Source organism: Bubalus kerabau, chromosome X (genome assembly GCF_029407905.1).
Source record: "Bubalus kerabau isolate K-KA32 ecotype Philippines breed swamp buffalo chromosome X, PCC_UOA_SB_1v2, whole genome shotgun sequence".
NCBI lineage: Eukaryota > Metazoa > Chordata > Mammalia > Artiodactyla > Bovidae > Bubalus > Bubalus kerabau.
The window spans coordinates 109,991,915-110,136,093 of NC_073647.1; the positions used below are offsets into that span (position 1 = coordinate 109,991,915).

Here is a 144,179-nt window from a genome sequence, read left to right on the forward strand (position 1 = left end):
TGATTTAAAGAGAAAAATCTGAAAACACAACTTTAGATCAATTAGATGAGCTTTCAAAGCTGTGGTCATTGTATTCAGTGAAAAGTAGAATGAGGAGTCATCTTAGTGATAAGTCTTAAAAAAATCTCTGAAAATCTGAGACTGGAAACAAATTCACTTCTTATGTTAAATCTTTCTCAGAACCTTTAAGTATAATATGCTGTGTATAAGGAGAAGATATGGCAGATAGTTGTGTTTTTTTTTTAAACCATATAATAGCTATATTCAAAATATGAATGAATTCAGACTATATATTGAAATTCTTATTAAAATTATTTTGACTATGTTAAAAGAATTCTCAGTGCACACAAAAAAACATTTGCTATTGTAATATGTAGATATGGAATGCTTATCCTATAAAGTTTTCAGGTCATAAAGCAAGAAACAGTAAGGTAAACTTGAGAGCTGCTTTCAAACACAGTCTTTTTTTTTTTTTTTTTTTTTTAAGGAAGTATAATGCAGAATACAGCATTCACAAGCCAGAGAATCATTGCTATGGGTTGGATTCACTTAAGCATTACAGGTACACTTGAAAGGGATATGTATAGAAGGAAATATGTGATGACATACTTTGAGGAAGTTACTATTAAAACAATGGCCAATAAACACATGAAAATATGCTCAGCATCATTCATTATTAGAGAAATGCAAATCAAAGCTACAATGAGGTTTCACCTTACACAGTCAGAAGGCCATCATCAAAAAATCTATAAACAATAAATGCTGGAGAGGGGCTGGAAAAAAGGGAACCATCCTACACACTGGTGGGAATGTAAACTGATTCAGACATTGAGAACAGTATGGAGATTCCTTAAAAAACTAGGAATAGAACTACCACATGACCCAACAATACCATTACTTGGCATATACCCTGAGAAAACCAGAATTGAAAGAGACACATGTACCCCAGTGTTCATAGCAGCACTGTTAATAATATCCAGGCCATTGAAGCAACCTAGATGTCCATCAACAGATGAATGGATAAAAAAGTTGTGGTACATATATGCAATGGAATATTACTCAACCATAAAAATGAATGGATTTGAGTCAGTTCTAATAAGCCTGTTATTCAGAGTGAAGTTAATCTGAAAAAGAAAACAAGTATTGCATATTAACACATATATGTAGAATCTAGAAAATTATATTGGTGAACCTATTTGCAGGGAAGGAATGGAGATGCAGATGTAGAGAATGGACTTGTGCACACGCGAGGGTGAAGGGGAGGGGGAAAGTGGGATGAATGGAGAAAGTAGCATGAATATATACTATCTTGTGTAAGATGAATAGCTAGTGAGAAGTGTTATGTAGCACAGGGAGCCCAGTCTGGCATTCTGTGATTACCTGAAGGGATAGCATGGGGGAAGAGGAGAGACACTCGGGAGGGAGGGGATGTATGTATAATCATGGCTGCTAATTCACATTGTTGTATTTCAGAAACCAACATAACATTGTAAAATTAAAAAAAAAAAAAAGAAAGCAGATAAATACCAATACAAAGCAAATTAGCCTTCCAACATTTCTTTTAAAGTCTTGTGTTGATGGCAAAAGAAGAATACATGAAGACCTATTATGTACAGGGTTTTTGTTAAGAATTGTTGGACTTCTGGGCAAACTTGATTTACAGAAGGACAACTCATGATGGTTTGCAAGCAGGACCTTGCAAAATCTTCTCTCATCAAGACAATAAGACTAGCCTATATGTTCTTCAAGCTCTATGCTTTCATCAGTCGCTTTCCGTTTTGGATCTTCCTGAATAATGTGCTTGTCAATACAGTGAATAACTGTGGATTGAATACTAGCCAAGCATAAGGCCTTGAATTCATAGCATTATCCTGGGAAACACTCAAAGTCTAGGAGATAGCCTTCATTTAGCAAAAGATATAGGTTGCCAAAGTAGTCTCCATTTTATATTTAACATTCAGAACTTCAGCTTCATTAGGTTTCATGACCTAAAGCATAGAATCCAAAAAGTCCCTGAAAAGTTAACTTGATCTTCCCTTAATGTATATTGTTAGGCTGTTTATTTTTATATCTATACCCACAATCTATATACTTCTAGAAAAATGATATTATACTTAACTTTTTCTTTTTTTTTTTTTTTTTTTTGGCCATGCCCCATGGCTTGCTAAAATTCAACATTGAAAACCCTAAGATTATGGCATCTGGTCCCATCACTCCATAGCAAATAGTAAGGGAAAACGCAGAAAGGGTGACAGATGTTATTTTCTTGTGCTCCAAAATCACTGTAGACAGTGATTGTAGCCAGGAAATTAAAAGTCAATTACTCTTTGGAAGGAAAGCTATGACAAAGGTAGACATTATATTAAAAAGCAGAGACATCACTTTACCAACAAAGGTCCATACAGTCAAAGCTATGGTTTTTCCAGTTGTCATGTACAGATGTGAGAATTGAAGCATAAAGAAGGCTAAATACCAAAGAACTGATGCTTTCAAATTGTGGTGCTGGGGAAGACTCTTGTGAATCCGTTGGACAGCAGGGAGACCAAACCGTCAATCCTACAGGAAATCAACCCTGAATATACATTGAAAGGACTGATGCTGAAGCTGAAGCTCCAATACTTTGGCCACGTGATTCCAAGAGCCAACTCATTGGAAAAGACCTGACTCATTGGAAAAGACGTTGATGTTGGGAAAGATTGAGGGCAGGAGGAGCAGGAGACAACAGGATGAAATGGTTGAATGGCATCACTGACTTAGAGGACATGACTTTGAGCAAATTCCAGGAGATAATGAAGGACAGGGAAGCCTGGTGTGCTTCAGTCCATGGGGTTGCAAAGAGTTGAACAGAACTTAGTGACTGAACAAGGCGACTTGCAGAGTCTTAGTTTTCCAACTAGGAATTGAACCTGAGCTCTGATAGTGAAAGCGACAAGTCCTAAACACTGTACCACCAGGGAATTTCCAGTCTAACCTCTTTGTATGCTTTTTGTTGTAACTCTTTTTTCAATGTTATTGAATCTCTGTTATCCCAGAGATTCCTGTGATTCTGCCTTTTTAATCTGAGAAGGGAGCTAGTCAGCGTAAGGGACAAGTGGGACATATGGGAAAAATAGGAGCTTAAGTTGATTTGAGGGATTCAGAGGACAAGGAATTTTAAAGTTCAGCGGAGCTATTTTTGACAACTTCTCCATATCCTCCCCCCTCCCCACCAACAGGATTCTACTGCTTACCTTACCTAGGTGAAGTGAATCCACTCACGAGGGATGGATTACATTAGCAGCATGTCAAACAGTGGGTCAAAGTACAGAAGACATGTCTTAGAGGAGCAGATTGAAGTGATATGTGGATCACAAACAAAGCCTGAGTTGGGATGAGGGTTTGTAAATCGAGAAATGAAAAATATCATAGTATAACAGAAGGAGACCTTGGATGGCTGTCTGGCTAAATACTATAGGTAAAAATGTGACTAATTTTTGGTGCTTTTATTCATGCTCATCCTGTTCTGATAGTATTTTAAAGGAAGCCAGAATAAGAGAACACTGCCTCTTGCCCCTCATCATTCTCTGAGTTTAGGCCCACATTACCTCTCATCTAAACTTTAAAATATCATAACCATAATATAATTATCAAGCATTTAAAAATTAACAATAACTATTTAATATATTCCAATATCCAGTCAATATTCAAATATATCCAATTGTATCATAAATGACTTACCAAAATTTTTCTTTATGCTCCCTTTTTTGTTTTTAAATATAAATTTATTTATTTTTTAATTTTTTTTAAATTTAATTTTATTTTTTAATTTTACAATATTGTATTAGTTTTGCCATACATCAACCTGAATCTGCCACAGGTATACATGTGTTCCCCATCCCAAACCCCAAGGAAACCAGAATTGAAAGAGACACGTGTACCCCAATGTTCATTGCAGCACTGTTTATAATAGCCAGGACATGGAAGCAACCTAGATGTCCATCAGCAGATGAATGGATAAGAAAGCTTATGCTCCCTTTTTGAGCTCTCTGAATCCTGTCTTATTCCTTCTTCAATCTGTCTTTCATTAAGGAGATAAATATCACAGAAATAGTTCTGCCCATATCACTCCCCTCCTCAAAACAATTACCTGTTATTTCAGCTAGGCTTTCTTTGAACTGCACTTTCCCTTATAGTCCAAAAATAAAGAATAGTTGTATGTAAGGGATGTATTCTTGAACGTCTCTAATAGTTCAAAACTCCCGTAACTCAAATATAATTCTGATAGAGAATGGAGTGTTGACTGGTTACTGGCTAAGTAACACTACCATCTCTAAAGCATTCTTTAGGGTCCAGGTGTTGCCTGGCAATGGCACTACACAGTGCACAATATCCTTGATTTTTTTTTTTTTGAAGTATAGTTGATTTACAATATTATATATTGCAGGTGTAGAGCATAGTGATTCAGTGTTTTTACATATTATACTCCATTAGAAGTTATTATAAGATAATAGCTATAATTTCCTGTACTGTACAATATATCTTTGTTGCTTAACTCTTTTGTACATAGTAGCTTGTGTCTCTTAATCCCTTACCCATAGTTTGCCTACTCAACTTTGGTAGCCCCTTTTTTTCTTTATCTGTGAATCTCTTTCTGGTTTGTATAAACATTTGACTGTATTATTATTATTATTATTATTATTATTAGTTGGCTGTGCCCACAAGGCTTTCAGGACCTAGTTCCCCAATCAGGGTTTGAACTCCCAGTGAAACCACCAAGTCCTAACCATTGGACCATGAGGGATTTCCCTGTAATTTTTTTTTTAAGATTCTATATATGCGATATCATACAGTATCTTTCCTTTTTTAATTAATTTTAATTGGAGGATGAATATTTTACAATATTTTGTTGGTTTCTGCCATACATCAACATGAATCAGCCATAGGTATACATATGTCCTACTTCCCTCATGAACCTCCCTCCCATCTCCCAATTCATCCCACCTCTCTAGGTTGTCTCAGAGCACTGGGCTTGAGCTTCCTGCCTCATAACAGCAAATTCCCACTGGCTATCTATTTTACATATGGTAATGCATATGTTTCCATGCTTCTTTCTCAATTTGTCCCACCCTCTTCTTCCCCCACTGTGTCCACAAGTCTGATCTTTATGTCTGCATCTTCATTGCTCCAATGCAAATAGGTTCCTCAAAACCATCTTTCAAAATTCCATATATATGCATTAATATGCAATATTTGTTTTTCTTTGTCTGACTTGCTTCACTCTATAAGGGAGAAGGTAATGGCAACCCACTCCAGTATTCTTGCCTAGAGAATCTCGTGGACAAAGGAGCCTGGTGGGCTGCTGTCCATAGGGTCACAAAGAGTCGGACACGATTGAAGTGACTTAGCATGCATGCATGCATTGGAGGAGGAAATGACAACCCACTCCAGTATTCTTGCCTGGAGAATCCCAGAGACAGAGGAGCCTGGTAAGTTGCCATCTATGGGGTCGCACAGAGTCGAACACGACTGAAGAGACTTAGCAGCAGCAGCAGCAGTCACTGTATATAATAGGCTCTAGATTCATCCACCTCCTTAGAACTGACTCAAGTGTGTTCCTTTTTATGGCTGAGTAGTGTTCCATTGTATATATGTACCACAACTTCTTTATCCATTTATCTGTTGATGGACAGGTTGGTTGCTTCCATGTCCTAGCTATTGTAAATATGGCTACTATGAACCTGTGTATTTTTCAGTTATGGTTTTCTCAGGGTATATGCCCAATAGTGAGGTTTCTGGGTCATATGGTAGTTTTATTCCTAGGTTTTAAAGGAAACTTCATAATATTCTCCATAGTGGCTGTATCAATTTATTTTCCCACAAACAGGGAAAGAGGGTACACTTTTCTTCACACCTTTTCCATCATTTATTGTTTATAGATTTTTTGATGATGGCCATTCTGGCATGTGTGAGGTGATACCTCATTTTACTTTTGATTTGTCTTTCTCTTATAAAGAGTGATGTTGGGCATCTTTTCATCTGTATGTCTTCCTTGGAGAAATGTTTGTTTTAGTCTTTTTTTTTTGCCCACTTTTTTATTGGGTTGTTTGTTTTTCTGGCATTGAGCTGCATGGGCTGCTTGTATATATTGGAGATTAATCCTTTGTCAGTTTTTTCATTTGCTATTATTTTCTCCCATTCTGAGGGTTGTCTTTCCCCCTTGTTTATAATTTTCTTTGCTGTGCAAAAGCTTTTAATTTTAATTAAGTCCCATTTGCTTTTTTGTTTCTATTTCCGTTACTCTAGGAAGTTGGTCATAGAGGATCTTGCTGTGATTTATGTCAGAGAGCATTCTGCCTATGTTTTATTCTAAGAGTTTTATAGTTTCTGGTCTTATGTTTAGGTCTTCAATGAATTTTGAGGTTATTTTTGTTTATGGTGTTAGAAAGTGTTCTACTTTCATTCTTTTGCACATAGTTGACCAGTTTTCCCAGCACCACTTGTTGAGGGAACTGTCTTTCCTTCATTGTATATTTTTGCTTCCTTTGTCAAAGATAAGGTGTCATAGGTGCATGGATTTCTCTCTGAGCTTTCCATTTTATTCCATTGATCTATATTTCTCTTTTTGAGCCAGAGCATACTATCTTAATGACTGTAGCTTTGCAGTATAGTCTGAAGTCAGGAAGGTTGATTCCTCCAATTCCATTCTTCTTTCTGAAGATTGCTTTGGCTATTCAGGGTCTTTTGGGTTTCCATAAAAATTGTGAAATTACTTGTTCTAGTTCTATGAAAAATACTGTTGGTAGTTTGATAGGGATTGTGTTGAATCTGCAGATTGCTTTGGGTAGTATAATCATTTACACTCTATTGATTCTTCCAATCCAAGAACATTGTATATCTCTCTGTTTGTATCATCTTTGATTTCTTTCATCAGTGTCTTATAGTTTTCTCCATACAGGTCTTCAGGTAAATTTATTCCTAAGCATTTTATTCCTTTCATTGCAGTGGTGAATGGAATTGCTTTTTAAATTTATCTTCCTGAGTTTTATTTTTTTTTCTCATTAAACTTTTTTTAATGGGTCTCAAATTCTGTGTGTCAGTGTATAGGAATGCAAGGGATTTCTTTGTAGTAATTTTATATCCTGTGACTTTACTATGTTCATTGTCTAGCTCTAGTTATTTTTTGGTGGCCTTTTTAGGATTTTTTATGTTGAGAATCATATCATCTGCAAACAGTGAGAGTTTTACTTCTTCTTTTCCAATATGGATTCCTTTTATTTTTATTTCTTACTGCTGCAGCTAGGACTTCTAAAACTATGTTGAATTCTAGTGGTGAGAGTAGGCACCCTTGTCTTGTTCCTGATTTTAGAGGAAATGCTTTCAGTTTTTCATGATTGAGGACAATGTTTTGCTGTGGGTTTGTGGTATATGGCTTTTATCATGTTGAGGTATATTCCTTCTATGCCTACTTTCTGGAGAGTATTTTTTTTTTATCATAAATGCATGTTGAGTGTTGTTGAAAGTTTCTCTGCATCTATTTAAATTATCATATGGGTTTTATCTTTCAATTTGTTAATATGGTGTATCACATTGATTTTCATATACTGAAGAATCTTTGCATCTCTGGGATAAAGTCTACTTGATCATGATGTATGATCTTTTTTATGTGTTGTTGGATTCTGTTTGCTTGAATTTTGTTGAGTATTTTTGCATCTGTTTTCATTAGTGATATTGACCTTTTATTTTCTCTTTTTTAATATAAATTTATTTATTTTAATTGGTGGCTAATTATTTTACAATATTGTATTGGTTTTGCCATACATCAACATGAATCCACCACGGGTGTACACATGTTCTCCATCCTGAACTCCCCTCCCACCTCCCTCCCCATCCCATCCCTCTGGGTCATCCTAGTTCACCAGCCCCAAGCATCCTGTATCATGCATCAAACCCAGAGTGATGATTCGTTTCACATATGATATTATACATGTTTCAATGCCATTCTCCCAAATCATCCCACCCTCACCCTTTCCCACAGAGTCCAAAAGACTTTTTGTGGCATCTTTGTCTGGTTTTGGTATCAGGGTGATGGTGGCCTCATAGAGTGAGTTTGGGAGTTTTCCTCCACTGCACTTCTGGAAGAATTTGAGTAGGATAGATGTTAGCTCTTCTCTAAATTTTTGGTAGAATCCACCTGTGGATTTTGTTTGTTGAAAGATTTTTTATTACAGTTTGAATTTCTGTGCTTGTGATTGGTCTGTTCGCATTTTCTATTTCTTCCTGGTTCAGTTTTGGAAGGTAAACTTTTATAAGAATTGTTCATTTCTTCCAAGTTGTCAATTTTATTGACATATATTTGCTCATAGTAGTCTCTTATGGTCCCTTGTAGTTCTGTGTTGTCTGTTCTAACTTCTCCTTTTTCATTTCTAATTTTACTGATTTCAGTCTTATCCCTTTTTTTCTTGATGAGTCTGGATAACAGTTTGTCCCTTTATCTTCTCAAAGAAACAACTTTTAGCTTATTGATCTTTGCTATAGTCTTCTTCAAGCCTTTTTCATTTATTTCTGCTCTGATGTTTATGATTTCTTTCATTCTATTAAATTTAGGATTTTTTGTCCTTATTCTAGTTGCTTTAAGTGTAAAGTTATGTTTATTTGATGTCTCTTGTTTCATCAGGTAGGCTTGCATTGCTATGAACTTTCTCTTAGCACTGATTTTACTGAATCCCATAGGTTCCAGATTGTTGTGTTTTCATTGTCATTTGTTTCTAAGCATGTTTTGATTTTCTTTTTGATATCTTCAGTGATGTGTTAGTTATTCAGAAGCATGTTGTTTAGTTTCCATGTGTTTGTGTTTTTTATATTTTTTTTTCTTATAGTTGATATCTAATCTTGCAGCATTGTGATCAGAAAGGATGCTTAAAGTGATTCTAATTAAAAAAAAATCACTAAGGCTTAATTTGTGACCCATTATATGATCTATCCTAGAGAATGTTCCATGTGCACTTGAAGAAAAGGTGGAACCTAATGTTTTTGGATTAAATTCTCTGTAGATATCAATTAGGTCCAACTGGTCTAATGTATCATTAAAAATTGTATTCCTTATTAATTATCTGTCTGGATGATCTGTCCATTGGTGTGTGGGGTGCTAAAGTCCACCACTATTATTGTGTTACTTTCGATTTCCCCTTTAATAGTTGTTATCATTTGCCTTATGTATTGAGGTGTTCCTATCTTGGGTGCATATATATTCATAATTATTATACTATTGTTTTATCTTTTTCTTTGATTGATCATTATGTAACGTCCTTCGTTGTCTCTTGTAGCAGCCTTTATTTTAAAGTCTATTTTATCTGATTATTGCCACTCCCATTTTTCTTTTTAAATTTCTATTTGCAGGGAATAACTTTTTCCAGCTGCTCACTTTCAGTCTGTATGTGTCCCTAGTTCTGAGGTCAGTCTCTTGTAGACAGTATATATAGAGGTCATGTTTCTGTATCCATTCAGTCAACCTGGGTCTTTTGGTTACAGCATTTAGTCCATTTACATTTAAGGTAATTATTGATATATATGATCTCATTGAAAGTAAAGTGAAAGTCACTCAGTCATGTCTGACTCTTTGGGACCCCATGTACTATACAGTCCATGGAATTCTCCAGACCAGAGTGCTGGAGTGGGTAGCCTTTACCTTCTCTAGGGGATCTTCCCAACCCAGGGATCAAACCCAGGTCTCCCGCACTGCATGCAGATTCTTTACTAGCTGAGCCACAAGGGAAGCCCAAGAATACTGGAGTGGGTAGTTTATTCCTTCTCCAGCAGGGCTTCCTGGCCCAGGAATCAAGCCAGGGTCTCCTGCATTGCAGGAGGATTCTTTACCAAGTGAGCTATCAGGGAAGCCAATATGATCTCATTAGCATTTACTTTATTGTTTTGGGTTTGTTTTCATAGGCCTTTACTTTCTCTTGTGTTTCCTATCTAGAGACATTCGTTTAGCATTTGTTGCAATGCTGGTTTGGTGGTGCTGAATTCTCTTAACTTTTACATGTCTGTAATGCTTTTGTTTTCTCCTTCAAATCTGGATGAGATCCTTGTTTCATAGAGTAATTTTTGTTATGGATTTTTAAATTTTCATCACTTGAAGTATATCCTGCCACTCCCTTCTCGCCTGCAGAGTCTCTGTTGAAAGATCAGCTGTTAGCCTTATAGGGATCCCCTTGTGTGTTATTTGTTGGTTTTCCCTTGCTGCTTTTAATATTTGTTCTTTGTGTTTAATTTTTGTTAGTTTGGTTAATATGTGTCTTGGTGTATTTCTCCTGGGTTTATCCTGTATGGGACTCTCTTGGGTTACTGGACTTGGGTGGCTATTTCCTCTCCCATGTTAGGGATGCTTTTGACTATAATCTCCTCAAATATTTTCTCACACCCTTTCTTTTTGTCTACTTCTTCTGAGACCCCTATAATCCAAATGTTGGTGCACTTAATGTTGTCCCAGCAGTCTCTGAGACTGTATCTATTTCTTTTTATTATGTTTTCTTTATTATTCTCTGTTTCAGTTATTTCCACCCTTTTATCTTTGAGCTCACTTATCTATTCTTCTGCCTCAGTTTTTCTGGTATCGGTTCCCTCTAGTGTATTTTTAATCTCAGTTACTGTGTTATTCGGGTTTCCCAGGTGGCACTAATGGTAAAAAACTCACTTGCCAAAGCAGGAGATGTAAGATACATGGGTTTGATCCCTGTGTCAGGAAGATCCCCTGGAGGAGGGCATGACAGTCAACTCCAATATTTTTGCCTGGAGAATCCCATGAACAGATGGAGCCTGGCAGGCTACAGTCCATAGGGTCACAAAAATTTCAGACATGACTGAAGTGACCTAGCATGCAAGCATGGGTTTTGTTCATTGCTGATATTCTATTCTTTAATTCTTCTAGGTCCTTGTTAAACATTTCTTTTTATCTTGTCAATCTATGCCTCCAGTATGTTTATCTGTGCCTCCATTTTATTTCTAACATTTCACATCATCTTTACTATCATTACTCTGAATTATTTTCCAGGTAAACTGCCTATTTCCTCTTCATTTGTTTGGTAACGTGGCTTTTTACCCTGTTTATTCATCTACTGCATGTTTCTCTGTCTTTCATGTTTTTCAGTTTACTGTGTTGGGGGTCTCCTTTCTGCAGGGTAGAGAGTCTTACTTCCTCTTAATGGAGTCTGCCCTCTTTGGGTTGGATTGGACTAGTGCCTTGTGAAGGTTTCCTGGTTGGAGGGACTTGTACTGTATTCTGGTGGATGTAGCTGGATCTTGCCTCTGAAGGGCAGTGCTATGTCCAGTAGTGTGTTTTGGTGTGTCTATTGGCTTGGTATGACTTTGGGTAGCTTTTCTGCTAATAAGCAGGTTTGTGTTTCTGTTTTGCTAAAAGTTTGATGTGAGGCATCTGGTACTGGAGCTTAATGGCTTTTGAGTGGGACTTGATCTTAGTGTTGAGACAGGCTTTGGGGAGAGCTCTCACCCATTAATGTTTCATGAGATCAAGATTTCCTGGTGGTATAAAGTTCTGGACTTGGTTATCCCATCTCAGTTGTTCAGGGCTGACTGCTTACTTTAGCACCAAGACATTACAGGCCACACAGCATAGAAGACAAAACCCCAAGTCTGATGTGCAAAGCAATGCTCAACAACCAAGAATACCCAAAGAAACTCAAATACATGCAAAGAGAAGTGAATGAGGAAAAATAGGAAAAAAAAAGGATAAAAATGATCAAAAAAGAAGAGAGCAATCAAGCCAATAAACAAACGTCTAAATGAAAATGAATACTAAAAACTACACTAGCAAATATACAAAATAAAAAGCATGGAAAAAATGCAAAATAACTTGAGTACTGTAAAAATAGAAAAAAATTAATGTGAATTTATTTAAAAAATAAGATGCTTTGAAAAAGAAAATACTAGATTATCAAAAATAAAAATAAAATGAATAATAAAGAAAAAACAACATTAGAACAATAAGAAAGAGAGAAGAAAGAGAAAAAACATATGGAGAATGGTAGTAAGAAAACTGTCCTTGTGATTCCTCTGTTTTCTTCTCTACACAGTGTGCTCCAGTCAATTTGCCTACTCAGAAAATCCTCCCGAGATTTCTAGAAAGGTCTCTGCACCTGTGGTGGTCAGTGTGAGGTCAGCTCAGACTCAAATCTTGCCCTATTCAAGCTTTCACTTGTTCCCAAAATCCACAGTTTCCCCTAAAGCCTACAGGCACGTGTGCTAAGTTGCTTTAGTCGTATCCAACTCTTTATGACCCTGTGGACTGTAGCCCGCCAGGCTTCTGTGTCCATGGGATTCTCCAGGTAAGAATACTGGAGTGGGTTACTGTGCCCTCTTTCAGGGGATCTTCCAACCCAGAGATTAAATCTGTGGCTCCTGTGTTGCAGACAGATTCTTTACTGCTGAGCATGGGGGAAGTGCCTAAAGGCCACAGTCTCAGGCTAATTGGGAAATTTAATCTGCTGTACCTGTGGCTGCCAGAGCAATTTCCCCTTCTCTCCTTTGCCCAAGTGGCCCCTGGTACTTTGCCTTTGTTTTAGGCCCACCTCTGCTTGTAGGCTGTGCTCTGGTATCTGTTCTCTGCCCAGACACAAGGGGTGAAAGTGGAAGCTTATTAGGGCTTACTTCCTCAGTTGGGCTGGGGAGAGGAAGGGGTACAGCACACACAGTGTGGGCGGTGCCTGCTGTGGCCAAGACCTGCAGGACGTCACCACAGTCTGAGGCAGATCATGTACTTCCCCACAGGAGTTGGTCTTGCATTGTGGGTCCCTCAGCAGAGCCAAGCAGTTCAGGCCCCAGGAAGATGTGGGCAGCGACCAGTGCCTGCTCATAGCTTGACCCCAGCTTGAGCCTGGGGTCAAGACCATAGTGGTCTGTGTCTTCCACTTCCGGCACTTGTGCCAGCTCTTCTACCTTTGGATTCTCAGACCTCAGCCAGCTCATCCCCCTAATGAATTCACAAATGCAGGGTCCTGTCACAAATGTAGGACTTAGAATATTCTTGCCACAGTGACCTCTTGCCTCTCTGTGAGGCCCAGGCTTTTCCCTGGACTCCCTCAGCTGTGTCACACTAGCCCCCTCTGAGTATCTTCATGGCAGTCAACCCCAATCCTCTCCCTGGGGTCCAATCCCAGAAGCCTGAGCCTCAGCACCTAGCCCTCACTCTCTGCAGGTGTGGGTGTGTGAGCAGCTTCTTGACTGGGAAATGCTGTTCAGCAACTATCTCCGTGGTGAATTTTTTTCATTTTGCCTTCTGAGCACCTGTTGCTATGTTCCTCTCTGAGGTTGTAAAGTTCCCCCTGATCCTACCCATAAAGGTGTTTCCAGGTGTGCAGAAACTTTGCTCCTTCATGACTCCCTCCCAAAGGCACAGATCCCCATCCCGAAATCCTTTGTCTCTTCTTTTTATCTTTTGCCCTACTTCATTCCTTGGAGATTGGCTTGCCTTTTAAGTCTGGGTTCTTCTGCCAGCTTTCAGCAGGTGTTCTGTAGGAGTTGTTCCACATGCAGATGACTTTTTGAGGTATTTGGAGGAGGTGAAGGCAATCTCCCCATCTTATTTGTCCACCATCTTGAAAGTCTCCCTCATACAGTATCCTTTTGCACTTATTTCACTCTAGGACCCTCCAAGTTGCTGCAAATGACAGAATTTCATTCTTTATGACTGAATACTCTTCCATTGTGTGTGTGTGTGTGTGTGTACCACATCTTCTTTATCTATTTGTCTATTGGTGGACACTTGGGTGACTTCCATATTTTTGCTACTATAAATAGTGCTGCTCTGAACATTGGGGCACACATATCTCTTCAAGTCAGTGTTTTCTTTTTATTGCTTTTTCTAGATATATACCCAGGAGTGGAATTGCTAGATCATATGATAATTCTATTGTTAATTTTTTGAGGAATCTCCATACTGTTTTCCATGGTGGCTGTACCAATTTATGTTCCCATCAACAGTGTAAAAGTTTTCCCTTTTATCCACATCCTCTCCAACATTTTTTATTTGTAGACTTTTTTATGTTATCCATTCTGACAGATGTGAGGTGATAACTTGTTTTTATTTGCATTTCTCTAACAATTAAAAATGTTGAACATCTTTTCATGTGACTATTGGACATCTGTATGTTTTCTTTGAAAAAATGTCTCTTCAAGTCTTCTACCCATTTTTTAATTAAGCATATCTTTGACCTTTGAATTCATGGAACTCTTAGAAAAATTGCAATTAGTTTGAGGTTTAATGTTGTTTTATATATTGCTTGTAAAGCAATGGAGCTTCCCAGGTGGCACTAGTGGTAAAGAACCCACCAGCAAATGCAGGAGACATGAGAGTCGTGGATTTGATCACTAAGTCAGGAAGATCCCCTGGAGGAGGGCATGGCAACCCATTCCAAATTCTTGCCTGGAGAATCCCCATGGACAGAGGAGATTAGTGGGCTACAGTCCATAGAGTCAGAAAGACTTGGACACAACTAAAGTGAGTTAGCACACAGCCACGCATAAAGTGATCATTTAATTAGTATTTTTTTTAAGCCATGCCACATGGCATGCAGGGTCTCAGTTCCCTGACCAGGGATTGAACCCACGCACCCTACATTGGAAGCATGAAGTCTTAATCACTGGACTGCCAGGGAAGTCCCTTAATTATTATTTTCAAATTTAACAGTTGCACAGTTAGATTCTGTATATGATACAATTGACTGTACTGCATCATTATTCCCTAAGCATATTATTTATTGTTATATCTCTGTAGACATAAATCTTTTTTTAGCATTTCTCTGCCAACAGAACTTCTATTAATTCTCTAAGACCCATCTAAAATATCACTTCCTCTTTGAAACCTTCCCTAATCTTCTAGACAGAATGAGTCATTCCCTTTTCTTTTTCTAAAATGCCTTGCTTGTATGTGGGCTGCATCACTTATTATGGTATGACTTTTAAGTTATTCATGTTATTCTATCATTATAGTTGGAATGTTAGTATGTACTTCATGGCTATACCTTATTCATTTATGCCCTCACTGGGCTTAAAACACTACTTATAGTAGATACTCAGATGTGTTGATTCTGATTAATCTTGCAGAATTACTGTAAAGATTAAATGAAATAATATAACTGCCTTAAACAGTGCCTGGTGCTGGTACTCAATAAAGTTTCCCTCCTCTTTCCTCTTCTTTTACTTTTTCCTCTTTTTTCTTTTGCTTCATTTTTCTCAATTCCCTATATATTCTGCCCATAACAAGATAATAGAGATTTCTTTCTTTCATTGCTTACATGTCTCTTCTTCAGGGTACTAACACTTTGTACCTCTCATTTGTTTATGTATTTATTTTAGGTCACTGGCCCTGTTCAAATTAGAGATTCCCTTAAGAAAGCAGACAGAGGTAATATGACATCTCCACCACTCCTGGATGCCAACTCCATGAAGAACCCAGCATTGTTAAATGACATCAAGATTGAGCCCCCAGAAGAACTTCTGGCTAATGATTTCAACTTGCCCCAGGTGGAACCAGTTGACCTCTCCTTTCACAAACCAAAGGCTCCTCTCCAGCCTGCCAGTATGCTGCAATCTCCAATACGTTCTCCCAAGCCACAGCCTGATTCCCAGACTCTTGTAGTGTCCACTTCAACATCAGACACAGGCAGTTCAGCAAGCATCCGTACTGTTCTGACTCCAGGCTCTATCCTGGCCTCATCTCAGGGCACTGGTGGCCATCAGATCTTACATGTGATTCACACAATCCCCTCAGTCAATCTGCCAAATAAGATGGGTAGCCTGAAGGCCATCCCAGTGGTGGTGCAGTCGCTGCCCATGGTGTATACTACTTTGCCTGCAGATGGGAACCCTGCAGCCATTACAGTCCCACTCATTGGAGGAGATGGCAAAAATGTTGGATCAGGTGAGCATCAATGTGCCCCTTTGCTGAGACTTACCTACCTCAATCTATTCCCTTTTTGAATATTGTATCTCCTATTTATTTTCCAATTACTCTTGTATATAGCTTTAAGAGCAATTTTTCATAAATACTGTTTTCATCATGTTTCTTTGATGCTTACAAATGTACAATGACTCTTTTTAGTCCATGTTTCTCAAACTGTGGTATGTATATCTTTGAGTGAAATACTATATAACTATATTTTGACAGTAAGTAATTTAAAATATTTTATTAAAAAGAAAAATATAATATTTGAATAATATTTTAAGATAAGACAGGAACTTCAAAAACACTTTTAAGCTTACTAAGACAACCACCCTTAGGTAGAGGATATGTTTAGTCTCTTACGCCATTGGGAATGCTTTGGTAGAAAAGCTGAGCAAGTTTCTTGCCTTATATACATAGCCAGCCTTACCTCCTTGCCTCTCCCAACACTTTAGCTTTTCTCTTCTCTCCAGGTAAAATAGTCTTCTTTGAAATTTTGCCATCTCTCCTGTGTTCCACCTCATTTTGCACCTATCATCCTTCATATTATTTTTTTACATGCCTGTATCACAAGTATATGGGCATTCTTCCCAACTAAATTGTAAATTGCTGGAGGGCAAGACTATCTTATGTTTCTTTGTGCATCTCCAGAAAGCAAAGTGGTAGATAGAAGTTATAACAAATCATCTGATGAACAAACTTGAAATTTTGTCCAGGAGAGAGTTCACATGCTATAATGTTACCTTTTACCTAATTTTAAAAGTAAGTTTAGAATTCAGAAAGGTATGTTTATCTCCCTTTCACCACTATCCGCCAGCCACCCAGTTCCCTTCCTAGAGGAATATCTAATTTGTAATGGGACACGATGGAAGAAAATTATATAGCCTTTTGAAGTGATTCAAGATATTTAGCTTCACCACATCTATAGAATTACAATAAGTTTTGGATGTTCAGCTCTAGGAAAGATTTTGAGAAATTGGATTATAGTCAGAGGAGAAAGATTAAGATGGTGAGAGGACTCAAACTCATGTCAGAGAGGAGCTGATAAATGTTTAGCATTAATTAATAAGATCAAATGGGAGATGTGTGGGTAGAAATGACTAGGAACCAGATTTCAGCTCAATGTAAAAAAGAAAAAAAAAACAACTTTCTCAGAGTTTTCTACCTTTGAGATTCAATACCTTATTATCACTCCATCACTAAATGTATGATAATGAAGAACATACCAAGCATCAAATTGCTGAGACTCTGTCATGTTCTTTTGAATAAAAATGCTATTATCGACTAGTGGTTAATTGTGGTAATGATAAGTGTTTGTAACAATCTTGTGTCTGATATCTCTTAAGGGGGGAAAATATAGTTATCAATTCTCATGTAGAGAGAGAGCCAAATAAAAATGGTAAAATAAATTTTTTGTGTGTGTGAGAATATGATGATATCAAGCCAGTTTGGATAGTTTTGATGAGTTTTGAATTGCCCCATAATAACCATCAGAACCATTTTAAATAAACAGAATGCATTTTAAAAGTGTTGTCGTTTCAAGCTAAGACCATTAGCACTGTCATCTCTAAAATGCTATGCTTACACTTTGGTTGGGAGCAAAAAGGGGTGTTGCAGAAAATATTTGGAGCATAAAAAGAAAGCATCAAATTTTTATTTGTATTTTCTTACCCTTTACATGTTATTTTATTTATTTTCCATAATCTACACATAAGTTTAGGATATAGGTATATTTAGATCATAAACACACATACACATTCAGAGACACAGACACAGGTGCATACTTACAATGTTTTAGTGAATTATATACAATGTATGGAGATGACTGCACTAAACAAGTACTCCCCACACTCAACTTTGTTGCCATCCTTAAGTTTCTTCTGTATAGAAATTTTGAACATTTCACTAGATCTGAAAGATGGCTAACCACCTGACTAAGTTTTGTTAGGGATCAGAGACACCAATGTTTGACAATAAATACTTGAGGGCTTCTGCCAACATAGGTGAAAGGGAAGGATGGTAATATGTATCAAGCACCTACTCAACACCCATTATGTGTCTCATCTCAATGACTCATTTTCATTTAGGAACACAAAAGCCAAAGGAGATGTTCTCACCTCTGACATGAACCTAAACATTGATCTGAGGACAGCTAAAGAACTATTTAGAGTTTGATTAAACAAACACACATTGAACCTGACTTTTCAGGAGACCCTGTCTTGGGAGCTGGAGATAGAGTTGAATCATACTCAGACCATATCCTAGAGAAACCCACCATCTCACTGTCTTAGAGACGCTCATTCTAGTGAAAATGCTCCAGAAAGCTCCTTTCTACACTTCCCTTAAAGGAATTTCTGTATCCTGCTTTGCTAAAATTTTAAATGTTTTTTCTCTTCCTTTGATACAAATATACTTCTTTCATTTTTGCTTTTCTTTATTTCTCTATCTTGCTGCTACTTCTAATATTGGCCAAACTGGGAATCCTGAAAATGATTAGACTCATATATTTGTAGCCCACAATGCTCTTTTTATTTGCTTTTAGTTAAAGTTGAACCCACCTCTATATCTCCACTGGAGATCCCAAGTGACAATGAGGAGAATGCAATTGAGAGTGGATCCTTACAGGGTATTCAAGGACTACAGCAAGAGTAAGTACTTTTATCTCTACTTCAGGTTGTTTTCTGTATATATGTGTGTGTCTGTGGTAGGAGTGGAACAAATTCTCAGACACAGTAGTAAGAATTTGAGGACAACAAAATATAGATAAACTGCCTTTTCAGTGAAGGTGTGCTTGTATGCACACATGTGCATGGACATGGATGTTATGACACAGTAATGTTCTAATTGTATATCATTGATTTTTACCCTTGAAAAATGTACAAATTTCCTATGAAGTACAATTGCATTCTGTTTATTTATGTAAGTTTAAAGCAACCTTATCACTGGTTTGCTTTTTAGCAACCATGTTGGATGAAAAATACATTTATTTAAACCTAGGAATGAGGCTTATTAGAATGAAATGCTCACACAGCTTGGGAACAGAAACCACCCAAAGAAATATTACCACCTTCTGGGACCTACATTTACTCAGCATAATGGCCTAGTTGAGGGAATTGCTTGCACTATTTCAATTATTCCTTCTGGGAGGCAGGGCTGATATTAAATTTGAATAAATTAAATTCATGTAAGAGGGGATCCCGTTATACATAAATTCACTTATTAGCCTCCACTTTAAAATCATTATTTGGCCCTATCTCTCTTTCTTTGCTCAGACCAGCAGCAACGACACAAATGCAAGAAGAGTCCCTTGATTTGAAGAGAAGACGGATCCACCAATGTGACTTTGCAGGATGCAGCAAAGTGTACACCAAAAGCTCTCACCTGAAAGCCCACCGCAGAATCCATACAGGTCTGCCCACCTCCACCTTAACTACCCCCTGCCACACACACACCAAATCTCTGAGAGAAAGGAAGAGAAGAAAGTCCTGAAACAAAGTTTGATCTATTTATACTTATGGGCACAGGTTCCATTCATGGCTTTTACCCCTATGTCTTGTTTCTACTCTACAGTAGCTGTCATGAAACCAGCCTAAGAAAACATAAACCTGGTGTCTTCTGAATAGTTAAAGTCCCCATTGAGCCCCTGTAGGTCTTTCTAATTGGGAAGTCTTAACATTTATGCAAAGATAAAGGCAGATAAGATTCCCTCCCTTGTGACCATCCCCACAAGTTTTACTGAGTATTGAAAAGCACAGTGAAATTAAAGCAGACTTTTTGAGCTCAGCACCATCCACTAACCTACAACATACCTTTGTTCTCATTGGAAAAAAAGGTGTCCGTAAGCAAGAATAAGTAAAGCAGACCTTGGGGGCTGAGAGTTGAGGCTAAGGGAGTCAGCAAATGGTCCCATTTGAAGAACTGTCACTCAACTCTAAGTATTACCAAATCTCCCAAATTAAAAATTTAAGTTTTTTTTTTTATGTGTAACATCCTAGATTTCAATTTTGTCTTCTAATTAAATGAATTTTATAATACCATAGATTCAAAGAAACCTGCCTGTGGGCCAGAAGTAGCTTTTCAGTCATCAGTTTGTATCCTCTTCTTGAAGACTCCTCATCCCTAATCATCTCCAACTCAGAAGTAAGACTTGGACACTCTGGACAAGGAAGGGACCCTCTTTTCTTGTAAACATATGCTGTATTACAGTTTATATAGGAGAGCCTAGCCTTAGTTAATGTGCCCTAAGGCTGTTAATCGGAGAAGGCAATGGCACCCCACTCCAGTACTCTTGCCTGGAAAATCCCATGGACGGAGGAGCCTGGTAGACTGCAGTCCATGGGGTCGCTATGAGTCGGACACGACTGTATAACTTTCAAGTAGACAACCTGAGCAACTGCACTTTCACTTTTCACTTTCATGCATTGGAGAAGGAAATGGAAAGCCACTCCAGTGTTCTTGCCTGGAGAATCCCAGGGACGGGGGAGCCTGGTGGGCTGCCGTCTCTGGGGTCACACAGAGTTGGACACGACTGAAGCGACTTAGCAGCAAGGCTGTTAATAGGTGACTAATTTTTAGACTGCATTGTCCCAATATTTCTATAACATTCTTATTTGTTGATGTTTCATTTGCTTCTCCTCTACCTCGGATGAAGGCTGATTCTATTGAATATGTATATTGTTTAAGTATTTGAATTTTCAACATGCAAAAGTAGATGTTAATAGTTTACTGGACTCCTAACATCAACAATTGTTTTAGTATATGGCCAAATTTGTTTTTTTCACCCCTACCTACTTCCCACTGTAAAATTCCAGACATCATATTATCTGCATCATAAATACTTTAGAATATATCTTTAAAAGGCAAAGATGTTTAAAGATAAGCATGACATTACTATCACACAGAAAATTTCCTTAATATCAAATTTCCACAATTGTCTAATAAGTATTTTTTTTAAGTTTGTTCCTATTTGGATCTAAACAAGGCTCATATGTTGACTAGCATAATCAATATGAGGAGCTAGCTATGCTTAAGTAAAGAGTGTTCTTGGTTAGAAAACAAAAGCTCTGAGATAGATATAAGCTTGCCTTGTTCTAATAACTGACAGATATCCAGCATAGCTAGGCATATTGAGTGTAGTAGTTAGTGGTGGAAGCATTGAGGTACAAGAGTAGAAAGGGAAAAACCACTTAAGGAAGGCTACTGTAGTGATGCAGGCAAAATGAGAGCCTGACTAGAATGTTAGGAGTAAATATGGAGAAAAGGAAGTACGTTGATGAGTGAGGGGACACTAATGACTCTCAGATTTCTTTTTTGGATTACTGGATAGATGGAGGTACCATTTACATGAATAGAAAGTTTGCCAAAATAATACATTTAGTAAGTAGGAAAAGCCCTCTGGAACCCAACCTTGATAGGCAACCTGGGTATAATTTTTTTTTTTTTTCTGTTGCTGATATTCCACAAGTTCTTTGGAAGAGGCAGCTGAAGAAATGCCTGATTTATTGCCCTCCAAAGACTGGACTTCATTTCAAGGAGTTCCAGATATCTACTTGTCTCTGGTAGATATTCTCAGCAGAGAGCCATAAGGCTCTTGTTTATCTGGATCTCTAGTATTCAATGCAGCCCTTCGTCTCCTCCAAGCTTACAGTCATACAAAGCAAGAAATATAGATACAACAATTTCCATTAAATATACAGTTAAGCCCCAGTTTTTTCTTAAATTATTTATTTTTAATTGAAGGAGAATTACAATATTGTTTTGGTTTCTGCCATACATCAACATGGATCAGCCATAGATATAGATATAGATATATATATATATATATATATATATGTTCCCTCCCTCTTGAGATTCCCTCACGTCTCCCACCCCATCCCGCTCCTCTAGGTTGGCACAGAGCCCTGGTTTGAGTTCCCTAGGTCATAAAGCAAATTCCCACTGGCTATCTATTTCATATATGGTAGTGTATATGTTTCCATGCTACTCTCTCTATTCATCCCACCCTCTCCTTCGTATGCCTCCCTGTGTCCATAAGTCCGTTCTCTATGTCTGTATCTCCATTGCTGCCCTGCAAATAGGTTTATCAGTACCATCTTTCCAGATTCCATATATATGTATTAATATATGATATTTGTTTTTCTGACTTGCTTCACTCTGTATAATAGGCTTGAGGTTCATCAACCTCATTAGCACTGACTCAAATGCATTCTCTTTATGGCTGAGTAATATTCCATCATATATATGTACCACAGCTTCTTCATCTGTTCATCTGTCAATGGACATCTAGGTTTCTTCCATGTCCTAGTTATTGTAAATAGTCCTGCAATGAGCATTGGGGTACATGTCTTTTTTTCAATTATGGTTTTCTCAGGATATATGCCCAGTAGTGTATTTTTAGGGTTATATGGTAGTTTTATTCCTAGTTTATAAAGGAATCTCAATATTGTTCTCCACAATGTATCAGTTTTATTCTCACCAACAATGCAAGAGGGTTGTCCTTTAATCCAACCGTCTCCAACATTTATTGTTTGTAGATTTTTTTGATGATAGCCATTCTGACCGGTGTGAGGTGATATCTCACTGTAGTTTTGATTTGCATTTCTCTAATAATGAGTGAAGTTGAGCATCTTTTCATGTGTTTATTAGCTATCTGTATGTCTTCTTTGGAGGAATGTCTGTTTAGGTCTTTTGCCCACTATTTGACTAAGCAGTTTGGGTTTCTGGTATTGAGTAGTATGAACTACTTGTATATTTTGGAAATTAATCTTTTGTCAGTTGTTTTATTTGCTATTATTTTCTCCCATTCTGAGGGCTGCCTTTTCACCTTGTTTATAGTTTACTTTACTGTGAAAAAGCTTTTAAGTTTAATTAGGTCACACATGTTTACTTTTGTTTTTATTTCTATTACTCTAGGAGGTGGGTCATAGAGGATCTTCTTGTGGTTTATGACATACAATATTCTGCCTATGTTTTCCTCCAAGAGATTTATAGTTTCTGGTCTTACGTTTAGGTCTTTAATCCATTTTGAGTTTATCTTTGTGTATGGTGTTAGGAAGTATTCTAATTTCATTCTTTTCCATGTAGCTGTCCAGTTTTCCCAGCACCACCTATTGAAGAGACGATCTTTAACCCATTGTACATTCTTTTTTTAAGAAAATTTCAGTTTGAGAACTGAAAAAAAAAAAAGATATAGAGTAGGAGGAAATGAACCTCATGAATGTCATCATTTGAGATAATGTTTTAAAGCATAATGTCTGTAATAATAACCCAATAGTTACCATTAATTTCTTGCACGTTAGGAAAAATTCTATGTCAAGTTCTGTCTCAAAAGAGGAAAATTAACTACATTTAAAACAATAAAACAATGAAATGGAAAATTTTAAAAAATAAAAAAATAAAATAAAAATTATTTATTTATTTTAATTGGAGGAAAATTATTTTATAATATTTCGATGGTTTTTGCCATACATCAACATGAATCAGCCATAGTTATACATATGTCCCCCCTATCCTGAACCTTCTTCCCAGCTCCCTCCCCACCCTGTCCCTCTGGGTTGCCCTAGAATACCAGCTTTGTGTGCCCTGCTTCATGCATTGAACTTGTACTGGCCATCTGTTTTACATAAGGTAATGTAAATGTTTCAATGCTATTGTCTCAAATCATCCCACCCTCAACTTCTCCCACTGAATCCAAAAGTCTGTACTTTTCATCTGTGTCTCCTTTCCTATCCTGCATGTAGGATCATTGGTACTGTCTTTCTAAATTTTATATATACATATATGTGTGTGTGTGTGTGTGTGTGTTAATATATAGTATTTGTCTTTCTCTTTCTGTCTTACTTCACTCTGTATAATAAGCATCAGCTTCATCCACCTCATTAGAACTGACTCAAATGCATTACTTTTTATATTAATATTCTATTGTGTATATGTACCAGATTCCTTATCCATTCATCTGCCTATGGATATCTAAGTTGCTTCCATGTCTTAGCAATTGTAAATAGTGCTGTAATGAACATTGAGGCACATGTGTTTCTTTCAATTCTGGTTTCCTCAGTGGGATTGCTGGTTCATATGGCAGTTCTAGTTTCAGTTTTTTAAGGAATCTCCACATTGTTCTCCATATTGGCTGTACCAGTTTGCATTCCCACCAACAGCATAAGTGGGTTCCCTTTTCTCCACACCATCTCCAGCATTTATTTTTTGTAGACTTTTTTTTAACTTAATTTGTTTTGATGGGGGCCATTCTGACTGGCATGAGATGATACTCATTGTGGTTTTTATGTGCATTTCTCTAATAATGAGTGATGTTGAGTATTGTTTCATGTGTTTATTAGCCATCTGTATGTCTCCTTTTGAGAAATGTCTGTTTAGGTCTTTTTCCCACTTTTTGATTGAATTGTTTGTTTTTCTCGTATTGAGCTTCATGAGCTGCTTGTATGTTTTAGAGATTAATTCTTTGTCAGTTGATTCATTTGCTATTATTTTCTCCCATTCTGAGGGCAGTCTTTTCACCATGCATATAGTTTCCTTCATTGTGCAAAAGCTTTTAAGTTTAATTAGGTCCCATTTTTTACTTTTTTTTTTTTTATAAATTTCCATTTCTCTGGGAGTTGGGTCATAGAGGATCTTGCTGTGATTTATGTCAGAGAGTATTCTGCCTATATTTTCCTCTAAGATATTTATAGTTTCTGGTCTTATATTTAGGTATTTAATCCATTTTGAGTTTATTTTTCTTTGTGGTATCAGAAAGTGTTCTAATTTCATTCTTTTACATATATTTAACCAATTTTCCCAGCACCACTTGATGATGGTCTTTTCTCCATTGTATATTTTTGCTTCCTTTGTCAAAAATAAGGTATCCAAAAAAAAAGATAATGTATCCATAGGTTCGTGGATTTATCTCTGGACTTTCTATTTTATTCCATTTATTCTATATTTTTGTCTTTGTGCTAGTACCATACTCTCCTGATGACTGTAGCTTTGTAGTATATTCTGAAGTCAGGAAGATTGATTTCTCCACTTCCATTCATCTTTCAAAAGATTGTTCTGGCTATGCAGGGTCTTTTGTATTTCCATACAAATTGTGAAATTATTTGTTCCAGTTCTGCGAAAAATACCATTGATAGTTTGATAGGGATTGCACTGACTCTATAGATTGCTTTACATAGCATACTCATTTTCACTGTATTTATTCTTCCAATCCACAAACATGGTATATTTCCCCATATATTTCCATTGTCTTTGATTTCTTTCATCAATGTTTTATGGTTTTCTATCTACAGGTCTTTTGTTTCCTTAGGTAAATTTATTCATAAGTATTTTATTCTTTTCATTGCCATGGTGAATGGAATATTTTCCATAATAATCTCTTTCTGATTTTCCATTATTAATAAATAGAAATGCAATGGGTTTCTATGTATTAATTTTATATTCGGTGACTTTACTATATTCATTGATTAGCTCTGGTAATTTTCTGGTGGCCTCTTTTTTCTATGTAGAGGATCATGTCATCTACAAATAGTGAGTGTCTTATTTCTTCGTTTCCAATCTGGTTTCCTTTTATTTCTTTTTTATCTGTGTTTGCTCTGGCAAGGACTTCCAAAGCTATGCTGAATAGTAGTGGTGAAAGTGGGCACCCTTGTCTTGTTCCTGATTTTAGAGGAAATGCTTTCAAGCTTTTGCCATTGAAAATAATGTGTTTTTGTTGTTGTTGTTGTTGTTGTTGTTGTTGTTTTTGGGGGGGTTGTCAAATATGACTTTTAATCTGTTGAGATGTGGTCCTTCTGTGCCTACTTTCTGGAGAGTTTTTGTCATAAATGGGTGTTTAATTTGGTCAAAGGCTTCCTCTGTGTCTATTGGAAAAAGCATATGGTTTTTATCTTTCAATTTGTTATATGGTGTATCACATTGATTTGTGTTTACTGAAGAATCCTTGAATCCCTGGAGTAAAGCCCACTCGATCATGATGTATCCTCTTTTTAATATGTTGCTGGACCCTGTTTGCTAGAATTTTGTTGAGGATTTTTGCATCTATGTACATCAGTGATATTGGCCTATAACTGTCTTTTTTGTAATATCGTTGTCTGGTTTTGGTATCAGAGTGATGGTGGCCTCATAGTTCAGGAGTTTTCCTTCCTCTGCAATTTTCTGGAAGGAAAACATGTTTCAGCAGGAAACGTGTTAGTTCTTTAAATTTTTGGTAGAATTCACCAGTGAAGCCATCTGGGCCTGAGCTTTTGTTTGTTAGAAGATCTTTTTTATAGTTTTGATTTCCATGTTTGTGATTGGTCTCTTCATATATTCTATTTCTTCCTGGTCCACTTATGGAAGGTTATACCTTTCTATGAATGTGTCCTTTTCTTCCAAGTTGGCCATTTTATCGGCATATAGTTGATCATAGTAGTCTCTTATGATCATTTGTATTTCTATGTTGTTTGTTGTAATTCCTCCATTTCCATTTATAACTTTATTAATTTGAGTCTTCTCCCTTTTTTCTTGACGAGTCTGTCTAATGATTTGTCTATTTATCTTCTCAAAGAACCTACTTTTAGTTTTATTGATCTTTGCTATAGTCTCCTCTATTGCTTTTTCATTTATTTCTGCTATTTTTTTTAAAATGATTTATTTCCTTCTATGAATTCTGGAGGTTTTTTTTTGGGGGGGGGTCTTTTTCTAGTTGCTTTAAGTGTAAGATTAGTTTATTTGATGTTTCTCTTATTTCTTCAGGTAGGCTTATATTGCTATGAACTTACATCTTAGCACTGCTTTTAACGAATCCCAGAGGTTTTGGGTTGTCGTGTTTTCATTATCATTTGTTTTTAGGCATATTTTAATTTCTGTTTTGATTTCTTCAGTGATCTGTTGGTTATTCAGAAGCCTGTTGTTTAGCCTGCATGTGTTTGTGTTTTTTATAATTTCTTTCCTGTAGTTGATATCTAATCTTATAGCATTGTGATCAGAACAGATGCTTGAAATGCTTTCAATATTTTTTTTTCAATTTACCTAGGCTTGATTTGTGGTCCAGAATGTGATATATCCTGGAGAATGTTCCATGTGCACTTGAGAAAATGGTGAAATCCATTGTTTTGGGGTGCAATGCCCTGTAGATATCAACTAGGTCCAAATGGTCTAATGTATCATTTGAAGCTTGTATTTCCTTGGTGATTTTCTGTTTGGATGATCTGTCCATTAGTGCCATGCAGTATTAACGTCCCCCACTATTATTGTGTTACTGTCACTTTTCCCCTAATAGTTGTTACCTGTCCAGTTTCCCCAGCAGAACTAATTGAAGAGACTATCTTTGTGCCATTTATATTTTTGCCTCCTTTGTCATAAATAAGTTATATACCTGTGTGTGGGTTTGTCTCTGGACTTACTACCTTGTTCCACTGGTCTATATTTCTGTTTTTGTTCCAGTACCATACTGTCTCGATGACTGTAACTTTCTTATATAGCCTGAAGTCAGGAAGGTTCTTTCCTCCAGCTCCATTCTCCTTTCTCAAGATTACTTTGGCTATTTGGGGTGTTTTGTGTTTCTATACGGAGAAGGCAATGGCACCCCACTCCAGTACTCTTGCCTGGAAAATCCCATGGATGGAGGAACCTGGTGGGCTGCAGTCCATGTGGTCGCTAAGAGTCGGACACGACTGAGCGGCTTCACTTTCACTTTTCACTTTCATCCATTGGAGACGGAAATGGCAACCTACTCCAGTGTTCTTGCCTGGAGAATCCCAGGGACGGGGGATCCTGGTAGGCTGCCCTCTATGGGGTCGCACAGAGTCGGACACGACTGAAGCAACTTTGCAGCAGCAGCAGTGTTTCTATATGAATTGTGAAATTTCTTTTTCTAGTTCTGTGAAAAATACCATTGGTAATTCCATAGGGGTTGCACTAAATCTGTTGATTTCATTTGGTAGTGTAGTCATATTCATAATATTGATTTTTCCAACACAGGAACATGGAATATCTCTTTGTCTGTTTATATTGTATTTGATTTCTATTATCAGTGTCTTATAGTTGTCTGTATATAGCTCTTTTGTCTCCTTAGGTAGGTTTATTCCTAGGTATTTTATTCTTTTTGTTGCAATGGTAAAAGGGATTGATTTCTTAATTTCTCTTTCTGGCATTTCATTGTTAGTCTATAGTAATGCAAGTTATTTCTGTGTATTGATTTTGTATACTGCTACTTTGCTAAATTCACTGATTAACTCTAGTAATTTTCTGAGAGTATCTTTTGGGTTTTCTAAGCATAGTATCATATTGTCTACAAGCAGTGAGACTTTTGATTCTTCATTTCTGATCTGGATTCCCTTTATTTCTTTTTCTTCTCTGATTGTCATGGCTAGGACTTCCAAAATTATGTTGAATAATATTAGTGAGAGTGAGTACCCTTGTCTTGTTCCTGATCTTAGATGGAATGCTTTCCGTTTTTCACTACTGAGAATAACATTTGCTGTGGGTTTATCATATATGGCCTTTATTATGTTTAGGTAGTTTCTTTCTGTGTCCATTTTTGAAGAGTTGTTATCATAAATGGGTGTTGAATGTTGTAAAAATCTTTTTCTTCTTCAATTGAGATTATCATATGCTTTTTATCTATCACTTGTTAATATGGTGTATCACATTGACTTATTTGTATGTATTGAAGATTCCTTGCATCCCTAGGATAAACCTGACTTAATCATGGCATATGATCTTTTTAAAGTGTTGTTGAATTCTGTTTGTTAGATTTTTGTTTAAGATTTTTGCATCTATGTCCATCAGTGATATTGACCTGTAATTTTCTTTTTTGTGTTTTTTTCCTGGTTTTGGTATTAGGGTGACATTGACCTCGTAGAATGAATTTGGAAGTGTTCCTTCCTCTGCAAGTTTTTGAAAGAGTTATAGGAGGATAGGGATTAGCTATTCTCTAAAAAAGGTGAAAAGACAACCCTCAGGATGGGAGAAAATAATAGCAAATGAAACAACTGACAAAGATTTAATTTCAAAATATAAAAGCAGCTCATACAAATCAATACCAGAAAAACAGAGAACCCAATCAATAAGTGGGCAATAGACCTAAGCAGACATTTCTCCAAAGACATATAGACAGTTAGTAAACACATGAAAAGATTCTCAACATTGGTTTATTAGAAAAATGTGAATCAAAACTACAATGAGATATAACCTGATGCTGCTCAGAATAACTATCTATAAAAAAATTTACAAACAATAAATGCTGGAGAGGGTGTGGATAAAAGGGAACCCTCTTACACTGTTGGTGGAATTGTAAATTGATATAGCCACTTTGCAGAACATTATGGAGATTCCTTTAAAAATTAGGAATAAAACCACCTTATGACACAACAGTTCCCATACTAGGCATATACCCTGAGGAAACCAAAACTGAAAATGACAAATGTATCCCAATGTCATTGCAGCTCTATTCACAGTAGCTAGAACATGGAACCAACCTCGATGTTCATCAGTAGATGAATAGATATAGAAGCTGTGGTACAAAGATACAATAGAATATTACTCAACCAGAAAAAGAAACACATTTTGGGTCAGACCTAACGAGGTGGATGAACCTAGAGCCTATTATACAGAGTGAAGTAAGTCAGAAAAAGAAAAACAAATATTGTATAGTAACACATATATATGGAATCCAGAAAGATGGTACTGATGAACCTATCTGCAGAGCAGCAGTGGAGACATAGACATCAAGAATGGACTTATGGACATGACTGGGGGGAGAAAGGAAAGGGTTGAAGGTATTGAGTGAGTAACATGAAAGCATACATTACAATATGTAAAATACTCAATTGAATTTTGCTTTATGACTCTGGAAACCAAAACTGGGGTTCAGTGACAACCAACAGGGGTGGGATGGGGAGAGAGATGGAAGAGATATTCAAGTGGGAGGGGTCATGGATAAACCTATGAATGATTTATGCTGATGTTTGTTAGAAACCAAAGCAATACTGTAAAGAAATTATCCTTCAATTAAAAATAAATACATTTTAAAAATAGTTGTTAGCATTTGCCTTATGTATTGAGGTGCTCCTGTGTTAGGTGCATATACATTTATAACTGTTATGTCTTCTAGGATTGATCCCTTGATCACTATGTAGATCTTTCTTTGTCTCTTTTAATGGTCTTTATCTGAAAGCCTGTTTTATCTGGTATGATTATTGCTACTCCCACTTTCTTTTGGTCTCTATTTGCATGAAATATCTTTTTCCAGACCCTCACTTTCAGTCTGTATGTGGCCCTAGGTTTGAGGTAGATCTCTTGTACACAACATTTATAAGGGTCTTGTGTTTTTTTTTTTTTTTAAATCAATTTGTCCGTTCTTTCTCACACATTAGTAAAGTAATGCTCAAAATTCTCCAAGTCAAACTTCAACAGTACATGAACCATGAACTTCCAGATGTTCAAGCTGCTTTTAGAAAAGGCAGAGAAATCAGAGATCAAATTGCCAACATCCGTTGGATTATCAAAAAAGCAAGAGAGTCCCAGAAACACATCTATTTCTGCTTAATTGACTATGTCAAATATCAAAGCCTTTGACTGTGTGGAACACCACAAACTGGGAAATCTTTAAAGAGATGGGGCTACCAGATCACCTAACCTGCCTCTTGAGAAATCTGTATGCAGGTCAGGAAGAAACAGTTAGAACTGGACATGGAATGACAGACTGATTCTAAATAGGGAAAGGAGTACATCAAGGCTGTATATTGTCACCCTACTTATTTAATTTATATGCAGGGTACATCATGAGAAACGTTGGGCTGGATGAAGCATGAGCTAGAATCAAGATTGCTGGGAGAAATATCAATAACCTCAGATATGCAGATGACACCACCCTTATGGCAGAAAGCAAAGAAGAACTAAAGAGGCTCATGGTGAAAACGAAAGAGGACAGTGAAAATTTGGTTTAAAGCTCAACATTCAGAAAACTAAGAACATGGCATCTGTTCCCATCACTTCATGGCAAATAGATGGGTAAACAGTGGAGACAGTGACAGATTTTATATTTTGGGTCTCCACAATCACTGCAGATGGTGACTGCAGCCATGAAATTAAAAGACGCTTACTCCTTGGAAGGAAAGTTATGACCAACCTAGACAGCATATTAAAAAGTAGAGACATTGCTTTGCCAACAAAGGTCCGTCTAGTCAAGGCTATGGTTTTTCCAGTGGTCATGTATGGATGTAAGAGTTGGACTATAAAGAAAACTGAGCACCAAAGAATTGATGCTTTTGAACTGTGGTGTTGGAGAAGACTCTTGAGAGTCCCTTGGACCACAAAAAGATCCAACCAGTCCATCCTAAATGAAATCAGCCCTGAATGTTCATTGGAAGGACTGATGTTGAAGCTGAAACTCCAATACTTTGGCCACCTGATGTGGAGAACTGACTCATTGGAAAAGAACCTGATGCTGGGAAAGATTGAAGGCGGGAGGAGAAGGGGACAACAGAGGATGAGATAGTTGGATGACATCACCGACTCAATGGACATGAGTTTATGTAAATTCATGAGTTGAGTTGAGTTGGTGATGGACAGGGAGGCCCGGCATGCTGCAGTCCATGGGGTCACACAGAGTCAGACATGACTGGGTGACTGAACTGAACTGTCCACTCTTTGTCTTTTGGTTGAATCATTTAACCCATTTATGTTTAGGGTAATTATTGATAACTATAATTCCATTACCATTTATTTATTGTTTGGGGTTTGTTTTTATAAACCTTTTCTGTGTTTCCTGCCTAAAAAAAATTCTTTAGCATTTATTGAAGAGCTGGTTTGGTGGTGCTGATTCTATCAGCTTTTGCTTCTCTGTAAAGCTTTCGATTTTTCCTTCAAATCTGAATGAGATCCTTTTTGGGTAAAGTAACCTTGGTTGTAGGTTTTTCCCTTTCATCACTTTAAATATATCCTGACATTCCTTTCTGGCCTGAAAAGTTTCTGTTGAAAGACCAGCTTTTTCTTATCCCTATGGTGATCAACTTGTATGTTATTTGTTGTTTTTCCCTTGCTGGTTTTAATATTTGTTATGTGTGTGTGTGTGTGTGTGTGTGTGTTTAGTTTGATTAATATGTCTTGGGTATTTCCTCCTTGTGTTTATAAAAAATGGGACTCTCTTGACTTCTTGAACTTGAGTGGCTATTTCCTTCTGAAAGGTTGTTGCTGAACCATGAAAAGACACTGATTTCTTGGCCTCTGGAGGAGAAGAATTCCATCCGGGGCCAGAGACGAGGCTTGATTGCTCAGAGCTTTTGTGCAATAGAGTTTTATTAAAGTCTAAAAGGGATTCAAAAAGCTTCTGACATAGACATCAGAAGGGGGCAGAAAGAGTACCCCCTTGCTAGTGTTAGTAATGGAGTTAAATACTCTCCAATTAGTTATTACAATGAATCAAAATAATGTCTGGAGCTTGTGAAGACCTCACTAGACCTACTCCCATACTTCACATTTTAAGATAACAGGATTAGCCTGAAGGTTTTTTCCCCAAGACTGTCCTCAAGCAGGATACATTATTGTTATATAATCCTAAGGAATGTAGAGGGAAAAACAAACAAACAAACAAACAAACTTTGTACTTTCTTCCTCCTTGAGAATTCCAGACCCCTCTCTCCTTCGGGACCCCTGGACTTCTTATCAACCTGCCTAGGAAATGACTCTCTCATTCCCCTCTTTTCTTTTAGAATTATGTTGCCAAGGGAAAGGGGCATCAATTTCATTCCATAACTACTTCCTGCTGTTGAGGGGCATGGTCCCTAAATTGTTAAGCCAACATATTCTCCTAACCCTCATATTGAGGGTCTCTGATCTATTACCCAAGTAATAGTTGGAGGAGGCTATGGCACTCGTAGGAGCTTGGACAACCATTTGTAACTTAAAAGCCTTCATGAGACTAGAAACAAATCCAGTCGCAAAGTTATGGATTCAGGGAGCAAACAGCAAAAACAGAACAATCAGAATTATTGTAATTAAGATGGTTTTCCACCATGGGGGACTAGTTGCCATCTCCCAAAGTGAGGCAATTGAGGCTTCAGGAGTATCCATAGCCTCAATCATCTTGTTCATAAGTTTAGTAAAATGAGTAACATTAGTGCTCATATCAGGTATATATGTACAGCATTGGGTATGAATAATGGCACAAGTTCCTCTTTGTGCAGCTATCAGAATATCTAAAGCCAATCTGTTTTGTAAGACCACCTTTCTAATTTGTGCTTGTTCAGCATTAAGAGCTGAAATAGCTTTTTGAGAATCTTGTAATGCCTGTTGAGTAAAATTAGTCAAACCATCCACTTGTAGCATAACATCTGTAGTTCCCAGAGAGGGAACAAATACTGTAGCCAAATAATCATACCAGTGAAATACAGAACTTGCCCACTGAGTTTTAAGGTGTGGTAAATTAGCAGGCTTTTTTTTTTTTTTTTTTTGTGAAGCTCTGAAAATATAAAGCCATGAGTAAAAGCTAGACCTAGGGTGCATCTCCCTATCCAACCAGGGGGAAGCCATGTCCATAGGTAAGAGCCACATATCCAATAGGTCCCATTTGGAGCAAGTCAGCATGACTGAGATATCCAGTTCCAATCAGTGCCTGGCCAGACAAAGGGAGGACCTGAATTGGGTTGGGGAAACATGGGAATGCTTACACTGTATATTTCCTGAGGCAGAAATCCCAAGTGTTTCCAATCATTATAATTAAGTTGTTGACTAAGTTCTGGGGGTGGCTCTATTTGTTCCCAGCATATAGGGGCAGTAGGTATTAGACGTCCTTTTTCAGGAGTTAACCATATAACCCCATCCCATATTTGATAAACATCAGGTAAAAAAAAAAAAAATTAAATCTAGACCCATTTACCTTATGTGTAATGAAATAGTCATTAAACTGAGACAATGTATAATCAAAATTAAAAGTCACGTTATGTCCATAGTTAAAGTACAAAGTGTTGCACCAGTCTATCTTAGGGTTGTTAGATATCATCAGTTTAAGAAGAGGCATCTCATGAGATTGTTGTTGAAGGTATTTGCAGACTTGGAGAAAGTATTTTCCTTGAAGTGGAGATGTCCACCTTGGGAAGCCTTCCACTGATGAAGAGGGGAGCACTCGCAGACCCAGCAGTTAGATCAATTGTGGAATGCAGCGTAGGAGTGAGCCCAGGACAGGAAGGCATTGTCTTGAAGATCAAATGGCAGACTCAGGATTTTTGGAGTCAGCAGAAGTAGACTCACATAGATTATCAGGCCCATCGGAAAAGTACAAAGTCAGAGCATAGAAAGTAAAGACATAAAATGACACCACTTAGTTCTGGTCAGTTCTTAACTCGAGTGTGATGCACCCACGAATCAATTCCTGGCACTTTGACAGCTGTGGGAGAAGAAAGAATAACCTGGTAAGGGCTTTCCCAGAGGGGCTTGAGGGATTGGTCCCCAGATCCCAATGTTTTTATCAGGACCTCTGTTCCTAGCTCAAATAGAGGCTTGCTTGACTCAGACTCTGGGTCAGGAGTCCTCCCCCAGAGTTCTGTTAATGCTGGTTGAAAAGCTGAGAGCTGAGTTACATAACTAGTTAATTCCAAGGCTTCAGGGTCTATAACAATGTCTGTATGTAAGAAAGGCCTTCCATAAATACATTCAAAGGGGGACAGTCCCTCCTTTTGGGGGGCAGTTTGAGCCCTCATTAAAGCTGTGGGTAGAACTTTAATCCAATTGTCCTGCGTCTCTTGAGCTAATTTGTGCAGATGTCTTTTGATAATGTCATTAGCCTTTTCAACCTTTCCTCAGGATTGGGGTCTCCAGGAACAGTGTAAGTGATATTCCATTCCTAGAGCTTTAGATAACCCCTGAGTTACAGCAGCTTTAAATGTGGAGCCATTGTCACTCTGAAGGCTCTATGGCAGCCCAAACCTATGGATAATTTCATGGATTAAAATCTTTATAACCTCCTTAGCTTGTTCACTACTACAGGGAAAGACCTCAATCCATCCAGTAAAAGTATCCACCCAAACTTGTAAGTAAGAATATCCATTAGCTTTTGGCATATGAGTAAAATCAATTTCCCAGTCATCTCCAGGATATTTTCCACTTCGTTGTAATCCATATTTTGCTAGCTTTCCAGTCTGTGGGTTATTTTTCTGACAAACCTCAGACTTTTTGATAATATTCTTTTAAGTTTTCATTACATTTTTACCATCAAACAAATGAGAAGCCATCTGGTAAGTACTCTCTGCACCTAAATGAAAACTCTGGTGTAAACCCGTAAGAATTTTCCACTGAGCATTTTCAGGAATTATTAATCATCCATCTTCCGACTGTAACCATCTTTTATCAGTAATCTTTGCTCCTCTTTTCTCATATCTTTCTAATTTTTCCTCAGTATATTGTGGTTTTTCCTGTTCCACAGGACCTGTCTAGATAAAGGCCTCTGCAGTGAAGGGGTTTTGTAAAGTGCCGCTTTTCTGGCTTGACAGTCACCCAGCTGATTACCTTCGTCTACTTTACACCCATCCCTGTTGTGCCCTTTGCAATGCATAACAGCTACTTCTTTGGGACAATATATAGCAGTTAAAAGTCTCTCGATCTCTCTGAAATGTTTACTAGGTTCTCCTGTTGCTGTTTTAAACTGTCTTTCTTTCCATATTGCAGCATGAGCATGTAGTCAAAATAAGCATACTTAGAATCAGTGTAGATATTTCCTCACTCCCCTTTACTTAACTCTAGACCTCAGGTCAGAGCCACAAGCTCTGCTAACTGAGCACTGGTTCCCTGAGGGAGAGATTTTGCTTCCAAACCTGTTCAGCAGTCACCACGGGGTAACCTGCTTTGCACTTTCCATCCCAAACAAAAGAACTGCCATCTGTAAATATTTCCATGTCAGGGTTGTCTAATGGGGTATCCATTAGATCTTCCTGAGCTACATAGTTTAAAGTTAGAAATTGGGAACAATCATGATCAGGTGTTTCATTTTCCTTCTCAGGAAGGAAAATGGCAGGATTTAAATTTCCACAAACTTTAAGCTTAGTTACTGGTCCTTTTAGCAATAATGACTGATATTTAAGAAGCCTACTGTCTGTCATCTAAATATTAACCTTAGAATTTAAGATGCCACTCACATCATGAGAAGTCAGTACAGTGAGGTATCATCCATTAATTATTTTAAAGCTTCAGGTGTTAATAAAGCCATTGCCCCAATTACTCTTAGACAGTGGGGCCACCGCATGATATTACATCTAATTCTCTGCTTAGATAAGCAATAGGTTGCTGGTGAGGCCCTCAGGATTGTGTCAAAACTCCTAAGGCCATACCCTTTCTTTCAGTGACAAATTAAATTCTGACCCTGTGGGCAAGCTCAGAGCTGGAGCTTGCAGGACAGCAGTCTGAAGAACCTTAAAAGCCTTTTGAATATCTGAAGACCAAACCAGTTTGTTGGTTTGGGCCTGCTGAGTTTCAGCTATAAGTTTATATAAAGGCCGGGCAAGTTCCCCATAACCTGGAATCCAAATGTGACAGTAGCCCGTGATTCCCCCAAATCCTTTCAATTGCCTTTTACTCATAGGTAGGGGATGATTTAGTATAGGTTTAATTCTCTCGGGGCCTATAGCCTTAGTCCCTTCTGATATGATTAGGCGCAGATATCTAACAGATTGTTGACAAAGCTGAGCCTTTTCTCTCGAAGCCTTGTAACTGCAGCCTGCCAGAAAGTTTAAGAAATCTTCTGAGGCGCGTGAACAAGCTTCCTCTGTCTCAGCACAGAGCAAAATATCATCTACATATTGTAACATCACCACTTCAGAAGTGGTGATTAAAGTTTTGTAGATCCCATGACAAATTTTGTCCAAATAAGTAAGGACTGTCATAAAATCCCTGGGGCAAAACTGTCCAGGTTAACCAAGAAGCTGGCTGCGTAGGGTCCTCAAAGGCAAATAGAAATTGACTTTCCTCCGCCAAAGGCACTGAATAGAAGGCATCTTTCAAATAAATTTACTGAGAAATATTTGGCTCTTTCAGGAATTTCAGACAATAGAGTATAAGGATTAGGCACCATGGGGTATAAAGGAACTGCTGCTGCTGCTGCTGCTAAGTCGTTTCAGTCGTGTCCAACTCTGTGCGACCCCATAGACAGCAGCCCACCAGGCTCCCCCATCCCTGGGTTTCCCCAGGCAAGAACAGTGGAGTGGGTTGCCATTTCCTTCTCCAATGCATGCAAGTGAAAAGTGAAAGTGAATTTGCTCAGTCGTGTCAGACTCTTAGCGACCCCATGGACTTCAGCCTACCAGGCTCCTCCACCCATGGGATTTTCCAGGCAAGAGTACTGGAGTGGGTTGCCATTGCCTTCTCCAGTAAAGTAACTACAGCCTTATTTATTATTTGTAAATCTTGAACTAGTCTCCATTTACCATTTGATTTCTTTATACCCAAAATAGGAGTGTTGCATGGACTGTTACAGGGAATTAATAGCCCCTGCTGCTTTAAATTCTCAGTGATGGGTTTTAACCCTTCCTTAACCTCAGGTTTCAGTAGATACTGCTTCTTATGTGAAATAAGTGTGGATCTTTGAGCTTGACGGCTACAGGAATAGCATTTTGTGCTCGACCCACAGATTTTCCGTCAGCCCATACTCTAGGATTTACATTTTGTTCAATTAAAGAGAGAGAAAGGGAAGGCTCCATATTCATGAAAACAGAGGCAGGGACCTTGCTCAGTATATCCCTCCCCAAAAGGGGTGAGGGAGACCCTGGCACAATCAGAAACTCATGTGAAAATAGGACAGAGTCCCAGTCACAACTTACAGAAGAACTGAATTAATACCTTTTTTGCTTCTACAGATAGTCCCATTATGGAAGTGGATTGGGAACAAAGTGGGCCAGGGGCTTCAGTAAGCACAGAGTAAGTTGCCCCAGTGTCTAAAAGGAAATCAATGGATTGGCCTCCCACAGTTATTAATACCCAGGATTCTTCAGGTGTAATTAGGATGGGAGCTTGTGTGGGGACCCCCAGGAACCTTCAGTCCTGATTGTCTTGAGAGTCCAACCCCTGAAACCTATGCCTCTGGGGGAAGTCTCTCTTCCAGTGTGGTCCTTTGCAGATGGGACATGGAGCCGGGGGCAGCTTAGATGCCTGAGGGCAATCCCTCTTGAGATGCCTCTCCTGTCCAGAGTAATAGCAAGCCCATCCTTTTTGACCTGGGTCCCTCTGGGCATTTTTCTCAGGCTGTTTATGGTTCTCATAGCCATTGAGAGGGCTTCCACCTGTTCCTTTGTCTTTTTCTGCCTTTCTTTCTTTTCCTCATATTCCCTACCATAATCGACTGTCTGAGCCAGTTGTAACAGATTATCTAAAGACTGATTTGGTCCATATGCCCATTTTAATACCTTACAGCAGATATCTGCGGCTGACTGAGTGAGAATTCTATCTTTTAAGATCACTTTTCCCTCTTCATTTTCGGGATCAATCTCAATGAAACTGTGAAGGGCTTCCTTCAGTCTATCTAGGAATTTACCAGGGCCTTCCTTCTCCTACTGTTCTATGTTTGCCAACTTGGAATGTAAGGTCCATGAATCAAAGGCAAATTTGAAGTGGTCAAACAGGAGATGGCAAGAGTGAACATCAACATTCTAGGAATCAGCGAACTAAAATGGACTGGAATGGGTGAATTTAACTCAGATGACCATTATATCTACTACTGTGGGCAGGAATCCCTTATAAGAAATGGAGTAGCCATCATAGTCAACAAAAGAGTCCGAAATGCAGTACTTGGATGCAACTCAAAAACAACAGAATGATCTCTGTTCGTTGCCTAGGCAAACCAATCAATATCACAGTAATCCAAGTCTATGCCCCAATCAGTAACACTGAAGAAGCTGAAGATGAACGGTTCTATGAAGACCTACAAGACCTTTTAGAACTAACACCCAAGAAAGATGTCCTTTTCATTATATGGGACTGTAATGCAAAAGTAGGAAGTCAAGAAACACCTGGAGTAACAGGCAAATTTGGCCTTGGAATACGGAATGAAGCAGGGCAAAGGCTAATAGAGTTTTGCCAAGAGAACGCACTGCTCATAGCAAACACCCTCTTCCAACAGCACAAGAGAAGACTATACACATGGACATCACCAGATAGTCAGCTGACTGTGGCTCAGATCATGAACTCCTTATTGCCAAATTGAGACTTAAATTGAAGAAATTGGGGAAAACCACTAGACCATTCAGGTATGACCTAAATCAAATCCCTTATGATTATATAGTAGAAGTGAGAAATAGATTTAAGGGACTAGATATCATAGACAGATTGCCTGATGAACTATGGACAGAGGTTCATGACATTGTACAGGAGACAGGGATCAAGACCATCCCCATGGAAAAGAAATACAGAAAAGCAAAATGGCTGTCAGAGGAGGCCTTACAAATAGCTGAGAAAAGGAGAGAAGCCAAAAACAAGGAAAAGGAAGGATATACCCATTTGGATGCAGAGTTCCAAAGAATAGCAAGGAGAGATAAGAAAGCCTTCCTTGGTGATCAGTGCAAAGAAATAGAGAAAAACAACAGAATGGGAAAGACTAGAGATCTCTTCAAGAAAATTAGACATGCCAAGGGAACATTTCATGCAAAGATGGGCTCAATAAAGGACAGAAATTTTATGGACCTAACATAAGCAGAAGATATTGAGAAGAGGTGGCAAAAATATACAGAAGAACTGTACAAAAAAGATGTTCATGACCCAGATAATCATGAGGTTTGATCATTCACCTAGACCCAGACATCCTGGAATGTGAAGTCAAGTGGGCCTTATAAAGCATCACTATGAACAAAGCTAGTGGAGGTGATGGAATTCCAGTTGAGCCATTTCAAATATGAAAGATGATGCTGTGAAAGTGCTGCATGCAATATGCCAGCACATTTGGAAAGCACAGCAGTGGCCACAAGACTGGAAAAGTTCAGTTTTCATTCCAATCCCAAAGAAAGGCAATGCCAAAGAATGATCAAACTACCGCACAATTGCACTCATCTCACATGCTAGTAAAGTAATGCTTAAAATTCTCCAAGCCAGGCTTCAGCAATACATAAACCATGAACTTCCAGATGTTCATGCTTGTTTTAAAAAAGGCAGAGGGACCAGAGTTCAAATTGCCAACATCTGCTAGATCATTGAAAAAGCAAGAGAGTTCCAGCGAAACATCTATTTCTGCTTTATTGACTATGCCAAAGCCTTTGACTGTGTGGATCACAATAAACTGTGGAAAATTCTGAAAGAAATGGGAATACCAGACCACCTGACCTGCCTCTTGAGAAACCTGTATGCAGATCACGAAGCAACAGTTAGAACTGGACATGGAACAAAAGACTGGTTCCAAATAGGAAAAGGAGTACGTCAAGCCTGTATATTGTCACCCTGCTTATTTAACTTGTATGCAAAGTACATCCAGAGAAATGCTGGGCTGGAAGAAGCACAAACTGGAATCAAGATTGCCAGGAGAAATATCAATAAACTCAGATATTCAGATGGCACCACCCTTATGGCAGAAAGTGAAGAGGAACTAAGGACCCTCTTGATGAAAGTGAAAGAGGAGAGTGAAAAAGTTGGCTTAAAGCTCAACATTCAGAAAACGAAGATCATGGCCTCTGGTCCCATCACTTCATGGGAAATAGATGGGGAAACTGGAAACAGTGTCTGACTTTATTTTCTTGAGCTCCAAAATCACTGTAGATGGTGATTGCAGCCATGAAAGTAAAAGACACTTACTCCTTGGAAGGAAAGTTATGACCAACCTAGATAGCATATTCAAAAGCAGAGACATTACTTTGTCAACAAAGGTCTGTCTAGTCAAGGCTATGGTTTTTGCAGTGGTCATGTATGGATGTGAGAGTTGGACTGTGAAGGAAGCTGAGCGCTGAAGAATTGATGCTTTTGAACTGGGGTGTTGGAGAAGACTCTTGAGAGTCCCTTGGACTGCAAGGAGATCCAACCAGTCTATCCTAAAGGAGATCAGTCCTGGGTGTTCATTGGAAGGACCGATGCTGAAGCTGAAACTCCAATACTTTGGCCACCTCATGTGAATAGTTGACTCATTGGAAAAGACCCTGATGCTGGCAAGGATTGTGGGCAGGAGGAGAAGGGGATGACCTAGGATGGGATGGCCGGATGTCCTCACTGACTCCATGGACATGAGTTTGGGTAAACTCTGGGAGTTGGTGATAGACAGGGAGGCCTGGCATGCTGCAATTCATGGGGTTGCAAATAGTCGGACATGACTGAGCGACTGAAGTGAATTGAACTGAAGGGCTTAACTCGCACTGGCCTGAGTCCTTCATGAATACATCTGACAAAATAACTCTGATCCCATCTTTTTTTAGCTGTGTTATAGTCCCAATCTGTTTCTATAGTTGGGACCACCTGATTCCCAGTGGGGAGGGTGGCTATCTCGTCCTCCCTCTTCCCTATTGATTCATAACCAAGCCTTCATCTCCATAAGCAACCACTTTTTCCAAAACTCTACTTTTTGAGTCAGGAGTCAGTGTTTGTCCCAAGATATACATCACATCCTTCCAAGTAAGGTCATAAAGCAGGGTAACACCTTTAAAAGCTCTAATATATTTTTCCAGGTATTCTAAATAGTCTCCCAGATCCTCCTCGATTCTCTGTATTTCTTGATAAGAAAAGGGCTTATTAACTCTCATAGACTGATTATTTCTCCCGGTGGGTGCTTCATAAAGACGCAACAGCTGTTCCTCAGCCTCTCTGGCTTTTCTGCACATATGATCCCAGGGATATATTGGAGAAACCTGCTTTACTTTATCTCTTTGCCTCCTGTCCTCCATCTCATCTCTTACTTCAGTGGTCTGAGTTTCTATTGAAACCAGAGTAGTCTGAGGTTGTACTGAGACAGGAGTTGTTAGGACCTATACTTCGGCAGTTTGAATCTCACTTTGGGTTTTTATGGAGACCAAGGCAACCCTTCTTTGGCAGGGGGGTGGGGGGTGTTCTCTGGCTTCCAGTTTGCCTAGTTTGGAGCCCCGGGTATGGAGGCAAAGTAGGACAGGAAGGAGCTGAAGGTGTCACACCCAAATCTATACCCTTAGGACATAAGTCTGGCATATTTCACAGAGAGAAAAAGGGAAACACATATGCTACTTCTACCCATTTTCCTTGTTTTCTACAGAACCGGTCTAATTGTAAAACAGTATTGTACTTAAGAGACCCTCCAACTGTCCATCGTTCACCATCCTCTGGTGGGTACTTCAGCCATGCAGTATCATATAGGAAGACCAGGTGTGTCTTCTTTAAGCCCTGGGGATCAAATATATCCCAGTTTTTCCAGATACAGTTCAAAGGAGTGAGGGTGGAATTGTTAGCTCCCATGTGTAAGACAGAAAAGAAGCGACCAGCACCATCTTTCTACTGGAGGCATCCCTCCCTGCTCCAGTTGGGGGTGTAGAAAGACTTTACACCAAAGCTTTTCTTTCCTGGTCAGACTCAGTCTATCCCTTACCGACTCAGGTGCTGTTCTTGTCCCTCCTGGCTCTACCACTGAGACGGGGTGGGGATGCACCAGGGGTAGACCTGATGGCATCCCTGACTGACGTCCAGCTCCTCACCATTAAAACCTTGCTTGCCTCTGATGCCACCCGGGGTGCAATCAGAGTAACCTTCCAAAATGCCTCCCAGGCTAAGAGTGCTGGGGGAAACAAACATTCATCACATGAGTGCCTGTCAACGATCCTGAGTATATTCCTGACCACAATAAGACCAGTATGAACATAAAACTGAGATGTTCCTTCCAAGCGTCACCACACCAGTATAAGAGCCTCCTCTGGTCCACAAAGAGCCAGCGTTATCAGAGGAAAAAACCCCATTGTAGTTCCAATCTGAGTAACCTTTAACCTCAGAGATGCTCTTGTAGCTAGAGCTCCATCTAATTTCCGAACTTTTGATTCCTAGTGAGGCTAGGCACTTCCTGACTACCAATCCAAGTTTGGGACCTAAGTCAAAGTACACAGTAACAGGATAGATCACAAGTCCCTTGAAAGTCTATGATCTGACAGATTAGGTTATTACTTCTAATTCTCAAGGAGTTATGAAATGGTCAAAGAGACCAAAAATTTTGACCGAGAAAGGAGAGTTCGGTCCACACGCTTTGCCCATTTCTGGCCGGTCCCCAAAGGAGACAATGGGTGCCTCTTGGCATTGGCAGGTCAGTATAAACCCCCAACAGGTTTCTGCCATAAGCTGTATGAGGTCACCATGGAACCTCAGAGCAGGGCTCCTCACTTCCTTCATGCAGGGTGTGTCATTCATTCACACAAGCACACCGTAGAGTTAGTAAAGTACAGCAGAAAACGAGTTCACTACAAGAACAAAGAACTAGATCTCCAAGCATCCTTACCTTGTCCTGAAGAATCCCTGATGAGCCCCCAAGATGCAAGGTTGTTGCTGAACCATGAAAAGATGCCAGGATTCTTGGCCTCTGGAGGAGAAGAATTCAATCTGGCGCCAGAGACGAAGCTTGATCACTCAGAGCTTTTGTGCAATAGAGTTCTATTAAAGTATAAAAGAGATAGAGAAAGCTTCTGACATAGACATCAGAAGGGGGCAGAAAGAGTACCCTCTTGCTAGTGTTAGCAATGGGGTTATATACCTCCAATTAGTTATTACAATAAATCAAAAGAATGTCTGGAGGTTGTCAAGACCTGACTAGACCTACCCCCATAATTTACATTTTAAGATAACAGGATTAGCCAGAAAGTTTTTTACAGAGACTGTCCTCAAGCAGGATACATTATTGTTATATAATCCTAAGGAATGTGGTGGGGGGGGATTTGTCTTTTCTTCCTCCTTGAGAATTCCAGACCCCTCTCTCCTAGGGGACGCCTGGACTTCTTATCAACCTGCCTAGGAAATGACTCTCTCACTTCCCCATTTTGGAAAAGCGTTTGACTGTTATCTCCTCAAATATTTTCTCATGCCCTTTCCTTTTGTCTTTTACTTCTGGGATGCCTATAATTAAAAATTTGGGGCACTTAACATTGTCCCAGAGATCTCTGAGATGGTGCCATTTCTTTTTCTTCTTTTTTATTTTTTCCATTCTGCTTCATTTATTTCCATCATTCTATCTTCCAGCTCACTTATCCACTTTTCTGCCTCAGTTACTCTACTCTTGTTTCCTTCCACAGTGTTTTTAATCTCAGTTTTTGTAATGTTCATTGCTGATTGACTGTTCTTTATTTCTTCTAAGTCCTTGTTAAACATTTCTCGCATCTTCTCAATCCATGTCTAGTCTCTTTATCTATATCTCCATTTTGTTTTCAAAATTTTGGATCATCTTTACTATGATTATTCTGAATTCCTTTTCAGGTAGACTTCCTAACTCCTCATATTTTGTTTGGTTTCATGGGTTTTTATTATATTCATTCACCTGCTGGATATTTCTCTGCTTTTTATTTTATTTAATCTCCTGTGTTTGGAGTCTCCTTTCTGCAGGCTGCAGGGTCATAGTTCCTCTTAACTGTAGAGTCTGCTTCCTGTGGGTGGGGTTGGGCCAATGGCTTATGAAGGTTTCCTGGTTGAGGAAACTTGTGTCTGTGTTCTGATGAATGGAGCTGGATCTCGTGCCTCTGGATGGCAGTGCAGTATCCATTAGCAAGATATGATGTGTCTATGGGTTTGGTATGGCTTTGGGAAGCCTGTCTGTTAATGTTCAGGGTTGTGTTCCTGTTCTGATGGAGGATTAGCATGGGATGTCATGCACTGGAGCTTGCTGCCTCTTGAGTGGAGCTTTGTCTCTCTGTAGCTGTGGAGGCCTTTGGGTGCACTCTCATTTATTAATGTTCCCTGGGGTCAGGATTTCTATGATGGTCCAACATTCTGGAGTTGTGCTTCCTGCCACTGGGTTTTGGGCACCACCTTTTACAGTAGCATCAAGACTTGTCTATCCACATAACATGGAAGATAAAACCCCTAGTTTAATGCTGAAGCAACTCTCCACAGCCAGGAACACCCAAAAAGTTTCACAGTTATATAGTGAAGAGAAGAGGGAGGAAAGAAAAAGAGGTAACCAGGAGGAGAAAAGGGAGCATCAAAAGAGAAGAGAGCAATCAAGCCCATAATCAAATCCCTAAGTGAAAATGGATACTAAAAATTACACTTAAAGATCCAAAATTGGTAACAAAATTTCAAAAAGCAAAAATTAAAAACCTAGAACAAACGTTAGACTCTCAAAAGTACAATACAATACAAAAAAAAAATCAAAATTAAAAATAAGAAATTTATTTAACAAATTAGAGTTTTTAAGAAAGGTAAAAGTAGGCTATGAAAAAGAGAAGTTAATGGAGCAATAACCATAATAGGATGGTATGAGGAAATAAAGAAAAAGAAGAGGGGAAGAGGAGGGAGGGGAAAGGGAAAGAATATGAATAAAAATTTAAACAAATTTTAAAAATAATTAAATTTAAAAAAAATGTGCACCCATGGGTGATTCATGTCAATGTATGGCAAAAACCACCACAATATTGTAAAGAAATTATCCTCAAATTAAAATAAATTGATTAATTATAAAATAATATATATTTTTTTCATTTTAGAGGATGTGGTAGGATATATATAGTGTTAGTTAAATGAATGTTGGTCTGTTCCCTGTTTTCCTCCTATAGTCATGTTACCTACTCTGAAGGTCCTCCAGTATATCTAGAAATGTCTCTGGAGCTCTTCTGGGCAGTGTGGAATCAGTTCAGTGTCAGATATTCCCTTGTTCTGGCTTGTACTTGTTCTGAAAGTCTACAGTTTCCCCTCAAATGCAGTCTCAGTTTAACTGCAAGATTTAATCTGTTGCACCTGCCATTTCTGGGGCAGTTCCCCCTTCTTTACTTTGCTTAGGTTGGCCTCATCTGGTTGCAAGTCTGTCTTCTATGTCTGATCTCCACTATGACACAAAGGAGCAAAAATGGCTTCTTAATTTGGGCTCACTTTGTCAGTTGTGCTGTGGAGAGGGAGGGACACTGCAAACAAACCGCTGGTGTGTGGGGGGAGTACTTGCAGTAGATGCACAACACAGGGGTTTTCACAGCCCAAGGCACTGTACACTTCCAAGGTCTAATCCACTCAGGCTCCTGGGTGCACCATAAGGGCACAGTCCTAGGTGGGCCATGCATCTCCTCACTCGCAGCAGATATGAGGTGTCCAGTATGCCAGGAAGACCTGGGCAGTGACTGGCAGCCCCCTTAGAGCTTGGTAGGAGATGCAGTCTCTGGGGCCAAGATTGTAGTGGCCCATTCGTCTTCTACCTCTGACTATCATGTGCCTGCCTCTCTGCCTCTGAAAGTAAAGAAAAAAAAAAAGTGAAGTCCCTAAATTGTGTCTGACTCTTTGTGATCCCATGGATCTCCCACCAGACTCCTCTGTCAATGGAATTTTCCAGGCAAGACTATTGGAGTGGGTTGCCATTTCCTTCTCCAAAGAGGGCCATAAATGTCAGCTGGCTCACTATCCTTTGATATTCTTTAGGGTGTGATTCTTTGATCTGTGACTGCACCAGGGGCAGAGTGCTGCCTTCCTGCAGGAATGGTCCTTTGTTTTGCAGGAATCATCCTTTGTTTTTCTTTGTTTCTCTGGTGATCCCATGGTTTGGATTTTCCCTGTTCTGTCTGTGCTGTGTCACATTAGTCCCCTCAGAGTGTTTTCACAGCATTAAACTCTGGTCCTTTCCATAAGAACTGACGGCACAGCCCACACCTCTGCACCCAGCCCCGACTCACTGCAGGCATACACAAGCATGTGAGCAGCTTCTTGGCTGGCGATTGCTGTTCGGCACAATTTCTGTCGTGAATTCTGTGGTGTGGTTTTTTTTTTTTTTTTTTTTTGGTTATGTTTTCCTCTGAGGTTACTTATCTACCCACTGATCCCACCTGTGAGAGAGTTTCCTATTGTGTGAAAACTTATCCTTCACGACTCCCACCCCAATATGTGTTTCTGTCCCGAAATCCTTTGTCTCCCTTTTCTTCTTTGTCTTTTGTCCTACTTCCTTCCAAAGAGATTGGTTTGCCTTTCTAGATATCTGGGGTCCTCCGCTGGAGTTCAAAAGTTGTTTGTTGTGAGTTGCTCCACATGCAGATGAATTTTTGTTGTATTTGTGAGGGACAAAGTGGTCTCCACATCCTATTCCTCTGCCATCTTAAGACTGCCCCCACTTTCGGTTTGTTTTTGTTAATCTTTTCCTTCTCTTGTGTTTCCTGCCTATCGAAGTCCCTTTTACCTTTGTTATAAAGCTGGTTTGGAGGTACTAAATTCTCTTAACTCTTGCTTTTCTGTAAAGCTTTTGATTTCTCCCTCAATTTTGAATGAGATCCTTGCTGGTAAAGTAATCTTGATTTTAAATTTTTCTCTTTCAGTACTTTAAGTATATCCTGCCATTCCCTTCTGGCTTGCAGAGTTTCTGCTGAAAGATCAGCTTTTAATTGTATAGGATTTCCCTTCTGTGTTACTTGATGCTTTTAATATGTGTATTTTGTGTCTAAGCTTTGTTAGATTGATTAGTATGTGCCTCAGCATGTTTCTCCTTGGGTTTATCATGTTAGGGACTCTCTGTGCTTCTTGGACTTGGATTGACTATTTCCTTTCTCATGTTGAGGAAATTTTTGACTATAATCTCTTCAAAGATTTTCTCAGACTCTTTCTTTTTCTCTTCTTCTTCTGGTACCCCTATAATCTGAATGTTGGTGCATTTAATATTGTCCCAGATCTCTCTGAGATTATCGTCATTTCTTTTCATTCTTTTTCCTTTATTCTGCTCTTCAGCAGTTATTTCCAATGTAGCATCTTCCAGCTCACTTATTCATTTTTCGGACTCAGTTATTCAGCAATTGATTCCTTCTAGAGTATTTTTAATTTCAGTAATTGTGTTGTTCATCTCTGTTTATTCTTTATTTCTTCTAGGTCCTTGTTAAATGTATTAATTGTTGCATTTTCTCCGTTATATTTTCAAGATTTCTATCATCTTTAGTATCAATCTTCTGATTTATTTTTCAGGTAGTTTGCCTATTTTTTCTTCATTTAATCTTGTGAGTTTCTACCTTGTTCCTTCATTTGTGCAATATTTCTCTGCCTTTTCATTTTTTTTTTCTAACTTACTGTGTTTGAGGTCTCCTTTTCCCAAACTTTAAGGTTGTATTCCTTTTGGTTTCTGCCCTCGGTGGGTAAAGTTTGTCCAATAGTTTGTTTAGGCTTCATGCTGGTAGTGACTTGTGCCTGTGTTCTGGTGGAAGGATGTAAGATTTGTTTTGTTTTATTTTTCCCCTCTGATGGGCAGGGCTGTGTGAAGTGGTATATTTTGGGGTGCCCATGGTAATCTTGTCTTCTAATGATTGGGTTTGTGTTTCTGTCTTGCTTGTTGCTTGGGTGAGACGTCTTACACTGAATGCTGCTGGATCTTGTATACAGGTTGGGGCCTTTGTAGGAGTTCTCACTAATCAATGCTCCCTGAGGTTAGTAGTTCTGTGGAATTCTAGGGTCTTGGACTCAGCACTCCCACTCCAAAGCCTAAGGCTCGATCTCTACCCAGAAAACTGAGACTCCATAAGTCATTTGTTATGGCATTAAAGGGGATTAAAACAAACATACAAGAAAGATGATAACAATAACCCTGTGTACGAGACAGCAAAAGAGACACTGATATATAGATCAGTCTTATGGACTCTGTGGGAGAGGGAGAGGGTGGGGAGATTTGGGAGAATGACATTAAAACATGTATAATATCATGTATGAAACGAGTCACCAGTCCAGGTTCGATGCATGATACAGGATGCTTGGGGCTGGTGCACTGGGACGACCCAGAGGGAGGGTATGGGGAGGGGGGAGGGAGGAGGGTTCAGGATGGGGAACACAGGTATACCTGTGGTGGATTCATTTTGATATTTGGCAAAACTAATACAATATTGTAAAGTTTAAACATAAAATAAAATTAAAAAAAAAAACCCAATTCACAAACGGAAACACACACACACACACACACACACACACACACACAAATCAGGAAACAAAAGATAAATGCAAGAGAAATGGTACATACAAAACCAGGCAAATAATAACAAAACTAACGGAACACACACATATACACACACAAACTAAACAAAAGCAGTCCAAAAAAAGAAAATACAAGATGAGTGATACAGCGAGTAAAGGAAACCAAAGATGATATCCACCAATTTAAAACCAAACTAACAAAAGCACAAACCAGAAAACTAAGCGAAAGCAAGGTGCCAACTGGGAAATCACAACTGGGAAAAAAAGCAAACAAGACAAAACCAACAAACATGGTGAAAAACAGAACAAAAAGGAAGAAAGAATAGAAAAGCACCCCGGTGAGGATCAGGTGTGGATGTGGCATAGCTGCTTAGATTGCAGAGACCCTGGCAGCACCAGGTACACAGGGGAGCCAGAGGCTAGGAAAGTGGGAGATAGGGTGATTTGGTGCTCTTACAGTTTTTTCCTAGCCTCTGGCAGCTCTGCCCCAATGGAAATCAAGTGTGGAGATGGCACGGTTGCTTGGATCATGGGGACCCTGGCAATGCCAGTTATGGAGGATCACCATCATCCATTTTCGCAGGAGATACAGTGCTATTAGGGTTTGTTCTAACCTCTGGCATCTCTGCCTGAGTGAGGACTGAGCATGGAAGTGGTGCAGCTGCTTCAATCATAGGGACCTGAATGACACCAAGCATGCTGGGAAACCAACTGCCTCATCTGCAGGAGCTATGGTCCTATTAGAGTCTGTTGCAGCCGGTGTTCAAAGGGCCTCTCTGTTGCTTGACACTTTCAGGCACTTAAATGGACCACTGGCTGGGGTCCTTCCCTACTTCCCAGCTTGATAGGCACTAAAAGGGCCACCCTCTCTGGTGTCTTTCTCTATGACTTAACTACCAACACTGGCTTGTAGGGAGAGAGAGGCTACAGTGATGGCTGCACCCACTGTGTGACTCAGCAGTATCAGCTTGCCTCCGTGGCTGCCTGACTTTCTTCCACAGACATTTCCCACTGAGATCTCCTCCCTGTGTCCCCTCAGGCTGTATTACCACAGTCAACAGCAGACCTTACCCTGGGATTGCTCTTCAATCCTTAAGCTCCAGCTCATAGCCACCACACTTTCTAGGGGACTTGTGTCCCTATCCAGGGTACGTAAGGCTACATCAAGGATTGCCTGTGTGATTCTCATTCTATTCAACCTGTAACAGATCAGCTGCTTCACTCTTTAACATCTTCATTTGCTTCTCCTCTGTGCCAAACAGTTGCCCTGATGGGGGATCAGATCCCTGGTTCAGTTCCCCTATCCTCCATGTGCAGGTCCAGTCCTGCTCACTTTCCACTTTTTCTCCTTCTTCCTTAGCCCTACTGAGCTTTGTGTGGATCTGTATATTCCTTGCTGGTGGTCAGGGATTCCTTACCACTTTCAGCTGGTGTTCTTCAGATCTTCTGTGTCTGAAGGTGTGTTCCTGATGCATCTGTGATGTATCAGGATATACAGAGATGTACTCCACGTCAGCCCACTCCTCTACCATCTTGTCTCTCCAAGCCCCAGTTATTAATAATAGCATCACCCAATCATTGGGTTCTCAAGGAAAGAATGCTGAAGTGGTTTGCCGTTCCCTTCTCCAGTGGGGAAGGTTTTGTCAGAACTTTCCACCATGACCCATCCACCTTGGGTGGCCCTGCATGGCATGGTTTATAGTTCCATTGAGTTAGACAAGGCCATGATCCGTGTGTCAGTTTGGTTAGTTTTCTGTAATTGTGGTTTTCATTCTGTCTGCCCTCTGATGGATGAGGATAAGAGCCTTGTGGAAGCTTCCTGATGGGAGGGACTGGCTGTGGGGTAAACTGAGTCTTGCTCTGGTGAGTGAGGCCAAGCTCAGTAAATCTTTAATCCAATTTTCTACTGATGGGTAGGACTGTGTTCCGTCCCTGTAGTTTGGCCTTAGGTCAAACTGTGAGGGCGGGGAAGGGGGTAATGGCAGTAATGTTGACCTCCTTCAAAAGGACTTATGCCAGCAAGCCATGGCTCCTAGGACTGTTGTATTCAGTACCCCTGACTGGCCACCCATGCCTCCACCTGGAAACTCACAGGCAAGTCTGGCTCAGTCTCTTGTGGGGTCACTGCTCATTTCTCCTGGGTCCTGGGGTGCATGTTTTGTTTGTGCCCTCTGAGAATCTGCTTCCCATGTCCGATGGAAGTTTTGTAATCAAATCTCACTGGCCTTCAAAGTTAAAGTCCCTGGGGGTTCTCAGTCCCTTTGCTGGATCTCCAGGTTGGGAAATCTATTGTGGGTTCTAGAACTTTTGCATAAGTGTGAGAACTTCTTTGCTATAATTGTTCTTCAATTTGTGGGTCGTCTGCTCAGTAGATCTATAGTGGAGCTAATGGCGACCTCTTTCAAGGCGACTTATGCCACATGCTGTGCCTCCCAGGTCTGCTGCAGCTAGAGTCCATGTCCCCACAGCAGGCCACTGATGACCCATGCCTCCACAGGAGACACTAAAACACTCAAAAGCAGGTCTGACTTAGTCTCTTGTGGGGGCCACTGCTCCTTTCCCTGGATCCCAGTGCAAACAAGAGTTTTGTTTATGCCCTCCGAGTGTCTCTAGCGGGTATGGGGTTTGATTCTAAATGTGATTTTGCCCCTCATGCAATCTTGTTGAGTCTTCTCCTTTGCACTTGGATGTGGGGGTATCTTTTTTTGGTGGGATTCAACATTATCCTATCAATGGTTGTTCAGCAGTTACTTGTGATTTTGGTGTTCTCAAAGGAGAAGATGAGTGCACATTCATCTACTCCACCATCTTGGTAAATAAATGAGAGAGAAGAAAGACTTCTTAAGTGATGAATACAAAGAAATAGAGGAAAACAATAGAATGGGGAAAACTAAAGACCTCTTCAAGAAACTTAGAGATACAAAGGGAACATTTCATGCAAAGATGGGCACAATAAAGGAAGGAAACAATATAGACCTAACAGAAGCAGAAGATATAAAGAGGTGGCAAGAATACACAGAAAAATTATAAAAAGGGATCATAATTACTGAGATAATCACAATGGTGTGATCACTTACCTAGAGCCAGACATCCTAGAATGCAAAGTCAGGTGGGCCTTAGGAAGCATCACTATCACCAAAGCTAGTGGAGGTGATGGAATTCCAGTTAAGCCACTTCAAATCCTAAAAGACGATGCTGTGAAAGTTCTGCATTCAATATTCCAGCAAATTTGGAAAACAGCAGTGGCCATAGGACTGGAAAAGTTCAGTTTTCATTCCAATGCCAAAGAACAGAACTACCCACGCAATTGGACTCATTTCCCACACTCACAGAGTGATGTTCAAAATTCCCCAAGCTAGATTTCACCAGTATGTGAACCAAAAACTTCCAGATGTTCAAGCTGAATTTAGAAAAGGCACAGGAACCAGAGATCAATTTGCCAACATCCATTGGATCATAAGAAAAGTGAGAGAATTCCAGAAAAACATCTACTTCTGCTTCATTGACTACACTAAAGCCTTTGACTGTGTGGATCACAAGTTCTGGAAAATTCTTCAAGAGATGGAAATACCAGACCACCTTACCTGCCTCCTGAGAAATCTGTATGCAGGTCAAGAAGCAACAGTTAGAACTGGACATAGAATGACAGACTGGTACCAAGTTAGGAAAGAGTACATCAAGGATGTATATTGTCACCCTGCTTATTCAACTTAAATGCATAGTATATCATGTGAAATGCCAGGCTGGATGAAGCACAGGCTGGAATCAAGATTACCAACAGAAATATCAAGAACTGTAGATATGCAGATGACACCACCTGAACTAAAGGGCCTCTTGATGAAAGTGAAAGAAGAGAGTGAAAAAGCTGGCTTAGAACTCAGCATTCAAAAAATGAAGATCATGGTACTTGGTCCCATCAGTTCATGGCAAATAGATGGGAGAACAATGGAAACAGTGACAAACTTTATTTTCTTGGGCTCCAAAATCATTGCAGATGGTGACTGCAGCCATGAAATTAAAAGACACTTGCTCCTTGGAAGAAAAGCTATGACAAACCTAGACAGTGTATTAAAAAGCAGAGACATCACTTTGACAACAAAAGTTCCATGTAGTCAAAGCTATGGTTTTTCTAGTAGTCATGTATGGATGTGAGTGTTGGACCATAAAGAAGTCTAAGCATTAACTAATTGATACTTTTGAACTGTAGTGTTGGAGAAGACTCTTAAGAGTCCCTTGGACTGCAAGGAGATCAAACCAGTCAATCTTAAAGGAAATCAGAAAGGAATCTTAAAGGAAATCCTTAAGGAATCTTAAATCTTAAAGGAAACCTTCATTGGAAGGACTGATGCTGAAGCTGAGACTCCAGTAATTTAGCCACCTGGTGCAAAGAGCCAATTCATAAGAAAAGACTCTGATGCTGGGAAAGATTGATGGCAGGAGAAGTAGGGCATGGCAGAGGACGAGATGGTTAGATGGCATCACCGACTTGATGGACGTGAATTTGAGCAAACTCTGAGGATGGTGAAGGACATGGAAGCCTGGCATGCTGCAGTCCATGGTGTCACAAAGAGTCAGACATGAGTCACTGACTGAACAACAACAAGCCATCCATGTTGTTTATTCATTTTAAATATAGCGATATATACATGTTGATTCCAAACTCCCTAATTATTCCTTTGCTCCATCCTTCCTCCCTGCAACCAACTGTTCTCTAAGTCTGTGAATCTGTATCTGTTTTGTAAATAAGTTCATTTGTATTATTTATTTTTAGATTCCACATATAAGGGATATCATTTGATATTTCTCCTTCTCTGTCTTACTTCATTCCGTATGACAGTCTCTAAGCCCATCCAAGATGCTGCAAATGACATTATTTCTTTCTTTTTAATGGATGACTGATATTCTATTGTAAAGAAATTGTGCTACCATGTTTTTTGACTTGAGCATTTAGCCCATTGATATCTGAAGTAGTTATTGATAGGTATAAAATTCTCATTTTATTACTTGTTTTCTGTTTGTTCTTGTAGTTCTTCTCTGTTCTTCTTCCCTTGTGGTTTAGTGATATTTTTAAGTAGCATTATTATATTCTTTCATTTTTATTTTTTTATCTCTATCATAGATTTTTGATTTGTAGTTAGCATTGGGGTTCATATATGTTGACCTATAACTATACCTACTCTTTCAAACTTGTAATCATTGCAGTTCAAAGACATTCTAAAAAAATCTACACTTTTTACTTCCCTCCCCCACATTTTTAGTTTTTTGATGTCATATTTTGTTTCTTCATAGTGATCTCTTAACTGTTTATTGTAATTATTGTAATTATAGTTGCTTTTATAATTTTTGTCTTTTTAATCTTTGTACTGGCTTACTTAATTAGTTGAGCTTCAGCCTTTACTACATATCTGCCTTTCCTGGTGGAATTTTCCCTTTCCAAAGATTCTTACTTCTTTTCCACTTAGAGAAGACCTTTTAACATTTCTATTAGTGTAGATTTATTATTGATGAACTCCTTTAGTTTTTTCTTTTTTGAGAAGTTCTTTATCTCTCCCTTGCTTCTGAATGATAATCTTACTGGATAGAGCATCCTCAGTTACAGGTTTTTTTCCCTTCAGCACTTTTAATACATTATACCACTCCCTCCTTTCCTACAAAGTTTCTGCAGAGAAAGTAGCTGATACTCTTACAGAGAGTCCCTTGTATATGACTTTTTCTTCTGTTTTTTTCCTTTAAATTCTGTATTTAAATTTTGTTATTTTAAATATGGTATGTCTTGGTGTGGACTTGTTTGGTTCATCTTGTTTGGTATGCTCTGTGATTCCAGCTTTTCTGTATCTGTTTCCTTCTACAAATTTGGAAAACTTTCAGCTATAATGTCCTCAACTACATCTTCAATCCTACTCTCCCTCATTTCTTCTTCTGGTACTCCTATTATACTGTTACTGTCAATTTCCTGTTTTATGGCTGTTGGCATTTGTCTTATATATTGAGGTGTTCCTATGTTGGGTGCATAAATATTTAAAAATGTTATAACTTCTTCCTGGATTGATCCCTTGATCATTATGTAGTATCTTTCCTTGTATCTTGGAACAGTCTTCATTTTAAAGTCTATTTTTGCCTGTGTTGAGTATTGCTACTCTAGCTTTCCTTTTATTTCCATTTGCTTGGAATATCTTTTTCCAGCCCCTAACTGTAAGTTTCTGTTTCTCTAAGTCTGAAGTGGGTCTCTTGTAGATAGAATATATATGGGTCTTTTTTTAAAATTAACTTATTTATTTTAACTGGAGGCTAATTGCTTTATTTAATTGTTGTGGTTTTTGCCATACATCAAAATGAAACAGTGATTGGTATACATGTGCCCTCCCATCCTGAAACCTCCTCCTACCTCCCTCCCTCCCCTATCCTTCTGGGTCATCCCACAGTACCAACTTTGATTACCCTGCTTCATGCATTGAATTTGCCCTGGTCATCTATTTTACATATGGTATTGTACATGTTTCAATGCTATTGAATCAAATCATCCCAGCCTTGCCTTCTATGACATAGTCCAAAAGTCTATTCTTTACATCTATGCTCTTTTGCTGTCTTACATATAGGATCATCATTGCCATCTTTCTAAATTGCATATATGTGCATTAATATACTGTACTGGTGTTTCTCTTTCTGACTTACTTCACTCTGCATAATAGGCTGCAGTTTCATCCATCTCATTAGAACTGACTCAATGCGTTCTTTTTTTCTATAGGTGAGTAATATTCCATTCTGTATATGTACTATGACTTCCTTATCCATTCATCTGCCGATGGGCATCTAAGTTTCTTCCATGTCCTAGCTATTGTAAACAGTGCTGCAATGAACACTGAGGTACACATGCCTCTTTCAATTCTGGTTTCCCAGTGTGTGTGCCCAGCAGTGGGATTGCTGGGTCGTATGGCAGTTCTATTTCCAGTATTTTAAGGAATCACCACATTGTTCTCCATAGTATCTACAAGAGTTTGCATTCCCACCAACAGTGTAAGAGTGCTCCCTTTTCTCCATACCCTCTCCAGCATTTATTGTTTGTAGACTTTTCAGTGGCAGCCATTCTGATCAGTGTGCGGTGGTACCTTATTGTGGTTTTTATTTGCATTTCTCTGATAATGAGTGATGTTGAGCATCTGTCCATGTGTTTGTTAGCCATCTGTATGTCTTCTTTGGAGAAATGTCTGTTTAGTTCTTTCACCAACTTTTTGATTGAGTCATTTATTTTTCTGGTATTGAGCTGCATGAGCTGCTTGTATATTTTAGAGATTAATTCTTTGTCAGTTGTTTCATTTGCTATTGTATTCTCCCATTCTGAAGGCTGCCTTTCACCTTGCTTATAGTTTCCTTTGTTGTGCAAAAACTTTTAAGTTTAATTAGGTCCCATTTGTTTATTTTTGCTTTTATTTCTATTACTCTGGGAGGTGGATCATAGACATCTTGCAGTGATTTATGTCAGAGTGGTCTGCCTATATTTTTTTTTTCCTAAGAGTTTTATATTTTCTGGTCTTAAATTTAGATCCTTAATCCATTTTGACTTTATTTTTGTATGTGGTGTTAGAAAGTGTTCTAGTTTCATTCTTTTACAGATGGTTGACCAGTTTTCTCAGTATCGCTTCTTATAGAGATTGTCTTTTCTCCACTGTATATTTTTGCCTCCTTTGTCAAAGATAAGGTGTCCATAGGTGCTTGGATTTACCTCTGGGCTTTCTATTTTGTTCCACTGATCTATATTTATGTCTTTGTGCCAGTTCCATACTATCTTGATGACTGTAGCTTTGCAGTATAGTCATAAGTCATGAAGATTGATTCCTCCAGTTCCATTCTTCTTTCTCAAGATTGCTTTAGCTATTCGAGGTTTTTTTGTGTTTCCATATAAACTGTGAAATTATTTATCCTGGTTCTGTGAAAAATATTTTTGGTAGCATGATAGGGATTGTGTTGAATCTGTGGATTGCTTTGGGTGGTATAATCATTTTCACTATATTGATTCTTCTAATCCACAAACATGGTATATTTCTCTACCTATTTGTGTCATCTTTTATTTCTTTCATCAATGATTTATAGTTTTCTACATATAGGTCTTTTGTTTCTTTAGGTAAATTTATTCCTAAATATTTTATTCTTTTCATTGCAATGGTGAATGGGATTCTTTTCTTAATTTCTCTTTGCTTTCTCATTGTTAGTGTATAGGAATGCAAGCGATTTCTGTGTGTTAATTTTATATCCTGTAATTTTACTATATTCACTGATTAGCTCTAGTAGTTTTCTGGTGGTGTCTTTAGGGTTTTCTATGTAGAAAATTGTATCATCTGTAAACAGTGAGAATTTTACTTCTTCTTTTCCAGTCCAGGATTCTTTTTATTTCTTTTTCTTTTGTGATTGCTGTGGCTAGGACTTCCACAACAATATTGAATAGTAGCAGTGTGAGTGAGCACCCTCGTCTTGTTCCTGATTTTAGAGGAAATGCTTTCAGTTTTTCACCATTGAGGATAATGTTTGCTGTGAGCTTGTTCTATATGGCTTTTATTATGTTGAGGTATTTTCCTTCTATGCCTGCTTTCTGGAGAATTTTTATCATAAATGTGTGATGAGTATTGTCTAAGGCTTTCTCTGCATCTATTGAGATAATCATATGGTTTTTATCCATCAATTTGTTAATATGGTATAGCACATTGATTGATTTGTGAATACTGAAGAATCCTTGCATCCTTTAGATAAAGCCCACTTGGTCGTGGTGTATGCTCTTTTTAGACGTTGTTAGACTCTGTTTGCTAGAATTTTGTTGAGGATTTTTGCATCTATGTTCATCAGTGATATTGGCCTGTAGTTTTCTTTATTATGGCTTCTTGTCTGCTTCTGGTATTAGGGTGATGGTGGCCTCATAGAATGAGTTCTGCAGTTTACATTCCTCTGAAGTTTTCTAGAAGAGTTTGAGTAGGATGGGTGTTAGCTCTTCTCTAAATTTTTGGTTGAATTCACCTGTGAAGTCATCTGGTCCTGGGCTTTTGTTTGTTTTATGATTTTTTTATTACTGTTTCAATTTTCATGCTTGTGGTGAGTCTGTTCATATTTTCTATTTCTTCCTGGTTCAGTTTTGGAAGATTTTACTTTTTTAAGGAGTTGTCCATTTTTTTGGCATATAATTTCTGATGGTAGTCTTATGATCTTTTGTATTTCTGTGTTCTCTGTTGTGAGTTCTCTATTTTCATTTCTGATTTTATTGATTTGATTCTTCTTCCATTTTTTCTTGATGAGTCTAACTAATAGGGTTTATATATTTTATTTATCTTCTCTAATAACAAGCCTTTGGTTTTGTTGGTTTTTGCTATAATCTCCTTCATTTCTTTTTCATTTATTTCTGTTCTGATTTTTATGATTTCTTTCCTTCTACTAAATTCGGGTTTCTTATTTTCTTTTTCTAGTTCCTTTAGGTGTAAAATTAGGTTGTTTATTTGATGTTTCTCTTGTTATTTGAGGTAGGCTTGTATTGCTATGAATCTCCCTATTAGCACTGCTTTTACTGAATCGCATAGATTTGGGTCGTCATGTTTTCATTATTTTCATGTATATTTTCTATGTATATTTTGTTTCTATGTATATTTTTATTTCCTTTTTGATATTTTCTGTCATGTTTTGCTTATTCAGAATGTGTTGTTTAGCCTCCATAAGTATGTCTGGATATTCCCTTCTGGCCTAAGGAGTTTCTTTTGAAAGATCAGTTGTTATCCTTATGGGGATCCACTTGTGTGTTATTTGTTGCCTTTCCCTTGCTGCTGTTAATATTTGCTCTTTTTATTTGATCTTTGTCATTTGATTAATATGTGTCATGGGGGTTTTTGCCTTTGGTTTATCCTGTTTGAGACTCTCTGCATTTCTTGAATTTGGGTGGCTATTTCCTTCCTCATTTTAGGGAAGTTTTGGACTATTATGTCCTCAAGTATTTTCTCATGCCCTTTATTTTTGACTTCTTCTTCTGGGACACCTATGATTTGAATGTTGGGGCATTTAACATTGTGCCAGAGGTCTCTGAGGTTCTGCCCATTTCTTCTAATTCTTTTTCTTGTTTACTCTCTGCTTCATTTATTTTTACCATTATATCTTCCACATTATTTATACTCTCTTCTACCTCAGTTATTCTACTGTGGGTTCCTTCCAGAGTGCTTTTCATCTCAGTTATGGTTCATTATTGATTGACTTTTCTTTATTTCCTCTAGGTCCTTTTTAACCATTTCTTGCATCTTCTCAATCCTTGTCAGTAATTCATCTGTAACTCCATTTTGTTTTCAAGATTTTGGATCATCATTACTATCATTATTCTGAATTATTTTTCATGTTTCTTCACCAGCTGAATATTTCTCTGCCTTTTCATTTTATTTACATTGCTTTGTTTGGGTGCCTTTTCTGCAGGCTGGAAGTTCGTGGTTCCTCTTAATTGTGTAGCTGCTCCCTGTGGATGGAGTTGGACTAGTTTCTTGTCAAGGTTTCTTGGTTGGAGTAGCTTGTGTTTGTGTTCTAGTGGCTGGAGTTGGATCTCTTCTCTCTGGAGTGCAATTAAGTGTCAAGTAGTGAGTTTTAGGGTGTCTCTGGGTTTGGCATGGCTTTGAGCAACCCATCTTTTAATGTTCAGGGTTGTGTCCCTGTTTTGCTGGTGAATAGCATGCTGTGTCTTGCACTGGAACTTGGCTTTTGCGTGGAGTTTGCTTTCAGGGTAGGTATGGAGATTTTTGGGTGAGATCTTGTCTATTAATGTTTCCTGGAGTCAGGAGTTCTCTGATATTCTAAAGTTTTGGAGTTAAGCCTCCTGCATCTGGTTTTTGTTCCTTCTCTTACAGTAACCTCAAGACTTCTCCATCCACACAGCACAGAAGATAAAACCCCTAGGTTAATGGTGAAATGATTCTCCACATCCAGGAATATCCAGAGAGATTCACAAAGTTATGTCGAGAAGAGGAGAGGGAGGAAGGAGATAGAGATGACCAGGGGGAGAAAAGGGAGAGTCAAAGGGGAGAGAGCAATCTAATCAGTAATCAAATCCCTAAGTATTCCCCACAGCCCAGAACAACCAGAGAGTTTCACAGAGTTATGTAGAGAAGAGGAGAGGGAGAAAGGAAGTAGAGGTGACCTGGAGGAGAAAAGGGGGAGTCAAAAGGGGAGAGAGCAATCAAGCCAGTAATAAAACCCCTAAGTGAAAATAGATACTGAAGACTAGATTCTTAAAGGTGCAAAATTGATAACAAATATCGAAAAGCAAAGATTAAAAACCTAGAATGGAGGTTAGATTCTAAAAAATACAATATAAAAATTACAAACAATATCAATCACAAAAACTTAAAAAAATAAATATGGAATTTGTTTTTAAAAAATAGGGGCTTTTTTGGAAAGGTAATCAGATCAGACCAGATCAGTAGCTCAGTCATGTCCAATTCTTTTCGACCCCATGAATAGCAGCACGCCAGGCCTCCCTGTCCATCACCAACTCCCGGAGTTCACTGAGACTCACGTCCATCGAGTCAGTGATGCCATCTAGCCATCTCATCCTCTGTTGTCCCCTTCTCCTCCTGCCCCCAATCCCTCCCAGCATCAGAGTATTTTCCAATGAGTCAACTCTTCGCATGAGGTGGCCAAAGTACTGGAGTTTCAGCTTTAGCATCATTCCTTCCAAAGAAATCCCAGGGCTGATGTCCTTCAGAATGGACTGGTTGGATCTCCTTGCAGTCCAAGGGACTCTCAAGAGTCTTCTCCAACACCACAGTTCAAAAGCTTCAAATCTTCGGTGCTCAGCCTTCTTCACAGTCCAATTCTCACATCCATACATGACCACTGGAAAAACCATAGCCTTGACTAGACGAACCTTTGTTGGCAAAGTAATGTCTCTGCTTTTAAATATGCTATCTAGGTTGGTCATAACTTTCCTTCCAAGGAGTAAGCGTCTTTTAATTTCATGGCTGCAGTCACCATCTGCAGTGATTTTGGAGCCCAAAAAATGAAGTCTGACACTGTTTCCACTGTTTCCCCATCTATTTCCCATGAAGTGATGGGACCAGATGCCATGATCTTCGTTTTCTGAATGTTGAGCTTTAAGCCAACTTTTTCACTCTCCACTTTCACTTTCATCAAGAGGCTTTTTAGTTCCTCTTCACTTTCTGCCATAAGGGTGGTGTCATCTGCATATCTGAGGTTATTGATATTTCTCCCGGAATCTTGATTCCAGCTTGTGTTTCTTCCAGTCCAGCATTTCTCATGATGTACTCTGCATATAAGTTAAATAAACAGGGTGACAATATATAGCCTTGACATACTCCTTTTCCTATTTGGAACCAGTCTGTTGAAAGGTAATAGTAGACTATAAAAATGAAAGTTAAAGGAGTTGTAAATGTATGGCAAAACCAATACAATATTGTAAAGTAATTAACCTCCAATTAAAATAAATAAATTTATATTTAAAAAGTTAAAAATGATGATAGTAAAAATATATCTAGGAATTTCTCTGGAGCTGTTGTGGGCAGTGTGGCGTCAGTTCAGTGTCAAATAGTCCCTTGTTTCAGCTTGTACTTGTTCTCAATGTCTTTAGGTGTTTCTCAAATGCACAGTCTCAGAAATTGCAGTTTTAATCTTTTGCACCTGTCACTTCCAGAGCCATTCCCCTTTCTTTGTTTGTTTTGCCTTCCTCTGTTTTCAAGTCTCTTCAGTGTCTAATTTCTGCCCTGACACATGGGGGTGAAGGTGACCACTTGTTTAAGCTCATTTGTTCAGTTGTGTTGTGAGGAGGGAGGGATACAACAACTAAATACCGCTGGCATGTGTGTGGAATGCTTGCAGTGGATGAACCACACTGAGTTTGCCACAGCCCAACACAGTGTGTACTTCCTAGGTCTACACTACTCAGGCTCCAGGGTGCTCTGCACGGGCACTGTCCCAAGTGGGCCTTGCATTTTGTGCACTTCCCAGGTCTAAGCTGCTCAGGTTCTCAGGTGCCCTACAGGGGCACAGACCCAGATGGGCTGTGTGTTTTGTGCCTTTCCCAGGTCCAACCTACTCTGGCAACCAGGTGCTTGGCAAGCACACTGTCCCAGGTGGACTGTGCATCTTATTCACCTCCCCAGTCCTGGCCACTTGGTTTCCCAGGTGCGCTGTAAAAGCACAGTCCCAGGAGTGCTGTGTATCTCCTCTGGGTATCTAATCTTAGACTGTGACCCTCCTGGCAGATGTCAACCATCCAGGATCCCAGGAAGACATGGTTAGCAACTGGGAGCCTGCTCAGTTTGGTTGAGGATGTGGTCTCTGGGGCAGAGATTGCAGTATCCCCTTGCCTTCTGCCTCTGGGTGTCGCATGCCTGCCTCTCTGACTCTGGGGAAGGAGGGCCCTATATGGCAGCTGTCTTACTCTCTTTTGGTATTTGTTCAATCCTTTGTTCTGTGAATGCACCAGGGGTCACCGGTCCGAGTTAGAACCTTTCGTGGGAATGGTCTCTCTCTCTCTCTCTCTCTCTCTCTCTCTCTCTCTCTTCCGGTTTGGGTTGCAATCTCACATTAGCTCCCTTAGATTATCCTCAGGGCATTCAAGCCTGTTATTTTCCCTAAGGACAAATGATGCAGCTCATGCCTCCCTGCCCAGTCCCCACTCACTGGTGGTGAATACAAGCCTCTGTGCCATTTCTCTGTTTCCACTTGTAATTGCAGTTAGGGGTGTATTCTGTTTTTGTTTTTGTTTTTTTTTCCTCCTAGTTATGTTGCCCTCAGATTTCAAAACTCCCCACAGAGACACCTGTGAGAGGATTTTCTACTGTGTGGAGACTGCTTCTCTTTCTGGGTGCCTGGTGTCCTCTGCTAGCATTCAGAAGTTGTTTTGTGGAAGTTACTCAACATTCAAATGATCTTTTGATGAATTTGTGGGGGAGAAAGTGGTCTCCCTGTCCTATTCTCCACCATCTTGGGACCACTCCTCTACCCCCACCAGGTCTTTTTATATCCATTCAGCTACCCAATGTCTTTTCGTGCATTTAATCTATTTACATTTAAAGTAATTATAAATATGTATATTCCTATTGCCATTTTCTTATTTGCTTTGGTTTTTCTTTTGACAGTTCTTTTTTCTTTTATTCCTCTTTTGTTCTCTTCTCTTGTGTTTGTTGCCTAGAGAGTTTCCTTTAGTGATTGTTGTAAAGCTGGTTTGATGGTGCTGAATTCTCTTAGCTTTTGCTTGTCTGTAAAGCTTTTGATTTCTCCATCTAATCTGAATGAGAGCCTTGCTATGTATTCTTTTTAAAAAATATAATTTTATTTGTTTATTCATTTTTTCTGTGCTGGGTCTTTGTTGCTGCATATGTTTTTCTCTTGTTGCAGAGATCAAGGGCTACTATCTAGTTGTGGTGCACAGGTTCCTCATTGCCATGGCTTCTCTTGTTGTGAAGCATGGGCTCTAGGGTGTGTGGGCTTCAGTGCTTGTGGCTTATGGGATCAGTAGTTGTGGTTCCCAGGCTCTAGTGCACAGGCTCAATTTTTGTGGCTCATGGGCTTAGTCATTCCATGGCATGTGGGATCTTCCCAGATCAGGGATTTAATCCATGTCTCCTTCATCAGCAGGTGGATTCTTTACCACTGAGCTACCAAGGAAGCTCATAGGTAGTAGTATTCTTGATTTTAGCTTTTTTCCTTTAATCATTTTAAATATATCTTGCCATTGCCTTCTGGACTACAAAGTTTCTGCAGAAAAATCAGCTGATAACCTTTGTTGGAATTCCCTTGTATGTTATTTGTTTCTTTTCCCCTGTTTCATTTAATATTTTTTCTTTGTATTTTATTTTTGTTAGTTTGATTAATATATATGTTGGCATATTCCTCCTTGGATTTTTCCTACCTGGGACTCTCTGGCCTTCCTGGACTTGGGTGATTATTTCCTTTCCCATGTTTGGGATATTTTTGACTATGATCTCTTCAAATACTTTCTCAGGCTCTTTATCTTTTTCTTCTTCTCCTGGGACCCCTATAATTCTAATATTGGTGTGTTTAATATCCCAGAAACTGTCTTCATTTCTTTCACTCTTATTTCTATATTCTATTATGGTTATCTCACCCACCCCCCCCCCCTTCATATGCCTCCCAATAATGGCGCCTTACCTCACTGGTGGGCCCAGGATTCTTCCTAGTACACCCTCAGTTGCCATAGCTTGACCTCTTCAGGCTCTTTCTGCACCTAAACCGGGACCCTTCCTGGGACTAAGTTTTGGAGGTTGAGCTTTAGCACCTGACCCCCATCCTCACCAGGAAAAGAGTTACTTTCTGTTTTGCTTTCCACAAACTTGTCTCCCATCTCCACTTTTTTGGCTCCAAAACTTTCCTTCCACCCAGTCTAATTTCTCCTGTGGTGAGGAGCCTTCACAAGGTGCAGGAACCTTTCCTCCTTCACAGCTCCATTCCTGGGGGAACAGACCCCTTTCTGTTTCCTTCTCTTTCTTTTTCTTTTTGTCCTACCCAGTTATATGAAGATTTTCTTGGCTGTTCAGATGTCTGAGACCTGATGACAGCACTCAGTAGGTGTTATGTGTGAATCCTTCTACTTGTAGATGTATTTTCAATGTTTCTACAGAGGAAGGTGAACTCTGTTTCCTAATCTTCCAACATCTTGATCCTCCTCATTGATTTTTGATTTGTATTTCTCTAATAATTAACAATGTTGAGCATGTTTTTATGTGCCTCGTGGCCATCTGCATGTCTTCTTTGGAGAAAGTCTCTTTAGATCTTCTGCCCATTTTTTGATTGAGTTTTTTTTTAATGATATTAAGCCATATGAGCTGTTTGCAAATTTTGGAGGCTCTTCCCTTGTTGGTTGAAAATATTTGCAAATATTTTCTCCCATTCTATGGGTTGTCTTTTCATTTTTTTTTTTATGGTTTCCTTTGCTGTGCAAAAGCTTTTTTGTTTGTAGGTCCCTTTTGTTCATTTTTGGTTTTATTTTCATTGCTCTGGGAGATGAATCAGAAAAGATATTGTAAAGTATTGTAAAAAAATAAAGTAATTTATTTCAAAGTGTGTTTTACCTATTTTTTCCTCTAAATGTTTTATAGTATCCAGTCTCACATTTAGGTCTTTAGTCCATTCTGAGTTTATTTTTGTGTATGGTGTTAAGACTGTTCTAATTTCATTTTTTACATGTAACTTTCCAGTTTTCCCAGCACCATTGATTGAAGAGACTGTTTTCCTCCATTGTATAGTATCATCTTGTTTGTCACAGATTAATTGATCATAGGTGTGTGGGTTTATTTCTGTGCTTTCTATCCTGTTCCATTGACCTGTATTTCTATTTTTGTTCCAGCACTATATATTATTTTAATGACTCTACATTTGTAGTATGGTTTGAAGTCATGAGCCTGATTCCTCTAGCTCCATTTTACTTTCTCAACGTTGCTTTTGGCTATTCAGGGTCTTTTGGGTCTTCCTACAAATTTTAAGGTTTTTTTGTTCTACTTCTGTGAATTAGATAATTGGTAATTTGATAAGGATTTCATTGAATCTGTAGATTGCTTTGGGAACCATAGTCATTTTTAGAATATTGATTCTTCCAATTCAAAAATAGGGTATATCTTTCCATATGTTTGTGTCATCTTTGATTTCTTTCATCAGTATCTTATAGGTTTCAGACTACAGGTCTGTTGTCTCATTAGGTGTATTAATTCCTAGGTATTTTATTCTTTTCGATGTGATGGAAAATGTGATTCTTTAATTTCTCTTTATGATCTTGCATTGCTAGTGTACAGAATATAACAGATTTTTGTATATTAATTGTGTAACTTATAACTTTAACAAATTCATGATGAGCTCTAGTAGTTTTCTGGTAATATCTTAGGATTTTCTGTGTACAATATCATATAATCTGTAAACAGTGACCATTTAACTTCTTTTGCAATTAAGATTTTATTTCTTTTCTTCGTTGATAGCCATGGTTGGGAATTCCAAAATTATGTTGAATAATAATGGCAAGAGTGTATATCCTTGTCTTGTTCCTGATCGTAGAGGAAACGCTTTCAGCTTTTCACCATCGAGTATGATGTTAACTATAGGTTTCTCATGTATGACCTTTATCATTTTGAGGTGTGTTCTCTCTGTGCCCACTTTCTGGAAAGTTTTTATCCTAAATGGATGTTCAATTTTGTCAAAAGGTTTTCCTACATTTATTGAGATGATCTAGTGTTGTTCAGTCTCTCACTCGTGCCCAACTCTTTGTGACCCCCATGGACTGAAGCACACGAGGCTTCCCTGTCCTTCACCATCTCCCAGAACTTGCTCAAACTCATGTCCATTGAGTAGGTGATACTACACAACCATATCGTCCTCTGTCGTCCCCTTCTGCTCCTGCCTTCAATCTTTCCCAGCACCAAGGTCATTTATAATGAGTCAGATCTTTGCACCAGGTGGCCAAAGTACTGGAGCTTCATCTTCAACATCAATCCTTCAAGTGAATATTCAGGACTGATTTCCTTTATGATTGACTGGTTTCATCACCTTGCAGTCCAAGAAAATCTCAAGAGTCTTCTCTAACACCATAGTTCAAAAGCATCAATTATTTGGCACTGAACTTTCTTTATGGCCCAACTCTCACATCCATACATGACTATAGGTAAAACCATAGCTTTGACTAGATGGACTTTTGTCCACAAAATGATGTCTCTGCTTTTTAATACACTGTCTAAGTTTGTCATAGCTTTTCTTCCAAGGAGCAAGCACCTTTTAATTTTGTGCCTGCTCTTACCATCTGCAATTATTTTGGATCCCAAGTAAATGAAGTCTGTCACTGTTTCCATTGTTTCCCCATCTATTTGCCATGAAGTTATGGGACCAGATGGCATAATCTTTGGTTTTTGAATGCTGAGTTTTAAGCAGCTTTTTCAATCTCCTCTTTCACCTTCATCAAGAGGCTCTTTAGTTCCTCTTCGTTTTTTGCCATAAGGATGGGGTCATCTGTATATCTGAGGTTACTGATATTTCTCCCCACAATCTTGATTCCAGCTTTTGCTTCATCCAGCCCAGCATTTCGCATGATGTACTCTACATATAAGTTAAATAAACAGAGTACAATATGCAGCCTTGATGTACTCCTTTCCCAATTTGTAACCAGTCCATTGTTTCATGTCCACTTCTAACTGTTGCTTCTTTACCTGCATGCAGGTTTCTCAAGAGGCAGCTAAGGTGGTCTGTTATTCCCATCTCTTTAAGAATATTCCAGAACTTGTTGTGATGCACACAGTCAAAGACTTTGGCATAAGTGAAGCAGAAATAGATGTTCCTCTGGAATTCTCTTGCTTTTTCTATGGTCCAACAGATGTTGGCAATTTGATCTCTGGTTCTTCTGCCTTTTCTAAATCCAGCTTGAATATCTGGAAGTTCTTGGCTCATGTACTGTTGAAGCCTCACTTGGAGAATTTTGAGCATTACTTGGTAGTGTGTGAGATGAGTACAATTATGTGGTAATTTGAATATTCTTTGGCATTGCCCTTCTTCAGGATTGGAATGAAAACAGACAGTTCCCAGTCCTGTGGCCACTGCTAAGTTTTCCAAATTTGCTGGCATATTGAGTGCAGCACTTTCACAGCATCATCTTTTAGGATTTGAAATAGCTGAGCTGGAATTCCATCACCTCCACTAGCTTTGTTCATAGTGATGCTTCCTAAGACCCACTTGATATTGCACTCTAAAATGTCTGGCTCTAGGTGAGTGATCACACCATCATGATTATCTGGATCGTGAAGATCTCTTTTGTATAGTTGTTCTGTGTATTCTTGCCACATCTTAATATCTTCTGCTTCTGCTAGGTTCATACTATTTCTGTCCTTTATTGTGCCCATTCTTTCCATGAAATGTTCCTTGGTATCTCTACTTTTCTTGAAGAGACCTCTAGTCTTTCCCATTCTATTGTTTTCCTCTATTTCTCTGCATTCATCATTTAGGAAGGCTTTCTTATCTCTCTTTGCTATTCGTTGGAACTCTGCGTTCAGGTGGGTTTATCTTTCCTTTTCTCTTTTGTGTTTCACTTCTCTTCTTTTCTCAGCTATTTGTAAGGCCTCCTCAGACAACCATTTTGCCTTTTTGCAGTTCTTTTTGTTGGAGATGATTTTGATCACCACTTCCTGTACAATGCAACGAACCTCTGTCCATAGTTCTTCAGGCACTCTGTCTATCAAATCTATTCAAGATGATAGTATGTTTTTTATTCTTCAACTTGTTGATATTGCGTATAACACTGATTAATTTTCGGGTTATAAAAAATCCTTGCATCATGGTATAAATTCAATTTGTTTATTGTGTATGATCCTTTTAATATACTGTTGGATTCGAACTGCCAGTATTTATTTATCTGTTTCTTAAGGGGGTTTGACCAGCATTTTAAGAAATTATTTCATTTGAAAAAAATTCCTCTGATGTCATTTTGTTTAACTTTTTTTATTTCTCTGCAATTAGGTGATGCAGTTACCTATCTTGGTCTTGAAGTGGTATTTTTCTGTGGGAGCATCCCTATGCAGTCTGTGTGTGCCCAGTGTCTGTGCTAGGAGAACTGAATCTGAAGTGAGCATTGCTCATGCCTTCTCCCAGTGTGCTGGCAGTTACCACCTTGATAATCCTCTCAAGGATTGGGGGCCTAGAGATGGAGAAGCAAGAGCCTTCCCTAGGTGTGAAATAGGTCCTTTCCTATGCTTGATTGCCATCAACCACTCTTCTGACAATAGAATCAAGGCCCAAGTTGCTAAAGTGGAAGTCCTGAATTTCAGGTCTGAGGTGGTTCCATTCCCTCTCAGTGTGCATGTTCCCCTCTTAAAGGGTACTTCCACACTAATGGAGATCGGTGCCAGAGCAAAAGGGGCAGTTAGAGTATGGGATGTGTACTGGGATGATCCCATCTAGTCAGAGCCTGAAGCAGTTTCTAACCCACATACTCACTGCCAATAGCTGCCCTTGCCCCACTCAGATGCAAGGTCAGGTATAAGCCGTCTCTGCTTCATTCAAGTATGTGCCTCCCAGAAACACCACCTTCACCACAGGAGAGCAATACTAGAACAATAGGGGCTGGAGAAGTCACCAGATGCAGGTGAGACATGCTTTGGGATGGTCCTGGCATGCCAGTCTGAGCTTCATGTAGCTCCCAGTCTGCCACTTCCTCACATACACCAGCAATGACCACCCTTGCTCTGTTCAGATGCTGGAATGTTCAGGGCCAAGCAATCTCCATCCCCCTTCATCCAAAATGTGCACTCTCCTCAGCAACAGAGACTTTTTAACTAGTGGAGAACTGAGCCAGAGAGAGAGAGGGGAGCTGGAACAGACACACAATGCAGGCTCTGGTATGTGCTATGATGGTCACAGGGAACCAGCTAGAGCCACAGGACATTATCAATCTGCCTACTCTACCTTTATCCCAAGAGTCAGAAAACATGTATGCTTGCTGTTCATGAGCAGTGTGTATTATTTTCCTATAGTCCTCCAATATGCCCTACATGATTTTAAACCATCTAGGGGAACTCATCTTCCCAGTGACACACCCCAGGGCTGGGGCATTGGACTCAAACCTCTCACTTGCTAGGAGATTCCTGGTGCCTATAATACCTCCTATTTTTCTGTGTCTCCTCCAAGGGGCATGAGTCTCAACATCATTGCTTTTCCTCCCTTCTTCCTGATTCTGTGTTAATCTTTCTTTACAGCCTTGGTCATAGAAGAGACTTCCAGATAGTCTCCAGTGTAGACTGGAGACTACATGCTCCACATGTAGTTGTATTTTTCTATCTGTTTGTGGGGATGATGAGCTTAGCATCCTCTTACTCTGCCATCTCGATCTCCTCTCTGGGCTTGATATTTTTAGATTGCATATTCTGCATGTATTCAAAAATACTGCATGAGATCATGAAGTACTTATCTTTTTGAATTGGGTTTATTTCACTTAGTATAATGTGTACGGTGACTGCAGCCTTGAAATTAAAAAATGCTCACTCCTTGGTAGAAAAACAATGACAAACATAGACAGCATATTAAAAAGCAGAGACATAACTTTTCGAACAAAGTCCATACAGTCAATGCTATGGCTTTTCCAGTAGTCATGTACGGATGTGAGAGATGGAGCATAAAAAAGGCTGAATGCCAAAGAATTAATGCTTTTGAATTGTGGTTCTAGAGAAGAATCTTGAGATTCCCTTGGGCTGCAAGGACAATCAAACCAGTCAATTGTAAAGGAAATCAGTCCTGAATATTCACTGGAAGGACTTATGCTGAAGCTAAAGCTCCAATACTTTGGTCACATGATGTGAAGCACCTACTCATTGGAAAAGACCCTGATGCTTGGAAAGATTGAAGGCAAGAGGAGAAGTGGGCAACAGAGGATGAGATGTTTGATGGCATCACTGACTCAATGGACATGAATTTGAGCAATTTCCAGGAGATAGTGAAGAACAGGGAAGCTTGGTGTGCTGCAGTCCATGGGGTTACAAAGAGTCGGACATGACTCACTGACTGAAAAATAAAAACAATGTCCTATAGGTTCATCTATGTTGCTAAAAATGACAGCATTTCCCTTTTTAAGTCTGAATAATATTCCATTTTATTTATTAAGCACATCTTCTTTATACATTCATCCATCAACGGACATGTGAGTTATTTCTGTATCTTGGCTATTGTGAACAATGCTGAATGAACATGGAAGTACAGAGATCTTAATGAAATAATTCATTACCCTTGACTATATGCCATGATTCAGGAATTCAGGATCATATGGTAATCTTATGTTTAATATTTTTTTGAGGAATCTCTAAACTGTTTTTCACAGTAGTTGTATCAATTTACATTCTCACCAACAGTGTACAAGGATTGCCTTTTCTCTACGTCTTTCCAATAGTTGTTATGTTTTGTCTTTCTGATATAGCCATTGTAACAGGTATGAAGTGATCACTCACTGTGATTTGGATTTGAATTTCCCTGATGAGTAGTGAATTTAGCATGTATCTTTTGACTTTTTTATATACCTGTTGACCATTTGCATATCTTTTATTTGAGAAATGTCTATTCAGATCTTTTGTCCATTTTTAAATCGAGTTCTTTAGGTTTTTGTTGTTGAATTGTATGTGTCTATGTAGCTTGTCTATTAACTTCCCCTTATCAGGTATGTGACTTACAAATATATCCTCCCATTTCACAGTCTACATTTTAACTCTTGATTGTTTTCAGTTTGATAGAATCCTTTTGTATATTTTTGCTTTTGTTTCTTGTGCTTATGGTTGTACATCCAAAAAGTCATTGCCCAGACCAATATCAAGAAACTTGCCCCCAGTGAAGAACACATTGTTGGTACAGATGCTGTGATGGAGGGTCCAGCCACAAAAGACATTGTCATCACACACAGTAGGTCGTGCCACAGGAACATGAAACAGCTGGGTGCTGAGTCTGTGGCAGACAGGTCCTGAGCTGGAGCATGCAGGATTCATTCCCCAGGCAGAGCACCATGGTTCTACACATTCCACACAGCTACTTGGTACCAGACCTGGGACTGACAGAGGCAGCCCAGAAACCAGGTAGCAGCACAGCCACCTATATTCCTGAACTTGCAATGTCCCAACCCTCAGCTCAAGTCTAGTCCACCTCACAACCTTGCATAGGATCTTGGACTAACACAGCAGTGAGAGATGTGCAAACTTGGTCTGCTTCTGAGCAAATCTATGGATTCCTACACAGGCACCATATGGTTTCACTATGACCATACAAATCTCACTTGCTTTAGCAATCACTTCCTTTTTTGTCCAGTCACTAAGTCATGTCCCACTCTGCGACCCCATGGACTGCATCATGCCAGGCTTCCCTGTCCTTCACCACCTCCTGGAATTTGCTCAGTCTTATGTCCGTTGAGTCAATGATGCCATCCAACCATCTCATCCTCTATCACCCGCTTCTCCTCTTGTCCTCAGTCATTCCCAGCATCAGTCTACTAGACTCATAGTTCCAAACAGATGTAAAACAATGCTAAAGAAATTAAGAAAGATTATCAATAGAAATGTAGATCATTGTAACAATAAAGTAGAAAAAAATAAAGATGAACTGATCAAAATTAGACAATTCAGTTGCTGAGATAAAAACCAATCTAGAAGCAATGAATATCAGACTAAATAGGATAAAACAATGGATAAGTAATCTGGAAGATAGAATAATGGAAATCACCCAGTCAGAACATCTGACAGACAAATTGAAAAAAGAAAAGAAGGAAAGCATCATAGGAGATATATGGAATAATATAAAACATACAACTTAGGCATAACAGGGACTCCAGAAAAGGAAAGAGAGGGGCCCTAAAAAGTATCTGAATAAATTATGGCTAAAAACTTCCCCAAACTAAAGAAGAAAACAGATATCAAGGTACCAGAAGTATAGAGGGTCCCAAAAAGTATCAACCCGAACAGATCTACACCAAAGCATGAAAACTGAAATGGCAAAAGTGAAAGATAGAGGATTCTGAAGGCAGCAGGATAAAAACAGTCAGTTACAAGGAAACCCCCATAAGGCTACTAATTGATTTTTATTTATATATAAATAATCAAAATTCATGCTTATCAGCCGAAGGATAAGCATGAAGATGTATATTTAACTGGACTTCTAATTCACAAAATGTGGAAAAAGGTTTAAAAATGTAGATCTTTTAGAATGTGTTTGAAGTTGTATGACTGTCAGTTCAAAGCAAGTAGATATAGTTATGAGTCAACATATTTGAACTCCATGGTAACCACAAATCAATAACACAGTTGATTCACAAAAAAAATTAAAAAAAAATAACAAAGATCAAGCATTCTACCAAAAAAAAAAAAAATCATTAAATCAGAAGAGGAAAATAAAAAAGGAAGAAGAAATGAACAAAGAAAAACTACAAAAACTGGAAAACAAGGCTTAAAATAACAATACATGCATAGTTATCAGTAAGTACTTTAGATGTCAGTGGACTAAAAGCTCCAATCAAAAAATGTAGAGTGACAGATTGGATTAAAAAAGCAAGAACCTACAATATGCTGCCTGTAAGAGACTCATTTTAAGAGGAAGGGCAGGGGCTTCTGGTTCAATGTGGTGGATTATAAAAAGGTGCACTCACCTCCTTCTGACAGAACACCAAAATTTCAACTAGCTGTTGAACAATCAATGACAGAATGATGCTGGAACCCACCAAAAAAAAAAAAAAAATCCCACTTCCAAAGGCAAAGAAGAAGCCACAGCAAGATGGTAAGAGGGGCACAATCATGACAAAATCAAATCTCATACCCATTGGTTGGGTGATCCACAGGCCAGAGAACAATAATACCAAAGAAGTTCTCCACTGTTGTGAAGGTTCTGAACCCCATGCCAGACTTCCAAGCCTGGGGATCTGACAAAAGGACTGAGACTCACCAGGGAATCTGGCCTTGAGGACCAGCAGGATTTGATTATAGGACTTCCAGAGGACTGGGGGAAACAGAGACTCCACTCTTGCAAGGCACAAACAAAATTTTGCATGCGCCAAGACCCAGAGGAGAGGAGCAGTGACCCCAGAGGAGACTGAACCAAAACTACCTGCTAATGTTGGATGGTCTCCTGTGGAGGAGTGGATTGGCAGGGACACAATAAAAAGGCAGAGAGTTATATCCCAGGTGAAGGGACAAGATAAAAATCCCAGAAAAACAACTAAGTGAAGTAGAGATAAGCAACCTTCCAGAAAAAGAATTCAGAATATTGATAGTGAAGACAATCCAGGATCTCAGGAAAAGAATGGAGGCAAAGATTGAGAAGATGCAAAAAATTTTTGCCGAAGAACTAAAGAACAAACAGAGATGAATAATGCACTAGAAGGAATCAGTAGCAGAATAACTGAGGCAGAAGAATGGATAAATGACCTACAGGGCAGAATTTTGGAAATCACTGCCACAGAAGAGAATATAGAAAAAGGAAAGAAAAAAAAATTAAGACAGCCTAAGAGACCTCTGGGAAAACATTAAACACACCAACATTCACATTATAGGGGCCCCAGAAGGACAAGAGAGATAGGACTTGAGAAAATATTTGAAGAGATAATAGCTAAAAACTTCTTGAACATGGGAAAGGAAATAGTCAACCAGGTCCAGGAAGCACAGAGAGTCCCAAGAAGGATAAACCCAAGGAAGAACACACTGAGACACATAGTAATCAAACTGACAAAAATTAAAGACACGCATAAAATATTAAAAGCAACAAGGGAAAAATGACAACTAACATACAAGGGAACTCCCACCAGGCTATCAGCTGATTTCTCAACAGAAACTCTACAAGCCAGAAGGGAATGGCATGATATATTTGAAGTGATGAAAGGGAAGAACCTACAACCCAGAATACTCTGCCCAGCAAGACTCTCTTTCAGATTTGATGGAGAAATCAAAAGCTTTCCAGACAAGCAAAAGTTAAAAGAATTCAGCACCACAAAGCCAGCTTTACAACAATTTCAAAAGGAACTTCTCTAGGCAGGAAAGACAAGAGAAGAAAAAGATCTCCAGAAAATAAACCCAAAACAATTAAGGAAACAATAACTGTTTATCAATAATAATATGATGTATAATGCTAATGATAATAGTATGATGTATAAAAGGATCATACATATTGATAATTACTTAAATGTAAATGGATTATATACACCAGCCAAAAGACATAGACTGACTGGGTGGATGAAAACATGTGCACGTGTGCACTTCCACTTACCAGATCACTCTGCTTGACCCCCACCCCCACCACATTGTATGTAATTATCTTATATTGTTTTTTACTATTGTGACTGTTACTCACTTAATACCATTGTATCATGATTGATCAACAGAAAGATAATAGAACTCTATATTGTGAAAACTAGGATCTAATAGAAAAACAGGTAATCACTTTTTAAAACCAGATGCATATCAAAAATATCTTGGCATTTTTTTTTTGAAAAATACAAATTCTCAGATATTGCTTTTTTTTCTCCAGAACACCAGATATATTTCCTATGAGCAGTCATGTTTAAAAACAACTGGACTATATGATGATCTTTTACTTTTATCTAGTTTGTTTCACTTTTTCTATTTCATATTCAGTGCTCCCATTTCATTTAGTTTATGTTCTCCAATTTCTCCACCTCTTCTTTTTTTTGAATGTTCTTTCTCAAGCCTTTATCAGGTGTAGTAAAAAAGCTTTTGTGTACATGTATATATGTATATATATGTATGCATATTATATATTTTAGAAAACTCATGAATTTTTGCCTAACGAAAAATATTATGACACTTTAATTCCACTTGTTTCACTTTGTATGAATATAATGCTATATTTCTAATTAAAAAATTAATATTCAACAAGCAAGAAAGGTTTAATGTATAGTATAGGGAGCAATAGTCTATATCTTGTAATAACCTATGATGGAAAATGATTTCAAAAATAAGATATGATTATTCGTATAACTGAATCACCTTGTAAGTCAACTATGCTTCAATGAAATATATTTTTTGAAAAAAAGATAAAGGACACACACAGAAACTGAAGGTGAGAGGATGGAAAAAGATATTTCATGCAATTGAAAATGACAAGAAAATGGGGGTAGCAGTACTCAGATCAAACAAAGTAGATATTAAAACAAAGGCCATAAAGAAAGAAAAAGAACATTATATTATTGCAAAGGGATCAATACAAGAAGAAACTATTACACTTGTTAAATATATGCACCCAATATAGAAACACCTAAGTATGTAAATAAATACTAACAGACATAAAAGGAGAAAGAGACAGTAATACAACAATAGTAAGAGCCTTTAACACCCAGTGACATCAATGGACAGATCACTTAGACAGAAAATTCAATAAGGCACCAGAGATCCTAAATGATACATTAGACCAGTTGGACTTAACTGATATCTATAAGACACACCATCCTAAAAACAAAACCAAAGACCAAAATGCATTCTTTTCAAGTATGCATGAAATGTTCTCTAGGATAGACCATTATCTAGGTAACAAAAGCCTCACAAATTTAAGATGATAGAAATAATTTCAAGTATCTTTTCTGACCACAACACTATGAAACTAGAAATTATGAAAAGAAAAATAGAAACAGAAAAAAAAAAACACATGGACACTAAACATGCTACTAAAGTAATCAATGGGTCAATGATGAAATCGAAGAAGAAATCAGAACATATCTTAAGATAAGCAAAAATGAAAATACAACCTTATAAAATTTATGGGGTGACACAAAAGTAGTTTTAACAGGCAAGTTTATAATGATACAATTCTTCCTCAAGAAACAAGAAAAATCTAAAATAAACAACTTTACTTAGTGCTCCAAAGAATTAAAAAAAAAAAAAAAAAAAAAAAAAAAAAACAACCAACAGTCAGTGGAAGGAAAGAAATAATGAAGATCAGAGAGGAAATAAATAAGAGATTTAAAATAACAAGAGAAAAGATCAATAAAGTCAAGAACTGTTTTGTTTGTTTTGTGAAAGATGAAGTTAACAAAGGTCTAGTCAGGCTTACTTGTAAGCAAAGAGAGAGCACCCAAAGGTCTAGTCAGGCTTACTTGTAAGCAAAGAGAGAGCACCTAAATAAACAAAATAAGAAAATAATGTGGATAAATATCTGATACTGCAAAGATTTAAAAAATGGCAAGGGAATACTGTGTAAAGCTATGTACTAAAAAATTGGACAACATGAGGGGAATGGACAAATTTCTAGAAACACATAGCCTGCCAAAACTGATTCAAGACGAGACAGATAAATTGGAACACAATGATCACTAGAAGTATAATAAAATTTGTAATTTAAGAAACTTCCTGCAAACAAAAGTCTACAAACAGATGGCTTCAGTGGGGAATTCTGTGAAACATACTTATAAGGAAGAGCTTACACATATTCTTCTGAAACCATTCCAAAAAAATTGAAGAGGGTGGAACACTCCCAAATTCATTCTATGGAGCCACCACCACCCTGATACTAACACCAAAGACACTATAAAAAATAAAATAAAATTATAGGCCAATATCTTTGATGAATATTCATGCAAAATCCTTAACAAAATACTAGCAAATCAAATCCAACATTACCTAAAAAGGATCATGCATCATGATGAACTGGATTAATTGTAGATAGTTCAACATATGCAAAACAATCAATGTGGTACACCACTTTAAAAAAGGAAAGTAAAAACCATATGATCATTTCAATAGAGGCAGAAAAAGCATGTGACAAAATTCAACATCTATTCATGATAGATACTCACCAAATTAAGTATAGAAGGAACGTATGTCAACATACTAAAAATCACGTATGATGAACTCACACCCAATGCAATACTCAACAGTAAAAACCTGAAAGCGTTTCAGCTAAATGCAGGAATAAAACAAGCATGCCCACTCTAACAACTTCTACTCAACACAGTATTGAAATATCTAGCTAATTCAATCAGACGGGGGAAAAAGGTAGCTTACTTGGAAAGGAAGAGATAAAACTGTCACTATTTGCAGTTGACATGATCTTCCATGCATAGAAAACACCCTATAGTCTCCACACAAAAGCTATTAGAACTAATAAATAAATTAAGAAAGTTACCAGGATGCAAGATTAGTCTGCAGAAATCTGTTGCATTTCTTTACACTAGCAATGAAATATCAGAAAATGAAAGTATAAAAACAATACCATTTAAGGTCATATCAAAAAATTTTAGGTATGATCTAAACCCAGAAGGTGAAAGCTATAAAATACTCAAAGAAATTGAAGAGAATTCAAAGAAATAGAAATATATCTCACGCTCGCATGTTGGAAGAATTAATGTGTTAAAATGGCCACATTATGCAAAGTTATCTATAGATTTAATACAATCCCTCTCAAAGTACCCCTGACACTTTTCACAGAACTAGAGCAAATAATCCTAAAATTTCTATGAAGCCACAAAAGACCCTAGATTGTCAAAGCAATTCTGATAGAAAAGAGAAAAGCTGGAGGCATAACCTTTCCAGAATTCACACTATACTAAAAAATTACAGGAACCCAAACATTGTGGTATTGGCACAGAAACAGACATATAGATCAATGAAACAGAATAGAGAGCCAAGAAATAAACCCACACACCTATGGTCAGTTCATTTAAGACAAGGTAGGCAAGAATATACAATGGAGAAAAGACAGTCTCTCCAACAAATGGTGTTGGGAAAGTTGGACAGTTTAATGTAAATCAGTGAAATTAGAACACGCCATCACAGCATATGCAAAAATACACTCAAAAAGGCATAAAGGCCTAAATATTTATAAGGCATGACATCATACAACTCCTAGAGGAGAACATAGGCAAAACATACTCAGATATAAATCTTAGCAACATTTTCTTAGATCAGTCTCCCAATGCAAATGACATAAAAGCAAAAATAAATGAGTTGGACCTAATGAAACTTAAAATTTTTGCACGGAAATGAGAACCATCAGGAAAGAGAAAGCTGTGAAATGGAAGAGAATATTTGCAAATGATGCTACCAATGATGGATTAATTTCCAAAATACACAAGCAGTTACTACAACTCAACATTGAAAAAACTAACAACACAGTCAACAAACGGACAGAAGACGCAAATAGACCTTTATCCGAGGAAGACATATGAATGGCCATCAGGGACATGAAAAGATGCTCAACATTGCTCATTATTAGAGAAATGCAAATCAAAACCACAGTGAGATATCACCTTACACTGGTCAAAATGGCTATCATCAAAATCTACAAATAACATGCTAAAGAAGGTATGGAGAAAAGGGAACCCTCATACTCTGTTGGTGAGAATGTAAACTGCTGCAGCCACTGTTGAAAATATTATGCAGGTTCCTCAGAAAAGTAAACGTAGAGCTACTATATGACCCAGCAATCCTATACCTGGCTATATTATCCAGAAAAGACAAAAACTCTAATTTGAAAAAGTACATACACTCCAAAGTTCATAGAGGCACTATTTAAACAAAAGCCACTACATTAAAAAAAAAAAAAAAAAAAAAAAAAAAACACAAAACCAAGTGCCCATCAACAGAGGACTGGTTTAAGAAGGTCTAGTGTAGTGTGTGTGTATGCTTTCAAGATTGCTTGGTGGGCAAAGAGTCTACCTGCAACACAGGAGACACAGGTTTGATCCCTGGGTTGGGAAGATCCCCTGGAGGAGGGCATGACAACCCACTCCAGCACGAATGTATTCTAAGTTACTTCAGTACTGTCAGACTCTTTGCAAACCTATGGACTGTAGCTTGCCAGGCCCCTTTGTCCGTGGGATTCTCCAGGCAAGAATCCTGAAGTGGCAGGCATGCTCTTTACTACTAGCATCACCTGGGAAGACTATACATATGTGAATACACACACACACACACACACACACACACACATATTGCTTTACTAGCGTGTGAGATGAGTGCAATACTGTGGTAGTTTGAGAATTCTTTGGCTTTGCCTTTCTTTGGGATTAGAATGAAAACTGACCTTTTCCAGTCCTGTGGCCACTGTTGCATTTTCCAAATTTGCTGTCATATTGAGTGCAACACTTTCACAGCATCATCTTTCAGAATTTGAAATAGCTCAACTGGAACTCTATCACCTCCACTGGCTTTGTTCATAGTGATGCTTCCTAAGGCCCACTTCACTTCACATTCCAGGATGTCTGGCTCTAGGTGAGTGATCACTCTATCATGATTATGAGTCATGAAGATCTTTTTTTGGAAAGTTCTTGCCACCTCTGCTTAATATCCTCTGCTTCTGTTAGGTCCATACCATTTCTGTCCTTTATTGAGCCCATCTTTGCATGAAATGTTCACTTGGTATCTCTAATTTTCTTGAAGAGATCTCTAGTCTTTCCCATTGTATTGTTTTCCTCTACTTCTTTGCACTGGTCACTGAGCAAGGCTTTCTTATCTCTCCTGGAACTCTGCATTCAAATGGGCATATCTTTCCTTTTCTCCTTTGCATTTCACTTCTCTTTTTTCACAGCTAGTTGTAAGGCCTCTTCAGCCATTTTGCTTTTTTGTTTTTCTTTTTCTTGGGGATGGTCTTGCTTTCTGTCTCCTGTACAATGTCATGAACCTGTGTCCATAGCTCATCAGACACTCTATCAGATCTAGTTCCTTAAATCTATTTTTCACTTCCACTGTATAATCATAAGGGATTTGATTTAGGTCATACCTGAATGGTCTAGTGGTTTTCCCTACAGGCTTCAACAATACGTGAACTGTGAAATTCCAGATGTTCAAGCTGGTTTTAGAAAAGGCAGAGGAAGCAGAGATCAAATTCCCAACATCCGATGGATCATCAAAAAAGCAATAGAGTTCCAGAAAAACATCTGTTTCTGCTTTATTGACAATGCCAAAGCCTTTGACTGTGTGGATCACAATAAACTGTGGAAAATTCTGAAAGAGATGCAAATACCAGACCACCTAACCAGCCTCTTGAGAAATTTCTATGCAGGTCAGGAAGCAACAGTTAGAACTGGACATGGAACAACAGACTGGTTCCAAATAGGAAAAGGCTGTATATTGTCACCCTGTTTATTTAGCTTCTGTGCAGAGTACATCAAGAGAAATGCTGGGCTGGAAGAAGCACAATCTGGAATCAAGATTGCCAGGAGAAATATCAATAACCTCAGATATGCAGATGACACCACCCTTATGGCAGAAAGTGAAGAGGAACTAAAGAGCCTCTTGATAAAAGTGAAACAGGAGAGTGAAAAATTTGGCTTCAAGCTCAACATTCAGAAAACAAAGATCATGGCATCTGGTCCCATCACTTCATGGGAAATAGATGGGGAAACAGTGGTAACAGTGTCAGACTTTATTTTTTGGGGCTCCAAAATCACTGCAGAGGGTGACTGCAGCCATGAAATTAAAAGACGCTTACTCCTTAGAAGGAAAGTTATGGCCAACCTAGACAGCATATTAAAAAGCAGAGATATTACTTTGCCAACAAAGGTCCGTCTAGTCAAGGCTATGGTTTTTCCAGTGGTCATGTATGGATGTGAGTGTTGGACTGTAAAGAAAGCTGAGCACCGAAAATTGATGCTTTTGAACTGTGGCATTGGAGAAGACTCTTGGGAGTCCCTTGGACTGCAAGGAGATCCAACCAGTCCATCCTAAAGGTAATAAGTCCTGAATGTTCATTGTAAGGCCTGATGCTGAAGCTGAAACTCCAATACTTTGGCCACCTGATGCAAAGAATTGACTCATTTGAAAAGATCCTGATGCTGGGAAAAATTGAAGGTGGGAGGAGAAGGGGACGAAAGAGGATGAGATGGTTGGATGGCTTCACTGACTCAACGGACATGAGTTTGAGTAAACTCCCTTATGTTGGTGACGGACAGGGAAGCCTGGCGTGCTGCAGTCCATGGGGTCACAAAGAGTCATATGTGACTGAGCGACTGAACTGAACTGAACTAATATACATATATACTATAGACTATACTATGTATATACTATACTATGTATATGTATATAGTCTATACTATGTATATATACTTTACACATATGTATATATAATATACCAGAGAAGGCAATGGCACCCCACTCCAGTACTCTTGCCTGGAAAATCCCATGGATGGAGGAGCCTGGTAGGCTGCAGTCCATGGGGTCGCTAAGAGTTGGACACGACTGAGCGGCTTCACTTTCACTTTTCACTTTCATCCATTGGAGAAGGAAATGGCAACCCATTCCAGTGTTCTTGCCTGGAGAGTCCCGGGGACGAGGGAGCCTGGTGGGCTTCCGTCTATGGGGTCGCACAGAGTCGGACACGACTGAAGTGACTTAGCAGCAGCAGCATATATAATATACATATATATACATATATATGTGATTATTTTTCAGAGAATGAAATATTGCCATTTTCAGCAATATGCATGGGCTTAGAATATGTACTTAATGATGTAAATCAGACAAAGACAAATATATGATATCACTCAAATGTGGAATCTAAAAAATAATAAAAAAGAATCTATATACAAAACAGAAACAGACTCATAGACATAGAAAAGAAACTCATGGTTACTAAAGGGGAAGGTATTATGAGAGGGATAATTTAGATTTATGGGATTAACAGATACAAGCTACTCATGACGGGAGGGATTGGGGGCAAGGGGAGAAGGGGACGACAGAGGATGAGATGGCTGGATGGCATCACTGACTCGATGGACGTGAGTCTGAGTGACCTCCGGGAGTTGGTGATGGACAGGGAGGCCTGGCGTGCTGTGATTCATGGGGTCGCAAAGAGTCGGACACGACTGAACGACTGATCTGATGCATCAAATAGATAAGAAACAAGGATCTACTATATAGCACAGGGAGTTATATTCACTATCTTGTAATAACTTGAAATGGAAAATAATCTTGTAAGAAATATACATGTATAAATATAACTTCAAATATGTAATATATATACAAGTATGTGTATTATGTATCATATTGTGTCAGTTTCAGGTATTCACTAAAATGATTCAGTTCATTTTACTTTACACCTAAAACTAACACAACACTGTAAATACTTCAATAAAAGAAAAGCTTCCCTCTATGTTTTCTTCTAGTAGCTTTATAGTTTCTGGTCTTACATTTAGGACATAAATTCATTTTGAGATTATTTTTGTATATCATATAAGGGTCCAATTTCATTTTTCCACATGTGGATATCGAGTTTTCCTTGTCCATTTATTGAAGATATTCTTCTCCCATTGTTTGCTATAGACATGTTATTGAAGATCAGTTGACTGTAGATGCATGTATTTCTATCTGAGCTCTCTCTTCCTTTTGTCTGTAAGTCTGTTTTAAAATCAGTACTTGATTAATGTAGCTTTGTAACATATATATGTAATATATCAGGACTTTCAATGCCTCCAAGCTTACTCTTTTTTATTAAAATTGCTTTGGCTATTCAGGGTCGGTCTTTTGCTGTTACACATAAACTTTAGAATTATTTTTTTTTTATTACTGTAAAAACCACCACTGGAGTTTTGATAGGAGTCACACTGAATCTGTGGTTGAATTGCATCTGTAGGTCATTTTGAGTATTATGGATATTTTAACAATTAATTTTCCCAACCCATGAACATGAGATACCTTTCCATTCACCTATGCCTTCTTTAATTTCCTTCATCAGTGTTTTATAATTTTCTATGCACAAGTCTTTAACCTCATTAGTTAAATTTATTCCTATTATATTCTTTTTGTAGTTATTTTGAATTGTCTTGTTTCCTTGATTTCTGTTTCAGATACTTTGTTGTTTGTGTTTAGAAATGTGAGTGATTTTCATATTTTCATTCTGTATATTTAAGGTTAACTGAACTCTTTAATTAATTCTAAATGCTTTAGTTTTTTGTTTGTTTAAAATTTGTGGTTGTTTATGTATATGATCTTATCATCTGCAAATGGAGGTAGCTTTATTTCTTCCTTTCTGGTTTGGGTGCCTTGAAATGTAGTTGATTTACAACATTGAATTAATTTCTCTTGTACAACAAAGTGATTCAGTTATGCGTGTGTGTATATGTGTCTGTATGTGTGTGTGTGTGTGTGTATTTTTTTATATTTTCCATTATGGTTTATCACAGGATATTGACTGTAGTTATCTGTGCTTATAGTAGGACCTGTTGTTTATCCATTCTATATATAATAGTTTACATCTGCTGACTGTAAGCTCTCGATGCATCCCTCTCCCACACCCCCCTTCCTTTTGGCCATAAGTCTGTGAATCTTTTTCTCTTTCATAGATAGGCTCATTTGTAGAACATTTTAGGTTCCACATACAGATGATATTATATGGTATCTGTCTTTCTCTTTCTGACTTACTTCACTTAGTATGATAATCTCTAGATCCATCCATGTTGCTGCAAATGGCATTGTTTCATCATTTTTGTGGATTAGTAATAAGGAAAGATATAAGCATCTGAATGCAGAGTTCCAAAGAATAGCAAGGGGAGATAAGAAAGCCTTCTTCATCAATCAATGCAAAGAAATAGAGGAAAACAACAGAACGGGAAAGACTAGAGATCTCTTCAAGAAAATTAGAAATACCAAGGGAACATTTCATGCAAAAATGGGCTCGATAAAGGACAGAAATGGTATGGACCTAACAGAAGCAGAAGATATTAAGAAGAGGTGGCAACAATACACAGAAGAACTGTACAAAAAAGATCTTCACGACCCAGATAATCACGATGGTGTGATCACTGACTTAGAGCCAGACATCCTGGAATGTGAAGTCAAGTGGGCCTTAGGAAGCATCACTATGAACAAACCTAGTGGAAGTGATGGAATTCCAGATGAGCTATTTCAAATCCTGAAAGACGATGCTGTTAAAATGCTGCACTCAATATGCCAGCAAATTTGGAAAGCTCAGCAGTGACCATAGGACTGGAAAAGGTCAGTTTTCATTCCAATCCCAAAGAGAGGCAATGCCAAAGAATGCTCAAACTACCACACAATTGCACTCATCTCACATGCTAGTAAAGTAATGCTCAAAATTCTCCAAGCCAGGCTTCAGAAATATGTGAACCATGAACTTCCTGATGTTCAAGATGGTTTTAGAAAAGGCAGAGGAACCAGAGATCAAATTGCCAACATCCACTGGATCATCAAAAAAGCAAGAGAGTTCCAGAAAAACATCTATTTTTGCTTTATTGACAATGCCAAAGCCATTGACTGTGTGGATCACAATAAACTGTGGATAATTCTGAAACAGATGGGAATACCAGACCACCTGACCCGCCTCTTGAGAAATTTGTATGCAGGTCAGGAAGCAATAGTTAGGACTGGACATGGAACAACAGAATGGTTCCAAATAGGAAAAGGAGTACGTCAAGGCTGTATATTGTCACCCTGCTTATTTAACTTCTATGCAGAGTACATCATGAGAAACGCTGGACTGGAAGAAACACAAGTTGGAATCAAGATTGCCGCAAGAAATATCAATAACCTCAGATATGCAGATGACACCACCCTTATGGCAGAAAGTGAAGAGGAACTCAAAAGCCTCTTGATGAAAGTGAAAGGGGAGAGTGAAAAAGTTGGCTTAAAGCTCAACATTCAGAAAACGAAGATCATGGCATCTGGTCCCATCACTTCATGGGAAACGGATGGGGAAACAGTGGAAACAGTGTCAGACTTCATTTTTTGGGCTCCAAAATCAGTGAAGATGGTGACTGAAGCCATGAAATTAAAAGACGCTTACTCCTTGGAAGGAAAGTTATGACCAACCTAGATAGCATATTCAAAAGCAGAGACATTACTTTGCCAACAAAGGTTCGTCTAGTCAAGGCTATGGTTTTTCCTGTGGTCATGTATGGATGTGAGAGTTGGACTGTGAAGAATGCTGAGCACAGAAGAATTGATGCTTTTGAACTGTGGTGTTGGAGAAGACTCTTGAGATTCCCTTGGCCTACAAGGAGATCCAAGCAGTCCATTCTGAAGGAGATCAGCCCTGGGATTTCTTTGGAAGGAATGATGGTAAAGCTGAAACTCCAGTACTTTGGCTACCTCATGCGAAGAGTTGACTCATTGGAAAAGACTCTGATGCTGGGAGGGATTGGAGGCAGGAGGAGAAGGGGACAACAGAGGATGAGATGGCTTGATGGCACCACCGACTCGATGGACGTGAGTCTGGGTGAACTCCGGAAGTTGGTGATGGACAGGGAGGCCTGGCGTGTTGCAATTCATGGGGTTGCAAAGAGTCGGAGATGACTGAGTGACTGAACTGAACTAAACTGAACTGAATCCATTGCATATGTGTGAAGTGAAGTGAAAGTGAAGTGAAAGTTGTTCAGTCGTGTTCAACTCTTTGCAACCTCGTAAATTTATACAGTCCATGGAATTCTTCAGGCCAGAATGCTGCAGTGGGTAGCCTATCCCTTCTCCAGGGGATCTTCCCAACCCAGGAATTGAACCGGGATCTCTTGCATTGCAGGCAGATTCTTTACCAACTGAGCTATCAGGGAAGCCTGATATATGTACATCTTCTTTATCCATTCATCTGTCAATGGACATTTAGGTTATTTCCATGCCTTCGCTATTGTGAATAGTGTTGCTATGAAAACAGGGGTGCATGTATATTTTCGAATTATCATTTTGTCTGGATATATGCCAAAGAGTGGGATTTCCAGATCATATGGGAACACTACTTTTAGTTAAGAACCTCCATACTATTTTCAATAGTGGCTGTAATAACTTACATTCCCACAGTGTAGAAGGGTTCCTTTTCCTCCACATCCTTTCCACCATCTGTTGTTTGTAGATTTTTTGATGATGGTTATATTGACTAGGTGAGGTGATACCTCATTGTAGTTTTGATTTTCATTTCTTTGATAGTTCTGCTGAGAATCTTGGTTACCTTTTATTTCCTTTTCTTATGTAATGCTCTATCTGTGAATTCCAGTATTATGTCAAAAAGGAATGGGAAGATTCACGAGCCTTACCTTGCCCTGGATCTTAGGGCATAGCTTTAACTTTTTTCCTATCAGTTATTATGTTACCTGTTATCACATATAAATTGTATTAAGTTTCTATATAACTGTTCTGTTGAACATTTTAATTATAAATGGATTTTGAACTTTTTTCTTTTTCTTTATTGGAGGATAATTTATTTACAATGATGTGGTGATCTCTGCCTTATATTAAAGCGAATCAGTCATAATTATTATATATATATAATTATTATGACTGATTTATATATAAATATCCCCTCCCTCTTGAGCCTTCCTTCCCTTACCCTTTCACCCCCTCTAGGTCATAACAGAACACAAGGCAGGGTTCCCTGTGTTATATAGCATCTTCCTGCTATACATCTGTTTTACACATAATACTGTATATGTTATTGTTGTTCAGTCATTCAAAGAGTTGGTGTCCAACTCTTTGTGACCCCATGGACTGCACCATTCCAGGCTTCTCTGTCCTTCACCATCTCCCAAAGCTTGCTCAAGCTCATGTCCATTGAGTAGGTGTTGCCATCCAACCATCTCATCCTCGGTCATCCTGTTCTCCTCCTGCCTTCAATCTTTCCCAGTATCAGGGACTTTTCCAATGAGTCCACTCTTCACATCAGGTGGCCAAAATATTGGAGCTTCAGCATCAGTCCCTCCAATGAATATGCAGTGTTGATTTTTTTAGGATTGACTGGTTTGATCTCCTTGCTGTCCAAAGGACTCTCAAGAGTATTCTCCAACACCTCAGTTTGAAAGCATCAATTATTTGGTACTCAGCCCTCTTTATGCTCCAACACTCACATCCATACATGACTACTGGAAAAATCACAGCTTTGACTATACAGACTTTTCTTGGCAAAGTAATGTCTCTGCTTTTTAATATGCTGTCTAGGTTTGTCTTTGCTTTCCTTCCAAGGAGGAAGTGTCTTTTAATTTCATGGCTATTCTCACCATCTGCAGTGAATTTGGAACCCAAGAAAATAAAGTCTGTCACTCTTTCCATTGTTTCCCAATCTATTTGCCATGAAGTCATGGGACCAGATGCCATGATCTTTGTTTTTTGAATGTTGAGTTTTAAGCCAGCTTATTCACTCTCTTCTTTCACCTTCATCAAGACTCTTTAGTTCCTCTTCACTTTCTCCCATAAGGGTAATGCCATCTGAATATCTGAAGTAATTGTTATTTCTCCCAGCAATCTTGATTCCATCTTGTGCTTCATCCAGTCCATATATGTCAATGGTAGTTTATCAATCTCTCCTAGCTTCCCCTTCCCACACTGTGTCCACAAGTTCATTCTCTATATCTATGTATCCATTTCTTATCTGTAAATAGGTTCATCAATAACATTTTTCTAGATTCCATATATATATGCATTAATAATCCCCTGGAGGAAGACATTGCAACCCACTCCAGTTACTTGCCTGGAGAATCCCATGGACAGAGGAGCCTAGTAGGCTACAGTCCATAGGGTCTCAAAAAGTCATACATGACAGAATGACTTAGCGTGCATGCATGCATGATATTTTATCTCTTTCTGACTTACTTCACTCTGTATAACAGGCTCTAGGTTCATTGACCTCGCTAAAATTGACTCAAATTTGTTCCTTATTATGGCTGAGTAATATTCCATTGTGTATATGTATCACAACTTCTTGATAGACATCTAGGTTGCTTCCATATCCTGTTATTTTAAATAGTGCTGTAATGAACACTGGGGTACATATGTGTCTTTTTGAAATTGGCTTTCTCAGGGTATATGCCCAGTAGTGCGATTGCTCAAATAATGAAGTAGCTTTATTCCTAGTTTGTTAAGGAATCTCCATAGTGTTCTCCATATTGGCTGTACCGATTTACATTCCCACCAACAATGCAGGAGTGTTCCCTTTTAATCACAGGCTTTCCAGCATTTATTGTTTGTAGATTTTTTTTTTTTTTTTACCATGGCCATTCTGACTGGTGTGAAGTGATACCTTGTAGTTTTGATTTGAATTTCTCTAATAAAGTGTGATGCTGAGCATCCTTACATGTTTTTTCTTGGCTATCTGTATGTCTTCTTTGCAGAAATGTCTTTTTATGTTTTCTGCTCACTTTTTATTTGGCTGTTGGTTTTCTGATATTGAGCTTATGTGCTGCTTATACATGTTTGGAAATTAATTCTTGGTTAATTGCTTCATTTGTGATTATTTTTCTCCCATTCTGAGGGTTGTTTTTTCATCTTGTTTAGTGTTTCCTTTGCTGTGAAAAGCTTTTAAGTTTAATTGGATCCCATTTGTTTGTTTTTGTTTTATTTCCATTACTCTAGGAGGTGGGCCATAGAGGATCTTCCTGTGATTTATATCAAAGAGTATACTGCCTATGATTTTGATCCAAGAGCTTTGTAGTTTCTGGCCTTACATTTAGGTCTTTAACCCATTTGAGTTTATTTTTGTTTATGGTATTAGGAAGTGTTCTAATTTCATTCTTTTACATGTCACTGTCCAGTTTTCCTAGTACCACTTATTGAAGAGACTGTCTTTTCTCCATTGTATATTCTTGCCTCCTTTGTCAAAGATAAGGTGCCCATTGGTGTGTGGGCTTGTCTCTGATCTTTATATATTGTTTCATTGGTCTATACTTCTGGTTTTGTGCCAGTACTAACTATACTGTCCTGATAAATTTGTAGTATAATCTGAAGTCAAGAATGTTGATTTCTCTGGCTCCTTTTTCTTTGCTCAAGATTGCTTTGGCTCTTTGGATTCTTTTGTGTTTCCATACAAACTGTGAAATTTTTTTGGTTCTAGTTCTGTGAAAAATACCATTAGTAGTTTAATAGGGATTGCACTGAATCTGTAGATTGCCTTAGGTACTATAGTCATTTTCACAATATTGATTCTTCCAATCTGAGAAAATGGTATATCATTCCATTGTGTCTCTGATTTCTTTCGTTAGTGTCTTGTAATTTTCTGCATAGATGTCTTTTCTCTCTCTAGGTAGAGTTATTCCTAGGTATTTCATTATTTTTGTTAAAATGGTGAGTGGTTTTCTTTTTCTTAATTTTTCTTTGATTTTTCATTGTTAGTGTATAGGAATGCAAGTAATATCTGTATATTAATTTTGTATCCCATAACTTTACTAAATTTCCTTGACCAGATCCAGTAATTTTCTGGTGGCATCTTTATGGTTTTCTATGTATAATATCATGTCTAATGCAAAAAGTAAGAATTTTGCTTCTTCTTTTCCAATCTGGATTCCTTTTATTTCTTTTTCTGCTCTGATTACCATAGCTAGCACTTACAAAATGACACTGAATAATAATGGTGAGAGTGAACACCCTTGTCTTGTTTCTGATCTTTAAGGAAATGCTTTCAGTTTTCCACTGTTGAGAGTATTTGTGTGGATTATGGATTCCTTGGTGGTTCAGATGATAAAGAGTATGCCTGCAATGTCAGAGACCCAGATTCGATCTCTGGATCATGAAGATCCCCTGGAGAAGGAAATGGGAACCCACTCTGGTATTCTTGCCTGGAAAATCCCATGGACGCAGGAGCCTGGCAGGCTACAGTCCATGGGGCTGCAAAGAGTTGGACACCAGACCACCTGATCTGCCTCTTGAGAAATTTGTATGCAGGTCAGGAAGCAACAGTTAGAACTGGACATGGAAAAACAGACTGGCTCCAAATAGGAAAAGGAGTACGTCAAGGCTGTATATTGTCATCCTGTTTATTTAACTTCTATGCAGAGTACATCATGAGAAACAGTGGACTGGAATAAACACAAGCTGGAATCAAGATTGCCGCGAGAAATATCAATAACCTCAGATATGCAGATGACACCACCCTTATGGCAGAAAGTGAAGAGGAACTAAAAAGCCTCTTGATGAAAGTGAAAGTGGAGAGTGAAAAAGTTGGCTTAAAGCTCAACATTCAGAAAACGAAGATCATGGCATTTGATCCCATCATTTCATGGGAAACAGATGGGGAAACAGTGGAAACAGTGTCAGACTTTATTTTTGGGGGCTCCAAAATCACTGCAGATAGTGACTGAAGCCATGAAATTAAAAGACACTTACTCCTTGGAAGGAAAGTTATGACCAACCTAGATAGCATATTCAAAAGCAGAGACATGACTTTGCCAACAAAGGTCCGTCTAGTCAAGGCTATGGTTTTTCCTGTGGTCATGTACGGATGTGAGAGTTGGACTGTGAAGAAGGCTGAGCACAGAAGAATTGATGCTTTTGAACTGTGGTGTTGGAGAACACTCTTGAGAGTCCCTTGGACTGCAAGGAGATCCAACCAGTCCATTCTTAAGGAGATCAGCCCTGGGATTTCTTTGGAAGGAATGATGGTAAAGCTGAAACTCCAGTACTTTGGCCACCTCATGCGAAGAGTTGACTCATTGGAAAAGACTCTGATGCTGGGAGGGATTGGAGGCAGGAGGAGAAGGGGATGACAGAGGATGAGATGGCTGGATGGCATCACCGACTCGATGGACGTGAGTGTCAGTGAACTCCAGGAGTTGGTGATGGACAGGGAGGCCTGGCGTGCTGTGATTCACGGGGTTGCAAAGAGTCAGACACGACTGAGCAACTGAACTGAATTGAACTGAGCAACTTCACTTTGTTTCTTTCTTGTCATATATAGCTTTTATTATGCTTTGGTAGGTTCCTTCTATGCCTACTTTCTGAAGAATTTTTAATCACAAATGGGTGTTGAATTTTGTCAAAAGCTTTCTTAGTATTATGTATTGAGATGATCATGTGTTTTTATCTTTCAGTTTCTTAATATGATGTATCACATTGATTCATTTGTGTATATTGAAGTATCCTTGTATCCCTGGGATAAACCCCACATGATCATGATATATGATCATTTTTATGTGTTGTGAGATTTGGTTTGCTAGTATTTTGTTAAGGATTTTTGCATTTATGTTAAGCAAGGTTATTGGCCTGTAATTTTCTTTTCTTGTGGTATCTATGTCTGGTTTTTGTGTGAGGGTGCTGATGGTAGTCTTGTAAAATGAGTTTGGGAGTTTTCATTCCTCTGCAATTTTCTGGAAGAGTTTGAATAAGATAGCTGTTGTGCTGTGCTTAGTCACTTAGTCATGTCCAACTCTTTATGACCCAATGGCCTGTATACTGCCAGGCTCCTCTGTCCATGGAATTATCCAGACAAGAATACTGGAGTGGGTTGCCACGCCCTCCTCCATGGGATCTTCCCAACCCAGGGATTGGACTCAGGTCTCTCACATTACAGGCAGATTCTTTACCATCTGAGCCACCAGGGAGGCCCAGAATGGATATTAGCTCTTCTCTAAACTTTTGGTAGAATTCACCTGTGAAACCATCAGGCTCTGGGCAATTTGTTGCTAGAAAATTTTGACACAGTTTCAAATTTCAGTGCTTGTGATTGGTGTATTCATATTTTCTATTTCTCCCTGTTTCACTCTTGGATGGTTGTACCTTTCTAAAAATTTGTCTGTTTCTTTTAGGTATTGGTATATAGTTGCTTGTGGTAGTTTCTTACGATCCTTTGTATTTCCACCTTTTCTGTTATAATTTCTCCTTTTTTCATTTTTAATTTTATTGATTTGAGTTCTCTCCCTTTTGTTTTTGATAAGTCTGGCTAAAGGTTCATCTATTTTGTGTATTTTTTCAAATAAACAGCTTTTAGTTTCATTGATTTTTGCTGTTGTTGTTTTTATTTCTATTTCATTTATTTCTGCTCTGATCTTTTGATTTATTTCCTTCAACTAACTTTAGAGATTTTTGTGCTCCTTTTTCTAGTTCAGTTCAGTTCAGTTCAGTCGCTCAGTCATGTCCGACTCTTTGCGACCCCATGAATCGCAGCACGCCAGGCCTCCCTGTCCATCATAAACACCCGGAGTTCACTCAGACTCATGTCCATCGAGTCAGTAATGCCATCCAGCCATCTCATCCTCTGTCGTCCCCTTCTTCTCCTGCCCCCAATCCCTCCCAGCATCAGAGTCTTTTCCAATGAGTCAACTCTTCGCATGAGGTGGCCAAAGTACTGGAGTTTCAGTTTCAGCATCATTCCCTCCAAAGAAATCCCAGGGCTGATCTTCTTCAGAATGGACTGGTTGGATCTCCTTGCAGTCCAAGGGACTCTCAAGAGTCTTCTCCAACACCACAGTTCAAAAGCATCAATTCTTCGGCACTCAGCCTTCTTCACAGTCCAACTCTCACATCCATACATGACCACAGGAAAAACCATAGCCTTGACTAGACGGACCTTTGTTGGCAAAGTAATATCTCTGCTTTTGAATATGCTATCTAGGTTGGTCATAACTTTCCTTCCAAGGAGTAAGCGTCTTTTAATTTCATGGCTTCATTCACCATCTGCAGTGATTTGGGAGCACAAAAAAATAAAGTCTGACACTGTTTCCACTGTTTCCCCATCTATTTCCCATGAAGTGATGGGACCAGATGCCATGATCTTCGTTTTCTGAATGTTGAGCTTTAAGCCAACTTTTCACTCTCCTCTTTCACTTTCATCAAGTGGCTTTTTAGTTCCTCTTCACTTTCTGCCATAAGGGTGGTGTCATCTGCATATCTGAGGTTATTGATATTTCTCACAGCAATCTTGATTCCAGCTTGTGTTTCTTCCAGTCCAGCATTTCTCATGATGTATTCTGCATATAAGTTAAATAAGCAGGGTGATAATATACAGCCTTGGCATACTCCTTTTCCTATTTGGAACCAGTCTGTTGTTCTATGTCCAGTTCTAACTGTTGCTTCCTGACCTGCATACAGATTTCTCAAGAGGCAGATCAGGTGGTCTGGTATTCCCATCTGTTTCAGAATTATCCACAGTTTATTGTGATCCACACAATCAAAGGCTTTGACATAGTCAATAAAGCAAAAATAGATGTTTTTCTGGAACTCTCCTGCTTTTTCCATGATCCAGCGGATTTTGGCAATTTGATCTCTGGTTCCTCTGCCTTTTCTAAAACCAGCTTGAACATCAGGAAGTTCATGATTCACGTATTGCTGAAGCCTGGCTTGGAGAATTTTGAGCATTACTTTACTAGCATGTGAGATGAGTGCAATTGTGTGATAGTTTGAGCATTCTTTGGCATTGCCTCTCTTTGGGATTGGAATGAAAACTGACCTTTTCCAGTCCTGTGGCCACTGCTGAGTTTTCCAAGTATGCTGGCATATTTTGTCCCGCACTTTCACAGCATCATCTTTGGGGATTTGAAATAGCTCAACTGGAATTTCATCACCTGCACTGGTCTAATGTTAGGTTATTTGATGTTTTTATTTTTTCTTGCTGTAGGCTTATATTGCTATAAACTTCTCTCTCAGCAGTGCTTTTACTGCATCCCATAGGTGAGTTAAGGTTTTCACTGTCATACATTCCTAGATATATTTTTATTTCTTCTTTGATTTCTTCAGTGACCTGTTGGTTATTCAGGAGGGTATTTTTTAGAGTCCATGTGTGTGTATATTTTATAGTTTTATTTCCCTGTAGTTGATATCCAGTAGTAGTTGATATAAAATATAGCATTTTAGTGAGAAAAAAATGCTGGATACAATTTCAATTTTTTTTTAATTTACCAAGGCTTGATTTGTGATGCAGCATGTGATCTATCCTGGAGAATGATCCCTGTGGGCTTGAGAAAAAAGTGAATTCTACTTCTTTTGGATGAAATGTCCTATTATATCAATTAAATCTATTTGGTCCCATGTGTCATTATAGGCTTTTGTTTTCTTATTAATTTTCTGTCTGGATGATCTGTCCATTGGTGTGAGTGAGGTGTTAAAAATCACCCACCATTATTATGTTGCTGTCAATTTCCCCTTTTATATTTGTTAGCATTTGCCTAATGTCTTGAGGTCCTCCTAACCTGGGTGCATATATATTTATAATTGCTATATATTCTTCCTGGATTGATCTGTTGATCATTTTGTAGTGTCCTTCCTTATCTCTTGTAACAGTCTTTAAAGTTTATTTTATCTGATATGAGTATTGTTACTCTTTCTTTCTTTTGATTTCCATTTGTATGGAACATCTTTTTCTGGACACTCACTTTCAGTCTGCATGTGTCCCAAAGTATGAGGTTCATCTTTGTAGACTGCATGCATAGGGGTCCATTCAGCCAGTCTTTGTCTTTTGGTGGGAGCATTTCACTCATTTACATTTAAGATGGTTATTGATATATATGATTACCATTTAATCGATTTGATTTTGTTTTTGTATATCTTTTTCCTCCCATTTCCTGTCTAAAGAAATTCCTTTGGCATTTGATGTGAAGCTGGATTTGTGGTGTTGAATTCTATTAATTTTGCTTATCTTTAAAGCTTTTGATTTCTCCAGCATATCTGAATGAGACCTTTGCTGGATACAGTAATCTTGGTTGTAAGTTTTCTCCTTTCATCACTTTAAGTATATCCTGCCACTCCCTTCTGCCCTGCAGAATTTCTCTTGAAAGATAAACTGTTAACCTTATGGGGATCTTCTTGTACATTATTTGTTGCTTTTTCCTTGATTATTTTAATATTTTTTCTTTCTGTTTAATTTTTGTTAGTTGATTATTATGTGTTTGAGTGTGTTTCTCTTTGGATTTATCCTGTATGGGACTCTCTGGGCTTTCTGGACTTGGGTTGCTATTTCCTTTCCCATGTTAGGGAAATTTTCACCTATAATCTCATATATTTTCTCATACCCTCTCATTTTCTCTTCTTTTTCTGGGACTCCTATAATTTAAATGTTGGTTTACTTAATGTAGTCCCAGAGGTCTCTTAGACTATCCTCATTTCTTTTCATTCTTTTTTCTTTATTCTGCTATACTTCAGTTATTTCCACCATTCTATCATCCATATCATTTATCCATTTTTCTGCCTCAGTTATTCTGTTATTGGTTTCCTATAGTGTATTTTATATCTCAGTTATTTGTTGTTCATTGCTGATTGTCTATGTTTTATTTTTTCTATGTGCTTGTTATCTTCTCAATCCAAGTAAGTGCTAAGTCACTTCAGTCATGTCCAACTCTGTGTGACCTTATGGACGGTAGCCTGCCAGGCTTTTCTCTCCATGGGCTTTTCCAGGCAAGAATACTTGAGCAGGTTGCCATGCCATCCTCTAGGAGATCTTTCCAACACAGGGATTGGACCCACATCTCTTACATCTCTTGCATTGGCAGGCAGGTTCTTTACCACTAGCGCCACCTGAGAAGACCTCTCAATCCATACCTCAATTCTGTTTATCTATGCCTCCATTTTGTTCCCAAGATTTTGGATCATCTTTACTCTCATTACTCTGAATTATTTTCAGGTGGAGTGAAAATAGGTATCTTTCATTTGTTTGGTCTTATGGGTTTTAATTGTATTCCTTTACCTGATGCATATTTCTCTGCCTTTTCATTTTGTTTAATTTGCTGTGTTTAAGGTCACCTTTATTCAGGCTAGAAGTTCATAGTTCCTGTTACTTGTGGAGTCTGCCCACAGTGTGTGGAGTTGGACAATGCCTTGTGAAGTTTCCTCTTGAGGGGGACTGGTGCCTGTATTCTGGTGGATGCAACTGGATCTTGTCTCTCTGAAGGGTAGTGCCATATCCAGAGGTGTGTTTTGGGGTGTCTGTTGGTGTGGTAGGGCTTTGGGTACTCTGTATACTAATGGGCAGAGTTGTATTACTGTTTTCTATAGTTTCACATGAAGTGTCTGACAGTAGATCTTGCTGACCGTTGAGTTGGGCCTGGTCTTATTGTTGAGATGGAGATCTTCAGGAGAACTCTTGTTGATTAACGTTGCACGGTGTCAAGAATTCTCTGGTGGTACAAAGTTCTGGACTTGGGTCTCCCACTTCAGAAGTTCAGGCCTGATCCTTTACTATAGCACCAAGGATCCACTAGCCACACAGCACAGAAGAGAAGGAGAAAGAAAGAGAGAAAAGGAGAAGAAAGAGTAAAAAGGGGGATAAGGAAGTCAAACAAACAAAGAAAAGCATGGACAGACAAAACTCAAAGACAAAAGTTAAAAATAACACTAAACAGACAAGAACTCCCAAAGAGACTCACAGCCTCAGAAAAAGCAAAGAAGTTAGAAAAAAAGAACAAAAACAGGGACCAGAAAAGAAGAGAGCAATCAAGCCAATAAAGAAACCTATAAGTGAAACTGAATACTACAATCTGGATTAGCAAAAATACAAAACCAAAACTATAGAAAAAAATGCAACATAACAAAAAAGTACTGTAAATGAGAAAAATAAAATTTATTTTTAAAGTAAAAGCGTTTTAAAAGGAAAAATTCAGTAATTTTTCTTAAAAAATGGAATAATAAAATAGCAACAGAACAATACAAAAAAGAAAAAGACAAAAATAGAAGGAGAGTAGTAGTAAGAAGAATGTCCTCCTATGTCCTCTGTTGTCCTCACCACACAGTAAACTCCAGTCAAACTGCCAACTCTTAAGTCCTCCAATATTTTTAGGAAGGTCTCTGGATCTGCTGTGGGCACTGTGGGGCCAGCTCAGACTGAGATGTGGCCTCACTCCAGCTTATACTTGCTTCCAAAGTCCACAATTGCCCCCTAAGTCCACAGTCTCAAACTAATTGTGGGGATTTAATCTGGTGAACCTGAAGCTGCAGAAGTTATTTCCCTGCCTCTTCTCTGTCCACACAGCCCTAGGTGCTCAGCTTTGGTTTTGCCCCTACCTCTGTTTGTAGGCCGCCCTCCAGTGTCTTTTCCCTGTCCAGATAAGAGGAGGCAAAAGTGGCAGCTTATTTGGTCTCACTCACTCAGTTGGGCTGCAAAAGGAGAGGTTTACAACAGACACAATTGGTGTGTGAGGGGAATGCCTGTGGTGGCCAAGGCCTGTAAGAATTTGCTCCTGCCTTAGTCAGGTCATGGGCTCCCCCAGGGAATTGGCCCTATGTTGTGTGTCTCTCAGCCAAGCCAAGCTGCATAGCCTCCCAGAAAGGTGTGGGCAGTGAACTGCAGCTGCTCACAGCTTGATGATAGCGGCAACCACTGGAATCAGGACTGTAGTGGCATCTTTTCCCCTGCCTCTGGCACTTGAGCAGGCTTTGGTGGTGGCCATCTGGCTGGCATATCCCCCTCTGGGATCTCAAACTTCAGTTACACCTAGTTCTGCCTCCAGCACTCATGCCAGCCTTTGTGGTGGCCAGCCAGTTATCTCAGCCTCTGGCACTGAAGTCCACAGCTGCAGCTTTTCCCACCTATGGCACACACAAAGGTGGGGTCCTGTGATCTGTGTGGAGTTAAAGGGTCCCTATTACAATTATCTCTTGCCCCTGTGGTAGGCTCAGGCTTTTCCCTGGATTCCCTCAGCTGTGTCATACTAGCCCTCTCAGAATTATATTCATGGCAGGCAACCCCCGTCCTCTCCCTGGGGTCTGACCTCTGAAGCCTGAGCCTCAGCACCCAATCCCCACGTGCCACGGCAGGTGTGCCAACAGTGTCTTGGGCTGGGATGTGCTAATCGACAACCAACTCTGTGGTGAATTCTATCCATTTTGCCTTCCAAGCACCTGTTGCTGAGTTCCCCTTTAAGGTTCTGAAGCTTCTCTGTCCCTGCCCATGAGGGGATTTCTGAGTGTGTGGAAACTTTTTCTCCTTCATGGCTTCTTCCCTGGGATACAGGTCTCCATCCCAATTCCTTTGTCTCTTTTTTTAATCTTAATCTTTTGTCCTACTTCATTCTGTGGAGTTTAGCTTGCCCTTTTGGAACTCTGGGGTCTTCTGCCAGCATTTAGAAGGTGTTCTGTAGCAGTCGTTCCACATGCAGATGTATTTTTGATGTATCTGTGGGAAGGAAGGTTATCTCCATGTCTTACTCCTCTGCCATCTTGAAAATCCCCCCTGAACTTTTTCAAGTGCTTTCCTGCAGCTATTAAAATAATCATGCAAATTTTTTTCTTAAATGTGGTAATGTGTTTTATCCCATTGATTGATTTAAGTACACTGAACTATCCTTGCATCATCCTAGGGATAAGTCTAACTTGATCATGGTGCATAGTCCTTTTAATGTACTGTTGAATTCAGTTTGATGCTGTCCTCATAGAATAAGTTTGGAAGTGTTCCCTCCTCTCCCATTTTTTGGAAGATATTAAGAAGAATTAGTATAAATTCTTTGAATGTTTTGTAGAATTCATTTGTGAAGCATTCCGGTCCTGGGCTTTTCTTTGTTCAGAGATTTTTGATTACTGATTTAATCTCTTTATTTGTTATTGATCTATTCAGGCTTCCTGTTTTGTTTTGTTTTGTTTTTTTTTAATTTACTTTTTGTAGGTTATGTTTCTAGGAATTTATCCATTTCTTATAAGTTATCTAGTTTGTTGGCATATAGTTATTTGTAATTGTCTTTTCTGAGCATTTTTTATTTCTGATGCATCCATTGTAATATCTTGTCTTTTATTTCTGATTTTATTTATTTCAATCTTATGGTACATTTACTCTAGTGTCCCTCATCAATTCAATAAATATTTTGAGTACCTATATGTGCCAGACAATAGATTAAGCCAGTAGCTTTGTACCCATTGTAATCCATCTTGCATATCATGGCTAGATCATTTCAACATTCAACATGATCAAGCCATTTTTGAGTTTAAAAATGTTTAGTGTTGCACATTCCCCCTCCCTCCAACCATTGCCTTCTGAAAAAGGCAGTGGGAGCTGTTTGTCATAGCTGGAAGGTGTATCTTATCATTGACTTACAATTGGAACATGGTGATAAAGAGCAAACTTATAGTTTATTTTGTTTTAAAATTCTTTATAGTCAATGCATCCCCCTTATTGCCTATATTTAAAACAGACTATTCTCACTGTCCTCCTCTTTGGTGTGTCACTGTATTTCAGGCTAAATTTTGAATTCTTTAGTTTAATCTTTGTAATAAGGGCCATCTCATGGAATTTATGTAAAGATATTTTAGTATGGCTGACCCCATGCATCATTTATTGTACTTCTTTACCAGCCCATACCCCCAACTGACTGGGTTGCTTTTTGCCTTCTGTTCTACTCATCTAAAACCTACCCGTGTGTCAAGCTTAATGCTGTAACACTAGCCCACAGATTTTTTACCATTGGAATTTATCTCCTATTTTGTCACATAGCTAATATGTATAATTTATATTATGAATTAATTTCCCTATGTATGTTTTGTTCTTCAGTATCAGTGATGTACTAAAGAAGGTCATGAGTTGTGCCACATGAAGTGCATTGGCACAAACAGGAGCCAGTTCAATGATAATAAAAAGTAACAGCTTTTGCAATAGGAAAAATTAGTCTCCTTGATGAATGCTGTAATCTGTTTATTCTAGCCAATGAGCTCTTTTGATTAGAAGGTCTCACTGCTTTACAAGTCAAATTTTCTTCATTTGATTGTATAGAATATAGAAGTTCTCGGGAGAAATTCTTAAGATATTGCAACAAAATTTATAGCATTGTGATAGCTGGGTGGTGTGGTGATGGAATATAATTATATAGACCAAACTGAAATCCCATTTACATACTCTCAATATCACCTGAAGTCTCATTCTCCTTCCTACTGTTGATAATTTGCTGTGTCATCTTCCAAATCTTCTCTCTTTGCTTGGTGTGTGTGTGTGCATCAGAAAGAGAGAGAAAGAGAGAAGGAAATAGCAAGAGAAACAGACACAGAGACACAGAGGTAGATAGTTTGAAGAAATATAAATGGGATCCTACTGTGCATGTGTGTGTATATGATGCTTAGCTATTCAGTAACTTTTTCTTTTCATTTTATAACATTTGATTGTCCATCTTTTGTTTTCAATACATCCAACTCTTATCTCATTATTCTTAACAGCTAATGCATCAATGTCTGAATATTGAAATTATCAGTAATTGGTATCAAATAATTGATATCAATACTGAAATTATCAGTAATTTGAATGAATCCTCAAAATAGTTGCCTTGGTATTTGCCGCAACTGTGAGTCAGAGTGAATGTCATTCTGTTGCCCATTATTTGAAAGTTGCAGTTAATTAAATTAGTAAGCACTTGGAAAGACTGGTAAGTGTTGAACAGTAAGCTGAAAAACAACATATGCAAACCAAATTGCCACCAGAATTTACTACAACATAAAATAAAATACTCTGGAGCATTTATAAGGAGAAAGGGAAGAATGAGCTAGAGTAAGACAAACCATTAAAATACCAATGCATTTGAACTTCCCTGGGGGTCCAGTGGTTAAGAATCCACCTGCGAATGCAGGGACACAGATTTGATCCCTGGTCTAGGAAGATCTCACATGCAACTAAGCCCAAGAGCCACAACTACTGAAGCCCATGCACTATAGGGCCTGTGCTTCATAACAAGAGAAGCCACCTCAATGAGAACACATCACAACAAAGAGTAGCCCCTGCTCACCGCAGCTAGAGAAAGTCCATGTGCAGCAATAAAGACCCAGCACAGCCAAAAATAAATAAATGATTTTTTTATAATTAATGCAAACAATGTATTGTGTATCTTCATTGTCACTTATTTATGATTATAGGATTATACATGGTCATTATGGAAGATGGGCAATAGGGAAGCACATTAAAAGGAAAATAGTCATTACCCTAATCCTATGACCTTAACCATAGTTAATATTTATTTTTTGTTATATAGCTTCTTGTCTTTTTACTTTAAAAATTTTATTATAAGATACAATACCATGATTTTTAAAACATTCCAACAATACAGAAAGGTGCAAAGTGAAAAAAGAAATTTCTCTTCTCACCATTCTCATTCTCACCTTCTGGATATTCACTCACTATTAATTCCTCTCATAATTTACATTTAAGTGTATTGATCTTGCCTTTTTTCTGAGTATATACATATGTGTTAGGTGACATATACACCACTATGGGAGTCATATTGTGTTAATGTTCTTTATATTACTTTTTTCACTTAATTTTGTATATATTCATATATATATATATATGAGCATATATAGTCAATATATAGCACAAGTGTATCTATTTCAAATAGTATGACTTGATACTTCTCCTCACCCAATTCCATGCCATTGAGTTTCTGATCTTTCACAGAGAAAGGTCTTAGCTGAGATTCCATTCCAGTGAGTCACACATTCTTTCTGTGAGTATGGTTCTATTTCATACCATTTGTTGTGAAGTATTAGGGAAGGAAATATAGTTAATATCATGTGGTATAGTGGAAAATATTAATTAATGATTTGGGTTTGGATCTCAGTTTCATCATTTGTTGCCTGTGTTTAAAAGATAAAATGTTTCAAACAACCTTGTAAGATATTTTTATCCCTCTTAAGAGATGAGAAAACAGAGACCCAGCCAGGGATAAATGACTTATTTAAGGTCACACAGCTAGTATATATTATAGCCAGGATTTAAACAAAGGCCAGTTTGAGGCACAGCCTATGTGTTTTCCTTTCAACCATCGTGGCTTTTCTTGGGGACTTAAGTATAAGTGAAGGAGAAAAGTCTTCAAAGTTGATTGCTTATATTTTTGACCAAAGCCTTAATAAAAGGTTATATACTCTGTTATCTTTCCAGTATCCAAATGTCTCTTATCTGACTTCTTTTGTTTTGTCATATTTCCTTTTTTAGGAGAGAAGCCTTATAAATGCACTTGGGATGGTTGCTCCTGGAAATTTGCTCGCTCAGATGAGCTCACCCGCCATTTCCGCAAGCACACAGGGATCAAGCCTTTCCGGTGCACAGACTGTAATCGTAGCTTTTCTCGCTCTGACCACCTGTCTCTGCACCGCCGGCGCCATGACACCGTGTAAGCGGTACAGACTGCACTAGAAGAGCTGCACTGGTCTCTTTTGTGCACACGCCCGTGTGCTATAAGATCATGACCATCTTTTCCTCTTTGACTCAGCTTGCCTGTGGGATGGGATACAGCTCACTGACCCAGACTGACGGGACTGGAGGAAAAGATAGCTGATCTCTCGTGGAGACTCCTTATATTCCATCTTCATTTCTTCCGTCTCATCCCCAATTTTTTTCAACCTCCACATGGGTTGAATTCCAGTGTGGCACCCATGGTTGCCCCTTCCCCTTCCCGTTATGAGATAGGACATTTTTCCTACAATAAGAAAACAGGAATCAAATTCAAGGCTGTGAATAAACATATGCTGCTTTTTTTTTCTTATTTTTCTCTTGTTTTATAGAATTCTTATCCATATTTTTGAATCAATATATCAATGTGGTTGGTAGTGTCCTAAAATGACTTTTTTCAAGTTCCCAGGCAAAAGAGGGCATAACATTGTAGTTGGTTAATAAGATTTACAGGTATTTGGGTCCTGAGTATAGGGTGCATTCTTGGTGAATAAACTGAGTCCCATACCAAACGCAAAGATTGTGTAAAACCAATCCTATTTGTTCTTACATTTTGGTTTTCAGACAGTGCTGGTGCTTCTTGCTTCTTTAGTCCATCAAAGGGAATGAAAGGATCTTCTTGTCCTCCTTTTCATCCTCTTCTTCCTCTTCCTCCTTCAGGATTAAAGATTTTTCTGCACAGTTACATTCTTTGTTATGTTAAACTTGGACAAAATTTTCAAAGCACACACTAACATACCAGTATGGAAAAAAAATGTTCCAAGAGAGTAAATTGGGCAGTGATAGGAACAAGTAGATCCAAGATGACCCTGTAAACAAATAGAGGGGGACTTTCCTTTGTATAGGATATCAAAAGTGCTGTAATCACAAGCCTCATTGAAATGACTATCTGTTGAGACAGTGTCTTGAGGTGATAGCTGTACTGTTTATTATTCTGTTTACATAAAGCTACTGTTATGAACATACTGCATGATGAAAAAAATGACACACTGGGGCCATGTTATGCAGAGGTGAGAGGTTAGAAGAAAAAATGTCTTAATTATGTGGTTATTAACATGCATTCCTGTATGTTTCAAATGGAATATAAGAGGCTTTTAGTGAAAAGTATTAATAGTATTAATGTTCTACAACTGCTGTGAACATCTAAGACATTTCTTTTATCCATTATAGCAGGTTGCATAATATACACACTTGGTTACCCAATCAGACTGCTTTATTATAATGTCCAGGACATAAAACCCTCTGTTTCAGGCACTGGACCTCAGATCTACCTCCACATGGCAAATTTCCTCTCCCAGGGTTGGGGGGGAAGCTTTTAATCACTTTATTGTGAACACAGCTTCTCTCCTGGAAAAGATTCTCTTCATATGGTATCCACTTTCCTTGGCAGATATTTAACTAGTATCTCTTGAATACTTTAGGCTACTTCCCAAGGCCATTTATTCTGACTAAATTATAGAATTCTAGTACCAAGAAGGGATCCTATCAACTATATAGTCCTACCCATCATTAATATTTTGCAGATGAGACAAATATGGGTCAGATTTCTTCCCAAGATGTTTCTTTGAGGCTTTACAGGCCTGCACACTCACTCTCCCAGGGATCACATTATTAAACCAAATTTTAAAATTGTACATGATTGGTTGCAGTATTTGTCTAATGTTATATGTTATGCTTCAGAAAAATTTAAGCCACTTACAGAATAATTTACAGTTGACTAAATGGTAAGTAACCTGTGCTTATAGTCATTGATATGTAACATTAGGCACACAATTTTTCTATTCTTAACACTTTCTATAATATCTCAGGTTTGATTTATCTCATTTCAAGCTACAGTGTCTTCCCAGACCATAAATCCTCATAAATTCGAGGACTATCTGTAATTTTCAAAATGATATGTAGATTTTTACTATTTTAGCCTTGTTATTTTAATATAGGTTTTCCCTTAACTTTTGGTTGCAAGTTCCACACTCCAAACTAATTGTTAAAGCATAGGGAGTAAGACAGCTGTAAGACAGGTTGTTAAAGGTGAAACTTACATTGTTAAAGTTACCATCATACATAAGTTAAGCTTATAATTGAGTAGTTGATATGGTATTTCACAGTAGAATCCAAAGACATACTCTTTTTCTCCAGAGTTTGGATTTGAGACTTCTTTTTCAGAGTTTATAACTGACCTGTGCCCTTCAGACCTCAAAATCTTTTGCATTGGAGCATATGATCTATTTGTAAATAAAGACTATGTTCAAATCCTACTAACTAGGATATTTACTTAGGATTCCAAATATTGGTATCCCTGACATCTTTAAGCTTTTATTCAAATTTTCCCTGTAAAGTAATGAGGGACTTTATTAATGATTTATTAATTGTCCTTGGACAGGAAAATATTCTAATCCTATTTTCATTGTCCTCTTCCCTCCAAATAATGATAAAATCTTTACAAATTATTTACATATCCTTTAGGAAATATATCAAAATTCATTAAGAATATTTCATGAAGTACAGGTACTCAAATACAATATAGTGCTGTATCACACCAAAAGCACATATAACTTTGCTAAATAAATGTGGAAAAGAACTGTCTCTCAAAGGTAGCATTTGGAATTTATTGAATTTACTGTGCCCACACCAGCAAACCACCATTATGTGAATGGTTGCCTACGGCGTGGAAAGTGGCTTTGTTCTATAGGGCTGAATAATATCTTGGAATTTGTTGCAGTGGAATTCGTCCATTTGTAGATGATTGGCAGTTGAACATTACTATTGATAATTATTATTGGAAAATTCAGGAAAAAATATTAAGAATATGAACAGCTGAGTACATTAGGTAGAGTGATTTATGTATGGGTAAGACAGAAAGGTTTGCAAGAATAACTTCTTAAATAAACTTTTTATTTTAAAACAGTTTTAGATTTATAGAAAAATTGTGAAAATTGTACAGTTTCCCTATACCTCAAGTCCAGTTTTCCCTATTATTAGCATCTTTCATTAGAATGATATATTTGTTGCAATTAATGAAGTAATGATGATACATTACTATTAACTAAAATCTAAACTTTATTCAGATTTTCTTAGTTTTTACCTAATATCATTTTTCTATTCCAGCATCCATTCAGGATACCACATCACATTTAGTAGTCATAGCTCCTTAGACTTCTTTGGGTTGTGACAATTTCTCAGACTCTCCTTGTTTCCTATGACCTTGACAGTTTTGAGAAGCCCCTAAATTAATATCTAATATCCAAATTATTTCTCATGATTAAACTGAGCTTACAGGTTTGGAGGATGAGGATCACAAAGTTGAACTGCCATTTTCTACACATATTAACATGACACATACTCTTGATGTTAATCTTGATCATCTGGCTGAGATATTGTTTGTCAGGTTTCTCCTCTGTCCCACCTTACATACTGTACTCTTTGGAAGGAAATCACTATGTACAGCCTACACTTAAGGAGTGGTTAGCTATGCACTACATCATTGAGGGTGAATATCTACATAATTATTGGGAAATCTGCATAGGAGATTTGTCTCTTCTCTCTCATTTATTTATTTATCCAATCATTTATTGGTATCACTATGGACTCATGGATATTTATTTTGTACTTTGGGTTATAATCCAACTTATTCTGTTTCTCAAATAGTTCCAGCTTTGACAATTGGGCACTCTTTTGGCTTGACTTTCATGTACTTTTGACATACCCCATCATTTTTTTAAGGACACCTTTACTTTGTAGCACTACAAGATGCTCCAAGCTCATCTTATATATATATATATATATATATATATATATATATATATTTTTTCCCCAATCCTATAATCAACCATTTCTTTAAGGAGTCCTGGTTTCTGTTAATGGAAAATTGTTAGAAATCAAGATCTGGGCATTAGGTATGCTTATTGCTACAGTTGTCTTGTTGCTTCTAGGTCATTTCAGCTGATAGAGCAAGGAAATATATGCATATATACTAACCCATGTATATCTATGTATACATACATGTATCTATAGATAGTTCTGTATGTAATCATCCATATCTTTATTAAGCTAAACATGAGTTCATACTGATGTATCCAACTCCAATCCATTATCACATGGATCATCTTATCCTTTGTTTACTATTAATTTAACCTTTGTTTACTCTGACCTTCCATTCCAACAGTGAGAAACCTGGCTCCCACACTTTGCCATCTACTTACTTAATTGCTCAGTTCCAGAGTACCTGTATAGTGGTATCTGAATTGTTTTCTTGAATAGCTATGGAAACACCTAGAGCACAGTGCTCATGTACGTGATAGTACATTTTTTAGAACTCCAACAGCTCTTTGAAACAAAGTAATCTGAAAATTTTAGGGATTAGTGATTTCTATGACCTAAGTTCCAGGAACTTGGTGTGTATCCTTCTCTCAAAAGGTTTTTTTTAAGAACCAGATCATTTGGAATTGACCTAATCTTTAATAAGCCAAGGGAAATTATTGATCTTCCATAGTGTGCTAATACCTACATAGAAGTGTGTACACTGAAGAAAGGGGATGTGCCCAATTTAAAGAAACATTTAGCATTATCTTTTCTCACTGAAAAATATGGCTCTCTGACAATAGAGGTGCTACCCTGTTATCTCTCTTCCGTATTCTCTCATCTCTCACTTTACTGACCTTAGGCAAGTCACATCACCTCTTTGTGCCTCAGTTAACCCATCTGTAAAATGGGGATCCAAATATCTACCTCACAGGAATGTTGTGAGGATTATCATTAATGGATGTTGGCAAAAATGACAAGTGATGCTTAAATGAACAACAAAGTAATATGATTACCACTATGATGATAATTATAGTAGTCTATATTTATCCTAGAAGAAGGAGAGTATTAAGCTTTCTGGATGATAAAGAGCTAAATTTGAGTCAATAACAAGGATAATTGGAGTGGTCACTGGAAACAGTATTATCTCTTACTCTCAATCTCCCTACATTCTACTCACTGCTAACTATAGGATTCTCACCTGTTTCTATACTCAAAGCATATCAGGGCCTAAAGGAATTAAGTAGGCCAAATCCATTGCTTTAAAATCTGTATTCTTCCCCTACCCTCACTCTTTCTGGACCACATTATATGTCACCCTGTCAGAAGTACAGAGGAAATTTACCACAACCTTTCAAACCTTGGCCAGTCCAGCTTCACCAGTTACATTTTATCTTTCCACACTTACTATATTATGAACAATATAGGTAGAAGGGAAATGGGGTGGGGTGGTTGGGCTGGGAGTGGAATGGAAGAGGATAGAATTTTCACTAGTGACTGGATATTTCTTTGATTCTCAAATACTGGTTTTACCTCCCATTTCTTTTCTGGTGGAGTGTTGGAGACAGGGGGAGAGACACTATCCTATTAAGAAACTATCCTTCCTTTCCAGTAGATGTTTCCCAGGATCAGTACAGATAGTTGTTTTGGATATTATAACTGTTGTATATGTGCTGTTTTCATTGTATTTCTGAATAAACAGAGGAAGAGAATCCCTAGTGGTTTTCATCTTTGTTTTTTTGACAGGGAGACACAGTAGGTAAACAGTACCAGAAACTGGTCTTCATTTTTGTGTTGAGGAAAGGAGCCTACAGTAAAATGATTGGGGTTTTTTATCATTTTTATTTAAAGAAATTATAGAACAGTATATTATTAAGCTTTAATCTTTATAACTTCTATATCTGGGCCTCATTATTTCAGTGATTTAGAGAAACACCCTGTTGTTTTTTGTTTTTTGGGTTTTTTTTTTTTTGCTCTATTTTATACTAGTTCTTGTTCCAGAGGCATGGCTTTGAGCCTAGCCTTATGAGCAATCTCTTATACACAAGTCTGTTGGGCCCCCAGAAATACTAAAAAACTGCCTCAGTTAGCATGGTCACTTGGAGATTACTCTGTTTTAACCCAATGGGACTTTTCTTCTGTGGCATCCAGGCAGGATGTGTGCTTGGGAAATAAGCAATCTTGTTATGTTTAATTATTGTACTTTTATAACTAATAAATTTTTTAACCTTCAGAATCCATGGCTATTATCTTGACTTTGTCTTCATTTTACTTTTCTACAACATGGCATGGCACAAGTAGATCATTTTTTCCCTTAACTGGGTAAAGTTGGAAGCTGGGCTATCTTAAACACAATAATTTCTCTGCTTAAGCACATGAGGCCCTCCCCATTCTTGAGATCATATCAGCATGTCCCTGAACAGGACTGAATGGAGACTGTGCCCCTTTTGTATATTTCTTACAGTGAATCACCATGTGTGGTACAGACTCAGCTGGTTAGGTTTCCTTGCCCATCCCTGTTCCCTTACCATCTTGTTTGTTTTTTCCTAAGAAGGAATTCAGGAGAGAAGGGTATTGGGACAATTTTAAACTCCAAAGCTACTTGAGTACAAATACCACCCCTGGGTAGGGGATATGGGAAGCTGCCTTGTCTGTGGTCTATGGACCCTGCTTTGGAAAACTTTGTATTTCAGAGAGATTCTGGGAAAGAAGTAAAGGGCAGGACATCCTATGAGAGAGTAAGATCAATAGCTAGAAGAACAGATTGAAGAGTAAATATTCTTGGGGCTGACAGAAAGGGATTTTCACTACAAATGATATAAAACAAGGAATCTCAGGCTTTATAAGTTTCCCAATAATATTTTAACTCATTTATTTATTATGAGAGTCACCATCATCCTTTTGGTTTGAAAGCATCAACTAGATTCTACAAATATATTGACTGAAAAACTATCAATAATACAGGCTCTTTGCTGGTTGCTATAGAGATGAATAAAACACCACTGCTCTCAAGAAATTCACTCCCTAATAGGGAATACCATTAGGAAAAGAAACAGAATAATGCCTTGTCTCATAATAGATATATGTTCAAAACTACTAAAAATTAAAAACATTTGAATAGTAAAAATACCATAAACAGTTGAAAGACATCCAAATATAACACAGGATTTAAGTCTAGCACATAATTAAAAATCTACAAGTAATAAAAAGAATAAGAAATTTATCACAGATTGTACATAGTCAATAAACATATAAAAAGATGTTTCACATCACTACTAATCATGGAAATTAGACTTTTTAAAAATTAAATAATGTCATTTGCAGCAATATGGATGGACCTAGAGATTGTCATACTGAGTGAACTAAGTCAGATAAAGAAAAAACATTTTAAATGATATCACTTATATGTGAAATTTAATAATAAGATACAAATGAGCTTATTTACAAAATAAAGTAGAGTCATAGATGTAGAAAACAAACATGATTTCCAGGGGCAAAAGAGAGGATAGATAAACTGGAATTGCAGTTGACATATCAGTACAGTTCAGTTGAGTCTCTCAGTCGTGTCCGACTCTGCAACCCCATGAATCGCAGCACGCCAGGCCTCCCTGTCCATCACCAACTCCCGGAGGTCACCCAAACTCATGTCCATTGAGTCGGTGATGCCATCCAGCCATCTCATCCTCTGTCGTCCCCTTCTCCTCCTGCCCCCAATCCCTCCCAGCATTCGAGTCTTTTCCGATGAGTCAACTCTTTGCATGAGGGGGCCAAAGCACTGGAGTTTCAGCTTCAGCATCATATCTTCCAAAGAACACTCAGGTCTGATCTCCTTTAGAGTGGACTGGTTGGATCTCCTTGCAGTCCAAGGGACTCTCAAGAGTCTTCTCCAACACCATAGTTCAAAAACATCAATTCTTCGGTGTTCAGCCTTCTTCACAGTCCAACTGTCACATCCATACATGACCACTGAAAAAACCATAGCTTTGACTAGATGGACCTTTGTTGGCAAAGTAATGTCTCTGCTTTTGAATATGCTATCTAAGTTGGTCATAACTTTCCTCCAAGGAGTAAGCATCTTTTAAATTCATGGCTGTAATCACCATCTACAGTGATTTTGGAGCCCCCCAAAAATAAAGTCTGACACTGTTTCCACTGTTTCCCCATCTATTTCCCATGAAGTGATGGGACCAGATGCCATGATCTTCATTTTCTGAATGTTGAGTTTTAAGCCAACTTTTTCACTCTCCTCTTTCACTTTCATCAAGAGGCTTTTTAGCTCCTCTTCACTTTCTGCCATAAGGGTGGTGTCATCTGCATATCTGAGGTTATTGATATTTCTCCCAGCAATCTTGATTCCAGCTTGTGCTTCCTCCAGCCCAGCGTTTCTCATGATGTATTCTGCATATAATATAATAAGCAGGGTGACAATATACAGCCTTGATGTACTCCTTTTCCTATTTGGAACCAGTCTATTGTTCCATGTCCAGTTCTAACTGTTGCTTCCTGATATTGAAAAGCAGAGACATTACTTTGCCAACAAAGGTCCATCTAGTCAAGGCTATGGTTTTTCCAGTGGTCATGTACGGATGTGAGAGTTGGACTGTGAAGAAGGCTGAGCACAGAAGAATTGATGCTTTTGAACTGTGGTGTTGGAGAAGACTCTTGAGAGTCCCTTGGACTGCAAGGAGATCCAACCAGTCCATTCTGAAGGAGATCAGCCCTGAGATTTCTTTGGAAGGAATGATACTAAAGCTGAAAGTCCAGTACTTTGGCCACCTCATGCGAAGAGTTGACTCATTGGAAAAGACTCTGATGCTGGGAGGGATTGGGGGCAGGAGGAGAAGGGGACGACAGAGGATGAGAGGGCTGGATGGCATCACTGACTCGATGGATGTGAGTCTGAGTGAACTCCGGGAGTTTGTGATGGACAGGGAGACCTGGTGTGCTGCGATTCATGGGGCCACAAAGAGTCAGACACGACTGAGCGACTGAACTGAACTAATGGAATAACTTATACTGTGGAACATAATGCAGGAGTTAATGGGAATGAAGTAAATGTATATTAACCTGTATGGAATGATCTTCAAATCATATTGTTTTGGAATGATCCACACATACCAGATTACTGTGCCTTTGTATTAAGAGAAATAAAGGACTTTGGCTTGAGTGTTTAATATAAGTCCTTGAGAATTCAGGAGGGAAACAACTTGTAACACTGTCAGAGAACATGGTCAAAGGAACAGTGAACCCAAAACACTTCTATTCTGAAAAAATATGCTTGGAGTTACTTGGGACAGTTAATATATAAATTCATGCTTGAGCACCTGCAATTACATTACCTTAATTCATTTATCAGGTTAACTACAGCCGCTGGAAAGAGAGTGAGTGGGAATAGGGGAAAATGGGATCAAGTACATTTTAAAAATAATTATTAGAATAGTTCAGCAAGGGTTAAGGTGCATATCCTGGTGAAACCAAAACAAGCAATCATTATTTCTTAGACAAGCAATCATAAGAAGCCTGAACAGCTGGAAATGAGATGTCCACAATGCAGGTTTTTTGTCCTTTTCACAAGGTGAGGGGTGAAAGGAGGCCTGACCTGAAGGTTTGGTTCCTCATGCTGAATATCTGGATCAGTTGCTTTAATCTTATTTGTAGACTGGATATTTTCCTTCAACATTTTGTTCAAGTTATATTTCTGACCCTGCTAGCTCTATTGAGATAAAATTGGCAATTAACATTGCGTAAATTTAAGCTGCACAATGTGATGATTTGATAGGCATATATTGTGATTTTTATTACAGTGAGGTTACTTAACACATCCTTCACCTAGCATAATTACCATTTTGTTGCTGTTATAGTGAGAATATTAAAGTTCTACTCTCATAGCAACTCTCAAATATCCAAGACAGTATTGTTAACTATGCATACCATGCTGTATATTAGATCCCTAGGATCTGTTAATCTTATAACTGAAAATTTATACTCTTAGACCAGTGTCTCTCTATTTCACCCACAACTCAGGCCTTGGCAAATACAGTTCTATTGTCTGTTTCTATGTGTTTGATGTTTTTATTTTTTATTAATGAATTTATTTTTATTGAAGGATAATTGCTTTACAGAATTTTGCTGTTTTCTGTCAAACCTCAACATGAATCAACCATAGATATACATGATGTTTTTAAATTTCATATATATGTGAGAATATAGAGTATTTGTCTTTGTCTGACTTATTTCACTTAACAATATGCCCAAAAGGTCCATCCACGTTGTTACAAATGACAAGATTTACTTCTTTTTGAAGGCCAAATAATATTCTATCCCATATATGTTTGTGCATATGTGTATGTGTGTGTGTGTAAATACGTATATAACATTTTTTAAAGATCATTTATATATTTATTCACTTTTGGCTTGCTGGGTCTTAGTTGCAGCATTCAGGATCTTTTGTTGTAGCATGTGGGTTTCTCTCTAGTTGTGGCACATGTGCAGCACCAGCACTGGAATACCCTGGCTCTGTACTCAGCCATGCCAAGATATAGCCCCACTCACCAATGGGCAGGCACCAGCCCCTGGACAATTCTGCTTCACATCCAGCTTCACTGGGAGCCAGCTATTCCCACCAGTGGGTCATAACAAGCCCCAGGTCCCAAAGGGCACCACACCCAGCAGTCTAGGACCCAACTCTGCCAGAAAGTAGGTTCACCAGCTCTGGGACTTTTAAGACCCTGGCCCTACTTACTAGTGGGCATGCAGCAGCCCTAGAAACCTCCATGTTACACTGAACCATGCCAGGACATGGTCCAATCCATAGGTGGGTCAGCACCAGACTCAGAAATACTCAGGCTACAGATTCAGCCTTGCCAGGACCCAGCCTTGCCCACCAGCAACTAGAAGCCTCCACAACCAGCCGAGACAGCAGCTGGAAGATCTCGGGGGAGGTGCAGAGCCAGGGCCAGCAGGCAGCAAGCAGGCCAGAACAAGAGCTGGAGTGGTACAAGAGAGTGCCACAAGAGTGGCAGCCACCGCAGTGGGCCAGACTGACAGCTGAAACTCCTGCAAACTTGGGCACATGCTCGCACCACTGTGCCACCAGCCCAAGTAATGAAGATGGTGGCCCTTTGGATGTGGTTATATTCCAACAGCTGCTACCTATACTGCCATGTGCATATCAGCACCATCCTGATTGTCATCTGCTACCTGATCATCAATGCCCTGGTACTGCTGATTCTGTTGAGTGCCCTGACTAATCCAGACCAGGATCACTTTTCAAGTTCTGAACTCAGAGGTGACTTTGAGTTCATGGATGATGCCAACGTGTGCATTGGCATTGCAATTTCTGTTCTCATGATCCTGACCTTCGAAATGGCTCTGTAAGGAGCATACAAGCAACACACCACCTGGATCATCCCATTCCTCTATTATCAGATCTTTGATTTTGGCCTGAACATCTTGGTTGCATTCATTGTACTTGTTTATCCAAACTCCATCCAGGAACACATATGACAGCAGCCTCCTAATCTTTCTTAGAAAGATTATATCATGTCATTTAATCCTACCTATTTGGTCCTCATTACTCTTCTGTTTACCAACATTATCTTAACTTCTACGGGTTACTTGATTAGCTGTGTTTGGAACTTCTCCTGATACATCAATGGCAGGAATTCACTACGGTGCTGTTACTCTGTATGATGATGTCACCGTGAATGACACTGCCAAGGAGCTGCCACTACCCTACCTGTCTTGTTAAGCCTTGAAGAAATACCATGTCTAGACATATATCTGGAAGAAATAAAAACTGAAAAAGACACAGGTACCCCAATGTTCATTGCAGCACTATTTACAATAGATAGGGCATGGAAGCAACCTAGATGTCCATTAACAGATGAATGGATAAAGTAACTGTGGTGCATATATACAGTGGAATTCTACTCAGCCATAAAAAAGAGCACATTTGAGTCAGTTCTATTGAGGCAGATGAACCTATTATACAGAGTGAAGTAAACTAGAAAGACAAATATATATTAATGCATATATATGGAATTTACAAAAATGGTAATGATGAAACTATTTGCATGGCAACAATTGAAACACAGACATAGAAAACAGACTTACAGACAAGGGTGGTGGGGGGATAGTGAGGGGAGGGGAGGAAAGAGGTGAGACCAATGGAGAGAGTAGTATGGAAGCATATACATTACCATATGTAAAATAGATAGCAAAAGGAAATATTTGCTATATGACTCAGGGAATTCAAACTGGGGCTCTGTAACAACTTGGAGGGGTAAAAAAGGGTGGGAGGTGGGAGGGAGGCTCAACAGGGAGGGGACATATAGGCTAATAGAAGGCTGTTAGGACATAAGGCTAATTCATGTTGATGTGTAGCAAAAATCAAACCAATATTGTAAAACAATTATCTTTCAATTAAAGATAAATAAATTCTTAAAAAATACTTTAAATATGCTTAAAACCACAATCACAAAAAATTAACCAAAGTAATCACATGGATCAAAGCCATGTAACTCAGTCCATGAAGCTATGAGCTATATTGTGCAGGGCCACCCAAGACAGATGGGTCATGGTGGAGAGTGATCCACTGGAGAAGGGAATGACAAACCACTTCAGTATTCTTGCCCTGAGAACTCCATGAACAGTATGAAAAGGTAAAAATATATGAAACTGGAAGATGAGCCCCCTAGGTCAGTAGGTGTCCAATATGGTATTGGGGGAGAGTGGAGAAATAGCTCCAGAAATAATGAAGAGGCTGAGCCAAAGCAGAAACTATGCCCAGCTGTGGATGTGTCTGGTGGTGAAAGTAAAACCCGATGTTGAACCTGAAATGTAAGGTCTATGAATCAAGGTAAATTGGATGTGATCAAACAGAAGATGGCCAGAGTGAATGTCGATATTTTAGGAATCAATGAATTAAAATGGACAGGAATGGGTGAATGTAATTCAGAAGACCATTATATCTACTACTGTGGGCAAGAATCCCTGTGAAGGAATGGAATGGCCCTCATAATCAACAAACGAGTCTCAAATGCAGTGTTGATTTTGTTCAGTTGCTCAATCGTGTCTGACTCTTTGTGACCCCATGGACTGCAGCACGCCAGTCCCTGTCCTTCACTATCTCCCAGATAGTGTTCAGACTTATGTCCATTGAGCCAATGGTGTCATCCAACCATCTCATCCTCTGTTGCCCCTTTCTCCTCATTCCCTATGCAGTTTTTGGGTGCAACCTCAAAAATGACAGAATGATCTCAGTTCATCTCCAAGGCAAACCATTCAATATCACAGTAATCCAAGTCTATACCTCAACCACTAATGCAAAAGAAGATGAAGTCGAATGGTTCTATGAAGACCTATATGACCTTCTAGAACTAACTCCAACAAGAGAAAGTCATTTTCATCATAGGAATTGAAATGCAAAAGTAGGAAGTCAAGAGATACCTGGAGTAAGAGGTAAATTTGACCTTGGCATACAAAACGAAGCAGGGCAAAGGCTAACAGAGTTTTTCAAAGAGAATGCACTGGTCATAGCAAACAGCCTCTTCCAAGAACACAAGAGAAGACTCTACACTTGAACATCACCAGATGGTCAATACTGAAATCAGATTGATTATACTCTTTGCAGCCAAAGATGGAGAAACTCTAGACCGTCAGCAAAAACAAGATGGAGAACTGACTATGGCTCAGATCATGAGTGCCTTATTGCAAAACTCAGACTTAATGAAAGAAAGTAGGGGGAAACATTAGGCCATTCTGGTATGACCTAAATAAAATTCCTTAAGATTATGCAGTGGAAGTGATAAATAGATTCAAGGGATTAGATCTGATAGAGTGAGTGAAGAACTCTGGACAGAGGTTCACAACATTCCTCAGGAGTCAGTGACCAACACATTCCAAAGAAAAAGAAATACAAGAAGGCAAAATGGTTGTCTGAGGAGGCCTTACAGATAGTTGAGAAAAGAAGAGAAGTGAAAAGCAAAGGCGAAAAGGAAAGATATAAGCATCTGAATGCAGAGTTCCAAAGAATAGCAAGGAGAGATTTAAGAAAAAAAAAAGCCTTCTTAAATGAACAATGTAAAGACATAGAGGGAAACAATAGAAAGGGAAAGATTAGAGATCTTTTCAAGAAAATTGGAGATAACAAGGGAACATTTCATGCGAAGATGGGCACAATAAAGGACAGAAATGGTAAGGACATAACAGACACAGAAGAGATTAAGAAGAGGTGGCAAGAATACACAGAAGAACTGTACAAAATGGTTTTAATGACACAGATAACCATGATGGTGTGGTCACTAACCTAGAGCCAGATATCCTGAAATGTGAAGTAAAGTGGGCCTTAAGAAGCATTCCTAAGAACAAAGCTAGTGAAGGTGATGCAATTCCAGCTGAGCTATTTAAAATACTAAAAGATGATGCTGTGAAAGTGCTGTACTCAATATTCCAGCAAATTTGGAAAACTCAGCAGAGGCCACAGGACTGGAAAATGTCAGTTTTCATTCCAATACCAAAGAAAGGCAATGCCAAAGAAAGTTCAAACTACCATACAATTGTGCTTATTTCACATGCTAGCAAGGTAATGCTCAAAATCCTTTAAGCTAAGCTTCAGCAATATGTGAACCTAAAACTTCCAGATGTACAAGCTGGGTTTAAAAAAGGCAGAGCAACCAGAGATCAAATCTCCAACCTCCACTGGATCATAGAAATAGCAAAGGAATTCTACGAAATTATCTACTTCTGTTACATTGACTAAGCTAAATCCTTTGACTGTCAGAAAATTCTTAAAGATACAGGAATACCAGACCACCGTACTGCCTCCTAGGAAACCTGCATACAGGTCAAGAAGCAACAGTTAGAACCGGACATGGAATAATGAATTAGTTCAGAATTGGGGAAAGAGTATGTCAAGACTGTATATTGTCAATCTGCTTATTTAACTTACATGCGGAGTACATCATGGAAAATTCCACTCTGAACTCAACATTCATACAATATTGTAAAGTAAAAAATAAATAAATAAATAAAGCAGTGAAGTGATTAACAAAAATAAAAAATAAAAACAATAAAATAGGAGGAGCTAAGATGGTGGAGGAGTAGGACGGGGAGAACACTTTCTCCCCCACAAATTCATCAAAAGAACATTTAAACGCCGAGTAAATTCCACAAAAAAACTTCTGAATGCCGGCAGAGGACATCAGGCACCCAGAAAAGCAACCCAAGTCTTTGAAAGGAGGTAGGAAAAAATATAAAAGACAAAAAAAGAGACAAAAGAGGGAGAGACGGAGTTCCATTCTGGGAAGGGAGTCTTAAAAAGAGAGAAGTTTCCAAACACCAGGAAACCTTCTCACTGCCAAATCTGTGCCGAGTCTTGGAAGCACAGAGGGCAACATAACAGGGAGGAAAAATAAATAAACAATTAAAACCCGCACATTGTGAGCCCTACGGTAACTCCCCCAGCGGAGAAGCAGCGCAGACGCCTGCATCCGCCATTAGCAAGCGGGGGCTGGGCAGGGAGGCACGGCGCGGACTGCATCGCAAGGATCTGGCCTGAATACCCCGAGCGCTATCTGAGCGAAATAATTTGGGCTAGCAAACCAGACTGTGGGATATCTACCACGTGAAAAGCCAGCCCTAACCTAAGACACTGCCAGGCCCGTGCACGAACCAAAGGACTGAACAGAGATAGCCAGCGGCAGACCATCCCGCTCCGGTGATAGGCAGCCAGAGCCGGAAGGGGACAATCGCAGCCCCAGAAAGACATTATCTATAAAACTGTAAGCAGGCTTCTTTGCTAACTAAAACTTCTTGGGGGTCTGGACGGTCAACATCTGCCTGAGAAGGTGCGCCGGTGCACACCTAGATAACCGAGTGGCGGGGAGACGATAAGTCGCAGCAATCGCGTGCGCCAAACACCTCATCACCTGAGCTGCTCAGATCTGGGAAGGGCACAAAACGCAGGCCCAACCGAGAGCCTGCGCCTCTGAGGACTACCCGAGTGCCTGAACCTGAGCGACTTGGACCTGGAAATGCAGGCAGCCCAGGGCCGGCCACGGATGGTTCCCGGCGGAGCAACCTAGAGCCTGAGCAGCATGGGCAGGGAGGCTACACGCGCTGTGAATGGGGGGCAAACCCAGTGTGGCTGAGGCACTGCGAGCACACGCCAGTGTTATTTGTTTGCAGCATCCCTCCCTACCTCCCCTCAGCGCGACTGAACAGGTGAGCCTAAAAAAAAAAAAAAAGTGTCCTCCACCGTCCCCTTTGTGTCAGGGCGGAAACCAGACACTGAAGAGACCAGCAAACAGAAAAAGCTATAACAGAGGGAACCGCCCTGGAAGCTACAGGCAATAGATTAAAACCCTGTGGTTAGTACCAACTACATAGGAAGGGGCCTATAGATGTTGAGAAATATAAGTCGGACCAAGGAACTAGCCCAAAATGAACTGAACCCGAAATACTCACAACAAAACCAGAGAAAGTCCTAGATATATTTTTACTATTTTTACAATCATTCTTTTTTCTTTTTTTTTATTTTTTTAATTAAAAAAAATGTTTTTAAGTCCTCTATTATTCCTTTAATTTTCACTTTTATAACCAATTAATTTGCAAAAAAAGAAGACCCCATTTTTTTTAAAGCAAACTTCATATATGTATTTTTTATAATTTTTTTGATCTTGCTTTTTTTTTTCCTTCTTTTCTTTAACATTGTATTTTTGAAATTCCAAACTCTACTCTAGATTTTTAATTTTAGCTTTTTGGTATTTGTTATCAATTTTGTACTTATAGTTTTTTTCTTATAATTTCTGTGACCTTTTTTTCTTTTTCTTTTTCTCTGTTTCTATCTCTTCTTCTTTTAAATAACATTGTATATCTGAAATTCCAAACTCTACTCTAGATTTTTAATTTATGCTTTTTGGTACTTGTTATCAATTTTGTACCTATATTTTCTTTATAATTTTCATAACCTTGTTTGTTTTTGTTTGTTTTTTCTCTCTTTCTTTTCCTTCTTCTTTTCTTTAACATTGTATTTTTGAAATTCCAAACTCTTACTCTAGATTTTTAATTTTTGCTTTTATGTATTTGTTACCAATTTTGTACCTTTAAGAGCCCAATCTTCAGGACCCATTTTTTCACTAGGGAGAGAGATTACTGGCTTAACTGCTCTCTCTCTCTTTGGACTCTCCTTTTTCTCCACCAGGTCGCCTGTGTCTCCTCCATAACCCCTCTCTACTCTACCCAACTCTGTGAATTTCTGTGTGTTCCAGACAATGGAGAACACTTAAGGAACTGATTACTGGCTGGATCTGTCTCCCTCCTTTTCATTCCTCCCTTTTATCCTCCTGGCCACCTCTGTCACCTTCCTCCTTCTTCTCTTCTCTGTATAACTCCATGAACAACTCTGAGCGGTCCAGTTGTGGAGTGCACATAAGGAAGAGATTACTGGATAGCCCACTCTCTCCTCTATTGATTCCACCTCATCTCATTCGGGTCACCTCTAACTCCCTCCTCCCTCTTCTCTTCTCCATATAATGCTGTGAACCTCTCTGGGTGACCCTCACAGTAGAGAAACTTTTCATCTTTAACGTAGATGCTTTATCAATGGTGCTGTATAGAAGGAGAAGCTATGAAACGACTGTAAAAATAAGACCGATAACTGGAAGCAGGAGGCTTAAGTCCAAACCCTAACTCCAGGGAGCTCCTGACTCCAAGGAACATTAATTGACAGGAGCTCATCAAATGCCTCCATACCTGCACTGAAACCAATCACCACACAAAGGCCAACAAGTTTCAGGGAAAGACATACCAAGCAAATTATCCAGCAACAAAGGAACACAGCCCTGAGCTCCAAGATACAGGCAGCCCAAAGTCACCCCAAAACCAAAGACATCCCATAACTCATTACTGGATATTTCATTGCACTCTAGAGAGAAGAAATACAGCTCCACCCACCAGAACACCGTCACAAGCTTCCCTAACCAAGAAACCTTGACAAGCCACCTGTACAAACCCACACACAGTGAGGAAACGCCACAATAAAGAGAACTCCACAAACTGCCAGAATACAGAAAGGACACCCCAAACTCAGCAATTTAAACAAGATGAAGAGACAGAGGAATACCCAGCAGATAAAGGAACAGGATAAATGCCCACCAAACCAAACAAAAGAGGAAGAGATAGGGAATCTACCTGAAAAAGAATTGCGAATAATGATAGTGAAATTGATCCAAAATCTTGAAATCAAAATGCAATCACAGATAAATAGCCTGGAGACAAAGATTGAGAAGATGCAAGAAAGCTTTAACAAGGACCTAGAAGAAATAAGAGAGTCAATATATAATAAATAATGCAATAAATGAAATTAAAAACACTCTGGAGGCAGCAAATAGTAGAATAACAGAGGCAGAAGATAGGATTAGTGAATTAGAAGATAGAATGGTGGAAATAAATGAATCAGAGAGGATAAAAGAAAAACGAATCAAAAGAAATGAGGACAATCTCAGAGACCTCCAGGACAATATTAAACGCTACAACATTCGAGTCATAGGGGTCCTAGAAGAAGAAGACAAAAAGAAAGACCATGAGAAAATATTTGAAGAGATAATAGTTGAAAACTTCCCTGAAATGGGGAAGGAAATAATCACCCAAGTCCAAGAAACCCAGAGAGTCCCAAACAGGATAAATCCAAGGTGAAACACCCCAAGACACATATTAATCAAATTAACAAAGATCAAACACAAAGAACAAATATTAAAAGCAGCAAGGGAAAAACAACAAATAACACAGAAGGGAATTCCCATAAGGATAACAGCTGACCTTTCAATAGAAACTCTTCAAGCCAGGAGGGAATGGCAAGACATACTTAAAATGATGAAAGAAAATAACCTACATCCCAGATTACTGTACCCAATAAGGATCTCATTCACATATGAAGGAGAAATCAAAAGCTTTTCAGACAAGCAAAAGCTGAGAGAATTCAGCACCATCAAACCAGCTCGCCAACAAATACTAAAGGATATTCTCTAGACAGGAAACACAAAAACGGTGTATAAAATTGAACCTAAAACAATAAAGTAAATGGCAACGGGATCATACTTATCAGTAATTACCTTAAACATAAATGGGTTGAATGCCACAACCAAAAGACAAAAACTGGCTGAATGGATACAAAAACAAGACCCCTATATATGTTGTCTACAAGAGACCCACCTCAAAACAGGGGACACATACAGACTGAAAGTGAAGGGCTGGAAAAAGATTTTCCATGCAAATAGGGACCAAAAGAAAGCAGGAATAGCAATATTTATATCAGATAAAATAGACTTTAAAACAAAGGCTGTGAAAAGAGACAAAGATGGTCACTACATAATGATCAAAAGATCAATCCAAGAAAAAGATATGACAATTATAAATATATATGCACCCAACATGGGAGCGCCGCAATATGTAAGACAAATGCTAACAATATGAAAGGAGAAATTAACAATAACACAATAATAGTGGGAGACTTTAATACCACACTCACATCTATGGATAGATCAACTAAACAGAAAATTAACAAGGACACACAAACTTTAAACGAAACAATAGACCAGTTAGACCTAATTGATATTTATAGGACATTTCATCCCAAAACAATGAATTTCACCTTTTTCTCAAGCACACACGGAACCTTCTCCAGGATAGATCATATCCTGGGCCATAAAGCTAGCCTTGGTAAATTCAAAAAAATAGAAATCATTCCAAGCATCTTTTCTGACCGCAATGCAGTAAGATTAGATCTCAATTACAGGAGAAAAACTATTAAAAATTCCAACATATGGAGGCTGAACAACACGCTGCTGAATAACCAACAAATCACAGAAGAAATAAAAAAAGAAATCAGAATTTGCATAGAAACGAATGAAAATGAAAACACAGCAACCCAAAACCTATGGGGCACTTTAAAAGCAGTCCTAAGGGGAAAGTTCATAGCAATACAGGCATACCTCAAGAAACAAGAAAAAAGTCAAATAAATAACCTAACCCTACACCTAAAGCAACTATAAAAGGAAGAAATGAAGAACCCCAGGGTTAGTAGAAGGAAAGAAATCTTAAAAATTAGAGCAGAAATAAATGCAAAAGAAACAAAAGAGACCATAGCAAAAATCAACAAAGACAAAAGCTGGTTCTTTGAAAAGATAAATAAAATTGACAAACCATTAGCCAGACTCATCAAGAAACAAAGGGAGAAAAATCAAATCAATAAAATTAGAAATGAAAATGGAGAGATCACAACAGACAACACAGAAATTCAAAGGATCATAAGAGACTACTATCAGCAATTATATGCCAATAAAATGGACAACGTGGAAGAAATGGACAAATTCTTCGAAAAGTACAACTTTCCAAAACTGAACCAGGAAGAAATAGAAAATCTTAACAGACCCATCACAAGCATGGAACTTGAAACTGTAATCAGAAATCTTCCAGCAAAAAAAAAAAGCCCAGGTCCAGACGGCTTCACAGCTGAATTCTACCAAAAATTTAGAGAAGAGCTAACACCTATCCTACTCAAACTCTTCCAGAAAATTGCAGAGGAAGGTAAACTTCCAAACCCATTCTATGAGGCCACCATCACCCTAATACCAAAACCTGACAAAGATGCCACAAAAAAAGAAAACTACAGGCCAATATCTATGATGAACATAGATGCAAAAATCCTTAACAAAATTCTAGCAATCAGAATCCAACAATATATTAAAAAGATCATACACCATGACCAAATGGGCTTTATCCCAGGGATGCAAGGATTCTTCAATATCCTCAAATCAATCAATGTAATATACCACATTAACAAATTGAAAAATAAAAACCATATGATTATCTCAATAGATGCAGAGAAAGCCTTTGACAAAATTCAACATCCATTTATAATAAAAACTCTCCAGAAAGCAGGAATAGAAGGAACATACCTCAACATAAGAAAAACTATGTATGACAAACCCACAGCAAACATTATCCTCAATGGCGAAAAATTGAAAGCATTTCCCCTAAAATCAGGAACAAGACAAGGGTGCCCACTTTCACCATTACTATTCAACATAGTTTTGGAAGTTTTGGCCACAGCAATCAGAGCAGAAAAAGAAATAAAAGGAATCCAAATTGGAAAAGAAGAAGTAAAGCTCTCACTGTTTGCAGATGACATGATCCTCTACAGAGAAAACCCTAAAGACTCCACCAGAAAATTACTAGACCTAATCAATGAGTATAGTACAGTTGAAGGATATAAAATCAACACACAGAAATCTCTTGCATTCCTATACACTAATAATGAGAAAACAGAAAGAGAAAATAAGGAAACAATTCCATTCACCATTGCGTCGGAAAGAATAAAATACTTAGGAATATATCTACCTAAGGAAACTAAAGACCTTTATATAGAGAACTATAAAACACTGGTGAAAGAAATCAAAGAGGACACTAATAGATGGAGAAATATACCATGTTCATGGATTGGAAGACTCAATATAGTGAAAATGAGTATACTACCCAAAACAATTTATAGATTCAATGCAATCCCTATCAAGCTACCAACAGTATTCTTCACAGAGCTAGAACAAATAATTTCACAATTTGTATGGAAATACAAAAAACCTCCAATAGCCAAAGCAATCCTAAGAAAGAAGAATGGAACTGGAAGAATCAACCTGACTGACTTCAGGCTCTACTACAAAGCCACAGTCATCAAGACAGTATGGTACTGGCACAAAGACAGAAATATAGATCAATGGAACAAAATAGAAAGCCCAGAGATAAATCCAAGCACCTATGGACACCTTATCTTTGACAAAGGAGACAAGAATATACAATGCAGAAAAGACAATCTCTTTAACAAGCGGTGCTGCGAAAACTGGTCAACCACTTGTAAAAGAATGAAACTAGGACACTTTCTAACACCATACACAAAAATAAACTCAAAATGGATTAAAGATCTAAACTTAAGACCAGAAACTATAAAACTCCTAGAGAAGAACATAGGCAAAACCCTCTCCGACATACATCACAGCAGGATCCTCTATGACCCACCTCCCAGAATATTGGGAAAAAAAGCAAAAATAAACAAATGGGACCTAATTAAACTTAAAAGCTTCTGCACAACAAAGGAAACTATTAGCAAGGTGAAAAGACAGCCTTCAGAATGGGAGAAAATAATAGCAAATGAAGCAACTGACAAACAACTAATCTCAAAAATATACAAGCAACTCCTGCAGCTCAATTCCAGAAAAATAAATGACCCAATCAAAAAATGGGCCAAAGAACTAAATAGACATTTCTCCAAAGAAGACATACAGATGGCTAACAAACCCATGAAAAGATGCTCAACATCACTCATTATCAGAGAAATGCAAATCAAAACCACAATGAGGTACCATTTCATGCCAGTCAGAATGGCTGTGATCAAAAGTCTACAAGCAATACATGCTGGAGAGGATGTGGAGAAAAGGGACCCCTCTTGCACTGTTGGTGGGAATGCAAACTAGTACAGCCACTATGGAGAACAGTGTGGAGATTCCTTAAAAAACTGGAAATAGAGTTGCCTTATGACCCAGCAATCCAAATGCTGGGCATACACACTGAGGAAACCAGAATTGGAAGAGACACGTGTATCCTAATGTTCATCACAGCACTGTTTTTAATAGCCAGGACATGGAAGCAACCTAGATGTCCATCAGCAGATGAATGGATACGAAAGCTGTGGTACATATACACAATGGATGATTACTCAGCCATTAAAAAGAATACATTTGAATCAGTTCTAATGAGGTGGATGAAACTGGAGCCTATTATACAGAATGAAGTAAGCCAGAAAGAAAAACACCAATACAGTATACTAACGCATATATATGGAATTTAGAAAGATGGTAACAATAACCCTGTATACAAGACAGCAAAAGAGACACAGATGTATAGAACAGTCTTTTGGACTCTGTGGGAGAGGGAGAGGATTGGATGATTTGGCAGAATGGCATTGAAACATGTATAATATTATATATGAAGTAAGTCGCCAGTCCAGGTTTGATGCACGATACTGGATGCTTGGGACTGGTGCACTGGGACGACCCAGAGGGATGATACGGGGAGGGAGGAGGGAGGAGGGAGGAAGGTTCAGGATGGGGAACACGTGTATACCTGTGGTGGATTCATGTTGGTATATGGCAAAAACCAATACAATATTGTAAAGTTAAAAAAATTAAATAGAATAAAAATAAAAACAAACAAACAAACAAAAAGGAATCTATATGGAAGAAAGATAAGTCTTCTAGGTGAGCAGTCCAAGAAGGCAGAATAGGAAGATGTCACCTCCCTATAGACACACCAAATATACAGTTATAGATGGAATAATTCCTATTGAAAAAGAATTTAAAATAATCTGAACAGCTTCCTGTACAATTAGGGATAAAATGGTCATATCAAGACAGGTAGGAGAGAGAGATATATGGTATCATCAGAAACTCCTTACATGGTGATACAAAATATGGATGGATCTCAGGAGCTTCCACACAAGGAGACTTCAAACCCTTAAGAACCAAATCTTTGGGCACCCACACCCTTGAGATCTGCACCATAGAGACAAGACCCCTAAAGTATCTCTCTCTCAAAACCAATGGGGCTTACATCCAGGGGATACTGGGGGCCATAGGGATCTGAGATACTCTTGGTGAGGCATTCATATGTGGACTCACTCATTCTAGGAACCAGCATAAACACAGCAGTTTAAGAGGTGACTAAATTATATATGAAGTAGATTCACTTGCTAATATTAAAACATCTACAGAGGAGTAGGAAATAAATAGGATACAACTTTTTTTCAGGGACAAAGCCACTGACAAGCACCCTTTTTGCACTTTCCCTCTGTTTTTCCAGTTTTTAAAATTTTTAATTTAGAGACAAACACAGAAAGCCATAGCTTTGGGACCTCCCCAGTGGTCCAGTGTTTAAGAATCTGCCTTTCCAATGCAGGGGACATGGGTTCGATCCCTGGTTGGGAAACTAATATCCCACATGCTGCAGGTCAACTAAGGCTTCACACTGCAACTAGAGAGCTCACATGCCATAACTAGACAAAGCCTGTGTGCTGCACTGAAGACCCTGTGCAGCCAAAATAATATATATATATATATATATTTGGAAAGAAAAACGTGGCTTTGTCAGTAACAATGTTACCATCAGGAATTTAACTAGATGTTGTTTCCTTCTTTCTTCTTCTTCTTCTTCTTCTTTTTTTTTTTTTTTTTTTTTGTAAATTAAACAGATATCCCAAATGAAAGATGACCTATTAATACTGAAATGCAAATGTCATTAAATTCAAAAGTTTGCAGCAGGTAAGGGATATATCTACAACATACAAATAATTTTCACCTTCATGGATAAAAAAATAACCAAATTTAAAAATGAGCCAAATGACTTGAAGATATTTCTCTGAAGAAGATTTACAAAAGACCAATAAGCTCATGAAAGTATACTCAACATCAGTAGTTTCCAAGTAAATGCAAAAGCAAAACACTATAGGATACCACTTGATACCCACTAGTATGAGTGTAATAATGGCAGGTGGAAATGTAAAATGGGGTGATAATTTTGGAAAATACTTTGGCAGTTCTTTAAAACATTCAGTTCAGTTCAGTTCAGTCGCTCAGTCATGTCTGACTCTTTGCGACCCCATGAATTGCAGTACATCAGGCCTCCCTGTCCATCACCAACTCCTGGAGTCCACTCAAACTCACGTCCATCAGGTCGGTGATGCCATCCAGCCATCTCATCCTCTGTCGTCCCCTTCTCCTCCTGCCCCCAATCGCTCCCAGCATCAGAGTCTTTTCCAATGAGTCAACTCTTTGCATGAGGTGGCCAAAGTACTGGAGTTTCAGCTTTAGCATCATTCCTTCCAAAGAACACCCAGGGCTGATCTCCTTCAAAATGGACTGGTTGGATCTCCTTGCAGTTCAAGGGACTCTCAAGAGTCTTCTCCAACACCACAGGTCAAAAGAATCAATTCTTCGGCGCTCAGCTTTCTTCACAGTACAACTCTCACATCCATACATGACTACTGGAAAAACCGTAGCCTTGACTAGACGGACATTTGTTGGCAAAGTAATGTCTCTTCTTTTGAATATGCTATCTAGGTTGGTCATAACTTTCCTTCCAAGGAGTAAGCGTCTTTTAATTTCATGGCTGAAATCACCATCTGCAGTGACTTTGGAGCCCCCAAAAATAAAGTCTGACACTGCTTCCACTGTTTCCCCATTTATTTCCCATGAAGTGATGGGACCAGATGCCATGATCTTTGTTTTCTGAATGTTGAGCTTTAAGCCAACTTTTTCACTCTCCTCTTTCACTTTCATCAAGAGGCTTTTTAGTTCTTCACTTTCTGCCATAAGGGTGGTGTCATCTGCATATCTGAGATTATTGACATTTCTCCCAGAAATCTTGATTCCAGCTTATGCTTCTTCCAGCCCAGCGTTTCTCATGATGTACTCTGCATATAAGTTAAATAAGCAGGGTGACAATATACAGCCTTGACGTACTCCTTTTCCTATTTGGAACCAGTCTGTTGTTCCATGTCCAGTTCTAACTGTTGCTTCCTGATCTGCATACAGGTTTCTCAAGAGGCAAGTCTGGTGGTCTGGTAGTCCCATGTCTTAGAGCAGTTATATTCCTACAATTCGGTTCCTTTGTATATACTCAGAACTGAAAACCTACGCCTGCACAAAGCTTGTATGCAAATGTGCATAACAGTGCTCTCCATAACAGCCAAAAAATAGAAGCATCCCAGATGTCCACCAGTGGTTGATGGATAAACAAAATGTGATCTATCAAGATGATGGAATATTATTCTTCTGTAAATGAAGTACTGACATGGATAAACCTTGACAACATTCTAAGTGAAATGTCAGACACAAAAAGTCACTAGTGTATGATTCTGTTAGTTGGAACATCCAGAATAGGCAACTTTTAGCAATGGAAAGCAGATTGTCTCCAAGGGGCTGGAGGAGTGGGAGGATGCGATTGATGGGGATAAGTGAGTCAGGAATCAGCAGGCTGTGCTATGGGGCCACATCCCAGACACTGTAGAAGCAGGTCCTCAGGGTTAAGGCAGCCAGGGACACAATAGGCAAAGCAACTCACCAAAAATCAGGTGCCATCTCCAGTTGATTCAATGTTAGAATGACAGTTTCCTTATCAAACGCTTAGGGTGCCAAACTATCACTAAATTATACAAGTTGCCTGTTTTAACTAAAGAATCTCTTAACTCAAGAATCAATTTAGGAGAAGAAAATGGTAACTTACTCCAGTACTCTTGCCTGGAGAATCCCTTGGACAGAGGAGCCTGATGGGCTACAGTCCATTGGGTCGCAGAGTCACACATGACTGAGCGACTGATACACACAAAATTGAGATACTTGATGGCGCAAGGATACATTCTATCTACTCTCCCATCTCCTGCAGGAAGCAGGATGGGGCAGGCAGCACCTGGGAGGCAGGATGGCTCCCACCCACTCCCATCCCTTCTGGAAGTCTTGGGGCCTCAGTGCCTGCAACAGCTGACCTTGGGAAAATAAAAGACTAAGTTGTTTACTGGTTAAAAAAAAAAAATCAATTTAACCCAGTTTCAAATATGCATTTCTAGAAGTTAGTTAAATTTGTTATGAACTAGCTGAAAAAAATCAGGTAACTTTACTTTGGATGAAAGGCGATGTCTTACAACAGAGATTCTGTATGACCTTCTTCCTGTAAAGCTTACCTGCTTGATAGCTATGACTGTGACAAGGAAGAACAGTCAGAGTCCAGTCATCACTGGACTCGTGGGCATATCAATAATCAGTGGCATCAGAAATATGATAAGAAAATAAAAGTTTACTATTAATATTTTTCTGAATTACCCAGATAAGTTCTTGGGTATGAAATTCCAAAATGTGTACTTGAAGGAGACTATTGTGTTATTCAGGTACCTCTATGAGATGTATGCCTTCGGCACCTTGCAGGGGCTCCAGGTGGCCCATCTAGACTGTCTGGCTATTTTCACAGGCTTATGGTTGGTGGGCTGCCTGGGCTGGGGTGGTGAGGCTGTTGGATAGACTGCTATGCACTCCTGCTCCATTCTTCTCCTCTCTGCTCGGTTCCCCTATGCACTCTCCCTCTATCTTCCTAGTGCAAGTAGGTGTGCATGGGCACAATCTCACTAAAGTCACACAACTTGTGTGCCCTTCCCCCAATGCTTTTTTTCTACATCATTAAATCCATGGGTATGCCATGCCCCCAGTGCTCTTCCTTGCCTTGCTAAACCCACAGGTGTTCCCAGTTGGCATTTTTCCCCAGCCTCAAGAAAGCCATGGGCATGACCCATTCCCCAAAATATTTCTAACAATACTAAAGCCACAGGTGTGCACCACTGACAGCACTCCTCATCTGTCTTCCCTTCAACACTCTCCTACACCTCACTAAAACCTGCAATCAAGTTCAGTCCACAGAGGGGGGCCAGAGAGGCTAGCACTCCTAAGCTCTATGGGACTGAAACAACCAGGAAGACAGTTTGGGATTGGATACCACCTCCAGGGCACTGCACAGACAGCAGATGAAACAGACTCCCAGTGAACAGTCTGCCTGCGGAAAAAAAGGCATCACCTACTCAATGAACATGAGTTTGAGCAAACTCCAGGAGATGGTGAAGGACAGGGAAACCTGGAATGCTGCAGTCCATGGGGTCACAAAGAGTCAGACACGACTGAGCAACTGAACAACAACAAATTTTCCAAGAGCCTCAACCTGGGGGACAGGCTTCAGGTTTGTGACATATCTAGAGGCTACAGAGGAGCTGTGTAAGGCATGCAGGCAAGAAAAACCATCTTTATGCTCTCCCTTTGCCTCACAACATCTTTCTAGTACCTCTTAGAAAGAGGTTATCCATTTATCTGAAGCCCATATTCTTAACAACTGTCACGTATGGGACACCTCCAGATCTTCTACTCTTCAACATTCAGGTCATCAGGGTCTATGACTGCAGTCTCACAACACCGTATATATTTGCTTATATTTGACTGTATATATACAGTTTAAATGTTGTCTGAGGATTTAGCAGCAAGAAATGAGAAGCCAGCTGAAATCAATCCCTTCAGAACCTGGACAGATCTTGACACATCCTCAACAACTGAAATCTATTAAGAATAATGCAGGAGATTTAGATAATGACCAAGTTTCAAGAGATGACCAAGAGCTAGAGAAAGGTTGAACAATAAGGTCCATCACCAAAACAATTGCACTCCTTCCATAAGGAGAAATAACTGCTTCACCTATACATAGAAACAGACACTGAAATTCAAGAAAAATGAGTAAACAGAGGAATATATTTCAAATAAAAGAACAAGACAAAAACACCTTAATAAAATGCAGTTGTGTGCTAAGTTGCTTCAGTTGTGTCTGACTCTTTGCAATCCCATGGACAGGCTCCACGGTTCATGGGATTTTCCAGGCAAGAATACTGGAGTAGGTTGCCATTCCCTGCTCCAGGGGATCTTCCCTACCCAGGGATTGAACCTGGGTCTCTGGCATGGCAGGCAGATTATTTACCATCTGAGCTATCAGGGAAGCTAAAATACAGCTAAGTATTATTAATTTACCTGATAAAACATTTAAACACTCATAAAGATTCTCAGTGAACTTGGGAGAAGGACGGATGAACACAGTAAGAATTTCAATAAAGAGACAGAAAATATGAGAAAATATTAAACAGAAGTCACAAAACTGAATAATGTAGGACAGAACTGCAGGATATGCTGTAAGGGTTAAATAGCAGCTTAATGAAGGAAAAGAATAGATTAGCGACCTGAAACACCAGGCAGTGGGACTCACTGAAAAACAAGAAAAAAAAATTGTTTTAAAGATTAAGAGACCCACAGGACCGCATCAAAAGAATGACATTTACATGATAGGAATCTCAAAAAGAAAAGGACAAAGATTTAGAAAAGAGGAACTAGTAATAAAATAAAGAACATCCATTGGATCATAGATAATAATGAGGGAATTCCATAAAAACATCTGTTTCATTGACTACACTAAAGCCTTTGACTGTGTGAATTACAACAAACTGTGGAAAATTCTTAGAGAGATGAAAGTGCCAGAACACCTTACCTGTCTTCTGAGAAACCTGAATGTGGGTCAAGAAGCTACAGTTAGAAATGGACATGGGACAATGGACTGGTTCAAAATTGGGAAAAGAGTACATCAACGTTGTATATCATCACCCTGCTTAAATTACATGCAGAGTACATCATGCAAAATGCCAGGGTGGATGAAGCTCAAGCTGAAATCAAGATTGCCCAGAGAAATATCAATAACCTGAGATACGCATATGATACCACCCTAATGGCAGAAAATGAGGAGGAATTGGAAAACCTCTTGATGAAGGTGAAAGAGGAGAGTGAAAAAGCTGGTGTAAAACTCAACATTCAGAAAACTAAGATCATGACATAGGGTCCCATCACTTCATGGCAAATAGATGGGGAAACAATGGAAACATTGACAGACTTTATGTTCTTGGGCTCCAAAATTACAGTGACTGCAGCCACTGTAGTCACTTTTAATGAAATTAAAAGTGCTTGCTCCTTGGAAGAAAAGCTATGACAAACGTAGACAACATATTAAAAAGCAGAGACATCACTTTGCTGGCAAAGGTCTGTCTAGTTAAAGCTATGGTTTTCCCAGTAGTCATGTAAGGATATGAGAACTGGACCATTAAGAAGGCTGAGGGCCAGAGAAAGGATGCTTTGGAGCTGTGGTGCTGGAGAAGACTCTTGAGAGTTCCTGGGAAAGCAAGGAGATCATACCAGTCAATCCTAAAGAAATCAATCCTGAATATTCATTGGAAGGACTGATGCTGAAGTTGAAGCTCCAATACCTTGGCCGCCTGATTTAAAGAACCAACTGATTGGAAATTACCTCTATGCTGAGAAAGACTGAGGGCAGGAGGAGAAAGGGGAGACAGAATGAGATGTTTGGATGGCATCGTTGACACAGTGGACATGAATTTCAGCAAACTCTGGGAGAGAATGTGGGACAGGGAAGCCTGATGTGCTGCAGTCCATGATGTCACAAAGACTTGGATATAACTGAGTGACTGAACAACAACAAACAATAAAGAGAGAATCTTAAATGCAAAAAGAAAAAAGCAACTTGTTAAATACAAGGGAATTCCCACAATATTACTAGCTGATTTTTTCAGCAGAAACTTGCAGACCAGAAGTATATGGCATGATATATTCAAAGTGCTGAAAGAAAAAAAATGCCAACCAAGTATACTCTACCTAGGAAGACCATCATTCAGATTTGAAGGAGAAATAGAGAATTTTCCAGGCAAGCAATAGCTAAAAGAATTCATTACTACTAAACCAATCTTAAAAATAAAGTTAAAGGGATGTCTTTAAAATTAAAAGGTCCTAATTACAAGAAAATATATGAAAGTAAAATCTCAATGGTAAAAGCAAATATGTAGTAGTGGTAAAGGATTAACCACTTATAAAACTATAAACATAAACCACTTGCAAAGCTATAAAGGTTAAAAGGCAAAAGTAGTAAAGTTAATAACTACAATAATTATTTGAAAAAATACACAAATTAAAAGATGCAAAATTTGACATCAAAAACATAAAACAGGGGTAAAGTAAATACGTAGACTTTTTAGAATGAGTTCAAGTATAAGTTGCTAACAACTTAAAATACACCATTTTATACAGAGATTGTTATATGTGATCCTCATGACAACCACAAAGCAATTATCTACAATAGATAAACAAAGATAATGAAAAAGAAATCTAAACATAACACTGAAGAAAGTCATCAAACAATGAGAGAAGTGAGCTAGAGAATAAAAAAAAGAGCAGAGTTACAAAAATACCCAGAAAACATTAACAAAATGCAATAAGTATATACATATAAAAATTTTATTTTTTATTCAAGATTGCTCTGGCTATTTGAGGATTTTTGTGTTTCCATACAATTTATGATATCATTTGTTCTAGTTCTGTGAAAAATACTACTCGTAGCTTGATAGGGATTGCACTGAATCTATAGATAGTTTTGGGTAGTATACTCATGTTCACTATATTGATTCTTCCAGTTCAAGAACATGGTATATTTTTCTATCTATTTGCGTCATCTTTGATTTCTTTCATCAATATTTTATAGTTTTATATATATGCCTTTTTTTTTTTCTTTAGGTAAATTTGTTCCTGAGTATTTTATTCTTTCTTTGAAATGGTGAATGGGATTGTTTCCTTAATTTCTCTTTCTGTTTTCCCACTGATAGTGTACAGGAATACAAGGGATTTCTGTGTATTAATTTTATACCCTGCAATATTACTATATTCATTGATTAGCTCTTTTAATTTTCCGGTGGTGTGTTTAGGGTTTTCTATCTAGAGGATCATGTCATCTGCAAACAGTGAGTGTTTTACTTCTTCTTTTCCAATGTAGATTATTTTATTTCTTTTTCTTCTCTGATGTCTATGGCTTGGATTTCCAAAACTATGTAGATTAGTAGTGGTTAAAGTGGACACACTTAGAAGAATGGAATGGAGGAATCAACCTTCCTGACTTCAGACTATACTGCAAAGCTACAGTCATCAAGACAGCATGGTACTTGCACAAAGACAGAAAAATAGATTAATGGAATGAAATAGAAAGCCCAGAGATAAATCCATACATCTATGGACACCTTATCTTTGACAAAGGAGGCAAAAATATACAATGGAGAAAATACAGTCTCTTTAACAAGTGGTGCTGGGAAAATGTGTAAAAGAATCAAACTAGAACACTTTCTAAAACCATACCCAAAAATAAACTCAAAATGGATTAAAGATCTAAATGTAAGACTAGAAACTATAAAATCTTTAGAGAAAAACATAGGAATAACACTCTGACAGAAATCACAAGATACTCTATGACCAACCTCCCAGAATAATGGAAATAAAGACAAAAATAAACAAATGTGACCTAATTAAACTTAAAAGCTTTTGTACAATGAAGGGAACAATAAGCAAGGTGAAAAGGCAGCCCTCAGAATGGGACAAACTAGTAACAAATGAAAGAACTGACAAAGAATTAAACTCCAAAATGTAAAAGCAGCTCATGCAGCTTAAAACCAGAAAAACAATAACTCAATTAAAAAGTGGGAAAAATAAATAAACAAACATTTCTTCAAAGAAGACATACAGATAGCTAATAAATAAATGAAAAGATGATCCGCCTCACTCATTATCAGGGAAATGCAAATCAAAATCACAACGAGGTATCATCTCACGCTACCCAGAATGGCTGCCATCAAAAAGTCTACAAACAATACATGCTGGAGAGGGTGTGGAGAAAAGGCAACCCTCTTATACATTCCTTGCATTCCTTAGTGGGAATGCAAGCTGATACAGCCACCATGGAGAACAGTGTGAAAATTCCTTGAAAAACTGGAAATAGAACTGCCATATGACCCAGAAATTCCATTTCAGGACATACACACTGAGGAAACCAGAATTTAAAGAGACACATGTACCCCAGTGTTCACTGCATCACTGTTTACAATAGCTAGGACATGGAAGCAACCTAGATGTCCATCAGCAGATAAATGGATAAGGAAGTCATGGTACATAAACAATGGAATATTACTCAGCTATAAAAAAGCATGCATTTGTGTCAGTTCTAATGAAGTGGATGAAACCGGAGCCTACTACACAGAGTGAAGTAAGTCAGAAAGAGAAATACCAATACTGCATATTAATGCATATATATGGAATTTAGAAATATGGTAACGATGATCTGAAATGTAAGGCGCAAAAGTTCTTTATATCTTTACACAGATGTAAAGAACAGAATTTTGGACTCTGTGGGAGAAGGTGAAGGTGGGATGACTCAAGAAAATAGCATAGAAATGTGTATATTTTCATGTGTAAAATAGATGACCAGTGCAAGTTTGATGCCTGAAGCAGGGCACTCAAAGCCGTTGCTCTGGGATAACCCAGAGAGATGAGGTGGGGAGGCAGGCGGGAGGGGGTTTCAGGATGGGAGGACACATGTACACCCATGGGTGATTCATGTCTATGTATGCCTAAAACCATCACAATATTATAAAGTAATGATTCTCCAATTAAAATTAATTAATTTAAAAAATTCTTTTTAAGACACAGATGTAAAGAACAGACTGTTGGACTCTGGGAGAAGGCGAGGGTGGGATGATTTGAGAGAATAGCATTGAAACATGCATATTATTATATGTGAAATAGATCGCCAGTCCAGGTTCGATGCCTGAGGCAGGGTGTTCAGGGCTGGTGCACTGGGATGACCCTGAGGGATGGGATGGGGAAGCGGGTGGGAGGGAGGGTCAGGATGGGGAACACATGTACACCCATGGCTGATTCATGTGAATGCACGGCAAAAACCACCACAATATTGTAATTAGCCTCCAATTAAAATTTTAAAAAAAATATTTTAAAATTGAAGTGTAAGGGGAGAAAGAGATGACAGAGGATCATGTGGTTATGTGGCATCACTGACTCGATGGACATGAGTTTGAGCAAGCTCCAGGAGTTGGTGATCGACAGGGAAGCCTGGCATGCTGCAGTCATTGAGGTCACAAAGAGCTGGATATGACTGATCGACTGAACTGATAATTGATTAACAATATGATATTAGTTTCAGGTGTACAGCATAGTGATCCAAAATTTTTATATATTATACTCCATTTAAAGTTATGACCAAACGATGGCTGTATTTTCCTCTGCTGTAAAATATATTCTTGTTGCTTATCTCTCTTATACACAGCAGTTTGTATCACTTAATCCAATACCGCTATTTTGTCCCTTGTCTTTCTTTCCCATTCGAACTGATACTAACTAGTTTATTTTCTACATATGTGACACTGTTTTTGTTTTGTTATACACATTACTTTGTTTTACTTTTTATTGCACATGCAAGTGATAACAGTATTGTTCTTACTCTGCCTGACAATGCACTAAAAGTAACCATTTTTAAGTCCATACACATTGTTGAAATAGAAAATTTCATTATTTTATGGTTGAGTAATATTCCATTATATATATGTGTGTGTGTGTGTATATATATATATTCCATCCAACCACCTCAACCTTTGTCAGCGCCTTCTCCTCCCATCTTCAATTTTTCCCAGCATCAGGGACTTTTCAAATGAGTTAGTTCTTTGCATCAGGTGGTCAAAGTATTGGAGTTTCAGCTTCAGCATCAGTCCTTCCAATGAATATTCAGGATTGATTTCCTTTAGGATGGACTGGTTGGATCTCCCTGCAGTCCAAGGGACTCTCAGTAGTCTTTTCCAATATCACAGTTCAAAAGCATCGATTCTTCAGCACTCAGCTTTCTTATAGTCCAACATTCATATCCATATAGGACTACCGGAAAAACCATAGCCTTGACTAGACGGACTTTGTTGGCAAAGAAATGTTGCTGCTTTTTAATATGCTATCTAGGTTGGTCATAACTTTTCTTCCAAGGAACAAGCATCTTTTAATTTCATGGCTGCAGTCACCATCTGCAGTGATTTTGGAGTCCAAAAAAATTAAGTCTGCCACTGTTTTCACCGTTTCCCCATCTATTTGCCATGAAATGATGGGACCAGATGGCATGGTCTTTGTTTTATGAATGTTGAGCTTTAAGTCAAATTTTTTACTCTCCTATTTCACTTTCTTGAAGAGGCTCTTTAGTTCTTCTTTGCTTTCTATCATAAGTGATGTGTCATCTGCATATCTGAGGTTACTGATATTTCTCCCGTCATTCTTGATTCCTGATTATGTTTCATCCAACCCAGAGTTTCTCATCATGTACTCTGCATATAAGTTAAATAAGCAGGGTGACAATATACAGACTTGAAGTACTCCTTTTCCTATTTGGAACCAGTCTGTTGTTCCATGTCCAGTTCTAACTGTTGCTTCTTGACGTGCATACAGATTTCTCAACAGGCAGATCAGGTGGTCTGGTATTTCCATCTGTTTCCACAGTTTTGGTGATCCACACAGTCAAAGGCTTTGGTATAGTCAATAAAGCAGAAATAGATGTTTTCTGGAAAACTGTTGTTTTTTCAATGATACAACAGATGTTGGCAATTTGATCTCTGGTTCCTCTGCCTTTTCTAAAACCAGCTTGAACATCTGGAAGTTCACGGTTTACATATCATTGAAGCCTGGGTTGGAGAATTTTGAGCATTACTTTTCTAGCATGTGAGATGAGTGCAATTGTGTGGTAATTTGAGAATTTTTTGTCATTGCCTTTCTTTGGGATTGGAATGAAAACGGACCTTTTCCAGTGCTGTGGCCACTGCTGAGTTTTCCAAATTTGCTGGCATATTGAATGCAGCATTTTCACAGCATCATCTTTCAGGATTTGAAACAGGTCAACTGGAATTCCATCACCTCCACTAGCTTTGTTTGTAGTGATGCTTCCTAAGGCCCACTTCATTTCACATTCCAGTAGGTCTGGCTCTAGGTGAGTGATCACACCATCATGATTATCTGGGTTGTGAAGATATTTTTTTGGAAAGTTCTTGCCACCTCTTCTTAATATCTTCTGCTTCTGTTAGGTCCATACCATTTCTGTCCTTTATCAAGCCCATCTTTGCATGAAATGTTCCCTCGGTATCTCCAGTGTTCTTGAAGAGATCTCTAGTCTTTCCCATTCTGTTGTTTTCCTCTATTTCTTTGCACTTTATCTCTGAGGAAGGCTTTCTTATCTCTCCTTGCTATTCTTTGGAACTCTGCATTTAAATGGCTATATCTTTCCTTTTCTCCTTTGCTTTTCACTTCTCTTGTTTTCGCAGCTATTTGTAAGGCCTCCTCAGACAGCCGTTTTGTTTTTTTTGCACTTCTTTTTCTTGGGGATGGACTTGATCCCTGTCTCCTGTACTATGTGAATAAACCTCCGTCCAGAGTTCATCATCTACTGTCTATCAGATCTAGTCCCTTATATCTATTTCTAACTTCCACTATATAATTGTAAGGGATTTGATTTAGGTCATGGTGTAATTACTTTACAATACTGTATTGGTTTTGCCATACATCAACATGAATCTGCCACAGGTATACACGTGTTCCCCATCCCGAACCCCGCTCCTTCCTCCCTCCCTGTACCATCCCTCTGGGTCGTCCCAGTGCACCAGCCCCAAGCAACCAGTATCATGCATCGAACTTGAACTGGCGATTCATTTCATATATGATATTATACATGTTTAAGAATTCTTCATCAATCAAAAGACAAAGACTAAACAGTTTCACAGTGGGATTATACTAAATATATAAAGAAGAGCTGTTAATACTTCTCAAACTATTCCAAAAAATTAAAGAGTATGTGCATGTGTGCTCAGCTATGTCCAACCCTTTGCAACCCCATGGATTATAGCCCATCAGGCTCCTCTATCCATGTAATTTTCCACGCAAGAATACTGGAACAGGTTGCCATGTCTTTCTCTAGGGAATCTTACTGACCCAGGGATCAAATCTGTGTCTCTTGAGCCTCCTTCATTGGCAGGTGGATTTGTTTGGCAGGTGGATTTGTTACCACTAACCCACCAGGGAAATTCTAAAGAAGAAGGAATCCTACCAAATTTATTCCATGAGGCCACCATTATCCTGATACCAAAACCAGACAAAGATATGACAAAAAAATAAAAAGGCTAATGTCTTTGATGAACATAGATGGAAATTTTCTCAATAAAGGACTAGCAAATTGAATCCAACAATATGTAAAAAGGATCAAGCACCATGATCAAGTATGATTTATTCTAGCAATGCAAATTGAAATCACTCAGTCATGTCTGACTCTTTGCAACCCCATGGCCTGTAGCTTGCCAGGCTCCTCCATCCTTGGGATTTTCCAGGCAAGAATACTGGAGGGGCTTGCCTTGTCTTTCTCTGGGGGATCCTTCAGACCCAGGGATCGAACCTGTGTCTCCCATACTGCAGACAGACTTTTTATTATCTGAGCCATCAGGGTAGACCCAGCAATGCATAGGGGATTCAGTATATGCAAATCAATCAACGTGATGCACCACATTAACAAAAGGAAGCATGAAAGTCACATGACCGTCTCAGTAGATGCAGAAAACACATTTGATAAATTCAACATCCATGAATGATGAAAACTCTCATCAAAGTTGGTATATAGAGAACATATAATAAATGGTTCTTATGAGAAATCACAGGTAATATCATACTGAAAATTGAAAAGCTCTAAGTCTTTCCTCTAAATTCAGGAATAAGATAAGGACTCCCAAACTTCACCACTTCTATTCACATAGTATTGGATATCCTAGATAGCATATTATTGGATGTCTTAGCTACAGGAAGCAGACCAGAAAAAAGAAATCCAAATTCAAAGAGAAGATGTTAGGATGAGGCTTAGAGTCTCCCAAAAAAAAACTAATGGAACTAATAAATGAATTGAGTAAAGTTCCAGAACATAAATTAATATACAAATATATGTTGTTTTCCTATACACTAATAATAAATTATCAGAAAAAGAACATAATTTCATTTGAAATCACATCAAAAGAATAAAATAAATAGGAATAAACTTAACTAAGGAGTTGAAAGACCTATATTCTGTAAACTATAAAACATTGATGAAGGAAATTAAAGGTGATACAAAGAAATGGAAAGATATCCCATGTCCTTGGATTGGAAAAGTTAATATAATATTGTTAAAATGATCATACTACTCAAAGCAGATGATAGATACAATTCAATCCCTATCCAAGTACCCATGAAATTTTAACAGAAAACAACTAATCCTTAAATTTATACAGAGTCAAAAAAAAACCCCCTAATTTCCAAAGCACTCTTGAAAAAAAGTTGGAGGTCTAACTCCTTCAGACTTCAGATTGTACTACAAAGGTACAGTAGTCAAAGCAGCATAGTACTGACACAAAAACATAGGCATAGATTAAGGGAACAGGGTAAAGCACCCAGAAATAAATCCACACACTTATAGTTAATTAATCTATGACAAAGGACACAAGAATATGCAGCAAACAAAAGACAATCTCTTTAAAAAGTTGTTCTAAGAAACCTGTACAACTACATGTAAAACAATGTGATTAGAATATTTCCTTCTACTATGTACAAAAGTAAGCTCAAAACTGAATACTTGAATGTAAGACTTGAAACCTTAAAACATCCAGAGGAAACCATAAAACTCCTAGAACTGTATTTGACATAAATCCTAGAAATTTTTTTTTTTGCATTTCTCTCCTAAGGCAAAAGAAAGAAAAGAAAAACATATATGGAACCTAATTAAACTTTAAATATTTTTCATGAGAAAGGAATTCATGGACAAAATGAAAGGACAATCTAATGAACTAGAGGAAATCTTTGCAACTGATATGACCTACTTATATGGTCAATATCCAAAATATTTAATTAGCTCAATGCTTCCAAATGCAAAAAACCAGACAACTCAGTTAAAACAATGTGAGCATTGGGGTACACGTGTCTCGTTCATTTCTGTTTTCTTAGGTGTGTATGCCCAGCAGTGGGATAGCTGGGTTGTATGGCATACACCAGCACAGAAGCAGTGGCTATGAGGGCGCAGGAGGGCCGAGAGGAGCTATCCAAAATTCAGGGTCAGGAGGGACAGCTGTGAGGAGATACCCCTTGTCCAAGGTAAGGAGCAGTGGCTGTGCTTTGCTGGAGCAGCCGTGAAGAGAACTACCATGTCCAAGGTAAGAGAAACCCAAGTAAGATGGTAGGTGTTGCGAGAGGCATCAGAGGGCAGACACACAAACCATAATCACAGAAAACTAGTCAATCTAATCCCACGGACCACAGCCTTGTCTAACTCAATGAAAGTAAGCCATGCCGTGTGGGGCCACCCAAGACGGGTGGGTCATGGTGGAGAGGTATGACAGAATGTGGTCCATTGGAGAAGGGAATGGCAAACCACTTCAGTATTCTTGCTTTGAGAACCCCATGAACAGTATGAAGAGGCAAAATGATAGGATACTGAAAGAGGAACTCCCCAGGTCAGTAGGTGCCCAATATGCTACTGGAGATCAGTGGAGAAATAACTCCAGAAAGAATGAAGGGATGGAGCCAAAGCAAAAACAATACCCAGCTGTGGATGTGACTGGTGATAGAAGCAAGGTTTGATGCCATTAAGAGCAATATTGCATAGGAACCTGGAATGTCAGGTCCATGAATCAAGGCAAATTGGAAGCAGTCAAACAGGAGATGGCAAGAGTGAACATCAACATTCTAGGAATCAGCAAACTAAAATGGACAGGAATGGGTGAATTTAACTCAGATGACCATTATATCTACTACTGTGGGCAGGAATCCCTTAGAAGAAATGGAGTAGGCATCATGGTCAACAAAAGAGTCCGAAATGCAGTACTTGGATGCAACCTCAAAAACGACAGAATGATCTCTGTTCATTTCCAAGACAAACCATTCAATATCACAGTGATCCAAGTCTATGCCCCAACCAGTAACACTGAAGAAGCTGAAGTTGAACGGTTCTATGAAGACCTACAAGACCTTTTAGAACTAAAACCCAAAAAAGATGTATTTTTCATTATAGGGGACTGGAATGCAAAAGTAGGAAGTCAAGAAACACTTGGAGTAACAGGCAAATTTGGCCTTGGAATATGAAATGAAGCAGGGCAAAGGCTAATAGAGTTTTGCCAAGAGAACACACTGGTCATAGAAAACACCCTCTTCCAACAACACAAGAGAAGACTCTACACATGAACATCACCAGATGGTCAACACTGCAGCCAAAGATGGAGAAGCCCTATACAGTCAGCAAAAACAAGACTGGGAGCTGACTGGCTCAGATCATGAACACCTTATTGCCAAATTCAGACTTAAATTGAAGAAAGTAGGGAAAACCAGTAGACCATTCAGGTATGACCTAAATCAAATCTCTTATGATTATACAGTGAAAGTGGGAAATAGATTTAAGGGACTAGATCTGATAGATAGAGTGCCTGATTAACTATGGACTGAGGTTCATGACATTCTACAGGAGACAGGGATCAAGACCATCCTCATGGAAAAGGAATGCAAAAAAGCAAAATGGCTGCCTGGGGAGGCCTTACAAATAGCTGTGAAAAGAAGACAACCAAAAATCAAAGGAGAAAAGGACAGATATAAGCATCTGAGTGCAGAGTTCCAAAGAATAGCAAGGAGAGATAAGAAAGCCTTCCTCAGTGATCAGTGCAAAGAAATAGAGGAAAATAACAGAATGCGAAAGACTAGAGATCTCTTCAAGAAAATTAGAGATACCAAGGGAACATTTCATGCAAAGATGGGCTCGATAAAGGACAGAAATGGTATGGACCTAACAGAGACAGAAGATATTAAGAAGAGGTGGCAAGAATACACAGAACTGTACAAAAAAAAATCTTCACAACCAAGATAATCACGATGGTGTGATCACTGACCTAAAGCCAGACATCCTGGAATGCGATCGTCAAGTGGGCCTTAGGAAGGATCATTACCAAGAAAGCTAGTGGAGGTGATGGAATTCCAGTTGAGCTATTCCAAATCCTGAAAGATGATGCTGTGAAAGTGCTGCACTCAATATGCCAGCAAATTTGGAAAACTCAGCAGAGGCCACGGGACTGGAAAAGGTCAGTTTTCATTCCAATCCCAAAGAAAGGCAATGCCAAAGAATGCTCAAACTACCGCAAAATTGCACTCATCTCACACGCTCATAAAGTAATGTTCAAAGTTCTTCAAGCCAGGCTTCAGCAATACGTGAACTGTGAACTTCCTGATGTTCAAGCTGGCTTTAGAAAAGTTAGAGGAACCAGAGATCAAATTGCCAACATCTGCTGGATCATTGAAAAAGCAAGAGAGTTTCCAGAAAAACGTCTGTTTCTGCTTTATTGACTATGCCAAAGCCTTTGACTGTGTGGATCACAATAAACTGTGGAAAATTCTTCAAGAGATGGGAATACCAGACCACCTGATCTGCCTCTTGAGAAATTTGTATGCAGGTCAGGAAGCAACAGTTAGAACTGGACATGGAACAACAGACTGGTTCCAAATAGGAAAAGGAGTACGTCAAGGCTGTATACTGTCACCCTGCTTATTTAACTTATATGCAGAGTACATCATGAGAAACGCTGGGCTGGAAGAAGCACAAGCTGGAATCAAGATTGCCGAGAAATATGCAGATGACACCACCCTTATGGCAGAAAGTGAAGAGGAGCTAAAAAGCCTCTTGATGAAAGTGAAAGAGGAGAGTGAAAACGCTGACTTAAAGCTTAACATTCAGAAAACGAAGATCATGGCATCTGGTCCCATCACTTCATGGGAAATAGATGGGGAAACAGCGGAAACTGTGTCAGACTTTATTTTTGGGGGGCTCCAAAATCACTGCAGGTGGTGATTGCAGCCGTGAAATTAAAAGATGCTTACTCCTTGGAGGAAAGTTATGACCAACTTAGATAGCATATTCAAAAGCAGAGACATTACTTTGCCAACAAAGGTCCATCTAGTCAAGGCTATGTTTTTTCCAGTGGTCATGTATGGATGTGAGAGTTGGACTGTGAAGAAGGCTGAGCACAGAAGAATTGATGCTTTTGAACTGTGGTGTTGGAGAAGACTCTTGAGAGTCCCTTGGACTGCAAGGAGATCCAACCAGTCCATTCTGAAGGAGATCAGTCCTGGGATTTCTTTGGAAGGAATGATGCTAGAGCTGAAACTCCAGTACTTTGGCCACCTCATGCGAAGAGTTGACTCATTGGAAAAGACTCTGATGCTGGGAGGGATTGGGGGCAGGAGGAAAAGGGGATGACAGAGGGTGAGATGGCTGGATGGCATCACTGACTCGATGGATGTGAGTCTAAGTGAACTCCAGGAGTTGGTGATGGACAGGGAGGCCTGGCATGCTGCGATTCATGGGGTTGCAAAGTGTTAGACACGACTGAGTGAACTGAACCTTAGGTTAGTTTTCTGTAACTCTATCTCTGTTTTGTAAATAAGCTAATTTGTACCCGTTTTGTTAGGTTCCATATATAAATGATTCTGTATGATATTTGTCTTTCCCTATCTGACTTACTTCACTCAGTATGACAATCTCTATATCCATCCATGTTGCTGCAAATGGCTTTATTTTGTTATTAATTCTGACATTTTTTTTT

At 38.6% G+C, this 144,179-nt stretch overlaps 1 protein-coding gene and 1 pseudogene across 1 annotated transcript; both read left to right on the plus strand.

Annotated features, from left to right (window-relative positions):
* The first annotated feature begins 12,967 nt into the window (after nucleotides 1-12,967).
* Nucleotides 12,968-102,696, plus strand: KLF8 (KLF transcription factor 8). Its single transcript, XM_055565393.1, has 5 exons — nucleotides 12,968-13,000; nucleotides 15,349-15,913; nucleotides 18,477-18,582; nucleotides 19,207-19,343; nucleotides 101,951-102,696. The coding sequence occupies exons 1-5, from the start codon at nucleotides 12,968-12,970 to the stop codon at nucleotides 102,130-102,132; spliced, it is 1,023 nt and encodes a 340-aa protein (XP_055421368.1). The 3' UTR covers nucleotides 102,133-102,696.
* A 10,348-nt stretch (nucleotides 102,697-113,044) lies between these two features.
* LOC129640145 (lysosomal-associated transmembrane protein 4B-like) lies at nucleotides 113,045-113,735 on the plus strand (annotated as a pseudogene).
* Nucleotides 113,736-144,179: the final 30,444 nt, after the last annotated feature.

Excerpts from the sequence above, each read along its gene's own strand:
- KLF8 (XM_055565393.1), top strand. The coding sequence starts at position 12,968 with ATGAATTCACAAATGCAGGGTCCTGTCACAAAT. Across the intron at positions 13,001-15,348 it reads TGCAGGGTCCTGTCACAAAT|GTCACTGGCCCTGTTCAAAT; the intron begins GTAGGACTTAGA and ends TATTTATTTTAG. Across the intron at positions 19,344-101,950 it reads CCACCGCAGAATCCATACAG|GAGAGAAGCCTTATAAATGC; the intron begins GTCTGCCCACCT and ends TTCCTTTTTTAG.